General features: G+C 40.4%; 1 protein-coding gene across 1 annotated transcript; it reads left to right on the forward strand.

Annotated features, from left to right (window-relative positions):
• Positions 1-11,927: 11,927 nt before the first annotated feature.
• Positions 11,928-80,997, forward strand: LOC110537279 (ephrin-B1). The gene is made up of 5 exons (XM_021623204.2): positions 11,928-13,051; positions 41,444-41,721; positions 63,581-63,673; positions 68,373-68,504; positions 76,579-80,997. The coding sequence occupies exons 1-5, from the start codon at positions 12,933-12,935 to the stop codon at positions 76,968-76,970; spliced, it is 1,014 nt and encodes a 337-aa protein (XP_021478879.1). The 5' UTR covers positions 11,928-12,932; the 3' UTR covers positions 76,971-80,997.
• Positions 80,998-144,179: the final 63,182 nt, after the last annotated feature.

Raw genomic sequence — 144,179 nt, forward strand, 5'->3', positions numbered from 1 at the left:
ACCATGGCCTTTTTTTTGCCTTTACCTCCCTTCTCACCTCATTTGCTCACATCGTATATAGACTTGTTTCTACTGTATTACTGACTGTATGTTTATTTTACTCCATGTGTAACTCTGTGTTGTTGTATGTGTCGAACTGCTTTGCTTTATCTTGGCCAGGTCGCAATTGTAAGTGAGAACTTGTTCTCGACTTGCCTACCTGCTTAAATAAAGGTTAAATATATATTTATTTTTTAAATTAAAAATCTGCATATCTATCACTCCAGTATTAATGCTAAATTGTAATGATTTTGCCTCTATGGCTTATTTATTGCCTTACCTCCCTACTCTTCTACATTTGCACACACTGTACATACATTTTTCTGTTGTGTTATTGACTGTATGTTTGTTTATGTGTAACTCTCTGTTTTTTTGTCACACTGCTTTGCTTTATCTTGGCCAGGTCGCAGTTGTAATTTAGAACTTGTTCTCAACTGGCCTACCTGGTTAAATAAAGGTTAAATAAAATAAATACAAATAAATAAACATGGGGCAAATAGGCAATTGCTTCTAGTGGGAATCAAACTTGAAAAGTACACATAGTCACCTCTTCGATCAAATAAAAATATGCTGTAGTTCATTGCTAACAGTAACTAATTGCAGTAATAATAACCCAGTGAGAACCCAGAAAAAATAAACTTTCAATATTGCTATATCCCCTGTCAGCTTGTTTAGCATTCTCAGTGTTTGACCCTGTATTCATCACATTGTATGTTTTTGTTTTCATTCAAAATATCTATCAGCTGCTTCCAACAAATCTTTCTTGACGAATGTTCCTGAACTATGCTTATCCAACTCCATCAACTCACGCTCATGGTTACAAAATGAGGCCAGAGTTCAATGATTGTGCATAAACATTTCTACAATGCAATTTCTCTCAGATTTGTTCATGCTATATTGGAGGTGTTGACTGCCAACGTTAAATCAATATAGAGGTTGGTAACTTTTTGTGCACAGTGAATTGCTAAGAGCAATGAATACATGCTGGCCTAAGAGCCTTGATTTCAATTCTCAGAGTGTAAATCGGCAGTCATTGAAAGCAGAGCAATAACAATTCTGTCAGGGGACTCCAATTTAGCGCAACATTTCACCTAATTAGTTGTTTGAACATCCGTATGTCAGTGCTAATGGACTTTTTAATCGTTAAATCAAATACTGTTTTGTTGAGGAAAGTTCTTTACACCAGTGTTCAGTGTCTAGTCCCTTTTCACTTCATGCTGTATTGTAGAGCTAATACATAACTATGATGACTTGACAGTGAAACCTCATCTATCAACATAAGGGCTGGAAACTGTACTGGACCCCCATCGTCCCACATCACCATCAGCCACCGCTTGGGCTGACAACAAAGATCCTAATTCTCTCCCGAGTCCCCATTTCACAGTGAAAAAGAATGATTTGCTTGTGGCTGCGCTCCCGCTGCATGCCCAGGGGAAATGCATGCTCAACTTCAAAAAGGAGGCATGATCCCAGGACAAGATCTGAAATAAGTCAGGGAATATAACATCCAGAGCAACGTGGTAGAGGGTCCCCCTCTCTGCGTGAGCTGACATGACTGATGCTCCAGCTGAACTGATTCTGTACTTCGTGGAGTCGGGTCTGTATCGTCTTAGGTTGACGGAGATGCATCAGTCTATTAGGCCAGTGTTCCTAACTTCGGTCCTCAAGTACCCCCAACGGTACACATTTCCATTGTAGCCCTGGACAAACATGCTTCATTCAACTCATCAAGGGCTTGATGATTAGCTGAAAAGTGGAATCAGGTGTGCTTGTCTGGGGATACAATAAAAATGTGTACTGTTTGGGGTACTGAAGGAGTTGGGAACAGTGTAGTTAGGTGAAATAGTCACAGTTTACGTCATCCTTTTTTTATAGTACTTTTTGTATTTTATGTGTTTGTTCTATCAGTCCATCAACTATATGAGAAACGCATCTCAAACTCCCCAATAGCAGCAGCATCAGCTCACTTCTGTCTGTCTCCTGTCTTTCCAGTGAGAAGCAGTGGGACTGAAGTGACAAAGAGAGTGATAGAGAAAGAGGAAGAAAGAGTCCTTCATGTAGAGAGGGTGCTAAGGTGCTCAGCACTCCCTTCTGAATGATGTTTTTCAGGGCGTTCACTGCTGGGACTTTTGGGGACTCATATTCATGTTCTCAACAACAAAAAAATCTCAGAGGAAAGGGGTTAAACTCTAAATGGATCTTAGAGGTGGAGGTGTGAAATTTGTCCATTAACCAAGAATACCCCTGTGTCACCCTTCGTCCAAAAGCTGTCCTCCTCACAGTCCAGAGAGGTGTCCTGAGAAAGGTAGTGATTTCAATTTTTCGAAGTCTATTAATACTAGGTGACCTGTTCCCCATCATTAAACAAAGTCTGAAGTGCTGAGACGTACACCTTTCAGACACAAAGTTTTCACCAAAGACCGATTTTTAAAAATGTATTATCTGAGGACTCTTGTGTAAAGAAAATTAATTTCAATCAGGGAACACATACTTCTGATTGAATCGAATAAAACCAATAAACTAACACTAAACACAAAAGGCTCTCGCGCTCTGATGTTTTTCCACCCAAACTATGAATAAGTCATTCTTCATGGGATCCACTGCCTTGACAATGGCCTCAATGGACTGTACATTTCCAGGGATAATTACTGGGTAGCAGATTAAATAAACAACACATCACAGAGAATAAACATGTTAATTACACACAGTCTCTTACGACTCATGTCTTCTTGCTCAATGGTTTAGCCCTTTCCCAAAAGTTATCTCTTTAAATGTACAGTTGAAGTCGGAAGTTTACATACACCTTAGCCAAATTCATTTAAACTCAGTTTTCCACAAGTCCTGACATTTAATCAGAGTAAATATTCCCTGTCTTAGGTCAGTTAGGATCACCACTTTATTTTAAGAATGTGAAATGTCAGAATAATAGCAGAGAGAATAATTTATTTCAGCTTTTCTTTCTTTCATCACATTTTCAGTGGGCCAGAAGTTTACATACACTCAATTAGTATTTGGTAGCATTGCCTTTAAATTGTTTAACTTGGATCAAATGTTTCAGGTAGCCTTCCAGAAGTTGGGTGAATTTTGTCCATTCCTCCTGACAGAGCTGGTGTAACGGAGTCAGGTTTGTAGGCCTCCCTGCTCACACACACTTTTTCAGTTCTGCCCACAATTTTTTTATGAAATTGAGGTCAGGGCTTTGTGATGGCCAGTCGAAAACTTTGACTTTGTTGTCCTTAAGCCATTTCGCCACAACTTGGGAAGTATGCTTGGGATCATTGTCCATTTGGAAGACCCATTTGTGACAAAGCTTTAACTTGACTGATGTCTTGAGATGTTGCTTCAATATATCCATATAATTGTCCTACCTCATGAAGCCATCTATTTTGTGAACTGCACCAGTCCCTCCTGCGGTAAAGCACCTCCACAACATGATGCTGCCTCCCCCGTGCTTCACGTTGGGATGGTGTTCTTCGGCTTGCAAGCCTCCCCCTTTTTCCTCCAAACATAACAATGGTCATTATGGCCAAACAGTTCTATTTTTGTTTCATCAGACCAGAGGACATTGCCAAAAAGTGCAATTTTTGTCCCCATGTGCAGTTGCAAACCGTAGGCTGGCTTTTTATGTCGGTTTTGGAGCAGTGGCTTTTTCCTTGCTGAGCCGCCTTTCAGGTTATGTCGATATAGGACTTGTTTTACTGTGGAAATAGATACGTTTGTACCTGTTTCCTCCAGCATCTTCACAAGGTCCTTTGCTGTTGTTCTGGGATTGATTTGCACTTTTCTTAGCAAAATGCGTCTCCTTCCTGAGCGGTATGACGGCCGCATGGTCCTATGGTGTTTATACTTGCATACTCTTGTTTATACAGATGAACGTGGTATCTTCAGGCATTTGGAAATTGGTCGCAAGGATGAACCAGACTTGTGGAGGTCTACACATTGAACCAGACTTGTGGAGGTCTTGGCTGATTTCTTTTGATTTTCCCATGATGTCAAGAAAAGAGGCACTGAGTTTGAAGGTAGGCCTTGAAATACATCCACAGGTACACCTCCAATTGACTCAAATTATGTCAATTAGCCTATCAGAAGCTTCTAAAGCCATGACATCATTTCCTGGAATTTTCCAAGCTGTTTAAGTGCACAGTCAATTTAGTGTATGTAAACTTCTGACCCACTGGAATTGTGATACAGTGAATTTTAATTGAAATGATCTGTCTGTAAACAATTGTTGTAAATATTACTTGTGTCATGCACAAAGTAGATGTCCTAACCGACTTGCTAAAACTATAGTTTGTTAACAAGAAATTTGTGAAGTGGTTGAAAAATGAGTTTTAATGACTCCAACCTAAGTGGATGTAAACTTCTGACTTCAAATGTATTCCAAAATGTTCTATTTTACGTCTGAATTGTTGGATGGCTTTTGCCCATGTTGGACCATGCCCAACCTCAACACAAGCGGGGAAATGTCTAATCAGGGAGGAAACTTGAAAGCATTGTTACACACCGGCACACCAGCGCAGGGGTCGTGGGCTCACAATTACACATACGGAAGGCAAACTGATGTAAGGGCCTGCAAGGTGAAGATAAATGACAGAGAGCTTCCTCTTATTCTTTATTTTTAAACCCCCACCCAACAGCTTACACTGAATCACATGAGCCATGGTCTGAATGCCTGTTATGTTCTGCAAGTCTGTCAAAAGGTCTTGAAGACATGTGGTGCTTTAAGGATACACTGAACTCATTTGAGATACTGTACTCGTCTGAGAAAAGACACTACATCCATGTCAGATTTGAAATTGAAATAAACACAGAGATTGAAACTCAGACTGAGATATTCAACTGATAGAATGACTATACATCTGAGAGATATTCATGTCAGGGCAAGTCTGTTAATAAGGAGAGTGTTAATGTGATCAGAAAAAATAACTTGATGTACCTTGATTGTTTCTTAGCCCTTGGTCTCATAATAAATAGTGTTAGGTAAAGATTAAGCCATGTTGAGTGGATGATTCTCTAACTAGCTAATGTGCAATCTAATCCACTGCCGATTATAGTGCACATTCTGGGACATGAGGCTACGAAACCGCATTATGGGTTTGATACAAACATAAACTGATGTAACTTAGTCTGTATGATCAGTTTCTGTATGCATGACAGGTTTGAAGGCACCGATTAGTTTATTTTAAGTGTTAAACTTTTAAATCGACGTTGGTCTGCACTATGCTATACGTGGCATTGTTTGTGCTGCTTTTTTTGTGGTGGAGAAAAGTGCTGTCCATGCTCACATGGCCTTGTCTGACATTCCATCAGCTTTACCCCTTTCCCATAGAAATCATACTGTACTGTTGCCTATGTACTGCATATGAAATTCACGAGGGTCATGCGATCTACCAGCCTGGTCTCATAGACCAGACGTAACATAGTAAAGGTAAATACGGGACATTCAAATTAGTATGATATGTTGAGTTTGAGTTTGAGTTTATTTTTTATTTTTACAGGGACAGTGCACATTAATCAACGTTTCAGTAAAAGTGCCGGTTTTAGCCAGCCGGCTAATTTTCAACCGCAGTCCCTGGGCAGGTTATTAAAAACAATTACAATATAGACAATAGCAGCATAGAACAAGCAAGACATAGCAACATAGGACAAGCAAGACATAGCATACAGACAGAGCAACATAGGACAAGCAAGACGCAGCATACAGACAGAGCAACATAAAATAAAAAGCAGCAAGACAAAATTCATAAAAGCAACAAAGTGTTTCCACACCTCACAAGCTACAGACAACAGACAACATGGAAAGCGGCAACACACAGCTAGGGACTATGTTACGTTTGGTGTTGTTACTCAAGACAGATGGTTACTTAAGGCAAAAACTAAAGTGGGGTGGATGGGTGGGTAGGTGTATAACGCAAACATCTAGCAACCCAAAGGTTGCAAGTTTGAATCTAACCATGGCCAACTTTAGCATTTTAGCTAATTAGCAACTTTTCAACAACTTTTCAACTACTTTAGAGTGTGAAGGTGAACGGAAAGCCTCTAGAGCAACAAACCGCCCTCGCTGTCTCTGCCTGGCTGGTTCCCCTCTCTCCACTGGGATTATCTGCCTCTAAACCTATTACAGGGGCTGAGTCACTGGCTTACTGGTGCTCTTCCATGCCGTCCCTAGGAGCGGTGCATCACTTGAGTGGGTTGAGTCACTGACGTGATCTTCCTGTCTGGGTTGGCGCCCCCCCTTGGGTTGTGCCGTGGCGGATATCTTTGTGGGCTATACTCGGCCTTGTCTCAGGATGGTAAGTTGGTGGTTGAAGATATCCATCTAGTGGTGTGGGGGCTGTGCTTTGGCAAAGTGGGTGGGGTTATATCCTGCCTGTTTGGCCCTGTCCGGGGGTGTCATCGGATGGGGCCACAGTGTCTCCTGACCCTTCCTGTCTCAGCCTCCAGTATTTATGCTGCAGTAGTTTATGTGTCGGGGGGCTAGGATCAGTCTGTTATATCTATAGTACTTCTCCTGTCTTATCCGGTGTCCTGTGTGAATTTAAGTATGCTCTCTCTAATTCTCTCTTTCTTTCTTTATCTCTCTCGAATGACCTGAGCTCTAGAACCATGTCTCAGGACTACCTGGCATGATGACTCCTTGTTGTCCAGTCCACCTGACCGTGCAGCTACTCCAGTTTCAACTGTTCTGCCTGCGGCTATGGAACCCTGACCTGTTCACAGGACATGCTACCTGTCCCAGACCTGCTGTTTTTAACTCTCTAGAGACAGCAGGAGCGGTAGAGATACTCTCAATGATCGGCTATGAAAAGCCAACTGACATTTACTCCTGAGGTGCTGACTTGTTGCACCCTCGACAACTACTGTGATTATTATTATTTGACCATGCTGGTCATTTATGTACATTTGAACATCTTGGCCATGTTCTGTTATAATCTCCACCCGGCACAGCCAGAAGAGGACAGGCCACCCCTCATAGCCTGGTTCCTCTTTAAGTTTCTCCCTAGGTTTTGGTCTTTCTAGGGAGTTTTTCCTAGCCACTGTGCTTCTACACCTGCATTGCTTGCTGTTTGGGGTTTTAGGCTGGGTTTCTGTACAGCACTTTGAGATATCAGCTGATGTAAGAAGGGCTATATAAATACATTTGATTTGATTTAGTCACTTTGCAACTACTTAGCATGTTAGCTAACCGTTCCCAAAACCCTAACCTTAACACTTTTAGCTAACCCTTCCCCAACCCTAACCTTAACCCTTTAACCTAACTCCTAAATGTAACCCTAACCTTAACCCCTAACCATAATCACTAGCCTAGCTAATATTAGCCACCTGCAAATTTGTAACATATTGTGCGTTTGTCAAATTCATAACATATTGTACGTTTTGCCAATTCATAACATATAATACGAATTGTAATTCGTAAAATATCATATGAAATGGGTGATGGACATCCACAAATGAATACATACCATACCAAATGTTACATATCATACTAAATGTAGTGTCTTGTATTTACATACAGAATAATACGAAATGCTCCGAGACCAGGTTGCAGCAATCCACATGTCCACATGCCTCATGCAGCAGCTGCACCAGGAGCAGCTGCTTTTTATTGGAGGTTTTTACAAGCTTTCTGTATCCCCACAGAATGTGTCTGGCTTTTCATGAAATGATAAGTGTTAATCAGAGATCAGAGTCAGACCACGTCAAGGTAGCTGAACGCAATGACGGAGAATCTCAAAGAATCATCTAAATACATTCCTAGAAGTGTGTGACCTAGATATAATCATATTATCAACTCCTGCAACTTTATTTTAGTGGGAAAATCAAACCTCTGCTGATGCAAGTCAAAACTGCAAGAACATTGCTTTAAGGTTAGAGGAAACCTGCCCTTATGGACTAGAAAAACACAATATTTCTCATGGTGCAACAGCCTTAATTAAATTGACTTATTCTCTCCTGTGAGTCGATAGCCGTTTCCCCTGTCTCATCTAGCCATGGCTGATTTATGATATTTCAAGGCAGAGTAGTTTCTGGAGAGTAGTTTAAATGAAGCTTTCTTAAGTTATTATTGTTCCATTCTCACAGCCCTGAGAGCACTCAGGAGGGAGGGGGTCCTCTTGTTCTCTCTCCTATTGTGGGTTATGCATATTCAGCAATAAGCTCTCTCCTTGAGAGGAGTGCTCGCCTTTACTGTCATAGCAGATAAACACAAAAGCAACCATAATTGTGCCTCTAGTTCCATAAAAATCCCATTAAAACATTCTGTCATTGATTCTATAATGCCGATGTCGTGGTATTGTTCAATCTTCCTGAAAGCCAAGCATTAGTGGGACACAATGGCTCCATTTGAAGCAACATTTTAAATATTGGATGACAAGCAAATTGCTAATTCTTACAGTTTTATAAATAATTGATGACACATTTTAGACCCTATAATTACACAGGCCCTAAGCTGGAACGACACACTGCAGTAAGCCCTTTAGTTTTACTCACGTAAACTCCTATCCAAAACAACACCACTCTTTCCTTTGCTCAGACACACACCGAGTTATGTGCTCTTCTTGAGTAATGTGGTCTATGATTGCCCTTTGGAATATTATATTTTCCCAGATAGAACCCCTTATTAATTTGGATAGACACAAAACCACTCAATGAATTAAAACTAAATGAAAGCTGTAGACACAAATTATATCTCTGCATTCTCTTTCAGTTATCTAAGTTGTAGATTGTATCATAAATTATTCATCAGAGTTGACTGCACCAAAGGCTAATTTCCAGTAGGAGAGTTCTCTAATGACATCAGAGGCACATCCATGGCTTTCAGCGTCTCTAAAGAGCTACTAACATCAGGGCCATAAGTCACCTGTGTGATGTTGCTTTAGCTCTCTCTCTTCCTCTCTCCCTCTCTCTGAGTGTTTTGCAAATGCGGTCACTGCTTATATTTGGACAGGTTTGTGTTTTGACTAAACTCACTGGCTCACATTCTGAGGGAAAACAACAACTTCTGATATCTTTCCAGTAGACTCACCGCCACATTCTAAAACCAAGTGGGAGCCATTCAGTTTCATAACTGAGTTATGAGGCCAAACATATGCAATCATTTCATAATCAATGCTGATATGGTGAGAGGCTATATTTTTTTTATTCCTTCCCACAGCAACTTTAAATAGTTACTGAATTATAGATAAAGCTAATTCACACACTATCCTTTCTAACATCAACAACACTTTTTTGATAGTCTAAATCGGTACAGCGAGGCAGCTAGTAAGGGGCTTTTTAGGGGAATGTAAGAATGTGATGCCGATGTCATACAGTACCTTTACTGAAAGGGCACAGTATGACACCAGCAGGTACAGGATTGCCACACAAATGGTTAAAATGCTCAGAAACTATGTTTTCTATTAGACCATTTATTACAGTATTCATCTACCACCTCAGCCAGTTGTTGAGGTCATCTGGCTGTGCATCGATAACCAGCTAAAATGAAAGGGAAATCTACAGCCAAGAATAATCTAAATGAAAATATCTAGTCACAGTGGCTGCCTTTCATTGGATATGGATTTGGAACCGTCAGTCTAAACAGTCAGCTGTACGATAGGACTGTCTAAAAATGGCTTCTTAGTAAGTGAAAATAGTCCATCCTTTAGCAGCAAACAAATTTACGGACATTCCATTCCATGTTGCCAGTGCTGTCCTCTGTATCAGTCTACCTCTTACTGGATGGCAAAAATGCCTTGAACTGATGAGCATACAAACAATAATTTACAATATGTGTCTGGTTATGTGATGGCAATTGCAATCTGAGAGTAACTCCACATTTTCCACTTGACATAGAATTATACAGCTGATTATATTCAGTGAAGCCGTGCCTTTCTCAAGGGCAAAACAGCAGTGTCTACACCTGGGAATTAAACCTGCACACCCTCTGGCCACATGCCCATCCTCCATTGCTACTCCATTTTACCACTGGATCCCCTGAGCATTTCACTATATGCCTGAAAGGTATTTTCAATGAGTGTCATATTCAAATTAAGACCTTTTTGTATTTTCCTCCCTTATTACAAATGTTGACATACATGCTTTGTTAAGGAGGTTAGAGAATATTCTACATAGTCTACTGTCACATTATGATATCAGGTTAGATCAAATAAGCAAACTGCAATGTAAAGTTGCTATTATGTGTCTATCCTAAGTAGGTCACAAATAAATCAAACATCTAGTTTAGAGCGAGGAGCTATTTTTAGAGACCTTCCTTGGATGAAGCCACAGCAATATGAAAAGGTCACATATTCCTGACTTTGCAGAGATGCATTGAACGCCAACCATGGTATGAAACACAACTATGAAAACAGCTGTGCTTTTACTCACAATGATTTGTATTAGTTAGTTTTTTTGGTGTATAAGCACAATCTTACTAGGTAGCTTTGGTTAAGAGGCAAAGGGAAATGGAGATACATTTATTTATTTTTCTATATTACTTTTGGCTATATCCAGAAATATTTCAGCACTTTTCTGCCATTCAAGCAGGAGTGGATTGGCCATCTGGCATTTCGGCTGGTACATTTTTAGTCCAGTGGGCCTGTCTAACTTGGGTTTTTAGCACAAAATTATAATTGTCTGCCTAATAATGGGGGCCTTAAGGAAAAAAATGGGCTGGTATGGGGGCCTCAAGGAAAGAAATGGGTAGGTGTAGGGGCCTCAAGGGGAAAAAACGGGCCAGTGTGTTAGAAATGCCAGGGACATTTTAGGTCCCAGTCCACCCCTACATTGGCATGTTCATAAAGAGATCCCAAGGGACCAAAGAAGGCCAAAGGAAGATAGTTTTACCTGTGATTTGATTTAAAGCAGGAAATGATCAGTATATTTCTATTCATGTTTATTTCCATAATAGCCTACATTTAATGCTTCTTTTTTTTACTATCTCCATCAGTGTGTTTAGCCTTGTGTTGGAATTAGATATAAGAATAAATAATTTACATTTGAACAATATCGAGATGTTAATCAATAACGAGTTCCTAAAAGGCAACAAACTTGGAAACATCTGTTTTGCTCTTTAATTACGTGTTACTTTTATTCCTTATTCTTATACTTATTTTATTTATTTATTTTAAACTGCATTGTTGGTTAGGGGCTTGTAAGTAAGCATTTCACTGTAAGGTCTAAACCTGTTGTATTCGGCGCTTGTGACTAATAACATTTGATTTTTGATTTGTAAGAGCAAGTCTGACCAATAATGGCTTTGCAACGGGCTGCCATAACTTTGATAATATACATCATTTGAATTCAAATGCATCACATATATTACTGTCAGAGAAACGTTTTAGGATAGAAGATAATAGCCTAGAATAGAAAATAATAAAATAAGAATAGATGCAGCAAGATCCACTCGTGATAATGCTTTCTGTTTTCCCACAACGTTTCCACCCTTTCCGATAGAGGGCAACATTGTCAATAGTAATATGAGCCATATTAGACCTACAAGAGTCACAGACTACCATCTTTAATTAATGAGAGACTCATCAAAAATATATGTTTTTGACTATATCAAACACCTTATAAGTAGTCCATGTAGTGAGCAACATCCTGTAATAAATGTATCATGCGCTGCAATATTAAACCTTATAAAGGCAAAATGTATTACCTGTGTTGATTGTGGAGACATTCCCGGTGCAGGCCAACATATTCACCATGTCTAATCAACGCATATTTATACAAAATAGTCCGCACATATGTTGAAAATGATAAGTATCTCTTAATTGCCATGTATTCACTGTAAAGGGCCCAGACTGTACTATGCCGAGTCCCTTCGGTCAAGGGAATGATGAACAACTGAATAATGAGAGGACTCCGCCAAACTGCCTTGATTGGTTGGGAGGTCAGGGCTATCCAAGCGTTGCATTACGTACGCAGCAGTGTGTGCGAAGGAGTATTGTATGCCAGTTTGGAGTGTGCACTGTACGCTGGAACTATCACTGGAAAAACTCATTGCGAGTTCAAGTTAAATAGGCACAATATTTCACTTTATTTCCCAGCTGTTTTCTTTTTTTTATAGATTCTAAACTGGATTATTCACCCGTAGCCTATCAATGTCGTGATTCATGCACTTTGGATGAAGCAGTTCAGAACGGACTTCGAACATGAGTTGGTGTCTCCAATATACAGGCACACTGTAACATCTCAAGTGGATTGGAATTTCAATGCACGGGAGAGTAATTTCCACCTGAAATAAGGATTTTGCGCATTTTATCGCGAGTGTTTTGGAGTCTGCTACTACACATATGGAGTAGGCTATTTTGGAGATACGCAAAATGTTTTCTGTTAGAGCGTTATTATAGACGATACAATGAAATTGACTTATCTATAGACAACGGGTTCACCATACAAAGAAGAGTATAAGAAAACAGACGTGCCAGAGATCTTTCCTGAAGCAAGGACAAAGGGGTCACATTTACAGTATCGGATTGTTAAATGTGCATCAGCAACTGTAAAACACACTTCAGCGCACGGGTTCGCGGGCGAAGACTCCACTTGTTAACCGACTCAACATTATTTTCTGACCAGTGACATTTTGAAACTTGTTATACCAAGGAGTTAAACGTACGCATACCTTACAAATCTATTCGACACTGGAAGGTGATGAGATAAAGAATCCAGAACATTGTTTTACCTGCAATATACTCTTCTGCTTGCATAGCCTGCACGGAACAGAGGAAACAGGATTTCACGATATCTATTCAGTGATGGTTATCATTTGTCATTTTAAACGTGATTTTACGCATGATCTACATGCGACACTAGCGAATGGGATCTAGAATTGTACATTTACACTGTATCCATTTTTGTTTTATGATTTCATCGTGCCGTTGATTCATTTGCATCACTGAATAAGCGTGGAAATGGCAGGCTCCTGTTCCAATTGGAAGTACTACCTTTGGTTTTTGACAGTCTTGTGCAGGTCGCTGTTGCCCGTGGCCAAAACGTTGGAATCGGTGGTTTGGAACTCACAAAACCCAAAGTAAGTGTTAAATGTGCTAATCTAGGATATATTAGACATATATCTGTATTAGCCTATATCTGTATTATCATGCATTAAATACAACATAACGCTCATGCTATTCTATTAGCATGCGTAAAGATGCTAATGGTCAATACATATGAATAGGCGCCTGGACATGTTTCCAACTACTATTTGCGCTGAATGACATTCAGGGCTCTGTAAGGTGCTGGCTCTGATGCCTCACACAGTGTTGAATGGAAAAGCATAGGTCTACTGTAAAACAATATGAAGTGGAGTCATGGGGAAAGCCAGACATGGTTTGATATCCTATACATCATAAAGGCCATATTTTAAACCATCAATAATAAGCATAGTTCAGTTCTGCCTAGTGAGTCATTCATGGATTTCTAGATGTTATGGTAAATGTATTTCATTCAAGCTATGTTCGTTATTTAGATAGGATTCATTAACTCGTGTTTGTCATTATTCAACTTCCAACCAACATTTATGAGATGCCCAAATTCACCTAGAATCACCCAGGCCCCATCATTTACTGTTAGGGAAGCCTACATCTACTGCAGCAGATTGGTCTCTATAATCAAGTGAGAGGCAGCAACTGCTCCTGGTGTGTGTGTGTGTGTGTGTGTGTGTGTGTGTGTGTGTGTTTGTGTGTAAGTGTGTGTGCTTGTGCGTGTGTGTGTGTGTGGGGGTTTTCAGGTGCTCTCCTCTGGATGGATTGACACATTTATAAATGTGTTTTCCAAGTTTAACCCTTATCTTTCTGGCTTTGAGGATAGATACATTGCCTAATATAACATCCCCACTCAACATACTTCAGTCCTCAGAGCGTAACAGGGATTTTTTGAATATATAGGCCTTTAGTGGTATTTTGTTATTTGATCTAGATGAAGACATATCAAACATCTATATGTTTCATATGCATGTCAATCCAAGTTATTCCTGGAATCATTTCTGATCCTGCAATACCGAGTCTCCAATAGATTCCATGGGTAGTTTCTGGCTGTTGAGGCCTGTCTGTCTTTAATAATGCTATAGTGTATAAAATAACAATAACAGTATATGTGTGTGTGTATATATAACCCTTGGGCAAAATCTTTTCAATCAGTAAAGATTAAAGTAATATAAGGGAACAAATGTAAGTGTTACCACAAGGTAGCAGTGAGTGATGTCTCTTGCATATATTTTTTATAAAATATATTCATTATATTATCCAAGCATTCAATTAAGCTGATAAGGTGAATCACACCTTTTTATAATTAACTTAAAAATCGGAAATATTGAGAACACATCTCTATTATTCTTGAAAGCAATAACCGAGGGCCTCGGTATTCAGGATTTAAACACCAGCCGTGGATGGAGTCAAGTGAAGTGGCCTAGTCCTGAGCTTGTTCACTCAACAGTACACATTTTAAAATAAGTCACGACACGGAACAACGTAAAAGTGCTGACAGAGACAAGTCTTTAATTGCCGTTGAGCAGTTGTTAAAAAAGGGCTGTTTTGTTTTACAACAGTTGGTGGCTGTTTTCTCAAGTAAGTTAATGTTTGTTTACTTATCCACCGAGTGGTATTGCTTTGCTTTGCTTTGCCTACAATGCTGGTAGCTAGGTCGTCCAGAGTGCAGCCAGCCACTTAAAAGCTGATTACAGATCTATTGGGCCATGAGGACATGAAGACTTGATGATGTTCATACAGGCATCAAAATAAGTTAATTGATATGTAATAAATTGAATTCACACAAAAAATATTGATGATTGCACCTCCAGAGAAGCTAACTTCAAAGCATAATAGATATATTTTCTTTCCAATGTTTAAACTAAACCTTTTCATTTTATTCAGAGCTGAGGCACGTTTATTTGGTTTATTTTGCTGAATTGGTTCAGACTAAGTTTGCTCCAACTGCACCTGTGGTTTTTGAATTGGAATGTAGCAGCCATTTTGTATCAAGACATTGTATGTCAAACAAATTTGTCAGTAGTTCGGATGAGTTTCATTGTGTGTTCAGTGTGGATGTAAACTCAAACTTCAGTTCTCAAATGATCAGAGACCACACAAAATCTCAACATAAGTAATGTATTTCGAAGAAGACATTGTCTCAAGTGTTTAATATTGCCTTATAACAAAACAGGCCAAAGCAAGTCTTTTCAGGGACGCTAAAATAAACATTGTTTGAGTTCTTGTTGACTGTAATGATTTTATGACTCGAGGTGATGGCCCAGAAATAGGCTTAATAGATGTCTAACTCGGACATATGGAATAACACTACCCCCATGCAAGCGCAGGCAAATCACTCTGTAAAGCAGCTTACAGGGCTTTCCACAGTAATTCCAGGCAGATCGACTCACAATTTTTTTTAAGACACATTTACGCAAAGGCCCCTGGTATATACTTTTTTGTCTGTTAGTTGTGCATGTTCGACACCACTTCTTATTACATGTTAAATATAATTTACGATTCTGTGATTTCCAATTTTGTCTCAATACGATACTTGACGTCTCTGTCAATGTTGACTCAAATTGTCTGCATACAGTTTCAAATAGGACATATAGCCAATATTGATGGATCAACACTGAACTTAGCTAAGACGTACTGTATGTTGGGACTTTTATTTTGACACTCAGTATTTCTGTTACTTGTTCAGAGTAACAGACTCTACGAGTGAGGAAGGCTTTAGGGTTGCTACTATTCCCTTCTCCACTCTTTATTATTTTCCCTTATTAAAATTATGTAGCCGGTCCACCACATTGAGTCATACGCACTTCAGACACACTGTCTGCTGATTCCTCCCCAGTACCAGAACACTGGCGTGAATAGCCCACACTAATTTGACAGCTATACACTTAAGAAAAGTACTCCATTCATGTAATCACATGAAGTCACACTCTAACACGTAGATAGGCCTACTGTGATACAGAGATCAAACTCGTACAGCATTGAAAAGCAGATCTAGTGATTGGGTACATGAGGAACAGCTTGTGGTAGACCAGGGAACTTCACAGAATGTGTAAGAGTGTAAACAATAGACACAATACAAAGATTATTGCATATAAATGCAGTTGTTCTTTGATCACAAGTCAACATTTTAAGATATTGTTAACATTTTGGAAAAGTTGTTTCTTGCAGACTTCTAATTTATATGTTCAAATGCACAATAGATAAAGCTATTCCAAATTCTATTTCAGGCAAATATTTACAAATATTTACTTTTACAACCAGTAGATTTGTATTTTTTTCTGTGATATTACTGTAGGAGTATTGTTGTTGTTGTTTTTTTTACAAGAGGGATGGATAAGCATAGATGATATTTTCCAATACATTTTTTCTACCTAAGAGAAAGAAGGGGATATAGTTGGTAATTGGATTTATTGATATTGAACAAACTTGTTCCTTTCTAATTTCTCAGGAGGGAATAAAATTAGTAGGTAATTGAAAATCTGTCTTTCATTAACAAAGGAGATTTCTCTAAGTTCCTCTGAGAAGTGAGCTCACTGGCAACTTAAGATAGGTTTACCTGCATTTACTATATTGTAGATCTACCATGAAAAAAATAGAGAATATTTTGTTCAAAGTATAAGCAAATATATTATGACAAACCTTTCTTTATTTTGTTATATGAGCATCTTGTTCTAAGCCGTAGAAAAAATACTTCATATCATATTTGTCATCTTAAAATGTAGTTTGTTGTAGCAATTTCCATGTTGGGCTCACTGATATCCCACACAAACATTGAGAAAGAATATAGTAGTTTGTCACCTAGATTGACAGTGGTTATCATACATGTTTTTCACATTTTGTTGCATTACAAAGTGAGATTGAAATAGATTTAATTGTGCTTTTTTGTCATTGATCTACACAACATGCTCCATAATGTCAAAGTGAAAAAAACTCTACGCATTTTTACAAATGAATGCAAATTCAATAACTTAAATGCAGTCATTGCACAAGTATTTACCCCCTTTGTTTAGGCAAGCCTAAATTAATTCAGGAGTAACAAATCACATAATAAGTTATTTGGACTCACTCTGTGTGGTTGACATTATTTTTTTAATGACTACCCCTTATTCTCTCCCCCAAACATACAGCATCTGTAATATCCCTCAGTCGAGTATTGAATTTCAAGCACAGATTCAACTACAAAGACCAAACTTTCTGAAAGCCTCATAAAGAAGGGCAGTGATTAGTAGATGGGTAACAATAACAAATCAGACATTGAGTATCTCTTTAAGCATGGTCAAGTTAATAATTAGGCTGTGGATTATGTATTAAACCAACCAGACACATCAAAGATATAGTCATCCTTCTGAACTGAGCTGCAGGACAGGTAGGAAACTGCTCAGGGATGTCACCACAAGGCTATTATTTTAGAAATGAGATCAATGGCTGTGATGGGAGAAAACTGAGGATGGACCAACAACATTGTAGTGACTCCACAATAATGACCTAAATGACAGAGTAAAAAGAAGAATAAAAACAAACAGAATCCAAAACATGCACATGTATGCAACAAGGCTTAGTGCAATACTGCAAAAAACACTGCAAAGGAATACACTTTTTGACCTAAATGCAAAGCCTTATGTTTGGGGCGAATCCAAAACCTCACGTCACTGAGTAACTGCCTCCTACTTTTCAAGCATGGTGGTGGCTGCATCATGGCATGGGTATGCTTGACACCGGCAATGACTGGGGAGGTTTTCAGGACAAAAAGAAACGGGATGGAGCTAAGCACAGACAAAATCCTAGAGGAAAACCTGCTTAATTCTGCTTTATAGCAGACACTGGGAGAGGAGTTCACTTTTCAGCAGGACAATAATCTACAACAGAAGGTCAAATCTACACTGGAGTTGTTTACCTGGAAGACAGTGAATGTTCCTGAGTGTCCAAGTTGCAGTTTTGACTTAATCTGCTTGAAAATCTATGGCAAGACTTGAAAATGGCTGTCTAGCCATGATCCCTAACACCTTGACCGAACTTGAAGAATTTTGAAAACAATTATGGGCAAATATTTTTAATAGACTTATCTAATAAGACTCACAGGGGTGAATACTTATCTAATCAAGATATATTAGTGTTTTATTTGACATTAATCTTAATCTTCCACTGACATTACATAGTGTTGTGTGTAGATCTTTTTGTTATTGTTGATTGAGTGATTGATATGATTTATTTAAGTGTCATACACCTACTGGTGCCCAGCCCACATGGGCTTACAAGACACTACTAAACACACTATCATTTTTCTTGTACTCAAAACAAAATACATTTAACAAATTATATGCGTATAATAATCATGGCCAGAACAGCTACCATCTAGCCACACTACACAAACAGTACATTTCTCCTTCTCCTCCAGGCACTGTGAACAATCGGAGCAATCTCAAACACGCCCTGTCTGAAACAAAATTCAAGCCTCTGCTCGCCCTGTAAGCAGAATACTTCAGGGTTATTGCCACATTTTTTTTTTATATACAAAAAAGAACATGTCTCAGATCGTCATACAGAGGGGCTATAAAACACTAAATTGATTTCTTCAAGATCACACAGTAGGCATGTTCTAAAAATTATCTTCAGGCACTCTGTTAAATCTACACGTCTTTATAACCGGGGGGGGGGGGGGGGGGGGGGGGGGGGGGTCTGAGTTGTGCGCTAACTGACCTTCGGCTTTTTGTTAGGTTCAGGTGGACATATGGTTCAGTGATGTAGTTCTCTTTGATGAGAGTGTACATTCTAAGTTTAGGTTTAAACCAAATATCAGCTGCTCAATTTTCCTTTTGGATCAGAAAAGGCTTGTCCTTGATTTGGTTAACACCACATGGAAATTTGTTCCCGAAATTACCATATTTTTGGTGAAACTGTATTTCAGATAGACAAATAGATAATTCTCTAGCCCATGGATAGTTATGAGTAAGGTCCCAGTCCAATTTGTTTTTGTGTTTCTGTGTTCTGGCATATTTATTAGTCTATTCCATAGACGTACCATGTCAGTTTGTCTATATATTGTAGATGTATAGATGTGATCAGTGATTTTGTAACTTTGTAACACAATAAAATGTGAAGAAATCCAAGCGGGGTGAATACGTATGATAGGCACTGTACTACATGTAGGATGCTGTTGTGCTTTTGAGACCCATCACTGCTGGACCTCATAAATTCACCCTGTCATCTCTCTCCCTTGTGAGAACAATAGCAATGTAATCCTGTCCTGTATTTCCCAAGATTATGGGTTATGTGTCAGATAGAGCCAAGCAGGTGGTGGCCAGTTAGTCCTACTGTATGTCTTCAAGAGACTAGATGTGCTGTTTTTAACCATTGGTGCATGTGAAATACAGGCAAAGGCAAGCTTTTAGACAACTTGCATTTACACACTAACAATACTAGTTTCATAATGTTGTTAAGGTCTCCTCGCGGAGGTTATGATAGGATAACAGGACAACAGGCTGTTAATTAAGAAGAAAAAACATTTGAATGCAGTATCATTCCATTTGATGGTGCACTTCATGCCATAATTACACTGTAGTCAATGATTCAGAAATGATCTTTGCCTTTTAAAGCCAGGGAGTATTATTTTTGTCTGTGCTCAGTGCGCTATCTTGAAATCAGACCCTCTAACTAGGTAATTTAACTAATCCCATATTAAATCCTGAGTCAAAAATGAGAAAGGAGACACCAAAGGTTAATGTTTTAACTATCCAGTTAATGTATTATTAAAGTTATCAATTAGGGAGTGAAACCTCTGAAATCTCACACGGTGAAGACCAATACGAGAGACTATCTGTCTTCAGTGACTGGTTTATGGTTATGTCAACAGTTCGACATGATGTTGTAAAACGTGAGAAAACATTGCATTTGATTTGTGTTTTAATTATTTTCACAAAGTCACATATAGACATTTACGGATATAGTTTGGTCCGGAGATTCAGCAGCGTATAATAAATGGAGAAGATATCGAGTGTCCTGTGTGTTTAATACATTAGAGCCAAGTGGAGTAGCTCAAGCTTTGCTTGACTGTGCCATCATGATCAATGCGCCTGTGATTAAAACTGACAGTCTAGAGATTAACTCTGTCACTGTTTAAATAGGCTGTGCCAACCCTCCAGCCTTTAATAAACCCACCCATGCCCCTGCTCCCTAGGTTTCAGCCGTAGTTTACACAAGAAAGAGATTCCTTTGAGAAGTGTCACAGGAGTGGTTTTGTTCTCTTCCTGCCCTCATCCCTTCATGCTGGTTCTGATAACGTTTCACAGAAACCCAGACCCCATCACAAAGAGGAGAGACTTAGAGCCACCTCAGGACGGCTTAACACAAAAATGAAAGGAAAGTAAAAGCAGTCATTGTGTCATTAGGCACTCTAATATTCCACTTTTAGAAAGTAGTGGAGCTACTATTCCAGACAGTTGTCTGAGTCTACCTTTTTCAGCCATTAATGGCTTGATTCTGATCAACTGAGCACCTGAGGAAGGTCATTGTACGTACATACCATTGTGAGATATACAAGGCATGGTTTTAGACATTGTATTATCTTGGTTAACCCAGAACTAAAGTATTGCGTAATTGGTTAGATTCTCAATTAAGTTCTGGGTACATACATTTGAAGTTGGAAATTTACATACACCTTAGCCAAATACATTTAAATTATTTTTTTTCACAATTCCTGACATTTAATCCAAGTACAAATTCCCTGTCTTAGGTCAGTTAGGATAACCACTTTATTTTAAGAATGTGAAATGTCAGAATAATTGTACAGAGAATGATTTATTTCAGCTTTTATTTAATTCATCACATTCCCAGTGGGTCAGAAGTTTACATACACTCAATTAGTATTTGGTAGCATTACCTTTAAATTGTTTAACTTGGATCGAATGTTTCGGGTAGCCTTCCACAAGCTTCCCACAATATGTTAGGTGAATTTAGGCCCATTCCTCCTGACAGAGCTGGTGTAACTGAGTCAGGTTTGTAGGCCTCCTTGCTGGCACACACTTTTTCAGTTCTGTCCAGAAATTCTCTATACGATTGAGGTCAGGGCTTTGTAATGGCCACTCCAATACCTTGATTTTGTTGTCCTTAAGCCATTTTACCACAACTTTGGAAGTATGCTTGGGGTCATTGTCCATTTGGAAGACCCATTTGCGACCAAGTTTTAACTTCCTGACTGATGTTTTGAGGTGTTGCTTCAATATATCCATATAATTGTCCTACCACATGATGCCATCTATTTTGTGAAGTGCACCAGTCCCTCCTGCAGCAAAGCACCCCCACAACATGATGCTGCCACCCCCGTGCTTCACGTTGGGATGGTGCTCTTCGGCTTGCAAGCCTCCCCCTTTTTCCTCCAAGCATAACGATGGTCATTATGGCCAAAAAGTTATGTTTTGTTCCATCAGACCAAAGGACATTTCTTCAAAAAGTACGATCTTTGTTCCCATGTGTAGTTACAAACCGTAGGCTGGCTTTTTTTATGGTGGTTTTGGAGTAGTGGCTTCTTCCTTGCTGAGTGGCCTTTCAGGTTATGTCGATATAGGACTCATTTTACTGTGGATATAGATACTTTTGTACCTGTTTCCTCCAGCATCTTCACAAGGTCCTTTGATGTTGTTCTGGGATTGATTTGCACTTTTCGCACCAAAGTACGTTCATCTCCAGGAAACAGAGTGCGTCTCTTTCCTGAGCGGTATGACGCCTGCGTGGTCCCATGGTGTTTATACTTGCATACTATTGTTTGTACAGATGAACGTGGTACCTTCAGGTGTTTGTAAATTGCTCCTAAGGAAGAACCAGACTTGTGTAGGTCTATAATTTTTTGGCTGATTTCTTTTGATTTTTCCATGATGTCAAGCAAATGTAACCGATGTGAAATGGCTAGCTAGTTCGCGGGCTGCACGCTAATAGCGTTTCAATCGGAGTCACTCGCTCTGAGAACTTGAAGTAGTTGTTCCCCTTGCTCTGCAAGGGCCGTGGCTTTTATGGAGCGATGGGTAACGATGCTGAGGGTAGCTGTTGTCTATGTGTACAGAAGAGGGTCCCTGGTTCGAGCCCAGGTAGGGGCGAGGAGAGGGACAGAAGCTATACTGTTACACAAAGAGTTACTGAGTTTGAAGGTAGGCCTTGAAATACCTCCAGAGGTGCACCTCTAATTGACTCAAATGGTGTCAATTAGCCTATCAGAAGCTTCTAAAGCCATGACATAATTTTCTGGAATTTTCCAAGCTGTTTAAAGGCACAGTCAATTTAGTGTATGTAAACTTCTGACCCACTAGAATTATGATACAGGGATTTATAATGGAAATAATCTGTATGTAAACAATTGTTGGAAAACTTACTTGTGTCATGCACAAAGTAGATATCCTTGTCCTAACCGACTTGCCAAAATTATAGTTTGTTAACAAGAAATTTGTGGAGTGGTTGAAAAATGAGTTTTAATGACTCCAACCTAAGTGTATGTAAACTTCCGACTTCAACTGTACGTGTTAAGAGAAGATAGAACAAAGAACGAAACTGGAACAAATAGCTCCACTATCTCTCTCTTTGCAAGTTTCAGGCAAGTCTATGGGCCAAATGTCCCATCCAGAAGCTAACACCTGCAAAATTGTGATTTGTCCGAATAACCAGTGAAGAAAAACCCAACCTGGGACTAATGCTGCTCATCTCACGCATCCCGTTGTATCATGACAGATCTACGGTAAAAGAGATTCTATGAAATTACTAGAGGGGCTATGTCATAAACCCTCAAAGTTCCAGAATAAGGTGAAAATGACAACCATTAAACGCAGAGTCAATATTCACGACATGAATTGCCCTCGACCACGCCCACAAATTTGGGAAAACAACATTCCTTCCCATTCACCCCCATTGTAAAAGAGACAACTTCTTTGTTGGTTTTTAGTTATACAGAAATAACAAAACATGCCGAAATGTTGATGTGTTGTTCAATGTACATGTAACCAAGTCAAAAATCCCGACCTATGGATCGCAATGCTCCTATGTAGGAAAAAATAGAGCATGCGAGAAGAGCCCTGTGACTTCACGCTATTCGCCTTTGTAGAGTGGGAAATGTGCGGACTCTGTGTCCAATTAGGCTACACGTTACTATGTGTGTGGAAAACATTTAATCACAGGTAAGGCATATATCTTGTTTAGTATAGTTCATTTATAACGCCACTCACTATTTCTAGCTGTATAGTCAATTTGTTTGTGTTCTAGGGCTTGGCTAGCTTAATGTTCCGGTCCGTAGCTAGCTAACTCACTCGGCTCCTAGCACCGTCATGAATAGGGGCATGAGGGAAGCCCTGCAATATTATGTTTTTCTAAGTAGTGAGAACAGGCAATGTTGAAAGGTAATCTTTAGACGTGTTGTACTTTTGTAATTGACTAAAACAAGAAGACAACAAGAAAATTGTGTTTGAAAAGGGTCATGTTTTTGCTGTGAGTTAATGGGGTAACCTAGGTAACCACAGGTTGTTTTCCCAACAGGCGGGCATTCTATTTAATACCGATCGGGACTATTGTTTGAATGTAATGTTGGCATATTGGCAGTTTAAAGGTGCACTATGCAGAAATCGCTCGGCCATTTCCTGGTTGCAAAAATTCTAATAGTTACCTAATTTCAGTTTATGTGACAAAACAAGCAAGTATAGTGTTTAGAATTATTGTACCATCTAAACCGATGTGAAATATATTTTCCATAACCCAAAATATTGTATTTTCAGCTGGTGTACAAAACCGAAAGTAAAAGACGCAAAAACGAAACCTAAAGCATCAATATGTAAATTTAGAAATGTGACGTATTTTATATATGTAAGTCTCATTGAAAGCAAGTCTACAAATGTTAGATCAGTTCTATATGTGCTATTTTTATGCTTCCTGTTTTCAAGTTTTGGCATCTTTAGCTTTCGGGTTTTGTACACCAGCTTCAAACAGCTGAAAATACAATAATTTGGGTTATGGAAAATATATTTTACAGCGGTTTAGATGATACAATGATTCTCCACACTATATTTGCTTGTTTAGGTCACATAAAGTGACATTTGATGAACTATAAGAATTTTAGCAACCAGGAGATGGATGAGCTAATTCTACATAGTGCATCTTTAAGAACAGGAAGCATAGAAATAGCGCACATAGGACAGATCCACCGCTTCTTAGACTTTCTTTCAATGAGAATGACAGATCTATAACTCACATTTCTATATGACTTTAGTCAGATTGCCCAAAAAGTTGCATATTGGAACTTTAATAATAAAAAAATTAAAAAATGGAACCATTCCTCTGTCTGGCTAACAAACATACAGTGCAGATAAATTATTACAATTAATTATTTTACATAATATCTTATCACATAACTGGAAAACCATGATTGACCAAAGTGTCTGACCTTTATCCCATCATAAGAAGGTTCATGTCCATTTGTGTGTATGTTTTCTGCCCACGAGAGATTAGACATTTTGAGATGAAGACTTGAGAACTGTTACCTCATCTTATGTCTATGAAAAGATCGATGTATCACCATTCTCATGTGGGCCACATTCTCCTCTCTGAGTGCTCTGTAACTGACTGATAAGGTCACTTTAAGTGGCCTTTCCCTTTTAGTTACTTATTTAAATCAATACATGAAAAGGGAATATTCAGGGGAATGTTTTACAGCATGTTTTCTCAAGGCTACTCTGGGGAGTGAGCTTTCCACCCAAATGCACTGTTAATGGACGACCCAAATCTCTTGCACTAACATATGTATTTTCTAGCTGTTACAATTACATTTTTTTTTCATGTGACGACTAGTATGTGCTGGACCTTTTATGAATCTGTTGACAGTCTGGATGTAAAGTTCCTTAGCACTGACTCATGCATTCACAGCCCTTTTAAATGAAATACTGTGCTCTCTAATGCAATGAAAGATACCCAAATGCTTAAGGGGCAACTAATAATTCATGTTGTCTGTTAATGTCTGATTGTTGAACATGTGTCATTAGATTGGACCCCAAAGCAGTTACCGTTACAAAGGGGCTCACATGTAGACAAAGGAAGCTGAGAAGTAGAAATCAGTTATTTCAAGTTTCTGGATATATTTGAAAGGCACATTCAGAAGCGTAGTACATTAGTGGTAGTCCTATAGAAAATTATATAAAATAGCCAGTGATGTGTGGTTCGGAAAGGTTATATTTTCATTACCGACATTTTGTATAAAGTTGCATGAGAAAATGGATGCATGCGTTTTTCCATCTCTCGTCACAGCCGTTACATGCAGTTGACTGAAAACCATTGAGTTCATATTTATTGGCAGAGTAGGCTGAGTCATTGTTGAGCGCCACAAGAACGGCATTGTTTGGCACCCTCGATCCATGACCATTCCTAAGTTAACTACAACATTCATTTAACTCTACTAAACAATCAAGGGCTTGGGATAATGCGGTTGGGGGTTGTCAGTTCTACATGCCTAGCTCATGCTTGCACAAAAATGGCAAAGAGGTTACTGTACAGAATGGGGATTGTGTAGCACAAGGGGAGAAGAACAGATGTTAGATATCAGAGGCACAGATCACACAAAGGGTATTCCACCGAACACTCTCACCTTGGAACTCAGCATACACATCGCCCCAACCAACTGTGAGATTTGGATACAGATATTGCTTTCCACAAATGCATATGGTTCCCCTAACATAGTGCTCTTTGTTGTTGAGGGCTTCAACAATATAATAGTTTTTGCATTCACAGTTTGTAGCAGAACTTATTTAACTTATGGTGGTCTGTGTTAATAGTATGCACAGGTTTTCTTAAAAGTTGTTTTAAATCGTTTTGTTTTAATGGTAAGGACGGCTAAAGGTGCGGTCATGTATAGACATGCTATGTCTCTTCTTGTATTATCTTGTATCTTAAAATCAATGTTATACACGCACACACACACACACACACACACACACACACACACACACACACACACACACACACACACACACACACACACACACACACACACACACACACACAGAGACTCTGATCGGATCTGACTCCATTAGTTACACTTATGTATTGAGCAGGATCCCAAACAGGGAAGCAAGTGGTTTGATCTTCTTCATGGAGAGGACAGCAGTAGGGAAACCCTTGTGTCTCTCTGCATTCCAAATCTAGTTCCTGGCTCTGGAACGGATGGATGTGACAGCCATTCCAAAGCCCATTAGAACTGGCGTTTCAGAATAGATTTAACTAAATGGCTGATGCCGTGAGCCTGATAGGCCGAGTCTTCCGTAAGTGTGTCACTGCGCCAGATGGACTCTTTGCTAGAATACATTTTATTATTAATTATGAAACAGACCCTTTAATTTGTACCGTGCATCATGAAAGAAATCACACAGCAGAAATGGCATAACACAGACAGAGTGATTATAACTATATAGACCCTGACTGTGACAAATAGATAACAGCCACCTTTCAAATTTCATGAACATGATTTTTCTCCCTCTCTGAGGGTGCACGTCAGATGAGAGCCGCCTTGAGGTTTGCTGAGGTTTTCCTCTCTCCTTTGTCTGGCCGTCCAGCTCTATGAAGGCTAGTGATCCAATGTGTCTGTAAACCAGGGCTTTCTCCATGCCACCTTTAACCCATTCTACTGGGGCTCCTTGAAGGCCCTCTCAAGGCGTTGCTATGTGAATGACCAGCATGAAAGGATTCCCTAGTCCACTGCACAGAGTTTGGGGGGAGGAGGGGGGTGGATTAAAAGTCACGCTGTTAACGGTACAGCTCCCAAGGATTGGCGGACCCTCAAACCGCCGAGTGCCCTGGCAGCTGGAGAGGCCAGCTCAAAAGCCCCACGCCGGGAAGCATTCTCTCCCGCTCTTTACAGGAGGCTGCTAAGGAATCTGCACATACACAGAGGGGAAAAAACAACCCCCTTTTCTCACATTTCTGACAGAGTTTAGGCAAACTATAGACAGCCCATAGTAGATCATTCTCCACATTCATCTTCTGCCGATCTACCATTCCAGTGTTTAATTGCTATATTGTAATTACTTCGTCACCATGGCCTATTTATTTCCTTAACTTACCTCATTTGCACTCACTGTATATATACTTTTTGTTTTCTTTTGTTCTACTGTATTATTGACTGTATGTTTTGTTTATTCCATGTGTAACTCTGTGTTGTTGAATGTGTCGAATTAATACGCTTTATCTTGGCCAGGTCACAGTTGCAAATGAGAACTTGTTCTCAACTAGCCTACCTGGTTAAATAAAGGTGAAATATATATATATATTTTTAAATCATTTGTTTTGCATATAACTTTTTACCATGTGGATTTATTTGTAAATATAAAAGTACATAGTTCTTCTTTTTAGAGATTCTGAGAATAGTGGTTTTGATCTTTATAAACCTTCTGTTAGGCTGCAGTTAAATCCACAGCGGCTTAAAGCAAGTGGGATTTCAGGTCTATTAATGAATTGTTTTCATTGCAGGTTTGAATGATTAAGTCAGATAGTCACAGATTTCGTGCACATTTTCTCTTTTTATGACCCTGATGTAATTATTTTACCTGACAGTCAGGGATATGGAGAATATTGAAGACAATGCAGGCATAGCAATAGAGGATTAATCCTACAGACAAAAGCATTTGTTTTGAAAAGAGGCGGTGAGCTGTCAGGTTAAAGTTTCAGAGAGAAAAGAGGACAATGAAGTCCAAATTGAAATTCCTCCCAGTGTGGCCTTTCACATTAAAAATGACATTGTTTGGAGACCAGGTACTCCTCCGGGGGACTGGGCCATTGTCTGCCTGCAGTGAGGTTACAGTGTGGCCGCAGGTCACCCCGCTGAGGCTCTGACTGATGATAAGGCTGTGACATAAGCCACCGCTTCTTCCCACCGGAATGGCCTTTATGGATCTGGCAGCTTAAAAAGTTTAAAGGCACTCTGAAGTAAAATGGGACTGAGAAACCTCAGGCTATGCATCTCTGAAGCTTGTTTATCATAATAGCATCAAAATATATGCACCTTTTATCATCTTGCCTCAGTAATGCCTCTTACTAAAACAGTAATAAGAGACAAATGTTTTGATTCAGATTTTTCAAGCAATTTTTTCAATTGGGTGGTCATTGTTATCATGTGACTGTATTGGCTGGAACTTGATCGCTTGACAGCCACTGTTATAGGAATAGTGGGACACTGATTTACTGAGTTTAGATTATGTGTAATGAAATGTATACTCCAGTGACTGATTTAACCTAATATTTGAGTTTGAATTTTCTCCACACTAAAACTGTCTTAAAGCAATTAGTCTTGGAGCATTTGTCATGAGTGCTGGCTGGTGCCCATACGTAGCTGTAGGGGAAATTAAACGTGATTATGTAAACTAACAGATGTATTGTAAATCTAAGGCAAAGGCAAGGAGCTCGATGGGAGGGGGGAGTTGGAGCACTTGACACTTCAAACAGCTCCTTCAGCTCAACATCTGCCATACTAAAGCATCCAACATGCAATACCCAAGTCCTAATGGTTATTTAATACAGGCAACAATATCCAAGCATTAGACTTCTCTCTGACATATCAGGGGAGCTGCTGTGCTCGATTCCGATGATTCCAGTGTTCCCAAATTTAGTCGGTCTGAATAATCTGCTGAAAGAAGAGGTAGGAGGAAGCTCTGAAAACAGCAGTCCTCTGGTGCATTGTGTTGGCATTAAGGTTGCCAGCTGCGTGACAAGTGTTATTATAGTGTGTCAGCATTTATCCCCTCAGAGTGAGGTTTGAAAAATAGCCTGGCTTAGCACCCAGAAAGTCTATTCAGGATTTTTAATGTATTTCTTATTCTCTTTTGGAAGGAAACAGAACCAGGGAAGAATTAAATCATCAAGAATCAAATGTAGAAAATATCACATGGTTAGAATAGTTTAATTTCTAAATCCCAATAAAGATAATGAACTAGTCTTATGCAATATTCCATTAAGACTTTTTTTCCTGGGAAGAAAAAGTTGCCAAAGAGGAAACTTGCTGTGATTGGACAATATGGCTGTGGTGGTCTTCTCCATTTAGCATTGTGTCTGCTCAAGCACATCAACCACTTTCTATCTGTGTTCTGGTCAAGTGCTAGATGAACAGTGCGTGTCCACAGTCACATTGCAAGGCAAGGTTGCAGCTGTCTCCACAAAAGGGAAGACTTGTTGGGTAGAGGGAGTCTCCGGTGTCAGTGTGGCCAAACTCAGTGAGATTAAGGCACAGTATCTGTTGCAGATGGTAGTAATATAGCTTGGTGATAATATAGCTTCCCTAATAGCGTGTCTTTCCCCCTGCTGTCTTAAGCTATTAGCCAGCTGTTCCTCAAAAGCAAAACCAAATGGTGTCTTGAGAAGACTATAATTAAAAAGGAAATAACCCTACTGCATCAAAAACGGAATAACTGGACTGTCATCTTTCTGTCTGTCAGACCAGAGCTGTAATACACGCCCCAGGCACTAAAACAGACCTGTTCCAACCTTATCACAACAGCTTTGTTTGGATTTCTCCTTTTTCTTGTTGCTCCTGACAACTGTTGTTGAAACTTTGGTTTCACAAGAGAGAGATTTGCCTTTTTGCAATTAGCTATTTAAATGAAATGATGCAGCAGCAAGTTTAGTATGTTCCATACAAATAGTCTGTATGTCTAGTTTTAACCTACACTGAGTGTACAAAACATTAGGAACACCTTCCTAATGTTGAGTGGCAACCCCCCTTTTCCTTCAGACGAGCCTCAATTCGTCGGGGCATGGACTCTACAAGGTGTCAAGGGCATTCCACAGGGATGCTGGCCCATGTTGACTCTAATTCTTCCCACAGTTGTGTCAAGCTGTCTGGATGTCCTTTGGGTGGTGGACCATTCTTGGTACACACAGGAAACTGTTGAGTATGTAAAACCCAGCAGCGTTGGAGTTCTTGACACAAACCGGTACACCTTAACTATTTTGTCTTGTCCATTCATCCTCGGAATGACACACATACACAACCCATGTTTCAATTCAATTTCTCAAGGCTTAAAAATCATTATTTAACCTGTCTCCTCCCCTTCATCTACACGGATTGTGCGGAGTTAACAAGTGACACCAATAAGGAATCATAGCTTTCACCTGGATCCACCTGGTCAGTCTATGTCATGGAAAGAACATGTTCTTAATGTTTTGTACACTCAGTGTATATTTTAGTTTACTGGTTGACCTTTCATCTGAGTGAGTTGTTAATATTGAGATTATTCACCCTTATTTAGCATTGTTCTGTGGTCGGCCTAACTTGTTTCCAACCAGCATGTCAAGGAATCACACAAAGTGTTGAAAAGGTCAAACTTCAATAAGTTGTTTTATCCTTGCTTCCTCTTGACAGTAAACAGAAGGTTCCCATCATGTTGGGGCGGCAGGTAGCCTAGTGGTTAGAGTGTTAGACTAGTAACCAAAAGGTTGCAAGATCAAATCCCTGAACTGACAAGGTAAAAATCTGTCATTCTGCCCCTGAACAAGGCAGTTAACCCACTGTTCCTAGGCCGTCATTGAAAATAAGAATTTCTTCTTAACTGACTTGCCTAGTTAAATAAAGGTAAAACCCCCAAGAAATGTGTTGGGTGGAGATTCTATTTGCATTTATATAGATGTGGCTGGCTCTATCTCTCTTGTTAACTGACATTGTTGCGGTCAACAGGTTTTTCAAGACAGACCTGTGGTGTGATATGTTGATATAATACATCACAGACTATGCCCTCTAATCAGAAATACTGTGATCACCAGCAGTGGAATTGTTACATTGTGCTACTCTCAATTAAACAATATGAGATTGAGTTGTCTTTCCCAATGACAGGCTGTCATTCGATCCTTTTTGGTTCCCCTCGCCTACTATTACCCTGTGTTTTTTTCTCATCCCGACGTGACTCTGAAAGGAGTCTCTTTGGTGTGGTAGTTAATAAAAGGGAGTAGGGGCAGTCAGATGCAAATCTGGTCAGGCCAAGACATGCACTTATTTTGATTTATGTGTGCGTTTAGTGGGTTTTGGTTAAACCCATTAGAAATGACTTCTCGGTTGTGCAGGGCTCAACGTGTGAAGTGGTGTAATACTTCTCTAGAAAATGATCTGTTTTTGATTAATGCAGTCTTACTATGCACCTGGGACAAGTCTTGACAATGAAATGGTTGTTGTCATAGATGTTTGAACTTGCTCTGAGCCAGGTATTTTGTGAGCATACAAGGCTTTTTCCTTGGAGAGGTGTTAGCTAGACAGACTAGTTACATTCTTACTTGTCTACATAGGGTTAGCATGGAGACGGCAGCTTCGATATCAGCTCTTACTGCCAAATTAATTAGTTCTGTCTACTGTAATGGTGAATTAGTGCTACTGATTCCTCTTGTAGGATAGAAGACACTATTCATGCCAATGCAGCCCACTGAGCGAATCAACTAATCACATTTTCCGTCTGTTTTAAATCCAAGGCAAGGGACTTTTTTTGGCCAGTTCTTTTTATTCACGTTAATGGAAGTTATATTACAATTATTGACATGGGTCTCTCAGGCTACTCAGGTTATGCGTTCTTCCAGTCTGCTGAGTAAAACCTGTTTATTTGCTGGTTGTTTGGGCAGAGGGTAATCAGTTCTCAGTGTGTAACCTGATCAGCAACACCATTGCGGTGCCAGATCCTCATTAAGTCCTTCCTGTAACAGTAAGTCTATGGAAATTCCCGCTGAATTCAGATCACCCTCAATCACATCAAATTCTGCATGAGAATGTCAGTGAACAATATTTTGCATTAACTGCAAGGTTTGTTTTCCCCTCGAGCGAGACTGCAGTCTCTCTGATAGGAAATATAGAGTATAGCATTGAGAAATACCATGAATAATATTATTTGTTGACAAATGCAGCTTAAAGGAGTATGTACATTGCTAATGTATTAGCTCAAAATCATTTGGAAAATGTTCTTATGAGTCTCAAGGTTATAGGAGTTTATAGGAGTAAGTAACCTGTTGCCAGTGGGCCGGTTAGAGATTGTATTATTGAGAGACTTTCCCCCCAGTCAGAAACATAAAGAGAGCTGCCAATCACGCATTCCATGTCAACGCTAAAGGGGGATGGAAGGAGCCAGCCTCATCGTCTCATTCCTCTGACCTGTGGCATTCTTTCCTCCTAACCAAAGCGATGGGAATGTGGGCAGAAGTCATGGACGTATCTGGGGAACCTGCCCCAGGAATGCTCCGCTTGTCCAATTGAGTCTTGGACAATGGTTGTGATGGTTCATTTCCTAACAAAGAACGATAAATATTGAACACTGTTACAAGGGGGTAGAGAATAAATAAAAACCATTATACCTCCCATAGTTTGTTCAGTTGGATCAGAAATCTTGTCTCCCTGTCAGGTTTTGTCCTGAACTACTGTTGCCATGCTTTTGCATATGGGAACTGTCCTAAGGTCATATGTGTTCTTTAGACTTATTACCGGCAAGGACTTGCTTCTGTGCTGCCGGGCATGAGCAAGACAAATTATGCTGCCTTGCTGGAGTCGAAGTAGCTAATTATCTTCCCCAAACCAAGGCAAAACTGGGAAAGAAGCAGAGAACACATGACTTGAAAGCAGTATTGAGGAGGCGACTTTTAAAAATAAGTTTAGTAAAAGAAAAACACAAGTTTTGTCTCTTATATGCAGTGGTGTAAAGTACTTAAGTAAAAATACTTGAAAGTACTACTTAAGTAAATTTTTTTGGGGTAACTGTACTTTTACTTTTACTTCACTACATTCCTAAAGAAAATAATGTACTTTTTGCTCCATACATTTTCCCTGACATCCAAAAGTTCTCGTTACATTTTGAATGCTTAGCAGGAAAGGAAAATGGTCCAATGCGTGCACATATCAAGAGAACAAACCTGGTCATCCCTACTGTCTCTGATCTGGCGAACTCACAGAACACATGCTTTCTTTGTAAATGATGTCTGAGTGTTGGAGTGTGGTCCTGGCTATCAGTGAAAAACAAGAAAATATAGCCGTCTGGTTTGGTTAATATAAGCGATTTGAAATTATTTTATTGTATTTTTGATACTTATTTTTAATACTTTTTGATACTTTTAATTTTTGATACTTAAGTATATTTTAGCAATTACATTTACTTTTGATACTTACGTATATTTAAAACCAAATACGTTTAGACTTTTACTCAAGTAGTATTTTACTGGGTGACTTTCACTTTTACTTGAGTAATTTTCTATTAAGGTGTCTTTACTTTTACTCAAGTATGATATTTGGGTACTTTTTCCAACACTGCTTATGTGTACCATTGGTTTGTATTGTTTTATTTTTCAATTAGCTTTTTCCTAGTGGCCTTGAAGGGATAAAACAGCAGAAGAGACACAATCAGAACATCTTTATGGCGGTTTTAGTTGAGCATTTCTGATGAATGGCAGCCACTGTGTAGGAGTATATTGAAAACATTTGGTTGCTTTAGTTTTGCCCTCTTTGATATCACAGATAAGCCCAAACAATGAACACTGAGTGGTTGAACATTTATTATATGCCCCTGATTCAAATGTCTGTCCATAACTAGTGCTAGCTAGTATTTCCTCTTGTAAATTTGTGATACATTTATGTCCATGTGCCATGCAGCCAAATATATATGTGGTATGTTCTTCAGGGCACCTGCCTCAGAAACACATTACAGAGAAATTTTGTTAAAGCCCTTATCGAGTAGCAGGGGATGTCAGATAAATGTAGCACTAGTCTTAATTTACACCCTCCATCCACACCTTTATCTCCAATCGCCTGCCTTCCTCTGAACCTTATATCACAGAATGTCTCATCATGTCATCCCCATCTCCATGAGGCCACACTGATATATCCTCATTAGAAGCACATACAGTATTACAGTCAGAGGCAGACGCCCAAATTAAACCCATTTAAGGAGCATCCTTCCCTGAGGACCTGTGTTTTGGCCACCGTTCAGATCAGGGCTGGGTTGGCTGGGCTGCCACTAGCCCCCTGGGTCTGTAGTGGGTTTCCTCAGCTGATCAGGGTCCATCTGGGGTTGGGCTTCATCCAGGACTGGAAACATGTCTCTCAGAACCACAGTGACCCTGGTATGTCTCTGTCTCCAGACAACTTAGAATGGACCTAGATTTGATTGATTTATGGTACAAATTTGTACATCTAAATTGAGGAGTGTAGGTAACGATCAGTATTTTCACATCTCAGCAAAAAATATTAAAGCAAAATGTTCAGTATGAGGTCTTTGTGGTCAAAGTTGCATAGTTAAGAGTTGCCAACACTCAGATGTAGGCCCTAACAGTCCATTGATGCTCATGCTGGCTTCGCTTGCCAAATGGCATTTTTACGGTGGTACATTTTTTTGTGATGAATCCCACCCTCATTCCTAGGCGGAATTCATAATTTAGCAATCTTGTTGGTATTCTACAGCGTAGGCTGAGACATATTTAGTCATACAGGCAGCAGGAAGGATGTGTGGAAAATCTTCAGTGGAAAAGGGAGTGTCTAAATTAGTCATGCTGCAGATACAGTACTTTACTGCTTCTGTGGCTGATTCCCTATAGTTAGTGTTTTCTGCAAGTTTATTAGTGTGTAAGCACTGTGTAGGAGACTCTGATATGATTTCTTCGTATTCAACTACAGTCTGCAGTGCACTTCTATGATGTGACTGATAATTATCCAGTGAATTATTAAGTTAAGCCATTGGTTACTTTCCGATATGTAGTAAAATGCTACTACAGTGAACCAAACCCCAGTCACAGTGACACAACTCTTCATACTGCCACAGAATCCTCAGCCTGTTTGAAGGTAATTGGGATAATGAGATCATTCACACAGCCAGCCCTGGGCTGCAGTCTCCAGCCCACGAGAACTGAGAACTGATATACTCCAAACTGGGCTCTTGATCTGGAGGAGTCACAGCCATGTTGCCAATTACTGTATCCCTGGTAATCTCAGGCAGCTCCATGCACTACAGACCAAAATAGACGTCAAAGCAAAGCAGATGTAATGGAGATAGTAAGGAGGGTGATTATTTCTCTCTACCTGTAGGGGGCATCTGTCGCTGTTGCCCCTGGGCTCACAGAGTCGCCGTGTCCCCTTCGATATGTAATTGAACATTTCTGTGAGGGTATTGCAACTTTAAGAAAACACATTAACACCCTTCTAACTGTTTATGTGTGCCTGATCCTCTGTCTACGTACTAACTGCCCATTTGCTTTTCAAAGCCGGGTTGAAGGTAAAATGTATTGAAATTGCTATGATACTTACAGCAGAGCACTGTGATGCACGTGCCTTGAGCGCCTCTGTAAATCAGACTGTAGCTCATTGACACAAATGCCATTATTCCACACTGAACTCACTAAACAATGAACAGTCTGTATTTGAGCAACATTAACCAAGGAATTGGTTTGGTGTGAATGCTATCACAGGTCTTTTTTATACTGTACCCCATTAATGGACGTAAATATACCCGTGTTAATGTGTATTTGCTGTTAAAGATACAAAAAAGTTATGTTATTTTTGGCAATTATATGAAGTTAAAACACAATCAACCTGATTTGAATAAATAAAAATGTGTACAATATGGCAATGGTTTAATAATGCTACACTAATAATTTATTGACCAGTACCAACAGTTTCAGCTGCAGTTGTCTATCTTTTGGACAGGGTTGCAACATCCATATCATGTTGTAAAATATTGTATTTTAACACAATCACAGACTTGTAGGAAGAGTTTTAAAGATTGGATGCAATGTTTAGAGCGTGTTGATTTGCTTTTTTGAGGCATTTATTTTTCTTCTCTCACTGCATAACAGCTTGTTTGGGTTGCGGTTACCTTACCCTCAAATTACTGTCAGAGCAAGAAAATGTTTTTCTGTTAGTTAATGATTTGCAGGCTTGAAGGAAAATAATACCTGCCAATCTCCATTTTTATCCAACCTTAAAAACTAGGACCACAGGAAAACTACTTCTGGTGAAATAAACAACAGATATTATTCAAAGAGCCCAAATCCTTCAACTGCAACACAATTATGAGCAAGTTTGCATTTGTCAATTTTGTCTTCAACTGGAATTGACTGATAATTGTAATTGTTAAATAACTAAGTATTCAACGTGCACGTTTGAATGTTTAGAGTGTATCCTGCCCTCTAGCTAGCCTGAGGCCTATTGATGGAGTTGTATGAATGGTGACGGCTTTAGAGTCCCAGACTAGTTGCACCCCTCTCTAATATTCCATTGGATAGCCTAAATCCTCCAGCAACGGGGCATTGTGGGATGGAAGGGTCTGCCAAGTCATGTGCTTGAATTCCCCCTTGGAATGTGTGAAGGGGAGGTGGGGTGGGGAGAGTGTGGCCATGCCACTCATGAGAGATCTTTCCCCCGTTGGCTGTGTGAAGATCTCAGTAGCATTGTGAGAGCATGTGAATGAATAACCTTCATTTGCATGGACTACGTATAGCAGCTCTTTAATTGGTTGCATTCAAGCCAGTCTTAAGTCTGTGTTCAGTTGTTTAAAAGTGTGTGTGTGTTTGTGTGTGTGTGTGTGTGTGTGTGTGTGTGTGTGTGTGTGTGTGTGTGTGTGTGTGTGTGTGTGTGTGTGTGTGTGTGTGATAGAGAGAGGCAGGGAGAGAGTTTAAGTCATGTGCGTAATGTTAAAATAGGAAAGCAGACCGCTGTGATAATGATGCACTGTGAAGTTTATCGTTCGTCTGAGCACGCCTTGGGGAGGGGCGATTCTGAGCTCACTCTATAAGTGGGGATGGGGGGGTGTTCCATTCAATCACATGAATTACAGTGCTGTTGATTAATAAATATAATCAGTAACAAATGCAACTGAAAATAATTGTGTGTGACTACAATGCAAATTAAAACTTACACTTTATATTATAAATAAATTGACTTTAGTTTTATTCACAGAAAAAAAGTATTTACCTTCATTTTGAATAAGATTAGAAAATATTTGCTCTCCTCTCCCTGTAGACTATGTAATCATTTTTAATCAGAGATGATGGTTGGAGCGAGAGAATGTGGGAAAGGGAGAGAGGAAGCGGGAAAAATTGCACAGAAATCATAACGTTTCTATGGAAACTTGTTTATGCCCGACTGGTGCATCTTGTAAATCCGATTGGCGAGAGAATGAGGCCTTGTCTCCTCCAAAGCCTGAAAGGAACTGCCCAGGCTCTAAGTGTGTAGGAGGCCCAAATGAGTGAAGAACAAAGGAGGGCTATTTTTTCAGTCTTTCACAGTTGATAATGAGCAGCGCAGACAATGGAGATGAGTTTGCTTCTTCAAGTTTCCCATATTGCTTGAGCTTGTCCCCTTGCACCTGGTATATTTGACACATATTTGATTGTCGTTTTCCTAGCAGTGGGAAAGATACTGGGACATTTGCATTTTATTACATTTTTATGCCTACTTGGTTTGTTCAAGCAAAAACGTGCATCAGTGACAGTTCACAGAAGTTGATGTCTTCATTGACAGGCTGAATGAATGTCTCTGATTCAGTGTTTGACCACGTTAGTTTCCTGGTATAATGGAGCCAAATGTCTGCCAGAGGTTGTAACCTTAGGAAGCTGATTTTAATGCAAATATGTTGACTCCTAAACCATCCAATTTAAGATTTGAATAAAATATTGTCTTCACTTGTTTTTCTTGCAAAATAAGGCCTTAAAGGTTGGTTAATTTGGTTTATTACTCACTCAATGTTTTTATAATGATGAAACTAAGATAACAATGTTGTAAAACGATAACAGAAGCTGGATTAATCCGGCGGCCCCTTATCTATAAGTAATCATTCCCCACGGCTTAAAAGGGTGTTTTTCTAATGATTACTAGATTATAGACTTTGAGGGGCTGTGTCTTGAGATTGAGAGCAGCAGTCACAATATGTATTTGGGACTGTGTCTCTGTGGGACCCCAGTGATTTTTATTTAGCATGTGAGGCTGAGATAAGGTACCTAATTATGTTAAACAGTATCCCAGGGGCCTTGGAGTGGAGGCAGCATCAGGCCTGTCAGGTCCAGGGTGGCAACTTATGGCAGGAGATGAGGCAACATGGCTATGGAGGATTAGCTCAATATTGAAACCAAATCCACTGTTATTTTTTAAAATCTGTTTTCACAAATGTGCTCAGTGCAATATTGCTATTTGTCCCTGCCCTGGAAGACCCTAAAAATGTAATTGCAGATAGTTGCAGATGTTATACTTGCTAGTTATTGTGCTCGCCATCATTGTATCATTATCCAGTAAAAGGACTGACCACTCACTGTTTTCCCCCAGTATTGTCTGTGATAGTTTATTATGTAAATGCAGGTTACTTGTTATAACAATGAGTTATGGTGATTCGGACATGCTTGTAACCATATGATATATAATGCATTTTATTTGAGGATCACCATGCATCCTAAACTGAATGTTTATGTATTACAAAAAGATCCTGGTGTGCTAGCTGCATGTAACATCACTTTAAAACCTTACTGACAGTGGAGAAAGCAGTAATAACACCATTCTTTCTCTGATGAAAAATGACCATTGAAAGGATTTGTAAGATGGCAAACTGAATGAAATGGCAATCATTTAGCACCCCTGATGAATATGCTAATCAATCTCATTAATATTCATTACGCTTTAAAACTCACATAATACCCCACTGTGTCTGCTGATTTCTGTCCCTGAAAATAATAGTGATGAAAATGAAAAAACTCTTGCCTTCCATGTCAAATTGTCACTCTTTAAACCGCATTTCCTGTGGAAAGTGGTGGGAGGATATTCAGAGCTCAAAGCCCTAATCGTGAAGATGACCTGTAATTTCCAGTGTTCCGTCTGGAATTTGAACACTGTCTTTGCTTCTTAGCTCAACAGAGCAGCAGTCCTGTTTGATCAGCACAAAGGGAATGGAGGATCTGTTTGGGCATCCCTTTGGTAGATGGAGTAGTAATTGGTAGATGGAGTAGTAATTGGTAGATGGAGTAGTAATAGGCAGTCAAAGCTTTACAAAACCTGAGACATCCTAATCGGCACAGAGGAGCAGCAGACAGGGTATTGTGTTGTTTTCAAGGTATCCTTGTCTTATATCCTTCTCTGACATGTATAGCTACTCGATCATTGTTGTTGTGCATTTAGTCAGGGTTGTGTTTTTGTAGGTGTATCATTCTCTATTTTTGTTGGACCACACAGGGTACTGCAGGCAACCATCAACACAAGTTGCTCTGACACAGTTTATAGAGAAATACCTAACATGGCTTTTGTCATATTGTTCTATTGATGTACTCTATTTTGAGGTGCTTGTGTCAGACCATAACTGTGAACTGAAGAGGGGGCTACTGAGAGACAACAGAATGAGGCAGTCAGGGTCGGTGTTGCAGACAGCCATGAGTTATGTGTTGCTCACTTTAGTAAAATACAGTTGGTTTTTATTTCTTTTTTATATACTGCTAGTCGGCAGCTACCTCAAATGCAGTGAATGCTTTGTTAGCTGCATGACTTTATGCTGGCCCCTGGCCGTTTACCTTATCCTCTGAGGATCCCATGACCGTAAATACAGAGGATTATAACAGAGAGAGCATTGCTGCTTTGTGGAGGATTGAGTGTTAGTTTGAGAAAGTTTGCTAACAGAGCTACATTATATACACACTTTGAAGAAGGCATTTCCATTGGCTCAGAAACACTTTGGAGACAATACGGAAACTAAAGCCAGACACCTGATCAGTCTCTGAAGAAGCCTGAGGATAAGGGCAAATCAAACAGGTTTGGGAAGCCAAACAGAGGACCCAGTGTCTGAGAGACAAAGACAACACCAATCTAACCGCAGGGCCAGGCAAGCTGTGCTCACTCCAGGCTGTGCACTCTGCTTCGTCTTTATGTACAGTAATAGAATGCTGTCATACAGTTCCGCTTCAGTATATAGTGAATAATAATGCATCATCACATCTCCTAAGCTGTTAGCGAACGCAAGGGACCCTTTTTTATGTTACAAATCATGAGTCCCATCATGCAGGGCAAAGATCTGTAAATCCACATAGAACATCATGACGAAGGGACGAGAGAAGGAGAGACTAATTACTAGTGAGTGAATACAGCAAGTAGAGAGACCGGGTTGTTGCAGACTGGATACTAAACGAGCCATGACGGTTTGACATAGTGGAACCAGGGCACATACTTTTGTCTAAGATATCATACTAGCATACCTTAGTTACTAAGGTTTCCCACAGACAGGCAGACTGACTGACATACAGACAGACATAGCTTACTGTTGATTCATTTTAGTGTCGGGAGAATTAGTCGGCCTCCTTCTATCCACCAGGGCCTTAAGATGAATGAGTCATGAAAGCTGTTTTCTTGTCTATTAAACCATGTTGAAAGTGGTTGGGAACAGTGTGTATGCAAATGAAATGTAAATAAGGATCAAGTTGTACATTTCCGTCTCCATCGCAACCAAACACATCATCATCATCAAACTGAGCAGCATCTCTCTGGTAACTAGGACAAGGTTGTTTGGACTTTAAGCTGAACAAAAACACATTCATCACAATACCGATTTGTTTGACTTCTACAGGACCAGATCAAAAACAGACAACATCAGCTCTTCTCTCATTTTGGATTAAGCACGTCAGCAGACCGAAGGGTTCTTATCAAAAAAAGAAAAAGAAACCACTTGAGAAGTATGATGCATCAAAGGCAATCAGCAGGTCTAAATCCTCAAATAGAATTCAGCAGGGCCTGTTGCTTTGAGTTAGAGAGAGAAGATATCAAAATGAATTTGTGAAAGATAAGGCATGGAGCATCTAGATAAGGCATGCATGCCATCTGTCCATCAGCGCTTTGTGTTTATCTGTACTCTCTCCTCACTTGCCGCAGATTAAGCTCAATCAGGGCCCGGGCAGCCCTCTGTCATACTGATTTCCTATTGACATCTGCCCTGGTATTGTGCTGTATGTTTGCTGAGGTAAAGATATGAGATGTCTGCTTTGTTTACAGTGTTTTAAATCAATGGGCATTCATGTAAATGAATGCAAGTGTTTACATTATAACAGCTTGGGCTCTTGGTTGTTATCTGTGTGTTTGATGTTATCAACCCCAGATGTAAAAGCATGTCCCAAAGCTGTCCTCGACTGTCGGCCATGTTTATGTGGCGTTGTAATCACCCGCCCCCGCTTCCCTTAACCTGTTCCTTACAATTCATTCACCCATGATTTGTTTTGCACCGGCTTTAAGTGAAGTGAAATAACAAACAATTTACTTTAAATTAGTCACTGTTGCTCAAGCAACTGCCAGACAGACACGGACAATACTAGTGTATTGGGTAGAGAAGAATCACATTTTATAGAGAGTTATAACACACTGTTATGCAGTGCATGTGATGTATGTCCAGACCTTATATGTATTGCTGTTATTAGAGTATTTGATATTCTTAACTTTCTCTGTCATATTTTGTCTGTTTCAGATTTCAGTATGGGAAGGGCTTGGTGATGTATCCCGAGATAGGAGACAAGCTGGACATTATCTGCCCAAAGGCAGACATGGGGCGGCCGTATGAGTTTTACAAACTATACCTGGTGAAGAAGGAGCAGGCAGACCAATGCAGCACAGTCATGGACCCCAATGTGTTGGTGAACTGCAACAAGCCTGAGAAGGACATCAAATTCACCATCAAGTTTCAGGAGTTCAGTCCAAACTACATGGGCCTGGAGTTCAAAAAGAACGTCAATTACTACATCACATGTGAGTATGTGGTATTTAACCACACCGATGCATCTTATTTTATACCATCTATAAACTTTGTATTGATGCTTAGAAATTACAACACGATTGTTCCTAGATTATTCATAGTTTAATACAGCCCCGACATGGAATAGAATTGCGAACAATTCACAAGGCTTTTCCTTAATCTGTCATTTAGAAATGGGTATTGTAGTGCTGCGATAAGATCAAACAGTTGTATTTTCCATGAGCTTAAAGGGATACTTCATGATTTTGGCAATGAAGCCCTTTATCTACTTCCCCAGAGTAAGATGAACTCGTGAGTCTTGGGATACCATTTGTATGTCTCTGCGTGCAGTTTGAAGGAATTGCTAACTAGTGTGCTAACTAGTGTTAGCGCAATGACTGGAAGTCTATGGTAACTGCTAACAGGGTAGTAGATGCCATAGACTTCCAGCTATTACGTTAACACTAGTTAGCATTGGCTTGCGAAACTACCTCTAACTTCCTTCATACTGGATGCAGAGACATAAAAATGGTATCCGTGAATTCATCTGACTCTGGAGAAGTAGATAAAGGGCTTCATTGCCAAAATCCTGAAGTATCCCTTTAACGTTCCTTAGTATGCCATATATAGATACTGGCTCTTTTTCTTGGAATACAAGGCTTCTGAAATATTTGCTGTGATCTGAAAGAGACCTGTCTAGTACAACTGAATTGATTATCCTTCTGCTGAGCCTGAAATCGTTACAGCTCACATTAAACTCCCTCAGCACAACATGAACATTTTCTTAAGGTCATCTGACTATAATGTATGTTGAATGAAAATCTTATCAGGTAGTCCTTGGTCGGGAATGCCTGAGCGTCCTTGAGTATCTTTTGACCCGTTGTTTTTAAGTGCAGCCACTACTAGCCTAGTTCTCCCTGCTCAGCACGACTCTAAGCGCAGAGGGGTCTCTGAATTTTCTGAGGCGAAATCGTTTCTGTCAGATCCGGTCAGTTGCAATAACACTTAAACTCTGGCAGAGGGGTCAGCTCCAGTCAAGCAGGCCTGATTTGTTCTGTTACACATCGCTGAGCCGAGCCCATTGGCTCTGACACCCTAACACCAGCACATAATCGACTTCACCCGACTCCACAGGTCCACAGGCCCAAGGCTTCTTTTCTTTAACCCTTTGATCCACATGGTATGTCTTTAGATCATCACCGGTGGCTGGCTGGGGAAGGAGCTCTGCTATTGTCCTGTCCTCTCACAGATCTATCAGAACATCAATGACACCATAATGTCCAGTCTCAATGATAACTGGTCTTCAACCCAACGTGGATGGTCCATAAAAACACACTGAATGACTGGTGAAGCATGAAAAAGTGCTTCCAGCTTTGACACTTCTCTAATAGGAAAGCAAACATATTGTGTCTTTGCCACAAACTGATTACATTTCTGATTATCCTTGAAAGTAGTCTGTATATTTTCCTCATGTTCTTTAGTCCTGTTCCAAAAAGAACAATTTATGATGTGGTTGCAAGAGTAAATGGGCCACATTTATCAAAACATGTGTGCAGACTGAATGTGTAAGAGCAGTCCCAGCCACACACGTACAGAACGTTGGATAAGGTATCCGGTATTCTTGTGACAGTGACTCTTTTTAAAGGGGAAATGAGCTCAAGCGCTTGTTTAATTAGTGAACTCTGCAGCTCTCTGAGTATTGGTGGATTAGTGATGAAGATGAGAGGCAAGGCACAGTGCACTCTACACTGCTGATTCACTTGTTTCTTCATAAATCAAAGAGAGGTTTGATAAAAACGCACAACTTCCATTGCCAAGAGTGCTGCTGTCTGTGAGAATATCTCTCTGAGATCTGACTGACTTTGTCTTTGATCTAATCCAGGGTCTCCAAAACTCGGTCCTTACTTTACCCTCTGTAACAGTCTTTCCATGTTTGGTTTGTTACATTTGAAACGCAAAGGTGCGTGTAATGTCCGCTTTTATATTTTACTACGTTTTCTACTTGAATCATCTTTCTCTCTATCCTGGTGCATGCTACTTCCCACACAAAGCCCTGCTCCCTGTCACTCAAGTTGCTCGACCACAGAATCACAACCACTTTCTTGCTGTTCATTCTGCAGCCTGCATGGTCAGATAGATGCAACAAGATGTTGGTGACACGCTGCTTTCCACTATTACACTATTAGTTAGTGTATCTTACTGTCTGCAAACTACTGTCTGCTAGTTTGTCTTTTCATAGCAAGTTGTGGCTCAAATAAATCTTGTTAACCGCTAGTAAGCTGGCTAGCTAGCTTGCTAAATGTAGTAAGAGTCAGAGCAAACATAGCTATCGAATACAGCATGGTACCAGTAATGGTGTATGCATACTATAGATAAGTATGTTATTTGTGCAACGATATCAAAGAAATTAATCATAGTGGGCAGAACAAGCAAGGAGGTGGGCAGAGCCAAGCATGAGCTAGTGAGATCCTATTGGCGTGTTCTAGAATTTATTTGCACATTTCCAAATTACTTTTGTAATGTATATAAACAAAGTGCATATAAATGTAACAATTCAAAACGAATCTGAACAACACAATAATAGAATATTTCACCATATCAAAGAAAAATAAATAACAATGTGTAAAACTGCAGCATCCGACTTAAAACATTAAACTGGTCCATCTTTTCCCGCTCTTATTATTTATGTTATAACCAGCAGCACACAGCAATGCTGACCATATTTAGCTTTTATGAGAAATTTGTATTCAGAAATGCAAGCTACCTCACTTTCGAGGGGCGTTCGCGGTTTCTTCACTCAGTAATTATTTGTCCCGTTTTTAAGAAGACCCTCTCAGAGGGAACAGATGTGGCCACTATGCAGAGTCTCCCTGTCATGACTTTAGTAAGCCATGGCTAGACAGAGGCCTTGTTCTTCCACCAGCGCAGAGGATCTGCAGACCTTTGGAGGGGCTCCTCCAAATAGGGACGGACCTCCTTTATGGCATCTGCTGAGGGATTCCTTCGTGCTGCATCCCCAGTTGCTCTCTCGTCAAACAGCATCCAAACAGCAGACGTTTGTGGCACTACTGCTGGTGCTTCTGCTCCATCTGATCCCTCTTCTTCCTGCTGCCCTGGTGCCTGAGCCAACTGACTGCTGGGGCTGTCCCTCCCTGCTGCTGAGGTTATTCTTTGAAGAGCCTCATCAATCGCTCTGGCATCACTGAAGGCTAACTTCTTAAACCTGGGGTCAAGTGCAGCGGTTTCTTATAGCACGTGATTATATTCCATTCTGTGGATCTTTCTGTCCATTGATGAACATAGTGTGTCCATCAACTCTGTCACATGTCCTGTGGTTACATTTGCTTCTCTCTGGCGACTGGCTGTGATTCGCTGCAGACCCTTACACAGGAGTATCATTTCTGAAGCTGTCGCATAGCTGAAAAGAGAGATCAGTAACTTATTAGTTCAGGTTCATGTTTTGTCGACTGATACTACATTCTCATCTACCGGTCATATACATATATAATACTGGATTGATGTAGTAATGATGTAGTAATAACTGCTTACTGTACCTCTCTCCACTGATCTCCATAGTGACCTGCTCAAAGGGTTCCAGGACTCTGCACACCTCCTCCACCACCTCCCATTCCTCTTGGGTCAGAGCATCAACAGGTGGATTGACAATGTCCAGGGTAGAGATGATGGCATTCTTTGACTCAAGAAACTGCTTCAACATATAAAATGCTGAATTCCACCATTGTCCATTGTTTAGGCCCCAGCTCAGGCATCCCCATCTGGCGTTGTGTAGACTTTTTAGTTTTTCAGCACCTACTGTGCCCCTGTGGAAGTATTCTACAGCTGCTTTCACTTTGTCCACAGTGGGCTTCATCACCTTCAGAGCATCTCTTACAATCAGGTTGATTGTGTGGGCAAGACATGGATGATGGGTCCATTTTAAAATGTTCATGGCTTTGGTCATGTTAGCGGCATTGTTAGCGGCATTTCCATCTACTTGCCACTCTCAACAGTTCCTCTCCCAAGTTCTCTGAGGTGTGTCTATCGCTGAACTCAAAGCAGTCCAGAAGACAGCTAGACATCGAAAAATCTTCAATGAAGTGACATGTAACCAACATGTAAGACGTGGTTACCCTTGATATCCAGCAGTCAGTGGTAAGGAAAACTGCAACTTTTTGGACTCTTTCCCGTACTGAAACCTGTGTGCTCTCGTACAGTTGTGGAATAAGTGATTTTGAAAGGGTTTTCCTGCTTGGAATTATGTACATTGGATTTAGACTATTGCTATAAATTCTAAAACCTCTGTCTTCCACGATCGAAAATGGCTGGAAATCGGTGGCAATCATTTTAGCCAATGCAATATCAATTTGGCCTTGTTTTGCTACAGACATAGACCTTGGCATAAACTGGTCCATAGAAGACTGCGTTGCTGTGGGTCGCGGAATAGGCCTACTTGACTGAGTGGATACATCTCCACGTGTGGAGGTGCTGGCTCCAGCACTATCACTAGCAGGCCCGTTAGTTTCTCGAAGCTCCGCTACAGCTAGCTTCACAGTTGGGTGCACAGTTCACATATCCTGGTGTAGGTTGTGCGTAGAACCGGCTTTATATGAGATTTTGTTTTGGCAAATTCTACACTGTGCTCTAACATTGTGTACATTATTAAAATGCATCCAAATGCTACTGTGCTTCCGACTCATTTTCCAGCTGTTGTTTTCACAGCTGTCCTTCATCTCTCTCCTCGGCTGCTAAGTGTGTGACTGTGAGTGAGTTGGCTCGGCCCTCCCTCACGCATCTTTGGTTCATTGGTTGACAATGCGTGTCTGATTGACAGGAACAACAGGTGAGGCTGTTAGTCTGAGCAGACAGTCAGAATGAATGTGTGTGCGCTTGAGCATTTAGGCCTATATTATTTTATTTCTTTTTTTGTTCTTTGAATTAGTTAATTCTATTCATTTAAATCTTTTGATTATTCAGATCTTAATTTTTAAAATATTTTTATAAATATATTTGACTCTTTTGATATGCGAGTCGGCTCCCAACGTTCACCTACAAGTGCTGGCTCTTAGAGCCGACTCGTTTGTGAACGACCCATCACTACTCTGTGAAGTACGCGTGTGCAATAACTGAATTTGCCTTTGCACTCCTTCTAAACAACACCGCTTTTGTAAACTTTGGCAAAGGGTAAAGTCTACAAAAACGCAGTCCACTCTGTTTGTTACAGATTATAATTTTGGAAACAGAAAACTGTATGGAAATCAAATGTTTCATCGATGAGAAAATTAGAAGAATGTCGGCCAAAATCCATCTCACTCCATCTTCTCCCACTAAGGGCCACTGGGCATCCTCTCATCACCTAGTTTGGTAGTGAGTGGAAACGCCAACCAGATGCTTCACATTTATACACGAGACAGAACATGCTGTCTCGTTGTTCTATCTGTGGCAGTGTCTTCTAAATCAGAGAGGAATAGGCGAAGCATGTATATGTTAGCTAGCTACATGAGGTAAGAAAACGTCTAATGTAACATCTAATTAGTGTCACCTGGAAACACTGGCCAACAATTTTGGTTGTTATGTTGTTACGTCGAACAACAATGAGCCCGGTTACATGTACACAATAATATGATTATTGTGGATAATCAGATTAATATAATGTTTAGATTAAAATGTTTGCATGCTTTGCGAGAATAACTATTTTCCTAATAATCCTGTTTACATGGACATATCTGAAATCAGGCTACCTGATGGGACTTAAATAAATGCAGAAAATCAGCAATCAAAAGAAACTTTCTACCACAGTGACCATGTTATTTTTGCAAAGCCTATTTGTTTTTGTGTTTGGACAACTATTTCTAAAATGTTCACTTTCAGTTTATCCGAACCCACTTCACTTGCGCATGAGAGAGAGTTTTGCGCTACCTGTGTTTGCACATGCGCAGATAAAATACACCACTGGAACGCCGATTAAGCTATTTGCATGTCCTAATAATTTGAAAGATTGCTCAGAAAACCAAGTGTTTTAATTGGCAAGTGCTTACTTTGATTTTCACCTTACACCGATTAAGATAAGGTCATTGTATTACAGAAAAACTTTATTGACCTGAAATTAGTACTGAATGCAGGTAAACCTAAGTATATGTAAAAAGCCGGTCTCAGGGATAGAAAAAGGAAATTCCTTTGGTCTCTACTGAGTTAGGTAAATCAGCGTTTAGTTTTCTTGCACCTTATTTGTGGAACTATCTTCAAAATGTTCTTAAATTTCATGCTCTGGTGCCTCTAGGGCAATTCAGAAAGTTGATTGAGGACCTTATTACTGAAGAATGTGTTTGTTTTTATGACCATGTTTTTCTTCCTGCTTGCATTTTGTATTTATATTCTGATGTGTGTATCTTCTGTAGTTTATGTAATTCAGGGCTCATATGTAAAATTAACCTTGGTCTCAGTATGACTCTCTGATAAAATGGAATGAAGGTTAAATCAATTAGCAGAGTAAGGTGTTTACATTACTATTATGATACTTTGCCTACTGGTATAATCAGTTTAATATCGAATTATTAGTGTGCATGTAAACATACTCAGTGTATTCAAGGTGCGGCCCACTACAGTCCAACTAGGGTTACAAAGGGAGGATATATTACTGGAAACTTTCGAAGTTATCAGTACACTACCAGAATTTTGCTACTTTTAAGGATTTTATGTAATCTATAACAAGACATCTAGTGGCCTTTTGGGTGCTTCAGATGAGCACAGTTGTCTAATTATCTCAGGTCCTCTGTGTGGCCTTATCACATGTAAAATATATAAAAGAATTAAGTAAGATGATAAAAAACATGTTTGGGGAATGACAAAATATTTAATGACAAAGCTGTAAAACATTATCCTAAATATAAACCATCTATTTAGTGAATACAATTAGTGTTTATTATGAGGGTTTCAGCATTCCTTTTGTTGACGCACATTTATTTTACTATGTCAATATGTATTTTTTGTCAATGTTTTGGCGTCAAACTGGTGGCAGTTGTGAAGAAAAGTCAATATTTGGAAGAGTTAATAGAAAATAATCCTGTTGTTGATTAGATGCTTGTTTGCATTAATTAGGCTATTTTCTCTTTAACCAAAGGTTCTTTCTACTACAAACTCACGGACAATATGGACACATATATAACCAATAAAAGTAGATATGAATACATTTTTTAAAAGTTATTCAAGTATAAATGACCAAAGTTACGATAGTTTGCCATAGATTGTCTGTTAATTACTGAAGATTCTGGTAACTTTGGTAAATACTGGTGGCTTTGCAACCCTAATTCCAACTAAAGAATTTGAATAATAATTGTATTTCCATGATTCCAGCAGTTCACCAGTTAACTATGCCAAGATTTGTTTTCCCATATCATGCAGCCCTGCGTGGCACCGTTTGGAAATGATAACAAAAGTGCAGGAAATGCTGACATTTATGAAAATGCTGAAAATTAAGTTGGATTGAACAGTATAGAACAGTCAGAATAGAGAAAGCCCCATTGAAACCACTTATAATGTATTTGTTGCCAGCCTAGGGTAATTTACTAGTCATAATGCATATTGAAAACTTGTATTATTTAAAAACATAAAATACCGTCAAATACCATTGAATCAAAAATGTGAAAAATATCTGCATTTTCTTTCACCAGAAAATTGTGAGATATCATAGGGGTTACATTTAGACTGTATCAAGGACATATAAAGCTGTTTTATGGGCCCAAGTAGTTCTTATGACGTTAGGGAAAATAAAGTACCTTGAAGAGTTTCCCTATTGAGGTCAGATCTTTGTTTCCTTTGACTCAAAACAGCTGACCATGAAAACTCCTCAGACAGAACAGATTCATCATACACTATATTCAATTGGTATGCCAAAACGTCTCAATCTAACTCTGGGATAACGATTTTTCTATTAGGTATCACTCTGCTGATAAGATTAAACTTCCTTGGCACTTTTATATAAATGTCTCAAGGCAATGTGACCCAGCTGCTCCAGCTCTGTGTGCATTTTAACTCTGTCGCTCAGAATAACTGTTGCTCTATGACATACTTGTTATTACTCTGTGGCAGAGGAGCCATAGTGCTTCATCACATTTTTTTATACTCCTCTGTAAACATCATTAGACCAGAGATAATGCCTCTAATTTGCTCCAGTGATGGGTGGGAATGCAACACACGGAGGAGGCTAAGCATAAACTTTTTATCTCACTCTCACCTCAGAATCAAAAGATATGCTCTTTGGTATAGTTCCCTCACACTGTGTTCACGGACATGGAGAGGATTATCTTTGTTGACTGTATGCACACTGGTATAGCTTTCTCATATGCCGTGCGTTGGGAGTCAGTTCTTGCACTGGCTGCACCACATAGTTCATCCCCACAGTAAACATACGACATGATCCGTATGGGCCTGTGGTGGCCACCTACCCCCCTCCCTGTGGTGGTGGGTCTTTCCCTGTGTGCCCCTGTGCAGAGGGTCAGCGAGTCTCAGCAGGAGGGGTGTCAGTGATAACCCACTGATGTCAACTCCAGCCTGACCACCATTTGGCAGCAGGGCCAGTCGGCCAGACCACAGGGCTGCAGTAGAAAGAAACAGACATACTGAAGTGATTATACTCCCAGATAGAAAAAAAACAATCCCCCAAACAAAAATCCATTTTAGCATGGAGTTCTTCCATGCTAATCATCTCATGCTCTTTTCAAAAGACAACACATCCCCCTACTTTGAACAATGTGTATGTCTATGGAGGTTTTTTGTTGGGAGAACCTATTTTCTAATCTGCACACTGATTGATTCCCTGTTACCTGCCACGGCTGATGGTGACACATTGTGACAGCTGCCACTCCAGTTTCGGTGGGGGATTGGAGGCCCATGAGTGGGTTTGAGAAAGAGAGACCGAGATGTGCGTGGTGTTGTTTGTGTGAGTGTGTGTGGGGGTGTGCACATATAGTACGTGAGTCTGCATGCGTACGTGTGTGCATATGTAATTGTGTGTGTAAGTGGGAGAGTGTGTGTGTGTACTGGGTGGGATGGTGGGCTGTTGGCAGGACATGGCCATAATCTACTAAATGTCTCTGGAAACTGAGCTGATTGGCACCACAGCCTGAATTTCCATCCAGTGCATTGTAGGGGCAGAAGAGGACATGTGTGCAAGAAAAGCTGAGTATGGAGATGTTACAAGATAATAAAAACAAGACCTTATGCACTATAGTACACTTACAAGCGAGGTATTGTGAAAGAAATGCTTGAAGCTCCTCAGAAAACCACAGATTTGAACAATTACATAAATATAATGAGTACAATTTCAAGCAAACAAACCATTTGAATGATTTTCAACATTAAAATGTGACTAGTTATCCACATTATGTCTCCCGAGTCATTTGATATGGCCCCTGCTGTTCCAGAAAAACACAACAAAGCCTTCCGAAGCAGCGTCTTCCTGGATCTGTTACTTCCATGGCTCTCACACCATGTGTAGTGCATTTGCTTCTCCCATAATCTGCCTCTTCTCGATTCAGTTCATAAAGCTCTGTGTCTGTAGAATTCACAGTAGCTTTGAAGATCTTCAATCCTGGGCCCGATTACAATTAAACTCTTTCATCATGTTCCGCTAGCATCCTCTCTCGCTGCCATAACTTCTCTAAAATGTTACACCCACTGGGAACCTTGATTATAGTACTCGCAACATTAGAATACGTTACACACAAAAAATCTGTCTATCAAGAAAAAGATGACAGAAATGAGCTATTCAAGCAGAACATCACTGATGCTTAGTCATTGGTTCAACAGGCTGACTAGTCTCTTGTTAATTTTGACTCCGTGGCTTGCTGCTTGGTGAACTGGTTTCTATCACAAGGCCATGTTACTTGTGTATCCAGTTAACTGGTCTCTGTTACTGGTCCAGCTCGCTAACTGAGCTTGACTCAAAAGCCTTCCTCTAGGAATTTAAATCAATGTGAAACACAAACACAGCAAAACAGCTGCTTAGGCATTACTCCATTTTTATGACAGACTGCACCGATCATATATTCCCCATGTTGCCTCGTATCTATTGTCCTGATTCCTCTTGGTCTTCCATTCCCGGCGTAAACCCTCTCTCGAGGTGTCCTTCATAGCAGTTTAGTCAGGAAGCAGCCAGAGAGCTGCATGAGCCTTGTCACTGAGGTAGAGGGAATCACAGTGTAATTGGGCCAGATATAGCACCATTTCCCCCCTGAGCACTGTGGATGCAGGAGGGGAAGGGGGAGATTTGTCATGGAGGCTCCCTCCGACAGCTGACTCTAATCTTCAGCCCAGCCCCAGGAATGATGTCATCTGCTGCGCTCCATCTTACCTCTGACACACCATGACATCTCCACTGTCTACCAGTCTAAGACCTTAAAGTGACAGTCTCTCATCGCACACGGGCCAAGATGCAACGAGAGATACACAACTGGGCCAATATTCTTCATATGTATGCAGTGCGGGCTGTAGGCCATGGGAGAATATGCATGTCTCCTTGCGAAACTTGGGAGTTAATTGTCATGTCTTATACAGTGTAATTACTGTCATTTGGCATCAAATGAAATTGGCTTTCCCTTGACTTTTGAAAGGCGTAAATGTGAGAAAAAAGAAAAAAAAGGGTCTGGTATTGTCTAAGAGAGAAGATAATGTGAAAAGCATGATCCTGGAAACATTAATGTCATGCTCTCTAGAGAAGTATTAAAAAGCTGGAAAAGACTGAAAAATGAAGAACAGGAAATTTACATTTGAAAGGTTCTCTTTTTATCACTAGTTCAACTGGTCCCTGGATACTCCTAATGTTTTTAAAAAAATCAGGAATAGATCCAAATGTAGGCGTAATGAAAATTGTAATGCCTAAGTGTATTGTGTTGCACATGTCACAACAATGGTGCTGGAGTGTAGGACTTTTGCTCGGGGTTTAATTATCTAGGGCCTGGTTTATTCTAAAAGAGCCTCTGATTATTTATTGATAGTTATCGCAGGCCTAGACTGCACCTTGAGGGTGAGATCAGAGCCCTTCCGAAGCTGACTGGGATGCATAAGGAAGTTGAATAGCCGGTCACTTTGGAATAAAGAACAGATGATTCTGATTTTGAGGACATAACCCTGGCTTTGATGTACCGCTATGCAGCCACAGCTTTTGGAGCTGGCCCGAGCCAACATTTTTCATATGCCACAGATGAAGAATGAGAATTACCGGGTTCATTTTCTTTTACAGTGGCTGCCATGTGAGAGGGGTCAAGTTTCCCTGAGGTGGAACCAAGGGGCTTTCCATAGTGGTCGCTGTTATAGTGTTGAGAACATCCTATTCAGATGTTTATTCAAATGATGTGAGGTGGTAACTAAACTCCTAAATCTCTGTGTGACCCACAGTGTCAACAGCTTGAGTTATATCAGACAGAATCAGTGTGCAGTGAATAACCTTTTTTTAAACTGAAAATAGAAATCAGTCATAGAGTTGTCAGTCATATGAAATGTAAAGGAGTCAGTTGTCCCATAAAATAGTGTGATCCTGTGTGTTAAATAGCAACGTATATCTACCAGATCTGCATTTTTTGGTTTATCCACTTCCCTGTTCTTGACTTGTTTACTCTCTTGATGTGAATGTAATGGGCGTTTTGGTTAGAAGACGCATATTTATCGTTCGCTCTCCAGACAACACATTTGATCGCAGGCTTTGGAGTTCCAACAAAGCATGTGCTTTTGATTTTTTTATCTAATTGCAAACATAGGCGCTGTCTAGATCATAAGCCAAGCTTTCCTTTTGTTTCCAGAAGCCTCTGCTTTCGTGGTATACATCCAATCTTAGATCATTTTAAAAAAAATAAAAAATTATGAACTGACCTCATTGAAAGCTTGAATTTCTTAAAAGGGGCCCAATCAGCAAACTACTTTCGACATTACTAGTCTTTAGAGCAGTTCTGTTTTACTTTTACCCTCTTCTCTCCTTTCACTTGTGTAGGGGTGAAGATGAGAATGAACTAGCGTTGTTTAGCTTTTTATGAGATTCCTGTGTGGAGCTGTGGAGATTATTAAAGTTGACCTTTGCTTCTTCAGAGAGTAGCTGTTTTTTCAGTTATTGGTCAGTCTCTGCTTCTTCAAAACACTGAACCATCTGCGCCTCCACATGGATCAGATCCTCTACCTGTTGCCATAGCGATGTCCCTAAGGTCACCTTGGCCTTTGGGGGCCATAGAGTGAGGCATGATGGGACGTAGTGATGATGCGTGTTATGTAGGGTAATGAGTGCGCCCCCTGCTCCCTGTGCATACACAGCTGAAACTAAGGCTAATTTAACACCAATTCCTGCTTTTAGGGAGCTGAGGAGAGAGGGTATTAAGTCAATGTTCTTTCAGAAAGCTCACCATGTAAGATCAAGCTTGCAGTGTTCCAACAAACTGGCCAAAAATCCTAGATATATTTTTTAAAACATTTAAATAAAATTGCTAGGAGAAGCCTTAGAACACGCACCGCGATTATAAATGGTAGGCTACAGTTCACTATTTTGGAACAATGTAATTTTGAATAATAGTCCATTAAGATCTGAAATTTGAAAATGACTGCAGTAGTTGTGTTCACTTATATATCATTAAGATAAATGAGAGCAATCATAATCAGAGAAAAGTGTTGCTGCTAATGGGATTTCTAGCTGGATGCGAAATTCCTCTTTTTAAACCATCCATCTCAGTCCTGGGTAAAGGATCGGTTGTTGTGGAAAGTATTTCATGTGTTAGGGTTTCACAAGTCACTGTTGACTTTAACCATCAATCGATGAAATCAGAAGGGCACTATGAAAAGGTCAGTGCTGGTGCTGTCAGATCCATCATAGACAGGGCTGCACATTGGGGCGTGCCTAGTTTTCTTCAATCTACTGTCATTTGTCTTTGGTTATGAGCAACAATAGAGTGTGGAAGCAAAACATCCTCCTAACTAGCCTTTCTCCCAGTCTTTGATGTCTCAGCAAACTCTCTATTGATGCTCTAAAACAAATAGATGCGCTAACATGGATATTGCTAGTCGCTCTCAATTTGAAAATGTCTAACACCTCTCCACAGGTCCTTACAAATATTAATGTTGTCTTCCTTTCTCATTACATCTGAGATAAAACTATAAGCAAACACTCAGTGGGCATTCCACCTTTCATTCTATGAATCTACTTCTCAAAGTTGTTTAGAAAATAGTAGAAATATTTAGAAATATTTTTTTAAAAACGACATGGTGCTAAGAGCCATGATTTGTTTTGTATATCATTGATATGAGTAAAATGTCTTAAGTTGAAGTTTCTGTTGACGTTATCATAATATACTGGAGTTCGTCTTGGAACAGTAATTCAAAGTGTTAGATATCCCTGTAGAGTAGATGATAGCGTGTCCTTGGAGAAGATATTTGAGATATGTTTACTCAGACCTCAGAGTCACTCAGACAAGAATAACTATGAGATAATTGTGAAAATATGCTTCATCATGAATTTCCTTGTGTGTTCTGTGTGCTGGAAAACCAGCCATGTCAGGTTTCCTGGCTTCTCAGGCTGTATGATAGGGAGTGGCTTGTATACCACCCACACAGTTAGACAATCAATATTAAGTGGTACTTCTGTGTCCAGAGACCTGGTACAGGCTGCTGTGGGAATACACGTTGAGCTGCTTTTACAGTGTCTCTTGTGTGGTAAGTACTTTGTCCTTCAAAAGACCATTTGTTTTATTAGAAATAGAAAACATCAAGAAAAGTAGAGAAGCCCAGTGAGAGAAACAAAACATATCTATCACGCCCACCCAACAAGCACAACCAAGTACATACACACACCACCAAACTATGTAATATGTCCTAAGTTCTACCCCATGTATTCCTTATACCAGTTTGGGAGCAGCTCCATCTTGTCCAGTGTATAAGGGTCTGATAAGGTTTGTCCCACTGCTATCTCATTGCACCATTTGCACTGATCCATAAATGCTCCTGACATCTATTGGATTGTAAGGGGGCTGTTTAGTCCCAGGGCTGTCAATCCTGTACAGAATGGATGGTGTGACTTTACAGGGAGCAAGTTAAGATGCCATTTTTCTCATTTAAACATTCATCACTTTAACATAAATAAAAGATAAGGATATAGTCCGGACCACAGTCCTGGGAGGCTGTGATTTGTCTATGGAAATTAGTGGAGTCTATTGGTTCGATGAACCTCCTGCCGGGTGGGGGACTGCATGACACTTTTATGTGTTTCCTATCATAGACGATGCTTGAGTTCAAATATCAAATGACAAACACTCTGCAGCACAGTAGTTGAGGAGGAGTGAGGACACAAATGTTTGAAGAACCCATATATCGGTGGATAGCAGTGTGTTTTTGGGGGGTTTTACTACACTTGTGGCGACCAGAATTGTTTTATTTATTTAACCTTTATTTAACTCACACGGATATCCCTGAAATCCTCACAAGGATAGTAAAACAAGGAAAGTTTGGACAAGTGGGGACATTTTGCAAGTCCCCACAAGGAAAAAGGCTATTTTAGGCTTAGGGGTTAGGTTTAGGGCTGGGGTTAGACTTAGGGTTAGGTTTGGGGCTAGGGTTTAGGTTAGGGTTAGGGGTTATGGAAAATAGGATTTTGAATGCGAATCAATCGTTTGGTCTCCATAAGGATAGTAATACAAATGTGTTTGTGAGTGTGTGTGTGATGAAATATTGTAGGTGTTCTAGCCTGTGGTAGTACCAAGTTATATACGTGTACCATAAAGCTATACATCTGAAGGCTTTTTTTAACGTTTGTCTCACCTGTTATACTGAAGATGAACTGCAGTATGTTCACAGGATGTGATGTGGTGAGGCATGGCGCTACAATTATGCTGTATATACAGTAGGATGGGGGTTGTCCCCATATTTGAGTTGTCCCATGGAAAAAGAGTTTGGAGAGTGTAAAGTCCATCTGACGGTATAATATATGGCATTTAGCAGATGCTTTTATCCAAATCTACTTACAGTTATGCAAGCATACATTTTATTTAAGGGTTGTCCCGGGAATCAAACTCACAACCCTGGCGTTACAAGCGCAGTGCTCTAGCAATGCTCTACCAAATTAGCTACAAAGTCCCACAGTACACTAAATATCACATCTGCGCATTGGAGAGGGAGTGAATAGACGCTAAAGCACTTCAGTTCCAGTGTTAGAATGCTGGCAGGCTTCTCTCCACTGGAGGAAAAGCGATATGTGAGGCTACACCATTCAAGTAATATGCCATTTCCATCCCTACATTGCGCCAAGATTTCTGTAGGAAAAGAAAAGAAAGAAAGATCTAACTTTGTCCCTAGAGAACACAACCTAAGTCAAAGGTTCTTGTGTACACCTAAATTCTGCCTACTTAAAGAAAATCTTTTGTTTCATTTTTCATTTGAGGGATTTCATCTTGTTTGGAAGTATGCAGCACGGAGATAAATATGTGCACAGAAAATAATAGGTTAAATAAACATGTTGCCATTACGTTCTACTTTTCACGTCACGATTTCTGTTTTAATTACATCTGAAACTGTTTTGATCCCATTCTATTTGATCCCACTCGACGTGAATCAGTTTGGACAAGAATTAAAAATGACATCCCCTCTCAACCATTGTAAACCTTGTAAAATCCCTATTTTAGTATGACCTTGAGAATAAAGGATCTTTGAAAGCTGTATTCAGCAGTATCAAATGTTAGTTTTCAGTAGTTTTCAAATGAATCCCTTCTGGTGTCTCTTGAAGGCTTGTATATTATCTCTGTAGTTTCCTTTGAGCGAAATCAAATAATCACAGCTTGCAGGATGAGCCTTCGAGGCATCGTCTCCTCTGTCACTCTGCAGCACCCGAGTTTGGGTTTCAGTGAACAGTGGTAGAGAGTTACCCAGAACAAGTCTTTTGGGGTCTCTCCAACTCACTATTTCTGTGAAAAAACGCTGCCTCACCAACGGTAAACAATTACAGTGCCTGTGCATCATCTTTAAACATGGGTTACAGCTTTGATCTGTGCTCTGTGTGTAATTACAGCTATGCCCGTTAAACTGGGGATTTGGGCAAAACTAGTCATTCCCTGGTCCCTGTCAAGCTCAGACAACCAACCCAATACATAAATGAAGTCACATGGAACCGAAGTAAATGTTGACTTTTCAATTTACACTTGACTGCTGTCAAAATGAAAAAAAGACACATCTGAGGGCTTTTCATTATTGCTACCTTGCTGGAGTGTTTATAGTCATACAGAACCTTGTTGTGGAAATATTGAGCACATGTCTCTCCCGGATGTGCTTGAAAGACAACACTCATAACCCACAATTAAATGTCTGTTCAAACACTGGCACCCTCTCAGGCGCCCTCTATACACCTACAGCCATCTTAGCAGCCATGGGGACCCTCACAGATCCTGCTGACAGGTTCAGCGGGAGAAATAAAAAATGTCTCTCCCTTAATTTCTTTCAAAGCCCTGCTTTGGTTCTGATGTCTAGTAGTGAGCCTGCGGTCGCATTCTGATGTGAGGCAGGGAGACGGTGGCAGCGGCGCAGCTGATCTCCCCCTCCCCCTTCCTGGTCTGGGACTCCCAGCTCCCATGGTGCAGCTGGCACCCGGGATTTAAAGGTCGTCCTTAATATCATTGGCGGAGCTGAGTGTGCTGTAATCTCACAACAGCGCTGAAATCTCCCCTCCAGACCCTCAGCTTAATTTGGCAGCAGGCTGGTCAACTGTGCCTGATCTGATGGGACAGCCTTAGGCCTTAGCCACTCTCCATTGAAGCCCTAAAATAACTGCTTCCAGTCCTAACCCAAATCTTTAGCATCTTAATATCTTACTGACCGTAAACACGGCCAAAACCAAGCTTCTCCCTAAAGATAGAGTGAGTCCAAAATGTTCTCAACATTTCACAAGCATATAATTATAATTATAATCTGCATAACATACCAGTTTCTTACTTTTCCAGATTTTCATATGTTTTTCTATATGGACAGAGTAGCTAGCTGCCAATGTTTCCAGTGTCCCCTGTGTGTCTGTATGATGTGGGTCAGAGTAGCCGTGTCCTTGTCTCAGAATGCTGAATCCCACTCCAGTTTCTGTCAGGGTGGCTGCCTGGCGTAGTCCTTGGAACACAGTTGTCAGTGCTCATCTGGGAGTTGAGTTTACAACGACCCATTCTATCCCCTAAGCCTATCACCTATCTGCTTGCTTTGTTTTCTCTGTGCCTTTCCTGGCCGTTTGTCCCAAGGTTTTAAAGCGATGGGTCAGTGAAGGTCCTGTCACCACTGGAACAGATTAACTGTGTTTCTGTCAGATGGGGCAGAACTCAAACATCTCAGATGGTGTTTGGGGCAAAGATGCCACTAGTAGTTACAGTAAGTTACAGGAAATAATACAGAAGCTGTGGCCTAAACATTATTGGCATGTGGTCCTGTATATAGGAGAGTTCTGTAATACCCCTAAATTAATATGTAATAAAACATTGTTTATTGAGACATTTTTGACATTTTTGCAAATGTTTAATAATTACAGTACATATGGACCTTGTATGCCACATGCTGATTCATGCATGCATGAGTACATGTTCTTGCTCAGTGAACACTTGTACAGGACCTTGTACATGTGCCTGTCTACGCATTTTTAGAAGCATGCTACAGAGCACATTGAGAATTCAAAATGGATTGCATGATTTTTTGTTTTTGGACGGTGTCTTTGTTATTTGATCTATGTACACACAGAAGATCCATTTTTGGATGCATCGTGTTTGCTTCTAAATATTACGTGCATTGGTGTATATGTGGTGATGTGGTATTGGCTGCACTCAGAGGAACATCCATACAAACTGAAATGACAGTTAAGCTTGGAGATATCTCCGTATGTTGTTTGTTGGCTAAATGAGGATAAACCACAGAGAATGTCAACCCTATAACAAACTGTCTTGCTTCATAACCTCACCCACAGTCTTACAATGAGTAAACAAGTCTCCCTTCAGATTGGCTTACGTTTAAACAAGCAGCACAGTATCCGTGCTGTTGCAGTTGCATACAAGTACTGTATGATAGCCTGCTAGATGATGCATGCTTGTCTGGGACTTTTTGTCCTCGGAGTGAAGACAGAAACCATAATTCAAGAGGAAACATGTTGGAGTTAATTAGAGGTGCTAAAGGAAAAAACCTAGAACGGCACACCATTTATTTTACAGTCATGACAGAAGCCTACCTCAGAGCAACACACTAAAGCATATAGCGCATATTCTTGGCAAATTAATTATGTGCTAATGCCAGTTGCTTTCCTCCCCCAGTGGTAAGGAGCCAAACAACCATGCTATGATTCAAACGGAAGGGTATTTTTTATCATTTGTGTCCTTATCTTGTGGTAGCTATACAGTAGGGAGAGTGGGGAAGAGGTCATCATTTCATTGAGTCTGTGAAGGAAGATGGGTCCAAAACAATGATTTCACCAAGTTGTTGGGGTAGAGGTTTCATGATGCTTCTATCTAAACCGAAGTAGATCATTTTTAGATTGTGTTATACATTAGTTGGGGTCTCACACAATGGAATTGAAAAAGCTATAATAGTAGAATTAAAATAATTCTCAGATCTGGACTATGCACTATTTGATCCACATTCTGTACATATAAATAAACATTTGTCCTGATAATTTGAGGTAGTAAAATACCAGTAGTTTAGTAATGTTACAGATAACGGAAAAGAGGTGTTTTAATAAACTTAAATCATCGATCTATTGGATAAGAAGGGATCTTTTTGTCTACAGGCTGTCAGGCAAGACGTGTCCCCAGTCCCTAAACTGATCTGTTCATCTCAAGATATCCTCAATATGTTTTTGGTACACTACAATACAGTTAGGGACAAACGACTACATTTTCCTAGTACCCCCAAAACGGACGAGTTTGAGTATTGTCCTTATTACTATTTTTCCAGACTGTTTCGTTGCACGAGAGCAGTAGCTTTGCTGAAGGTGAATCATAGAGAACGGTGTTGTTGCAAGACAGAGATATCTTTCCAACATCTCAGAGCCCCATAAGTTGTGAAACATGACCCCATAGTTCACTTGAAAACAGAAGTCAGTATCAGCAGCTGTGGAAGAGATGGGACTGCTGATGACCACACCCTGCTTCATATCCTGTGTTAAATTATGTTTTCTCAGTTCAAAGGTTGTCCTTGAACCAACTAATTGTTTCCTCATTGCAATGGTGAACAACAGTATACAGTGTTTGCAACAATAGCAGACAACTGCAATGCATGTTATATAATTCCCTTATCCTTCCTCAGTGATGCTGTGATTTCCTTTCCTAGAATCTAACAAAGTGTTCCTCTGATGGGCAGCAGAGTGGGCCATATTTGGAGGCCTTGTTGGATAGAGTTGTCTTGTCTGTCTCTCTGCCCTGCTTCTCGCGGGCACGGTGGCATGCTCACACTGTGCATGATGACTCGGTCGGAGCCTGGCACCTCTCCCAGGCCTATGCATCTTAATAGTTGTGACATCATTCAAGGCAGCAGAGCTCTCTTCCACTCACCGCCTCAACCTTCCACTAACAGAGTGTTAAGGATCCATTCTGTAAACTAAAACACAATTTGTTCTTCGGGTTAAGTGCTGTAAGCTATTGATTGCTCCTGTTTCTAACGCATCCGTTCTCACTTCATGAGTGCTCTTAACCTAATAAGACAATTCCACATGTTCGATGACAGAATTCCCATTGAACCTTATTTAAAAGTTGACCTATCAAGTGAAGGGTTCTATTTGTGGAATACAGGACAACTATAGGATGTCTGAAACAGTTGGTTTCTGAGAAACATGCTGAGTCTATTTCGTGGTCAATGCAATCAGAAAAGACTAATGAATTGTCTAGGGTTTTTCTTCCCTTGCTCCATCAAACCATTCAAGGTTAGCTTGTCACTTTTATTTAAAGCCGACATTAGTTTGCTGGGGCCTCTCTCGGCTGATGGAGAGGTCTCAATTGGTAGTAGTAGTGAGAGAGAGTAACAGAAATTACCCTGCATGATAGAGCATGAAATGTGAAGGAGACAGGCAGGTAATGTAATCAGCTAAGGTCAAGGCTTGTAGATTGATAAGGCTAGGTTCCACGTTTAATCCCTGCATGGGCCAATAGTCAATGAGATTGTCTTCTCACTATACCTCTCAAGCTCCATACCTTAATGAATCAGTTTTCATTATAATGTTTCTGCCAATATATGCAGGGTCTCATTAGTACATTGGCGTCAATGTAAGCTCCTTTTAAGCTTTGCCTGTAAAACAAAATAACTCATTCTCCGTTTGTTCTATCTGGCTACGCCATAAGAATGATTTGCTAATCCAAAATGTTTGTAATGAACCCAGTTTGGTTTGTCCTCTGTCTTCTAATTGCATCCTTGAAGAATGAAAAACTAAATGTGGGAAAGAAAGAGAGAAATCAGGTTCACAGGCCTCCCATTCTGTGTTGTTGAGCAGTTGGTGATTTGAGCCAGTGGTGTGGTGGGATACCTCTGCTGGAGCAGCGCCACATGCCCCATTCTCACCGGCCCACCGCCATTGTGACTGGGCTCCACTGAGAGGGGCTTTGATTCTCCTGGAGAGGGACCTTATTAGTCAAACACTCTCCTACATGGCAACTCATTCATGACTCTTAATGAGGGGGGAATCTGGACCAGCTAATAAGGTGGCCGTTCCTTTAGTGCCTTGTGAGGAGGAGAATGGAGCAGATGGAGAAAAAAGCGGAGGTTTCTGAAGGTGAAAATACCCACGGAGCAGGTCTGAAAAGAATCAAACGGGGCAGGGCGGGGCACCGGCTTTCACTGGCATGGAAACCGCCCCCTTGTATCTATGGGCTGAGAGAATTATCCAGAACCCGATCCATATTCACACTCCTTGGTCTTTTCTGTCCCAACTTAGACTAGAGAGTTCCAATTGCGCCCCGTTTCTGTGACTTAAGTCCTTGGGAAGCAGAGCTGACAGGAGCAACACAGGGAGACAGAGACCCTATTGGCTTCCCCTTTCCCCTGGCCTCCTCAGCTCCCCTCAGTGGGTATTGATTTGAAGGAAAGCCCCTCCGAGATAAGGGCTGCAGGCCACTGTGCCACCCAGTCTCTAATTACAGGGCATGCCGAAAGAGAAAGCTAAGCCCCTGGCATTTGCAGCTCGCCATAATTGCTTCTGGCATAACTTGCCTTGCCAAATGTTTGGTACATTTCTTCAGCAAAAAGGAAAGAACAAAAACCTCTTTAAGCTTTGGAGAGGAGGGGTAGAGAGTCAGGGGGGGAAGGTGGGTAAAAATGTGATTACCACACGTAAAAATGTTGAACTGTGCAGTGTGTACACCTTCCTCTCTCCACATGTATGATTTCAGCAGTGTTTTGAAAGCACCACATTCCCCTGGGATCAGATTACTATCACAGCCATGTCTTAGTAAGATGAGAGCCCACTCAAGGGCTTTTCATCATCCATTTTCATCATCCATTTCCTTCCTCGTGTACAGATATACGCAGCGCACACAAGAAGAATGTATAAAGAGCCTTGTATTTATGTGGTGCTCAAACTACAACCCAAGCGGACATTGCCAGTGTGCAGTTAAAATATGAAAACCTGTTGTAAGCATCAACAGGTTTATACCTGTATCTATATTATGGGGTTAGAAAAGTGTTTTCTCAGCACAAGTGGTTAGATGATATCTTATGAGGCATGGACAGCAACCATTGTCTAGTTTTTAGAATTATCTATTAAATAATTGCATCCATCAGTGTGCGGTGATATAGCCATATATATAGATTTATAGAGATCTCTTCATGAATGAACAATCAAGCTGTACATTAATTCTGAGTGTCTGTAATTATTATTTATGTTCCAATGCTGTTTCCTGTCTCTCATCACAGCCACTTCCAATGGGACCCTGGAGGGCCTGGAGAACAGGGAAGGAGGGGTCTGCAACACCCTCTCCATGAAGATCGTCATGAAAGTGGGCCAGGGTAAGTAAGCGTCTCTGTGGACTGGCTGGAACACCAGAAAAAGAGTAAAAGGTAGTCACAATAGAGCCAGGCAGGATATAACTATGGATGAGTGATAATGAAAGCTTTGTACGGGGAATGTCATTACGAGGAGCATTTCATTAACTATTGTTTATCTAGCCAGACAACCAGACATTGTTTTTTACAGTGGGCTACTCCGCTCTGCTACTCACAGTGTGTGGAGAGTCGTCTAGTGACTTCATCGCTCATAAAATAAGGGCCTCAGACATCACATTTCACTCCATTCTTTACTTTTCTTTTTTTGAGAAGGGAAAGATGAAAATAAAGAAAAGCTCTTGTGCAAATACAGACAGAGACACACTGAAGACTTTCTCACACATATCAAAAGAACTCGCTCACACAATGAGAAAATGAAAGCTGTGGAAAATATTCAGGACATTCTCGGAGAGCATGTTACAGGCTACCTGTTGTCCTATTACTTAGACAGCCTGTCGGTCTAACATGAATGAGATTGCTTTGCCTGAAGAGTCCAGGTTTCTCACACACTGTCACTCTCTTTAACATATTTAAACCTCGTCTCTCACACAGTGTCACAAACTCAAATAAGTGTTGACATTGTTATCCAAATGAGGCAGCAACCTCCGAGTGCTCCTTAACAGAATGTCAATGCATTGAGATAAGTGGGGCAAGAGTTCCCAGGCAGTCTACATTGATGTGATGTGGGCTGTCTAATCTGCCATGGCATGCCCCCACTAGCTTTTATAAATAACACTGTGCAACATGTATACGCATTTGTCTCAATACATTACCACACTGACAGTGTATTACGAGGCCAACACAAACCATTTCAGCAGAAATCAATGTGATGAAGGAATAAAGACATATACCGAATGCACTATCAGCCGTGTAAAACAGATGAGACCATTGGAGAAAAAAACGGGGGTCCCCATATAGATACCATCAATCATCACGTGCACTCTCCCTCTCCTTAACCCCTCACTGGTATATTGGCCCACTCATCTGGGTCTGGCGTCAGGCTAGGAGTGTCAAGGTCGGTCTAAAACCCTGCCCTAGTCCCCGTCACATCCAAAACAAACAAACCACAAAGAGAGGGTCCGCCGATAAGACTCTGATTCTACACATATGGGCTGTTAAGGCATAGGCTGGGGATTATTTTTATAGCTGACTTGAGATAATAATTATCATCATTGGTTTGACATTCCTTTTGTCTTTCTCAAGACTTGTTTGCGTAAAGCTGTGTTTAATACACGGTAACCACTATGATAGGAGCTAGGAAACAGTTAAAAGATTAAATAGGCTATGTCATTAACATTGCTGTCTTGTGCAGGCTGTTACGGTTGGAATGCAACGGTTTATTTCTTTATGATTTGGAGCAATGACGTTACTGACGCTAGGTCATAGTACATTCAGCTGTGTGTTTGCTGAAGGATTGTGTCTTATTTTCAACCAGTGAGTCATAGAAACTCTATTGCCACAAATAATGTGGACACAGAGAAACAAATCACATACAATGAAGTAATGAGGAAATAGTATCGCCCCTTTGTTTTTATTACACTGACTCATCCAGGACAACTGTCACTAAAGTATGATTGTAAACAACACACAAAACAATGAACAAAACAACATATTATAAGAAGATGATATACAGCACAGTACTAATCCCTTGGTAAAAATAAAGAATAATGGTATGCATATCTTTTTCATGGAGAGAACTTTGTCTCTAACAAAATGCATTTGTTAACCAAAATGTCAATGATTGGAGAAGATTATGACTAATATCTGAATATGTAACGACAGTTAGTGCTATCCGGAATCCTTGAGACGTCCCTACCCTAAACCATAAACCTAACCTTAACCCTAACCATATATCTTACCTAACCCTTTGTAATGTCAACTTCAATGGGATGACTTCAGAGTTGGGATGTCCCAAGGACCCCGTTTAGACTTTTCCATGTAACAACAGACTGTGTCAGAGTCAGCTGATGCACTTCCTCATACTGAGTCACTCTTGTATTACTGCACACTGAGATTTAATTTATTGATTTGTGTGTGAACATTGAATTTTATGTAATTATCAGATGTCAATTAACCCATGAAATTAGATGGTGTGGCACCGAATGCTGGTTAGTTTAAATGGAGGCTGATGGCTTTGATGGCCTCTCTCTCATCTCTAACCAAAGCTTTTACAATGTTAGTATAATGAGCTAGAGCAAGGCCTGTCGATGTTTGAAACTGCTGAATTGACCACTTTGATATTTATAGCTATGGATGTGACATTTAGTTTTTAAACAGGCTGTCATTTTAAGATGTGTGATATTGTTTTGGGGGTGGAGATACTTCAGTTGTTGTTGACAGCCCCATATGTTGTGCTGCACATTAGGAACCAGCAGTCAGCAGTAGCAGACGTCACACCACCAATGCTTCTGGCACAATAGTTATTTTAACTGTAATCAAACTGAGAAAACTGAGGGTGCCATTTCGATCAGTGATTCTCAAATGGTGGGTATCGACCCAAATTAGGTTTTGAATGGGTAGCGACTAAAACCAGGTAGAAAGTGTGTAGAAATTATAATGAACCTATATTTGTTTATAATTTAACCTCTAAACAAATTTTTTTTCAATCACAGTATTTTCAAGATAGTTATTATTAGCAGTGCTATTTCACAGATTTGGTTGATTTTTGTGGTCTCAAGCCAGAGAGCTTAACATTCTTTATCAAGAATATGGGCAAAATGGAATTATTGACAATGAAAAAGTTGGGACTGTTGTTCCCTTGTCATATAATTGGTACATTTACTATCAATCTAGTATAAAAAATAGTTTTCCAGATTACATTTTAAAGTCTGATTGTAAAGACTAGAATGGAATAAATGGAACGGTATCAAACACATCAAGCATATAGAAACTCTGTTCTATATATTGTATTGACTCTGTTCCATGTACTCCATTCCAGCCATTACAATGAGCCTGTCCTCCTTTAACTCCTACCAACAGCCTCCCATGTACACTTCAATGATTTTCCAGTCGATGAAATCTCCCTTAATGCCAGTGTATTCAGACTACTCCCCTTATGCTTCTACATTGATGGCACTCAGGGGAACAATGCAAAAAGGGTAACACTTTACTTGACACCACTCATAACCATGTCATAATATGTCACAACAGCTGACATAACATGTCAGCTGTCATGACCCATATTTACACGTGTGGTGACATACAGTATATTACATTATTTTATGGCTGGTTATGAGACCTACATTTATTCAAATTATTTATTCAGATAATTGTTTTCCCTGCTAAGAAGTTTCCTTTTGTTCAAAAGTTTGTTTAGAAAATCCTTTGTTTGTAATGAATTCTTTACAGTCATGTTTTTTTCCCATCATATTTTAAATAACTTGTAGAAAATATGACACTGTCAAAAATCATTATGACCATCCTTTGTCACTTTACTTGGACTAAGAAAATACACTTTATGACACTGTCATGAAGCATTATGACCATCCTGTGTCACTTTACTTGGACTAAGAAAATACACTTTATGACACTGTCAAGAAGCATTATGGCCATCCTGTATCACTTTACTTGGATTAAGAAAAAACACTTTATGACACTTTCAAGAAGCATTATGACCATCCTGTGTCACTTTACTTGGACTAAGAAAATACACTTTATGACACTTTCAAGAAGCATTATGACCATCCTGTGTCACTTTACTTGGACTAAGAAAAAACACTTTATGACACTGTCAAGAAGCATTATGACCATCCTGTGTCACTTTACTTGGACTAAGAAAATACACTTTATGACACTGTCAAGAAGCATTATGACCATCCTGTGTCACTTTACTTGGACTAAGAAAATACACTTTATGACACTGTCAAGAAGCATTATGACCACCCTGTGTCACTTTACTTGGACTAAGAAAATTCACTTTGTGACAGTTTCAAGAAGCATTATGGCCAATATAATCATATAAGCCAGATAGGCCTATCACCTGCATGCCGTTATATCAGTCAAAAAGAGGGTGTCTTGTCCTGCTCCTGAAATCTGCTCCTGCATTCATCCCAGTCATCAGCAACAGAGCATTGGGGTAGGTGCGTGTCTGACATCAATCTGTGTGCAATTAATATAATTGAATATGGTCAATAAAAAACAAACATAAATATACAGTTGACACGTAGGCTATGGTGTAATGGAATATTTTGCCTTGTGTGGTAGTTTTTTTTGGTTTTGACACTCTTATGTAGGTGTCATAACCAGCCATAAAATAACACAATATACTGTGTGTCACAATAGGTCTAAATATGTGTCGTGACATTGTTATGACCACATTATAACAGGTTGTCAGCTGTTATGACATATTATGACATGGTTATGATCGTGTCATAACGTGTTATGAAGCTATGTGTCAATTAAAGTGTTACCGCAAAAAACGACTAATGTCATTTTATAGCTTCATTTGTCAGGTTATAGCAGACACTGTCATGCATGCCTCAGACTTTATATTCATTGGCTTTAATTAGGACATAAAATTGGGGTCAAAGGAACTGATTACTATGGCTCCCATTCCACGCCCCATTTCAAATCTTTATTGGAAAATGATACTAAAAGGACCAACAGCATTTACAATATTCACATTGGAATCTAACTTTGTTAACGTTCTTCGTCCAAATTGCAGACCCGAACACAGTTGTACCAGACCCAGTGATAACAGAGAAGCCCAGCCAAGAGGAAAACGTTGTGAAGGAGACTACCACAAAACCAAATAAGAAGGGGGGCAGTGGTGGGGCCGTGGAGCCAGGCAACAAAGGTGAGGATGCTCAGACTTGTGGGAAAAGGAGTATTTGCCACAGTATGACCCCTGTTTCCTGGTTTTGTGCTCTAGTCTTTATTATCAGTGTTCAAGATTTGACTGTAACCTTCAATGCCAAAAGGTCATCGTTTTGCTTCCAATACTGTATCCTACTCTGTGAAACCATTGTTCTCTGTACAATGCTCCACCACACACACACACGCACGCACGCACGCACACACACACACACACACACACACACACACACACACACACAGTATTGTATTACTAAACTTGTGGGGAAACCCAATTCAGTCCCATTCAAAATCCTATTTTCCCTAACCCCCAAACCTAACCTCAACCTTAACCCTAACCTTTAACCTAACCCTAGCACCTAACCCTAATTCTAAGCTTAACACTAATTCTAACCTTAACCCTAAACCCACTAGAAATAGCATTTGACCTTGTGGGGACTAACACAATGTTAGTGCCTTTACAATTTTTGTGGACACACACACACACACACACATACATAAACACACACACATATAAACACACACACATAAACACACACACACACACACACACACTCATGCATACACAGACACAGACACACACACAGACACACACACACACACACACTCATGCACACACACACACACACACACACACACACACACACACACACACACACACACACACACACACACACACACACACACACACACACACACACACACACATTCTGTTTTTCCCTTTTGGTTTGAGAAAGTTACACTGAGCCACTTTTTTAATTATGCTGAGTAGTAATGTGGATAGACACGGTGCTCAAGTGTGGCAATGAAAAATTAAAATCCTAGCTGTTAGGCTGAGATCAAGCCGCAGATAAAGAGCAGGATTTCTGCATATTGGATAGATCCATTTGTATTTATTTTGCTAGGGTTTCAGTCACCAGAATGGTATTTTTTTACGGGGAAGCAGAAAATGCTGAAGTTTATATAGGTTTAGAAAGTCATTTGGGCCCAAGGGTTCTGGCTCTGCTGCAGGACAAAATAAAATCAGATGTTCTGGAAAAAGTGGCCTTCCCTCACATCATGGACAGCTGCCAAGTCTCCCACAGTGCGGTTTTCTTTCAATATGAAGGTTTGGCAGACATTTTTCTTGATGTGTGTTTCTTTGAACTTTTGTTTCTGTCCTATTCCTTTAACTGCATAGAAGGAAGAAGAGCGCCGCCATAACAACCTGTTGAGTCAGACTTACCCGAGAGCTCTCATACCTCGGGTGAAAAGGAATGTAATAAAGGTCGATGGTTTATCATGCCTGTCTGCACAGCTCCACAGCTGAACGCGGCCAAACGTACACAACTGATCCAAAGCCAATCAGGACAGCAGACAAAATATGCATGGGTTTATTGTCAGAGCTGCCAGCAGGACCAAAATGATACGTTTCAACTTACAAATGCTTCATCATTTAAACATTTAGGGATACTTTTGGGAGATTTATCCCTCTGCTATAAAGTTAAAAGAAACTGTGAGATATTTGTTACAATGCTTTGCCTTTGTTGTGTTGAAGCATCGCGCTGCTTTGACAGAGGAGCACAGATATCATAGGTAAATCCAATCAAATTTTATTTGTCACATGCACCAAATACAACAGGTGTAGACTTTACCATGAAATGCTTACTTACAAGTCCTTTCCCAACATTGCACAGTTAAAAAGTAAGAAATAGTAACGTAATAAATAATGAGGCTTTATAGAAGGAGTACCTGTACCAAGTCAATGTGCAGGGGTACGAAGTAGTTGAGGTAATATGTACATGTAGGTAGGGGTAAAAGTGACTAGGCAGTCAGGATAGATAATAATCAGAGTAGCAGCAGTGTATGTGAAGCATGTGAAAGTGTGTGTGAGTGTGTGTGGCATCAATGTGCATGTGTGTGTGTGTGGGTGTGAGCATATGTAGTGTGTGTTGGAGTGTCAGTGTAATAATGTCTGAGTGTGTGAGTGCAGTGATTGTGCATAGATTCAGTGTAAGAGATTCAGTGCAAAAAAGGGTCAATGTAATAGTCCGGTGGCCATTTGATTAAATGTTCAGTTGTCTTATGGTTTGGGGGTAGAAGCTGTTCAGGAGCCTTTTGGTTCCAGACTTGGCGCTCCGGTACCGCTTGCCATGCTGTAGCAGAGTGAACAGTCTATGGCTTGGGTGGCTGGGGTCTTTGACAATTTTCCGGCCTTCCTCTGACACCGCCTGGTATAGAGGTCCTGGATTGCAGGGAGCTCGGCCCTAGTGATGTACTGGGCTGTCTACACCACCCTCTTTAGCGCCTTGTGGTCAGATGCCAAACAGTTAGTTGCCATACCAAGCGGTGATGCAGCCAATCAAGATGCTCTCAATGGTGTAGCTGTACACCTTTTTGAGGATCTGAGGGCCCATGCCAAATCTTTTCAGCCTCTTGAGGGGTTAGAGGCGTTGTCATGCCTTCTTCACGACTGTGTTGGTGATTGTGGACCATGTTCATTTCTTAATTATGTGGACACTGAGGAACTTGAAGCTTTCGACCCGCTCCACTACAGCCCCGTTGATGTGAATGGGGGCGTGCTCTGATCTCCGTTTCCTGTAGTCCACGATCAGCTCCTTTGCCCTGATAACGTTGAGGGAGAGGTTGTTGTCCTGGCACCACACTACCAGGTAACTGACTTCCTCCCTATATGCTGTCTCATCGTCGTTGGTGATCAGGCCTACCAAATCAAATCAAATCAAATGTATTTGTCACATACACATGGTTAGCAGATGTTAATGCGAGTGTAGCGAAATGCTTGTGCTTCTAGTTCCGACAATACAGTAATAACCAACGAGTAATCTAACCTAACAATTCCAAAACTACTACCTTATATACACATGTGTAAAGGGATAAAGAATATGTACATAAAGATATATGAATGAGTGATGGTACAGAATGGCATAGGCAAGATGCAGTAGATGGTATCGAGTACAGTATATACATGAGATGAGTAATGTAGGGTATGTAAACAAAGTGGCATAGTTTAAAGTGGCTAGTGATACATGTATTACGTAAAGATGCAGTAGATGATAGAGTACAGTATATACATATTCATATGAGATGAATAACGTAGGGTATGTAAACATTATATTAAGTAGCATTGTTTAAAGTGGCTAGTGATATATTTTACATCAATTTCCATCAATTCCCATTATTAAAGTGGCTGGAGTTGAGTCAGTGTGTTGGCAGCAGCCACTCAATGTTAGTGGTGGCTGTTTAACAGTCTGATGGCCTTGAGATAGAAGCTGTTTTTCAGTCTCTTGGTCCCAGCTTTGATGCACCTGTACTGACCTCGCCTTCTGGATTATAGCGGGGTGAACAGGCAGTGGCTCGGGTGGTTGTTGTCCTTGATGATCTTTATGGCCTTCCTGTGACATCGGGTGGTGTAGGTGTCCTGGAGGGCAGGTAGTTTGCCCCCGGTGATGCATTGTGCAGACCTCACTACCCTCTGGAGAGCCTTACGGTTGTGGGCGGAGCAGTTGCCGTACCAGGCGGTGATACAGCCCGACAGGATGCTCTCGATTGTGCATCTGTAGAAGTTTGTGAGTGTTTTTGGTGACAAGCCGAATTTCTTCAGCCTCCTGAGGTTGAAGAGGCGCTGCTGCGCCTTCTTCACGATGCTGTCTGTGTGGGTGGACCAATTCAGTTTGTATGTGATGTGTATGCCGTGGAACTTAAAACTTACTACCCTCTCCACTACTGTCCCATCGATGTGGATAGGGGGGTGCTCCCTCTGCTGTTTCCTGAAGTCCACAATCATCTCCTTAGTTTTGTTGACGTTGAGTGTGAGGTTATTTTCCTGACACCACACTCCGAGGGCCCTCACCTCCTCCCTGAAGGCCGTCTCGTCGTTGTTGGTAATCAAGCCTACCACTGTAGTGTCACCGCAAACTTGATGATTGAGTTGGAGACGTGCTTGGCCACGCAGTCGTGGGTGAACAGGGAGTACAGGAGAGGGCTCAGAACGCACCCTTGTGGGGCCCCAGTGTTGAGGATCAGCGGGGTGGAGATGTTGTTACCTACCCTCACCACCTGGGGGCGGCCCGTCAGGAAGTCCAGTACCCAGTTTCACAGGGCGGGGTCGAAACCCAGGGTCTCGAACTTGATGACGAGTTTGGAGGGTACTATGGTGTTAAATGCTGAGCTGTAGTCGATGAACAGCATTCTCACATAGGTATTCCTCTTGTCCAGATGGATTAGGGCAGTGTGCAGTGTGGTTGAGATTGCATCGTCTGTGGACCTATTTGGGCGGTAAGCAAATTGGAGTGGGTCTAGAGTGTCAGGTAGGGTGGAGGTGATATGGTCCTTGACTAGTCTCTCAAAGCACTTCATGATGACGGAAGTGAGTGCTACGGGGCGGTAGTCGTTTAGCTCAGTTACCTTAGCTTTCTTGGGAACAGGTACAATGGTGGCCCTCTTGAAGCATGTGGGAACAGCAGACTGGTATAGGGATTGATTGAATATGTCCGTAAACACACCGGCCAGCTGGTCTGCGCATGCTCTGAGGGTGCGGCTGGGGATGCCGTCTGGGCCTGCAGCCTTGCGAGGGTTAACACGTTTAAATGTTTTACTCACGTCGGCTGCAGTAAAGGAGAGTCCGCATGTTTTGGTAGCAGGCCGTGTCAGTGGCACTGTATTGTCTTCAAAGTGGGCAAAAAAGTTAACTTGCCTGGGAGCAAGACATCCTGGTCTGTGACGGGGCTGGTTTTCTTTTTGTAATCTGTGATTGACTGTAGACCCTGCCACCATCTGGTCATCAGCAAACTTATGGATGGTGTTGGAGTCGTGTGCGGCCACACAGTTGTGGGTGAACAGGGAGTACAAGAGGGGACTAAGCATTCAGAAAAATGCTTTTAACAAGGGAAACTGCTTCCTTCTGCCAATCATTCAATCGATTTAAATGTAAAATGTTGTTTTCTCTGTAATACAAAGAGGTTAAACCTCTTTAATTTGTATGCACATTTTTCCTGAGCAATTAAGTTCTTTGGAAGCAGAAGCGGTCTCCGTAGAATGTGAGGAAAACACATGATAAATAACACGTTCTGTACAGTCATTCATGCTCAACATCTAAATTAAACTGGGTAGAGAGATAGCCAGAATAGATTTCTATAAATTATTCAGAACATTCTGAAGTGTTGGCATGGGCCTACAGTTAGGTGCAAATGTGAAAATTTGTTCACCCAGAAGTAATTTGAATAATTCTAGTGTTTCATAATCATTCAGACGATCTTGAGGAAAGCCAATGTTCCGTGTCACGATAACGTCCTCTTATTAACTGGCAGGTGGTCTTCATTAATGTGAGTGAGAACAAACTAGTCTTTTGTTCACTCAACATATTTTTGACAAGCAGGAAAATAAAAGCAGTGGGGACCGACAGACTTCCATTGCCTTCAACACACACATTGGGCTCTATGGTCTCATGTACGATCAATAGTCTGTTGTTTTCCATCTGCCAACTTTGAAATGGGATTTCCTTCCGCTTTCATCAAGGTCATCTTACCCTGCCAAATAAATGAACAAATAATAAGAGCTGAGATTTGGTTCACTGTGGAATCCATCCCTCCATCCCCAGTGTAAACATACAGTGGCTTACGGAAGTATTCACCCCCTTGGCATTTTTTCCTATTTTGTTGCCTTACAACCTGGAATTAAAATTGATTTTTAGGGGGGGGGGGGGGGGGGGGGGTTGTATCATTCACTTTACACAACATGCCTACCACTTTGAAGATGCAAAGAAACAAACAAGAAATAAAACAAAAAGTCTGAACTTTGTAGAGCCACCTTTTGCAGCAATTACAGCTGCAAGTCTCTTGGGGTATGCCTCTAAGCTTGGCAAATCTAGCCACTGGGATTTTTGCCCATTCTTCAAGGCAAAACTGCTCCAGCTCCTTCATTGGATGGGTTCCTCTGGTGTACAGCAATCTTTAAGTCATACCACAGATTCTCAATTGGATTGGGGTCTAGGCTTTGACTAGGCCATTCCAAGACATTTAAATGTTTCCCCTTAAACCACTCAAGTGTTGCTTTATCAGTATGCTTAGGGTCATTGTCCTGCTGGAAGGTGAACCACCAGCAAATCTCTGGAAGACTGAAACAGGTTTCCTTCAAGAATTTACCTGTATTTAGCACCATCCATTGTTCCTTCATTTCTGACCAGTTTCCCAGTCCCTGCCGATAAAAAACCCATCCCCACAGCATGATGCTGCCACCACCATGCTTAATTGTGGGGATGGTGTTCTCGGGGTGCTGAGAGGTGTTGGGTTTGCGCCAGACATAGCGTTTTCCTTGATGGCCAAAAAGCAAAATTTTTGTCTCATCTGACCAGAGTACCTTCTTCCACATGTTTGTGGAGTCTCCCACATGCCTTTTGGCGAACACCAAATGTGTTTGATTATTTTTTTCTTTAAGCAATGGCTTTTTTTCTGGTCACTCTTCTGTAAAGCCCAGCTCTGTGGAGTGTACGGCTTAAAGTGGTCCTATGGACAGATACTCCAATCTCCGCTGTGGAGCTTTGCAGTTCCTTCAGGGTTATCTTTGGTCTCTTTGTTGCCTTTCTGATTAATGCCCTCCTTGCCTGGTCCATGAGTTTTGGTGGGCAACCCTCTCTTTGCAGGTTTGTTGTGGTGCCATACTCTTTCCATTTTTTAATAATGGATTTAATGGTGCTCCGTGGGATGTTCAAAGCTTCAGATATTTTTTTATAACCTAACCCTGATCTGTACTTCTCCACAACTTTGCCCCTGACCTGTTTGGAGAGCTCCTTGGTCTTCATGGTTCCGCTTGCTTGGTGGTGCCCCTTGCTTAGTGGTGTTGCAGACTCTGGGGCCTTTCGGAACAGGTTTGTATATATACTGAGATCATGTGACACTTAGATTGCACACAGGTGGAATTTATTTAACTAATTATGTGACTTCTGAAGGTAATTTGTTGCACCAGATCTTATTTAGGGGCTTCATATCAAAGGGAGTGAATACATATGCACGCACCACCTTTTCATTTTTTGAATTTTTTTAAAGAAGTAATTTTTTTCATTTCACTTCACCAATTTGGACTATTTTGTGTAAGTCCATTACATGAAATCCAAATAAAATCCATTTAAATTACAGGTTGTAAGGCAACAAAATAGGAAAAACGGCAAGGGGGATGAATACTTTTGCAAGGCACTGTAGCTAGCAGCCTCCGGTTTGACAGTGCGGCAGCAGCATTGGGCAGGCAGTCAGCAGTGGAAGCCATGCTCCCAGGCAGGCAGCCCTCAAAGCTGTGCTCCCAGGCAGGCAGGCAGCAGTGGAAGCTATGCTCCCAGGCAGACAGGCAGCAGTGGAAGCTATGCTCCCAGGCAGACAGGCAGCAGTGGAAGCTATGCTCCCAGGCAGACAGGCAGCAGCGGAAGCTATGCTCCCAGGCAGACAGGCAGCAGCGGAAGCTATGCTCCCAGGCAGACAGGCAGCAATGGACACTATGCTCCCAGGCAGCAGTGGAAACTGTGCTTCCAGGCAGGCAGAGCTGGGATGCAGTGGAGTATAAATAGTGAAGAAAGGGAGGGAGGGTTAGGGAGGGAGGCTTCAGGACCACACAGGAAATAGGCATGCCACTCTAATTGGACTCAGTCCTCATCCTCTGTGTCTAATGAGAGACTGGTGTTTTCTTTTCCCTCAAGCCGGTAATATACATTTAAACAGTTTCTCTTCCTTTACCCCCTCATGTGGAGTTATAACATATGGCTAAACATACACAGTTTAATCCTCCCCTCGCTCTCAAGATGCATGCCAAGAAGAAATGAGCTATCATCTGTCTAAAACTGACACCCCCACATGCTCACAAAGGCCACACAGTCAGGAAGCCCCTAGTTACTCACTCAATTCAGAGAAATAATGGAAGAAGCCTTTTTTCTCTTTGAGAACCCATTTGCACACTCGCAGGGTTCCACCTCTATCATGATCAGCAACAGTACAGCTTTGTCTGACAGTCTGCCAAGCAGACCACCGCTCGTTCTTTCCCTGCTGCTAACTGATTCCTTTTTTTTCCATCAACAGACACCATGAACCAGGACAACAAGTCAGACTCGTCCGACTCAGCGGAGGGTTTCTTTGCCTCCAAGCCAGCGCTGTTTGCAGTCATCGGGGCGGGATGCGTCATCTTCCTCCTGATCATCATCATCCTCATCGTCCTGCTGATCAAGCTGAAGAAGAGGAACCGTAAGCACACCCAGCAGCGGACCACCGCTCTGTCACTCAGCACGCTGGCCAGCCCCAAGTGCTCTGGGAACGCCGGCTCCGAACCCAGTGACATCATCATCCCGCTACGGACTACAGAAAACAACTACTGTCCCCATTACGAGAAGGTGAGCGGGGAATATGGCCATCCGGTTTATATAGTCCAAGAGATGCCAGCGCAAAGCCCAGCCAACATCTACTACAAGGTCTGAGGCAACGACTATGTCTAGGATGCTTGCTGTAGGGGAGAATTCTGGCCTACCTTTTACTACCTTGTCCGTCTGATGTTGAAAGACACTTTTGATGTTCAAAATAGTGACACAAGAACAGAAATGAAAGAAGGTTGTCCTGGATACAGTAGTTGAAACATAAAACATGAAACATGTTTCCGGATAGGCCAAAGGCAGGTTTTGGAGAGATTGTGTCGTCTTCTCTTCCTGCTTCAAGCTAGAAATTTTAATTCACCCAAGTTTTGCTATACTGTGTGTCTGAGAAGACTGTAAGACGGTAAAGCCTATGGCGTAGAGATGCCTTCACTCTGACAATGGAGACAAGTTGCAAACAGGGTATACTACACAAACAAAGGACCCTGCAATAGGGCTGTCACTCATGGGCTCCATTCCTGTAATGAAGCCTCCATTGTTTGCTCAGAGACAGAAAAAGGCACAGTGTGATGACAGCAAAATACACTTCCCTTTCACAACAAATGTGTTTTACCTGCGCTATTGTTTTTTATCAGTCACCTACAGTAGCTTCCTTTTCACCAGTGTCTGCTCCTTCAACATTGTGTTTCTTTTCTACTGAATATCTAGTTAATACATTCTATATTATGGTAAATATTAATATTTCTACTGAATATCTAGTTAAAACATACTATATTATGGTAAATATTAATATTTTTCATGTATCCTTTACTGATACTTTGTCACATGTAGGAGGATCTGTGTCATTAATGGCTATTTTGAGGTTGTCCACTTTCTGTTTATAAAAGAAACCAACACTTACATATGTAGGTCTCATAATTGTGTTCAGTATGTGTCTCCTGTTATACTTCTTTAAGCGTGTCCAAACAGGCAAAGTCAGGTATGCAACTGTGGTGGGAAAAAACTAGCAATGAACATGTCTCACCCTGGATGTGAATTAATGAAAGACAAATAGCTCATACTCAATTGCGGTGAGAGGTCATCATGACTGAAATAAATTTAAAGAAAACTAAAAGGTTATGTTTCAAAATGACAGGTCACTTCTGTGTCTGAGCGGCCTCGAGGGTTTTCACTCCGAGTTTTCCCCTTTGTGAAAAAGAATAACAAGATCAAATTTGTTTGAGTAGAAAAAAGTGTGGAAGCAATTAAGATGTTATCAAAGGAGCAGAGCCTTTTGCTCCCACCTAAAGGCCGTGTTCTCAGAAGAATTGGATGACTTCGGAGGGAATGATTTGCGTTCACCTAACGGTATGACATTTGTAGTGATAGTTCTGCTCCTGGAGACAGTGGAATACTAGGGATGGTTTTATTGTTTGCCACATTCATGTTTGAGTCTGAATTCATTCATAGCCACTTAGGCATGGAGCCTGGATCAGTCGTGTGCTCAGAATGAGAAGGAATGCAGGTAATGTCCAACGTGCTGTGCATCTCCATAAAAGCTTGTTTGAGGACAATGGAAAGAGTTTGGCAACCAGCTCCAATCCCTATTCTCCTCAGCTGTGCGATGATGGGAAAACCAAACCTTTAAAATAAATGTAAATACAGCGCAGACAAGAGAGGTACAGAGTGGACACTTAAAGTAAGTCATGATTCTGCTCCATTATAAATTGTTGTACAAACATAATTGCAGTACAGTACATATTTATCTTAAACTGTTCCTACTCACAAAAAGGCTTTTTTAATTCCTAAAGAGTTTTACCCTTGTTACAACCGCAACGGGATGGCGCTAAAACATCTCTGGTGTCTTCAGGAGGAGGACTAATGATTTACCATTCCTATCACCTGGCATCCTCAAAGACCAGGCAAGATTACACTGGTACCAAATCAATTTTCAATATGAATCATCACACATGTTTTCTGTTTCAATATCTTATCTCCATGTACTTAAGTGGGTCCCATAGTCTAGTCCTGTGTGTTTATTTTGAAACAAGATAGATACTGTCATGTATTTACAGTAGAATTACTCTGGCATACTTTTCATGTTGATAACATTGAGATTATTTTAAGTTATTAAGAAGTTTATCAGCGAGAGCAGGACACCAGTTTGTTGGCATTGTTTCAGATAAGAGAGCAGATTCACTGTTATTTAGATGGATGTGACTGTATACTGACATATTTCTCTGCTTTGAGGGTTAGAGCAGATTGACTCTTCTTTTGAAACATTATATAAATATTTTTTTCAGTCTGGATTTATTTGGATAAATTAACATTGTTTCGCTGAAAAATAGCCTCAAAGTTGACTTTTGCCTTCCCGGTGTCTTGTACATTATCACTTACATTGCATAAATAAATTATGTCTACAACATATGCAAATATGACTCTAACCATGATTTGAAATTTTTTAAACATATTTTGTTTGTTTTGAACTGAATTATACTGTAACTAAGTTTTATAAAAAAACGTGTTAAGAATAAAGCTCAAATTAAGTCAATGACAAACTGGTGACAAACAGAATCCTAATTCTTTAGCTATTGAACAAGCATTGTTTTATTGTTGTGTGTTGTTTGTCATTGGGTAAAGGTATAGTTTATTACACAATGATCATCTTCACAATGTTTAAGGATAATGTGTACACCACTGTGTGATCTTCAATTATTTACAGTAACACAATACCCTGTAGTCCTAGAAGTAACATGTGATGTCCCTTTACTGCTTGTTTATTGTTTGTTTTTATTTTTGGTAATACAGTGGCCTAAAATAATGTAAATATGTGAAAAAGTACCATTTTAAAGTTACATTTAATAGAGACCCATTTATGAGCATAATGTGTTTTTTTTTTATGCAGAATTTTGTAAATAGGTGTGTTTCTGGAAAGACATTTTGTATAAATCTTGATTTTTTTATAGACACAAATCTCTTAGAGCAGGTGTTTTAAGTGCCAGGCCTTGCAAGGAAAGAAGACAATTGTATCATTGTTCACCACATACATACAACATGAGAAACATTATTTCTCCTCAGTTTCATTCTTGCTGTCACAGACTGTTTGTGGGTGGGTGGGGGACTGGATTGGGAGAAGGGCCAGATACTCTCCTATACATTTTATAGATGTTCTCTGTGACACAGTCACCTCTTAAAATCGATGGATATGTTAGTGATCTTAAAAACAGGGTATGGTGAGCAACCAACTAAATACTTGATGCCTTGATGTTTTGATCAAGATGAGTCTGAGTATAATACGATGCTACAAAGGTAAAAAAAAAAATGTTTTACCCATGCTGATTAGAAATAGTCAGATGAGCAATACATTATTCCGGGCATCTTTCCATGCAAGTTTCCCTGAACTCTGTATGGTCTCACTGACTAAGGATACAGTAATTCCATCTCTAGTCGTGAGAATCCAAGGTGAATAAGAAGCATCGTGCTTGGAGGAGGTCTGCTGAGCTTGCGACTTTGGGAAATAAATAAGGCCAACATACATGGCTCTATCTCAGTCCTTCGACACCCCTCAAGGTGAAATGGACACGCTCTCTTGACCTCCACAGATTATCACGATATTATCTCTGGCTCGCTGTAATGAGAAAGCAGCTCAAGCCCCAGACATTTCCTCAGCCATCAGCCACACAGCCAAATTCAGCCCACCTCTGCTGTGCTGTGTATGGAGGCCAGGCCACTCGCATAGTTGAAAAATATTACAGCAGTGCTTAGCAACCTGAAAGCTGAAGTGTGTGAACATCTCCATGCTATTGGAGTAAGAAGGAAAATATCTACATTATTTGGTTTGGTTTTCCTGCTCAATACAGTTTAAACACTAATGACTTGTTCAGTGTGGCTGGTTGCTCACTTTCCCTGCCCTCAGTAAGTCATTATTGTCATTGTTTTATTTCTGTTCATGATTCAGTATTATTTTCAATGTACATGTATGCAATCCCAGTGAATTATTATTTTTTGCGTCTGCTCCATGTTCATATATTTCGCCTTTCATTCACACACAGCTTCAACCCACGTTCAACATAACCAGTTACTATGGAATGGAAATTCCATGAGCCAAGTTTGAAATCCTGATATTGCATATTGATAAATAAATTTTTCCTATGGATTTATCTGGTGTCGTCTTTTATTAGAAAAATCGATAGCATATGGTGCATTGACCCTGCACAGTAGAATGTGTGTCTTATGCAAGGCACCACTGTGTGTACAAAACATTAGGAGCACCTGACAGACTGACGAGGTGAGAGCTATGATCCCTTATTGATGTCACCTGTTAAATACACTTCAATCAGCGTAGATGAAGAGGAGGAGATATGTTAAAGAATGATTTTTTAAAGCCTTGAGACAATTGAGACATGGATTGTGTATGTGTGCCATTCAGAGGGTGAGTAGGAAAGACAAAAGATTTAAGTGCTTTTGAACGAGGTATGGTAGTAGGTGCCAGGTGCACTGGTTTGAATGTGTCAAGAACTGCAATGCTACTGAGTGTTTCACGCTCAACAGTTTCCTGTGTGTATCAAGAATGGTCCATCTCCCACCGGACATCCAACCAACTTGACACAACTGTGGGAAGCATTGGAGTCAACATGGGCCAGCATCCCTGTGGAACGCTTTCGACACTTTGTAGTCCATGCCCTGATGAATTGAGGCTGTTCTGAGGGAAAAAGGGGGTGCAACTCAATATTAGGAAGGTGTTCCTAATATTTTGTACATACAGTGTATATTTCAACAGCCACATTTCTTAGCTGAACAAAATAAATGTTGGTTATCATTATTTTACATCCAAAACTTTGATCTGTCTCTGTAAGACAGGCATTCCATCTGAAGCCTATGTTTTAAATCGATGGCTTAGAGAGTGCTGCTGGATTCACAGATCCTCTGTTTCTCTCCTCTTTAACATGCAAAACATTTAGTAAATACTTGACTGGGTCCAATATGAAGCACATATGGCATGTCATTTGCCCTGTGCCAGGGATTCAATAACTCAGGATGTTCTCTGAGAGATACTCCAGACATCTTGCAACCATGGAGTGGCACTTGGACGACATGCATGGAATGAGATTCCCAACCTCTATCTGAGAGCAATGCAATATAGGCAACAGCCTGGGGGAAGATATGCTCATCTGCCACTAAGTCCAGAGAGAGTTTGTTTGTTTATTTGGATTCCCATTAGCTTTTGTAGAGGCCGCATCTATTCTTCCTGTGGTCCACAAAAAAACACAAAACATGACAAGTAACAAAACACTGATACACTTTTAGACAAGGGCAGTAACACAAACTTTAAATACCGTGATATACAAACAATATGAAAATAAATAAATTATTATTTACAAATAATAAAAATGTTAAAAAAATTGTGTGTTTGTCGCCTCACAGTCCCGCTGTTCCATGAGATGTTGTTGGATTTTGTTTTTAAGGTAATCTTGCTGTTTGCGTGAGTAATTGGAGGTGAAAGGGAGTTCAGTGCGATTGTGGCTCTGTATAATACTGTGCATTGCCATGAATTCGTTTTAGACTTGGGGACTGTGAAGAGACCCCTGGTGGCATGTCTTGTGGGATATGAATTGCAGACAATCTGGAATTTTCATTACAGTAATACTAATCATAAAAAGTAGATCAGAAGCAATTAATCTCTCTTCAACCCTCAACCAGGAAAGACTGGCATGCATGTTGTTTATGTTAGCTCTGTATGTGCAGTTAAGGGCAAGGCGTGCTGCTCTGTTTTGAGCCAGCTGTATCTTTGCTAGGTCTTTCTTTGCTACACCATATTACAGGACAGTAATCAAGATCAGAGCCTGAACAACTAGTACAGATGATTTTTGTGTAAAACTCAGAACATCTTTTAATAACAGACATACAGTTGAAGTCGGAAGTTTACATACACTTAGGTTGGAGTCATTAAAACACATTTTTCAACCACTCCACAAATTTCTTGTTAATAACAAACTGTAGTTTTGGCCAGTCGGTTAGGACATCTACTTTGTGCATGACACAAGTCATTTTTCCAGCAATTGTAGACAGACAGATTATTTTACTTATAATTCACTGTATTACAATTCCAGTGGGTCAGAAGTTTACATACACTAAGTTGACTGTGCCTTTAAGCAGCTTGGGAAATTCCAGAAAATAATGTAATGGCTTTAGAAGCTTCTGATAGGCAATTTGACATAATTTGAGTCAATTGGAGGTGTACCTGTGGATGTATTTCAAGGCCTACCTTCAAACTCGGTGCCTCTTTTCTTGACATCATGGGAAAATCAAAAGAAATCAGCCAAGACCTCCGAAGAAAAATGGTGGACCTCCACAAGTCTGGTTCATTCAATCCCAGAACAACAGCAACCTTGTGAAGATGCTGGAGGAAACAGGTACAAAAGTATCTATATCCACAGTAAAATGAAATTATACATCATTTTGAAGCTAGGTAGTCATGAAAAAATTATGTTGAACACTTATTACACACAGAGTGAGTCCATGCAACATATTGTGTGACTTTAATTGTTTTGAATTGTTTTATTTCTAAACTTATTTAGGCTTGAAGACATTTCATTTTTTCTGTTATGTCAATAAAGAAAATAAAAAAACACAATTCCACTTTGACATTATGGGGTATTGTTTGTAGCTCAGTGACACACAATTTATATTTAATCAATTTTAAATTCAGGCTGTAACACAAAATGTAAAAAAAGTCAAGGGGTGCGAATACTTTTTAAGGCGCTGTTTGCTGCAACACCTACCCATAGGCATTCCTGTCTTTTCTGTAGATGTTATATCCTTGCATTGCTACTGCTGTATTATCAAAAGGAATTATCTAAATGAGTTTCGAAATGGCCAGTATATGAATCTTATCCGATGTTAGCAAGTTATTGATTTCATGAAGCATATTTATAAGGCTAGATATATTAATATGGGTTATTCTTAGCCCTTTCCTGGGTAACTTATCTGAGATAGACATAATATAAAATGAATAAATAAAAACATTGTTTAGCTACAGTAATAGAGTCAGTCAATCAGGTGTTTGTGAGTGTCAGTTGGTGTATTTTTGTGTGTATATGTGATGTTGGGCTGAAGCTACTGACCCGGAAGCTTGGCTCTCTCAGTCCTCTCTGGCTTTTGGGAGGGAGGGAGGACAATGAACATGCAATTAGGGACAGGCAATACAAAGCCAGCCCGATTCCAGCATACCCGGAAGCTACAGAGCCGGAGAGAGGGGAACAGAAACAAACAGAGTGCTCATCCAAAAGTACAATAAACATCCTTAAATGAAACATCAAAGCTTGTATGCGTATTCTTTATACCAGGTATTCCCCAACTGGGGTACAAGCAATGTCTTCAGGGTACACCAGATAAAAATGTGATTCACATTTAAAAAATTGATAAAATAGTCCATTTATATTTTCCAACGGGGCTATACATTTGGGTGAGGTTTCTTTCTCGCCTGAGTAGCCTCGTTTCACTGCCAAAAATACAATTAAACCATCTAGTGTTCAGTGAAATAACAACACAATGTCCAATACAGGTAGCCTAGTCAAATAATTAACATCCAATCACATTAACCATTACTCTCTCATGGGAATTCCACTAACGGTCCGTATGTAGCCAAATGTAACTGCTGCTCATGTTGGTACCTGTACTGATGGCGCAAAAGCCATGACAGGGAGACATAGTGGAGTGGTAACGTGCGTGCAAGCAGTTGCTCCCGACGCTACTTGCGTACATTGCAGCATCCACAAAGAGGCTCTTGCTGCCAAGGGAATGCCTGACAGCTTGAAAGATGTTTTGGACACTACAGTGAAAATGGTTAACTTTGTTAAAGCAAGGCCCCTGAACTCCCGTGTATTTTCTGCATTGATATGGGCAGAGACCATGTAACGCTTTTATAACATACAGAAGTACGCTGGTTTTCAAGGGGCAAAGTATTGACACGTTTTTTTTAATTGAGAGACGAGCTTAAAGTTTTCTTTACTGACCACAATTTTCACTTGTCTGACAGCTTGCATGATGATGTGTTTCTCACACGACTGGCCTATTTTTCTCGCCTGAATGACACAAACAACTGGATTCGTTATCCCTTTCATGCCCTGCCTCCAGTCCACTTACCGATATCTGAACAAGAGAGCCTCATCGAAATTGCAACAAGCGGTTCTGTGAAAATTGAATTTAATCAGAAGCCACTGCCAGATTTCTGGATTGAGAGTATCAGAGTATCCTGCCTTGGCAAATCACGCTGTTAAGACCCTGTTAAGACCCTGATGCCCTTTGCATCCACATACCTACAGTATGTGAGAGTGGATTCTCGGCCCTCACTGGCATGAAAACTAAATACATGCACAGACTGTGTGGAAAATTATTTAACTTGGAACTACCCATCCCGGATCTGGGAGAATTGTCATCAACTACACTAATTAGCATAGCGCAACGGTCAAAAGATATTGCTAGAAAATATTCATATTCATGAAATCACAAGTAAAATATAGTGAAACACAGCTTAGCCATTTGTTACTCACCCTGTCATCTCAGATTTTGAAATTATGCTTTACAGCCAAAGCAAGACAAGCGTTTGTGTAAGTTTATCGATAGCCTAGCATAGCATTATGTCCAGCTAGCAGCAGGAAGCTTGGTCGCGAAAATCAGAAAAGCAATCAAATTAACCGTTTATCTTCGGATGTTTTCACTGACGAGACTCCCAGTTAGACAGCAAATGTTCCTTTTGTTCCATAAAGATTATTTTTATACCCAAAATTCCTCTGTTAGTTTGTCACGTTATGTTCAGAAATCCACCGGAAATAGCGGTCACGACAACGGCGGAAAACAAATCTAATTATATCCAATATTGACAGAAGCATGGCAAACTTTTTTATAATCAATCCTCAAGGTGTTTTTCAAATATCTATTTGATAATATATCAACTGGGAAAATTGGCTTTTCAGTAGGAGTGAAAGGAAAAATGACTACCTATGACTGTCTTTTACGCAAGAATCACTCTGAGAGCCCTCAGCTGGCCACTTACGCAATGTAGTCGTTTACGCTCATTCTTCAACATCAAGGCGTGAAACTATGTCACAGTGCTGTAGACACCTTAGGGAATACGTAGAAAAAGGAATCTGGTTGATATCCCTTTCAGTGGCCAATAGGGGTGCATAGGAACACAACGGTTTCAAAACATGAGTCACTTCCTGATTGGATTTTTCTTAGGCTTTCGCCTGCAATATCAGTTCTGTTATTCTCACAGACAATATTTTGACCGTTTTGGAAACTTTAGAGTGTTTTCTATCCTAAGCTGTCAATTATATGCATATTCTAGCATCTGGTCCTGAGAAATAGGCGGTTTCCTTTGGGAATGTTATTTTTCCAAAAATAAAAATAGTGCCCCCTAGTTTCAAGAGGTTTTAAGACTGAGACTCTCTCCAATACAACCCAACATTGCAGAGTTATGTGCATCCTTTCAAGCACACCCTTCTCATTAAACCTGTGGTGAGTTATTCACAATTGACGATGAACAAATAAGGTTTTATATGTAAGATGGTTAAAGAAAGAGCAAAATGATTGATTATTATTATATTATTATTTGTGCCCTGGTCCTATAAGAGCTCTTTGTCACTTCCGACGAGCCGGGTTGTGACGACAACTCACACTCATTCTTATGTTTAATAAATGTATTGTATAGTGTGTGTGTGCCAGGCTTACAATGATGGTAAAAAACAACATTTGAGACTGCTCTGACCCTGGTGCTAGAGAGGGGTACACAGCTTGAGGTTGAATTTTTGACCGAGTATGGGACTAAAAAAGTTTGGGAACCACTGGTTTAAACCATACCCAACGGTTACTGAAGAGAGGTAAGAATAATGTGCACAATGTATGAACTGAGATCGCTAGGTGAACTTGAACGGAGCAGGGAGGGGTGATGAGCATGTGTGTGCGGGTGTGTTATCATACCAAATGCTACCTGCGGCCAATGAAGGACTTCTCCGTCATAAGGTCTCATTTGGAGGCTGGTATGCCATCCATAATTATGTTATTCCTGCTGGATTGTCCCTCTAGATCAGGGATATTCAACTCTTACCCTACGGGGTCCAGAGCCTGCTGGTGTTGCATTCTACCTGATAATTAATTGCACCCACCTGGTGTTCCAGGCCTAAATCAGTCCCTGATTAAGGCGTCCGCATGCATCCCAGCTGAAAGAGTTCGGAAGAGTTTATGCATATATTATGACAACATTTTGTTAGTTTTTGTTAGTTTTTTTTGACTTTGGTAAGAGTTTTTTTCGGTTGTTCGGGCACAGATTTTTACTCTAGGCCAGCCAAAGTTTGGGAGCCGACGTCGACGCTCCTTCGCCTGTGATTGTTCAACTGTAGGGATTCTTCAATAAAGCCTTTGTTGCCAGTGAGAGACTGATTTTCGTGCAATTTGTTATTGTTATTGAGAAATACTCCATTCAAAAATCTTAGTTAGATGTAAAATTGAGCGACTAAGATCTCCTCAGCAGAAATGTCACAATTAATGTTAGATTTCTTGAGTTATCTTAGATTCATTCTGACTATGCTACGGAATCTCAGTACTACTAGACAAACAGTACTATTGCTGCTTTTTTTCTTCTTTCAAGTGAAGATCTTTAAAGGGAGTATTTGAGAACACTCATTATGTTCGCCTAGCCGACCTCGGCCAGCCGTAAGCCGAACTGAAGCATGCTGATGCTTTTAGAAGGGAACAATGAAAAAATGCATTGGAACTGGCTTCAAGGTCCAGAGTTGAGTTTGAGGGCTCTAGTCTATTTTACGTCATCTCTAATAATGATTCACAGACAGTGCTATTGTCATCTCATGTAGACTTACAGTTTGTTGCCATCTTGCTGCTAGTCTCTTTCATGACATCCACCTTCCCCTTGGAGAACTGCAAACTGTTACAAAGGTCTTGGCCTTCTCTGTTCAGATCCATTATTTTGTTAGTTAAGTCCACCAGTATTTGGACAAAGCTTTTGAAGCTATTTTCCTGTTGCAGTTACAATTGCTTGTAGACATCATGTTGGTGATTTAAAAGATCACGCACCTGTGATAGTGAAACACTGTCCTCTCCATTACTCCAAACTTTTTGAACTTTGGCCGGCATACGTAGGCTAACGCTGGTATTCCACACAATTCCAGCCAGCACAGATCGCAGGGCCGATGAGAGAGAGACAGAAAGTGAAAGAGAGAGTTTTATTGTACATTTCCTCTCCACTGACTGCTTCTTTGATGCTATCCATTTGTTCTGAGCTTCAGCGCATAGCACACATGTAATGAGCAAATGTTGTACTCGTGGCTGGAACTAGTACAGGAGGTCATGTAATGAATGTGTATTTGCATGTTGGTCGCTAACTACTGTATGTATAGCAATGCTGTTGAGAAATCCTGTCATTTGAAATCCTGGCTTTTTGTCAACCTAACTGCAGATTGATCCAAATGAACAAATCATGTGTTGTTGTGGTGATCCTTATTAGCTCCCTGAAGTCCTCAGTTTCCACAACAATTATTTCTACTGTATACGGTAGCATTTTAAAAAATTCTCCAAGGTGATCATTTATTTAGATATTGCTGATTATTTTAATCTAAAACACAATCACTTCAAATCGAAATCCAATCAAACACAAGTTTTGGATGGTATTAATTGGAATGAAAAATATAAAACAATGTTTCTCCTCCCTTTTCACAATATGACCTGAATTGTATAGTATCCTGCCTCTCATATGGTTTGCTAGATGTTTGTACGAAGCATTGAATTGCCTCTTAAACAGTACCAGGGGTACTGGTTGTCAGCAAAGGCACCCCACAAAACATATTTCATCCTCAACTCTTTCTAACACTCAGTTTGTGAAAATTCAGCACATATTTCTTTGGCGTCTCAAAAGTTTCATAAAAGCCACTGTCAGCGAATATCTTGTCATGAATATTAAAAAAAAATATTTTTAGTGCTTTAAGGAGTGAAAAAAACTGGAGGGACAAATCGTTTCATGCAACCCCTTCAAGTGAAAAGTAAATGCTAACGCTGATAACTTGGAAACTTTCCGCTCTTTCCTGCCACTTTAATTTGTTTATCTAGGAACAGAACAGCAGAGCTAGAGAGTGGTGCTGGGCCATGTGATCTGGAAAGGCAGCCGACTTCCCATTAGAGAAAGGGTTGCACCTCTCATGACCCCTCACTTCAATATGAGAACTAGAATAAAGAGATCTATGCTGTTATAAAACTAATCCAGGAGGGCCACATCTCAGGAGGGACATGTATTATCTAGTGTTTGAGAGAATCTGGTCTGCTTTTACTTACACTAGGCGGCAGGAAGCGTAGTGGTTAGAGTGTTGGACTTGTAACCGAAAAGTTGCAAGATCGAATCCCCAAGCTTACAAGGTAAAAATCTGTCGTTCTGCCCCTGAACAAGGCAGTTAACCCACTGTTACTAGGCCTTTGTTGACACTAGAAATGTGTTCTTAACTGACTTGCCTAGTTAAATAAAGGTCAAATGTATATATATTCTTAAATACTGTGAAAGACTCAATAAGACAACAACCAATGGATTCACAGGAAGACCAATAATGTGATACAAACATTTATTTATATATATTTGGAAACTGGGTGGTTTAAGCCCTGAATGCTGATTGGCTGACAGCTGTGGTATATCAAATCAAATCAAATTTTATTTGTCACATACACATGGTTAGCAGATGTTAGTGCGAGTGTAGCGAAATGCTTGTGCTCCTAGTTCCGACAATGCAGTAATAACAAGTAATCTAACTAACAATTCCAAAACTACTGTCTTGTACACAGTGTAAGGGGATAAAGAATATGTACATAAGGATATATGAATGAGTGATGGTACAGAGCAGCATAGGCAAGATACAGTAGATGGTATCGAGTACAGTATGTACAAATGAGATGAGTATGTAAACAAAGTGGCATAGTATAGTATAAAGTGGCTAGTGATACATGTATTACATAAGGATACCGTCGATGATATAGAGTACAGTATATACGTATGCATATGAGATGAATAATGTAGGGTAAGTAACATTTATATAAGGTAGCATTGTTTAAAGTGGCTAGTGATATATTTACGTCATTTCCCATTAATTCCCATTATTAAAGTGGCTGGAGTTGAGTCAGTGTCAGTGTTAGTGGTGGCTGTTTAACAGTCTGATGGCCTTGAGATAGAAGCTGTTTTTCAGTCTCTCGGTCCCAGCTTTGATGCACCTGTACTGACCTCGCCTTCTGGATGATAGCGGGGTGAACAGGCAGTGGCTCGGGTGGTTGATGTCCTTGATGATCTTTATGGCCTTCCTGTGACATCGGGTGGTGTAGGTGTCCTGGAGGGCAGGTAGTTTGCCCCCGATGATGCGTTGTGCAGACCTCACTACCCTCTGGAGAGCCTTACGGTTGAGGGCAGTGCAGTTGCCATACCAGGCGGTGATACAGCCCGCCAGGATGCTCTCGATTGAGCATCTGTAGAAGTTTGTGAGTGCTTTTGGTGACAAGCCGAATTTCTTCAGCCTCCTGAGGTTGAAGAGGCGCTGCTGCGCCTTCTTCACGATGCTGTCTGTGTGAGTGGACCAATTCAGTTTGTCTGTGATGTGTATGCCGAGGAACTTAAAACTTGCTACCCTCTCCACTACTGTTGGAGATCAAACAGTATACCAAACAGTATACCACAAATATGACTAAACATGTATTTGTACTGCTCTAATTACGTTGGTAACCAGTTTATAATAGCAATAAGACACCTCAGGGGTTTGTGGTATATGGCCAATATACCACGGCTAAGGGCTGTGCCGCGATGCGTTGTGCCTAAGCACAGCCCTTAGCCGTGGTATATTGGCCATATAACAATTGTTGGAAAAATGACTTGTGTCATGCACAAAGTAGATGTCCTAACCGACTTGCCAAAACTATAATTTGTTAACAAGAAATTTGTAGAGTGGTTGAAAAACGAGTGGTATATTGGCCATATACCACACCCCCTCATGCCATTTTGCTTAAATATATACAGTTGTATTCGAAAGTTTACATACACTTAGGTTGGAGTCATTAAAACTTGTTTTTCAACCACTCCACAAATGTTTTGTTAAGTCGGTTAAGACATCTACTTTGTGCATGACACAAGTCATTTTTCCAACAATTGTTGACAGACAGATTATTTAACTTATTTTTATTTCATTATTTCATAATTCACTGTATCACAATTCCAGTGGGTCAGAAGTTTACATACACTAAGTTGACTGTGCCTTTAAACAGCTTGGGAAATTCCTGAAAATGATGTCATGGCTTTAGAAGCTTCTGATAGGCTAATTGACATAATTTGAGTCAATTGGAGGTGTACATGTGGATGTATTTCAAGGCCTACCTTCAAACTCGGTGCCTCTTTGCTTGACGTCATAGGAAAATCAAAAGAAATCAGCCAAGACCTCTGAAAAAGATTTGTAGACCTCCACAAGTCTGGTTCATCCTTGGGAGCAATTTCCAAATGCCTGAAGGTACCACGTTCATCTGTACAAACAATAGTACGCAAGTAGAAACACCATGGGACCACACAGCCTACATACCGCTCAGGAAGGAGATACGTTCTCTCTCCTACAGATGAACATACTTTGGTGCGAAAAGTGCAAATCAATCCCAGAACAACAGCAAAGGACCTTGTGAAGATGCTGGAGGAAACAGGTACAAAAGTATCTATATCCACAGTAAAACGAGTCCTATATCGACATAACCTGAAAGGCCACTCAGCAAGGAAGAAGCCATTGCTCCAAAACAGCCATACAAAAGCCAGACTACGGTTTGCAACTGCACAAGGGGACAAAGATTGTACTTTTTGGAGAAATGTTCTCTGGTCTGATGAAACAAAAAGAGAACTGTCATTATGTTTTGGAGGAAAAATGGGGAGGCTTGCAAGCCAAAGAACACCATCCCAACCATGAAGCACGGGGGTGGCAGCATCATGTTGTGGGGAGCTTTGCTGCAGGAGGGACTGGTGCACTTCACAAAATAGATGGCATCATGAGGGGTGAAAATTATGTGGATATATTCAAGCAACATCTCAAGACATCAGTCTGGAAGTTAAAGCTTGGTCGCAAATGGGTCTTCCAAATGGACAATGACCGCAAGGTTCTGGCAAAATGGCTTAAGGTCAACAAAGTCTCGGTATTGGAGTGGCCATCACAAAGCCCTGACCTCGATCCTATAGAAAATTTGTGGGCAGAACTGAGAAAGCGTGTGCGAGCAAGGAGGCCAACAAACCTGACTCAGTTACACCAGCTTTGTCAGGAGGAACGGGACAAAATTCACCCAACTTATTGTGGGAAGCTTGTGGAAGGCTACCCAAAACATTTGACCCAAGTTAAAGAATTTAAAGGCAATGCTACCAAATACTAATTGACTGTATGTAAACTTCTGACCCACTGGGAATGTGATGAAATAAACAAAAGCTGAAATAAATAATTCTCTCTACTACTATTCTGACATTTCACATTCTTAAAATAAAGTGGTGATCCTAACTGACCTAAGACAGGGAATTTGTACTCAGATTAAATGTCAGGAATTGTGAAAAACTGAGATTAAATGTATTTGGCTAAGGTGTATGTAAACTTCCGTTAAAAAGTTTGGGGTCACTTAGAAATGTCAGTGTTTTCCATGAAAATATACATGAAATGAGTTGCAAAATGATTTGGAAATATAGTCAAGACGTTGACAAGGTTATAAATAATGTTTTTTAATTGAAATAATAATTGTGTCCTTCAAACTTTGCTTTCGTCAAAGAATCCTCCATTTGCTGCAATTTCGGCCTTGCAGACCTTTGGCACTCTAGTTGTCAATTTGTTTAGGTAATCTGAAGAGATTTCACCCCATGCTTCCTGAAGCACCTCCCACAAGTTGGATTTGCTTGATGGGCACTTCTTACATACCATACGGTCAAGCTGGCCACTCCATTATAGACAAAATACCAGCTGACTGCTTCTTCCCTAAATAATTCTTGCATAGTTTGGAACAGTGCTTTGGGTCATTGTCCTGTTGTAGGAGGAAATTGGCTCCAATTAAGCGCCGTCCACATGGTATGGCGTTGCAAAATGGAGTGATAGCCTTCCTTCTTCAAGCTCCCTTGAAATCCCTGTACAAATCTCCCACTTTACTACCACCAAAGCACCCCAGACCATCACATTGCCTCCACCATGCTTGAAAGATGGCGTCAAGCACTCCTCCAGCATCTTTCAATTTTTTATGCATCTCACGGATGTTCTTCTTTGTGATCTGAACACCTCAAACTTGATTTGTCTGGCCATAACACTTTTTTCCAATCTTCCTCTGTCCAGTTGCTATGTTATTTTGCCCATCTTAATCTTTTCTTTTTATTGGCCAGTCTAAGATATGGCTTTTTCTTTGCAACTCTGCCTAGGCCAGCATCCCGGAGTCGCCTCTTCACTATTGATGTTGAGACTGGTGTTCACGGGTACTATTTAATGAAGCTGCCAGTTGAGGACTTGTGAGGCGTCTCTTTCTCAAACTAGACATTCTAATGTACTTGTGCTCTTGCCCAGTTGTGCACCGGGGTCTCCCACTCTTCTTTCTATTCTGGTTAGAGACAGTTTGCTCTCTTCCATGAAGGGAGTAGTACACAACTTTGTACGAGATCTTCAGTTTCTTGGAAATTTCTCGTGTGGCATAGCCTTCATTTCTCAGAACAAGAATAGTTATAGTAAAACTGACGAGTTTTAGAAGAAAGCTCTTTGTTTCTTGCCATTTTGAGCCTGTAATCGAACCCACAAGCATCTGCTGATGCTCCAGATACTCAACTAGTCTAAAGAATGCCAGTTTTATTGCAACTTTAATCAGAACAACATTTTTCAGCTGTGCTAATGTAATTGCAAAATGGTTTTCTAATGATCAATTAACCTTTTAAAATGATACACTTGGATTAACTAACACAACATGCCATTGGAACACAGGAGTGATGGTTGCTGATAATGGGCCTCTGTATGCATATGTAGATATTCCATAAAAAATCAGCTGTTTCCAGCTACAATAGTCATTTACAACATTAACAATGTCTACAAAGGTGGTTTTGATCAATTTGATGTTATTTTAATGGACAAAAAAATCAGCTTTTCTTTAAAAAACCAGGACATTTCTAAGTGACCCCAAACTTTTGAACAGTAGTGTACTAACATCATGGAGGAGACGGTAGAAGTCATTAATTATTTTAACATCATAAGAGCTTTAATGATACTCATGATACTTTCTAGATGATACTCATCTAGACAGTATTACTTTCATATACAGTTCTCCTTCAACTTTTCACATTGCAAGCCACGCATTCATGATTGTATATCATCATGTCTGTAATATAGAGTGTGGAGGACATTTCTCTCTTTGGCTTGATTTTCTCATCAAAGATGAAAGTGGAGAGACAGAGATCTGGTCAGTGAGGAGGAAGAAACACTCTTTTAGGAATGACCATAAGCAACAAATGTATTACCACTGAATGTTTTCAGCAGTAAATTTCCTGACACTGCCTGCAGAGATAACACTCTGCCCACAAATTCTGATTATCTGGCTTGTGCTGTCATACTGGTGCTCAAATTCACAGTGAAATTACTTTTCTGTGGAAAGTTTGTTGCAGACACTCTGAAGTGCATTTTAATGTCATGAGGAAAAGTAGTCCCCCCCCCCCCCCCCCCTCTCCTGTATGACGGAGTGTTTGATCTCCCCATCACTGTGAATTCTCATACATATCATGAATGTTTGTGCTGCGACTGGAACAAAAAATAACCACTTCCTGTGACATGAAAAGGGCTGACTCTCGACCTTTACCCCCTCATGACATCACTCAGCGAGCTGCATGTTACACTCTTAGAGAAAAAGGTGATATCTAGAACCTAAATGGTTCTTCGGCTGTCCCCATAGGAGAACTCTTTGAAGATCCATCTTTGGTTCCGGGTGGAACCCTTTTGGTTCCAAGTAGAACCATTTTGGTTACCAGGTAGAACCCTTTCCACAGAGGGTTGTACATGGAACCCAAAAGAGTTTTACCTGAAACCAAAAAGGGTTATCCTATAGGGACACCCGAATGAATAACCCTTTTTTAAAGACTGTAGGGGTGGTCTTAACGCACACTCCTACACAATTAGAAATGCCAGACGGCCTCTCTTGATCACTCTTAATCAAAATAATTAGAGAGTGCTCTTTTCGACCATTGATGGCCTGATAAATCCTACCCCAGCAAACCTATGTGAACTTTCCTCCACCTCTAAATATGATGAGTTTGAGGAATATTTCAGAGATAAGATAACCAACATTAGGCTGGGTGTCAGTCAAGTAAGACCTCATGAGAAGTTTCATGATATGCGCCCTAGCTACCATGCAAAGGCATGATGGATTTATTTCCCCTGGTTGACACAGACATGCTCCGGAAAGTGACATCACAATTTAAGCCTTCTACCTGCCTTCTCAATCCTGTCCCCATCACCTTCCTCAAAACAATATTTAATTGTGTATCTGAAGAAGTTCAAGCTATAATCACTACCTGTTCACAGGCACTTTCCCTACTACACTAAAAACTGCTTTGGTGAAACCCCTTCTGAAGAAAAGTCATTTGGATTCTTAAGCTTTTAGCAATTTTCAGCCATTCTCCAACCTTCCATTCTCCAGCAAAATTCTGGAGAAATTGGTGTTCAAACTGCTAAATTATTTTGCAAACTGTATTTTAGAAAAATTCCAATCTGGTTTTTGTGAGACAGCCTTAGTTAAAGTGATAAATTATCTTAGAGCCAACACAGATGCCAAACTGCTCTCTGATTTAAGTGCTGCATTCAACACTGTTGACCATGATGTCCTTCTGGGCAGACTGGAGAGGTGGGTTGGCCTCTCCGGTCCAGTTCTATAATGGTTTAGGACTTTGTCACCTTTGGTGAACATAACCCAGAGAAAATACATATCATATGTTCGACAAGGTTGGATTTTGAGTCTGTTACTGTTGAGTTCATATATGTTACCCCTTGGAAGCGTAATCAGAAAGCACAACATTGATTTTCACTGCTACGCAGACGATACACACCTTTGCATTTCTGTGTCACCAGATGATTTTTCCTCCACGGATAAATTATTAGACTGAATTAGTGATTTAAATACTTGGATGGCTCACAACTTCCTCCAGCTAAATCAAGACAAGACTTATTGTTGGAGCCAAAGCACAGAGAGAGAATCTAGCCACACATTTGAATTAATGGACAAAACACCAGGTAGAAAACTAAATTTCGAATCACGCTTTAGGATATGAACAAAATAGAATGTTTTGCTTTAGAATGTGAACAAAATAGTTTTTTTTACCACCTGAGGAACATTGCCAAGGTGCGGCCATTTCTCTTTCAGGCTGATACAGAGAGATTCATCCATGCTTTTATTACAAGCAGGCTTGACTACTGTAATGCTCTCCTGTCTGGTCTACCCAAGAAACCATTGGTCAACTGCAAAACATACAGAATGTTGCAGCACGGGTACTGACCAAGACCATACGGAGAGCACACATTACACCGGTGTGTAAGGTCTCTGCACTGGATACCTGTGAGTTTTTGAATCAATTCACGATTGTGCAACACAATAAATGTCAGACATGCTTTTAAGTTATGCACCCAGTAGGTCCCTCAGATCCTCTGGCACTGGCCTTTTAACTATCCCAAAGCCTAGGACCAAGAGGCATGGAGAGGCAGGCTTTAATTATTATACCCCAAGCCTCTGGAGTAGCCTGCCAGAAAACCTGAGAGGGGCTAAAACTGTGGACACATTTAAAAGAACTTTTAAAACACATTTTTAGCTTTGTTTTTCCTTATGGTGCTTTTTAGTTGCTTAGTTTCTGTCATTCTTTTGTTTTCAATCTTATGTTTGTTATGTAGTTAATATTTCAGCTTTTATTTTAATCATTTTTTCAATATTTTTTCCTGTAAAGCATATTGCATTCCATGTCTGAAATGTGTTGTATAAACCACACTTGATTTGATTTTTTAAATTGATTTCACCTTTATTTAACCAGTTAGGCAAGTTGAGAACAAGTTCTCATTTACAATTGCGACCTGGCCAAGATAAAGCAAAGCAGTTCGACACATACAACGACACAGAGTTACACATGGAGTAAAACAAACATACAGTCAATAATACAGTAGAAACAAGTCTATATACGATGTGAGCAAATGAGGTGAGATAAGGGAGGTAAAGGCAAAAAAAAGGCCATGGTGGCAAAGTAAATACAATATAGCAATTAAAACACTGGAATGGTAGATTTGCAGTGGAAGAATGTGCAAAGTAGAAATAAAAATAATGGGGTGCAAAGGAGCAAAATAAATAAATAAAATAAATAAATACAGTAGGGAAAGAGGTAGTTGTTTGGGCTAAATTATGGGTGGGCTACGTACAGGTGCAGTAATCTGTGAGCTGCTCTGACAGCTGGTGCTTAAAGCTAGTGAGGGAGATAAGTGTTTCCAGTTTCAGAGATTTTTGTAGTTCGTTCCAGTCATTGGCAGCAGAGAACTGGAAGAAGAGGCAGCCAAAGAAAGAATTGGTTTTGGGGGTGACCAGAGAGATATACCTGCTGGAGCACGTGCTACAGGTGGGTGGTGACCAGCGAGCTGAGATAAGGGGGGACTTTACCTAACAGGGTCTTGTAGATGACATGGAGCCAGTGGGTTTGGCGACGAGTATGAAGCGAGGGCCAGCCAACGAGAGTGTACAGGTCGCAATGGTGGGTAGTATGTGGGGCTTTGGTGACAAAACTGATGGCACTGTGATAGACTGCATCCAATTTGTTGAGTAGGGTATTGGAGGCTATTTTGTAAATGACATCGCCGAAGTCGAGGATTGGTAGGATGGTCAGTTTTGCAAGGGTATGTTTGGCAGCATGAGTGAAGGATGCTTTGTTAAGAAATTGGAAGCCAATTCTAGATTTAACTTTGGATTGGAGATGCTTGATGTGGGTCTGGAAGGAGAGTTTACAGTCTAACCAGACACCTAGGTATTTGTAGTTGTCCACGTATTCTAAGTCAGAGCCGTCCAGGGTAGTGATGTTGGACAGGCGGGCAGGTGCAGGCAGCGATCGGTTGAAGAGCATGCATTTAGTTTTACTTGTATTTAAGAGCAATTGGAGGCCACGGAAGGAGAGTTGTATGGCATTGAAGCTTGCCTGGAGGGTTGTTAACACAGTGTCCAAAGAATGGCCAGAAGTATACAGAATGGTGTCATCTGCGTAGAGGTGGATCAGAGACTCACCAGCAGCAAGAGCGACATCATTGATGTATACAGAGAAGAGAGTCCGTCCAAGATTTGAACCCTGTGGTACCCCCATAGAGACTGCCAGAAGTCCGGACAGCAGACCCTCCAATTTGACACATTGAACTCTATCAGAGAAGTAGTTGGTGAGGAAATCATTTGAGAAACCAAGGCTGTCGAGTCTGCCGATGAGGATGTGGTGATTGACAGAGTCAAAAGCCTTGGCCAGATCAATGAATACGGCTCCTCAGTAATGTTTCTTATCGAAGGCAGTTAAGATATCGTTTAGGACCTTGAGCGTGGCTAAGGTGCACCCATGACCAGCTCTGAAACCAGATTGCATAGCAGAGAGGGTATGGTGAGATTCGAAATGGTCGGTAATCTGTTTGTTGACTTGGCTTTCGAAGACCTTAGAATGGCAGGGTAGGATAGATATAGGTCTGTAGCAGTTTGGGTCAAGAGTGTCCCCCCCTTTGAAGAGGGGGATGACCGCAGCTGCTTTCCAATCTTTGGGAATCTCAGACGACACGAAAGAGAGGTTGAACAGGCTAGTAATAGGGGTGGCAACAATTTTGGCAGATAATTTTAGAAAGGGTCCAGATTGTCTAGCCCGGCTGATTTGTAAGGGTCCAGATTTTGCAGCTCTTTCAGAAGATCAGCTGGGAGGAGAAATGCAGTGCTGTTGACCGGGGTAGGGGTAGCCAGGTGGAAAGCATGGCAAGCTGTAGAAAAATGCTTATTGAAATTCTCAATTATAGTGGATTTATCAGTGGTGACCGTGTTTCCTATCTTCAGTGCAGTGGGAAGCTGGGAGGAGGTGTTCTTATTCGCCATGGACTTTACAGTGTCCCAGAACTTTTTTGAGTTAGTGTTGCAGGAAGCAAATTTCTGATGGAAAAAGCTGGCCTTGGCTTTTCTAACTGCCTGTTTATAATGGTTTCTAGCTTCCCTGAAAAGCTGCATATCACGGGGGCTGTTCGATGCTAATGCAGAACGCCATAGGATGTTTTTGTGTTGGTTAAGGGCAGTCAGGTCTGGGGAGAACCAAGGGCTATATCTGTTCCTGGTTCTAAATTTATTGAATGGGGCATGCTTATGGTTAGGAAGGCATTTAAAAAAAAACAGGCATCCTCTACTGACGTGATGAGATCAATATCCTTCCAGGATACCCCGGCCAGGTCGATTAGAAAGGCCTGCTCGCTGAAGTGTTTCAGGGAGCGTTTGACAGTGATGAGTGGAGGTCGTTTGACCGCTGACCCATTACGGATGCAGGCAATGAGGCAGTGATCGCTGAGATCTTGGTTCAAGACAGCAGAGGTGTATTTAGAGGGCAAGTTGGTTAGGATGATATCTATGAGGGTGCCCGTGTTTACGACTTTGGGGAGGTACCTGGTAGGTTCATTGATAATTTGTTTGAGATTGAGGGCATCAAGCTTAGATTGTAGGATGGCTGGGGTGTTAAGCATGTTCCAGTTTAGGTCGCCTAGCAGCACGAGCGCTGAAGATAGATGGGGGGCAATCAGTTCACATATGGTGTCCAGAGCACAGCTGGGAGCAGAGGGTGGTCTATAGCAGGTGGCAACGGTGAGAGACTTGTTTTTAGATAGGTGGATTTTTAAAAGAAGAAGTTCAAATTGTTTGGGTACAGACCTGGATAGTAGGACAGAACTCTGCAGGCTATCTTTGCAGTAGATTACAACACCGCCTCCTTTGGCAGTTCTGTCTTGTCTGAAAATGTTGTAGTTAGAGATGAAAATTTCAGAATTTTTGCTGGTCTTCCTAAGCCAGGATTCAGACACAGCTAGAACATCCGGGTTGGCAGAGTGTGCTAAAGCAGTGAATAAAACAAACTTAGGGAGGAGGCTTCTAATGTTAACATGCATGAAACCAAGGCTATTACGGTTACAGAAGTCATCAAAAGAGAGCGCCTGGGGAATAGGAGTGGAGCTAGGCACTGCAGGACCTGGATTCACCTCTACATCACCAGAGGAAAATAGGAGGAGTAGGATAAGGGAGTAAAAGGAGGTGGTGATAAAATAGCTTCAAGGCATAATGTACAGACAAAGGTATGGTAGGATGTGAATACAGTGGAGGTAAACCTAGGTATTGAGTGATGATGAGAGAGATATTGTCTCTAGAAACATTGAAACCAGGAGATGTCATCGCATGTGTGGGTGGTGGAACTAATAGGTTGGATAACGTATAGTGAGCAGGACTAGAGGATCTACAGTGAAATAAGCCAATAAACACTAACCAGAACAGCAATGGACAGCTAACCGGGCCATCGGTAGCAAGCTAGCATAGGATGGAGGTCTGTTTTTAGCCACCTCGTGCGTTTCCGTCGGTAGGATTAGTGGGGTTCCGTGTGGTAGAGGGGATCAATCCAATTCGCAAAAAACAAAAAATAAATAGATCAAGTTAAAGAGGCCCAAGAAAAAAGAAAAATAAATTGTCCGATAGGTCTATTCAGATAGCAGCCGATAAGACAGCTAACGATTAGCGTACCGCAGATGGGCGTTCAGGTAACGTCGCGACGGAGGAGCCAGCTGGATAACTCCCTCAGGCAGATAACATCGGTAGTCCAGTTGTGAAGGCCCGGTGGGGCTCCGCGTTGGCAGTAAAACGGGCCCGGATAGGTGATTATAGCCCAGGAGTGACTGATGGAACCCTTCAGCTGGCTAGCTCCGGAAAAATTGATGTTTGCTCCGGAATCGACGTAAACCGATAATCACACGGATAGCAGCTGCGAGATCCTGGTATAAATGTCCAGCGCTTGCGGTTGAAATCCGGGGACATGGAGAGAAAAATAGATCCGGTATGTTCCGGTACGAGCCTCGCCTAACAAAACTGGCGATAGATTTTCGAGCTAAAGGATAGCTGATGACCACAAACCGTGGTTAGCTGAATACTGACGATTAGCCAGTAAAGAAGCTAACTAGCTTCTGGCTAGCTTCTGGTTAGCTTCTGGCTAGCTTCTGGTTAGTTTCTATGGAGGATTACAGAAATGAGGTAAATAATACTTTCTTTTTTAAAATAAAATATAAATTGGTGAGACGGGTTGCAGGAGAGTGTTTTGAAGATGAGTTTATGGAAAATAAAAAAATATATATAAATGGTATGCTAAGAAAGTTGTAAATATATATATATATATACGGGACACGACATGACAGGACAAAAGACGTCTGACTGCTATGCCATCTTGGTGATGCAGTAATGATTCATAATTTCTGGATTAATAAAATAATTAATTTCTGGATTAATAAAATAATTATTATTCTTAGTTATCACTAAGAAATGTGTCTAATTTACCCCCATAATATCATACTTTGAGATTTATAAACCATTTAATCATTACTGCCCTTTAATTTCTGTTAAACCAACATTTAAATGATTGAATACATCAATAAATTGCAGGTGTTGATACTTGTGTTGATACTTGTGATATACATATATTCAAGATACACAGGACAGGATGCCATAATGAGTGTAGTTACTGTAATTTACTGACAAATAATGTGAATCCTTTCACATTACAGGTGAGATAAACAATTGCAGACAAATCTGAGTTTCCACTGCTTCCCCTGGAAGCCTCAACAGACCAATCCACAGTCTAGGTAATGCACTGGACCGGATCCTAACACACACTCTGTCACTGCATGGGGTGAATACTAACCAACACAGGAGATGCTCATGTTAAAGATTCATATGGTGTTCCAGATTAAACTGCTAATTATATTAAGGTGAGTCAGCTCATTTTCCTATAACCTTGAAAATGATAAGGCATGTACATCATGGCTGAGAGCACTACATTTTTCTGCCAGTTTCAAACCTTTACTGGCTACACATATCTCTTCCGGCCATCTGATAGCTGGGTACAGTACATGACAGGCTGGCTGATACATGTCTTTGGAAAAGCCACCGGATTGTTTTATAAGTGTGGAGATGAAGACAGGTTGTGGTTTGTTTTACACTATTACCTTGTTGGTGGACATGGGAACCCTGAAATTCCAACAGCATAAAAAAAAAAATCAAACCCTGGCGTTATTTCTGAAGACTAAATTCAGTGAATATGTCCAGGAAATGGGCTTATGTCATGAAATGGAAAAATAAGATAGAATTTTTGTAAATTTGGGTTTATGGGCCAAAACACAGCCGATACTGAATACTCAAAGGAAATAAAACATTCTGATGGTTTAATAGTTTTGTCTATTAGATTACTTTACATCATGACGGGAAATTCTAAAAAAACATATTAAATGTTTTTGAGGACAACATATGAGGACAAACATGTGCTCTAATCCCTGTCCCATCATCTCAAATTGCACATGATAAATGATACAAAGTGCTAGTCTCATGATTCTCCATGTTTCACTGTTGGCCTACTTATTGAATTATTTTTGTTACTGTGAATCAAATCATATGGTAACACCGATATAAAATATGCCCATATTTTTTGGGGGTGGGGGCTAAATGTGTTTACAGTGCCTTCAGAAAGTATTCACACCCCTTAAATTATTCCACTTTTTGTTGTGTTACAGCCTGAATTCAAGATGGCTTAAATCTATGTTTTTCTCACCAATCTACACACAATACCACATAACGAGAAAGGGAAAACATGTATTTATTGAAAATTAAATACAGAAATACAGCAACACCTGAGTCACTACATGTTAGAATCACCTTTGGAAGTTGTCAGTCTTTCTGAGTAAGTATCTAAGGAATTTGCACACCTGGAATTTTCAGTATTTCCACATTAATCTTTTAAAAATGATTCAAGCTCTGTCAAGTTAAATCAAAATCAAATCAAATGTATTTATATAGCCCTTCGTACATCAGCTGATATCTCAAAGTGCTGTACAGAAACCTAGCCTAAAACCCCAAACAGCAAGCAATGCAGGTGTAGAAGCACGGTGGCTAGGAAAAACTCCCTAGAAAGGCCAAAACCTAGGAAGAAACCTAGAGAGGAACCAGGCTATGTGGGGTGGCCAGTCCTCTTCTGGCTGTGCCGGGTGGAGATTATAACAGAACATGGCCAAGATGTTCAAATGTTCATAAATGACCAGCATGGTCCAATAATAATAAGGCAGAACAGTTGAAACTGGAGCAGCAGCACGGCCAGGTGGACTGGGGACAGCAAGGAGTCATCATGTCAGGTAGTCCTGAGGCATGGTCCTAGGGCTCAGGTCCTCCGAGAGAGAAAGAAAGAGAGAATTAGAGAGAGCACACTTAAATTCACACAGGACACCGAATAGGACAGGAGAAGTACTCCAGATATAACAAACTGACCCTAGCCCCCGACACATAAACTACTGCAGCATAAATACTGGAGGCTGAGACAGGAGGGGTCAGGAGACACTGTGGCCCCATCCGAGGACACCCCCGGACAGGGCCAAACAGGAAGGATATAACCCCACCCACTTTGCCAAAGCACAGCCCCCACACCACTAGAGGGATATCTTCAACCACCAACTTACCATCCTGAGACAAGGCTGAGTATAGCCCACAAAGATCTCCGTTGGTTGTTAATGTCACGCTCTGACCTTAGTTCCTTTGTTTTGTCTTTTGTTTTAGTATGGTCAGGGCGTGAGTTGGGTGGGTTGTCTATGTTAGTTTGTCTATGATTTTCTATTTCTGTGTTTGGCCTGGTATGGTTCTCAATTAGAGGCAGCTGTCAATCGTTGTCCCTGATTGAGAACCATATTTTGGTAGCCTGTTTTCCATTGTGTTTTGTGGGTGGTTATTTTCTGTTTAGTGTTGTGGTGCACCTTACAGGACTGTTCGTTGGTTGTTTATTGTTTTTGTTTTTGTTTTCAGTGTTCATTAAAATATTTAAAATATGAACACTTACCACGCTGCACCTTGGTCCTCCTCTCCTTCCCCAGACGACAAGCGTTACCGTTAATCATTACTAGACAGCCATTTTCAAGTCTTGCCATAGATTTTCAAGCCGATTTAAGTCAAAACCGTAACTAGGCCACTCAAAGTAATCTTGGTAAGCAACTCCAGTGTATATTTGGCCTTGTGTTTCAGGTTATTGTCCTGCTGAAAGGTGAATTTGTCTAACAGTCTGTTGGAAAGGAGACTGAACCAGGTTTTCCTCTAGGATTTTGCCTGTGCTTAGCTTTTTCTGTTGTTTTTATCCAAGAAAACTCCCCAGTCCTTGTCAATGACAAATACTCCCATGACATTTTAGTCATTTAGCAGACACTTTTATCCAGAGCAACTTACAGTAGTGGGTGCCTACATTGTTATACACTGGTTCCCCATGGGAATTGAACCCACAATCCTGGCATTGCAAGCACTATGCTCTACCAACTAAGCCCATTATGCTCTACCAACTAAGCCCAACTCAGTGCTGAGTTGTGTTGGATTTGTCTCAAACATAACACTTTCTATTTCAAGGCATAAAGTTAATTTCTTTGTCACATTTATTGCAGTTTTACTTTAGAGCCTTATTGCAAACAGGTTGCATGTTCTGGTAGTATTTGTATTCTGTACAGGCTTCCTTCTTTTCACTCTGTCATTTAGGTTAGTATTGTGGAGTAACTACAATGTTGTTCCACATCCTCAGTTTTCTCCCATCACAACCATTCAAATCTGTAACTGTTTTAAATTCACCATTGGCCTCATGGTGAAATCCCTGAGCGGTTTCCTTCCTCCCCGGCAATTGAGTTACAAAGGACGCTTGTATCTTTGTATTGACTGGGTGTATTGACACACCATCAACGTGTAATTAATAACTTCACCATGCTCATGGATATTCAATATCAATATTTTTATAATGTGTACCCATCTACCAATAGGTGCCCTTCTTTGCAAGGCATTGGAAAACCTCCCTGGTGTTTGTGGTTGAATCTGTGTTTGAAATTCATTGCTCAACTGAGGAACCTTAAAGATAATTGTATGTGTGGGGTACAGGTACAGAGATGAGGTAGTCATTAAAAAATCATGTTAAAAACTATTATTGCAAACAGAGTGAGTCCGTGCGATTTGATATGTGACTTGTTAAGCACATTTCTACTCCTATTTAGGCTTGCCATAACAAAGGGGTCGAATACTTATTGACTCAAGACTTTAAGCTTTTAGTATTGTATTAATTTGTAAACATTTCTGAAAAACATAATTCCACTTTGACAATATGGGGTATTGTGTGTAGGCCAGTGACACAAAATCTCAAGTTAATAAATTTTAAATTCAGGCTTAAACACAACAAAATGTGTAAAAAGTCAAGGGGTGTGAATACTCTCTGAATGCAAAATGTGAACTACTATTTTTTAGCTGTAAAGTAAACATCATCAAACAGCCATTGAAGGGGTTGTCTAACGCTTCATAGACTGAGCATTGCATAACTGCTACCGAAATCCCCTCACCCTCGTACATAATGTACAGTGCAGTTCTATCACTGTCAATTGTGTCATGTGAAAAGTGCGAAGCGGCAGCCCCGATATCTGAGCCATGACCTAAGTCTAGGAGCCATGTGCAGATGGTGGCAGAGTAGGGGCAGAGGTAGGGCGGAGGAGACTGTAATACCATCTAAACACATCACCAACCTACAGCACTCCCACTCACTGTCACAAAGGCGACATCCCCCATATCTCATTCAGGTTGAGGCAGAACTTAGCGATTTTCGCTAGAAGAGCCAGATGCATCGTAAAAACGTATTAAAACAAAAACGTGCTTTTAAGTCTTATTTTAAGGTTAAGGATAGGCATTAGGGTTAGCAGTGTGGTTAAGGTTAGGGTTAGGTTTAAAATCAGATTTTATGACTTTGTGGCTGTTCCAGCTAGTGACCACTCTGCAGAGCGGCCTCCAGTACATGAGTCATCTCAATAAATGCCAATCTTCATATCTGATGGCCATCACTCAATTCTAGATGGAAAAGGTACAGTATTTAATCTATTGTGACACCTTCCTTTGTATTTAGAAATATGTAGTGAAGAGGAAACACATTTGCAGCTCTTTCTTGGTTTCTATAGAAGATGGGCACAGTATGTTGGACAATGAGTGGAAACATGTCCATCCTACTTCAGATGTTTATTTTCGTGTGGTTTGAATCATTGCTTCTGATTCGAGTGTCTCTGTGCAGAAAGATAAATCATCCGTTCTCTGGCTTTAATATGTTATTATCTATATTTGGGATCTACTTTTGGGATGCTAACTACAGTAGAACTGGAATCATTTAGTCTGCGATTTTGTACATGTTCTTTTTTGTGAAGGGAGGCGGGTTGATTTGGTTAAGGCTAAGCAATGTTATCCTACAATCTTAAGAGAGAGCAGAGGGAAATGGTAATTTGAATATCATGCACAGTCATGGCTTTAGGACCTGGACCACTGCCCATTCAATGGTGCCTCTACCCCAGGGCCAGAGCAAGGGGCCTCCACGGCTCTTAATACAGCTAGCTAAAGCTACAGCTAAAATGGTGCGATCTGATCAAAGACCACAGCAATGTGAAAAGCATACAGTATATGTTTGTGACCTGCAGTAACATTTCAACTAACTATCTACTAACCCTAACCCTAACCTTAACCCTAAACTTAACCCTTACCCCAAGCCTAGGCTTAACCCTTGCCCTAACCTTTATTCTAAACCAAACCGTAATCCTAGCAAGCAGTTGCTTATCAACAGATGGTCATATTATCAACAAGCTATCTGTAGAACATCTACAGATGGACTATCCGGACTATCTGAATGAAGTGTGACCCAGTGTATACTGGTATACAGTATATGTTTGTTAAAAAAGGTATACAGGAGATTCATATATTTTTTTCACGTGTCTTTTCACTTCATATACAGTGAAACCATTTGTTTTCTATCAAGCAACAGTAGCCATACGCAACCCTCCACTCCGCCTGAAAATGAAGATAAAGTAAATATTCATGTTGGAAAAAGAAAGCAAGTCTGTCCCACACCCCATTCGTCTCAGCTCAGAGTAATCTCCATGTACTGTATTCATAACTTAAATACTAGCGTTAAAGCTATTGCAGATGGGAGGTCCTTTACAGATGACAGTGGAATGACAATGTTAATGGTTCATTATAAATCCCATGACAATAAAGTACACGCCCTGAGAAATCAAAATCAACGCTGCCAAGAGGGCTGACTGTCATGTTATTCAGAATATTTAAACAAAATGGCAATTTACTCCTAACAGTATGCTTCCTCTGTGAGTCAACCAGACATTGAGAAATAAGACAGTCGTGGTTTACTCAAGCCTTTAGCTAATGTGTGAGACAGTCCTCCAGTTATGTGTGTGTGTGTGTGTGTGTGTGTGTGTGTGTGTGTGTGTTTGAGAAGATAATACACCTTGAATGACCCTAAATAAACCACAAATGTTTCCCTCTAGGATTCTCATAAACAACTAACTAACTCTCTGATAGAGAACCTGCAGCGTTAGATTATTTAAATGCAACTAAAAACCAAGGGCATTCAGTTGGTTTTAGCTTATGAACCCTGCATCATGACTACATCTGCAGACAATTAGACTTAACCTCTGACATTCCCAGGCCCCTTAGCCAAGCCGCTCAATAAGCCTCACCATTTCAATCAATTCATCTCTGCACACTAACATTTGGTATCAATTAAAATATTTCTCATTGGTTTGGGAGGAATTATGTACAGTAGCTAAATATCCCACACTTACTTCTTGCAGAAAAAACAAACCTCGAAAAGCTTATTCATGGGAGTTTTCCCCACAGAAACACTAACACTAAGGTGCCTGAGGCTCTTGGAAACCTGTTACGATTAGCAAGCTTTGACACATTTACTGAACACATACACACATCGTTAAAAGTCCCAGTGTGTGAAAAATGTCCCATTTGTTGTCTTAGTATTTACATTTAAGTCATTTAGCAGACACTCTTATCTAGAGCGACTTACAGGACAAATTAGTGCCTTACTCAAGGGCACATCGACAGATTTTTCACGTAGTCGGCTCAGGGATTCAAACCAACAACCTATTGTTTACTGACCCAACACTACCTGCCGCCCAAACAGCCTGCTGCTTAACAGCCATTGTATTATGAGGTTTGTAGGTTGTCACTTTCTTTTTATCTCTCCCTCTGTCACGCGCACGGACACACACACACACACACACACACACACACACACACACACACTCATGCATACACAGACACAGACACACACACACACACACACACACACACACACACACACACTCATGCACACACACACACACACACACACACACTCATGCATACACACACACACACACACACACACACACACACACACACACACACACACACACACACACACACACACACACACACACACACATACTCATGCATACACACACACACCCCCCCATACACACACACACACACACACACACACACACATACTCATGCATACACACACACACACACACACACTCATGCATACACACACACACACACACACACACACACTCATGCATACACACACACACACACACACACACACACACACACACACACACACACACACACACACACACACACACTCATGCATACACACACACTCATGCATACACACACACTCATGCACACACACACACACACACACACACACACTCATGCATACACACACACTCATGCATACACACACACTCATGCATACACACACACTCATGCATACACACACTCACACACACACACACACACACACACACACACACACACTCATGCATACACACACACTCATGCACACACACACACACACTCATGCATACACACACACTCATGCATACACACACACACACTCATGCATACACACACACTCATGCATACACACACACACACACACACACACTCATGCATACACACACACACACACACACACACACACTCATGCATACACACACACACACACACACACGCACAAAGCGATGAGGGAGGATGTTTGGGAATGTCAGGTTTAATATTGCCTTCCTACTCTCGACCGGAGCAAAATAGCCTTGGCTTAAGACAAATAACCAGAACGTCTGTCAGGGAGCTTTGCAGACATTATATACGGGGGAGAAAGAACGAAAAAATGACCAAGAAAAAAAAACGTTTTTACAGCTCCAATTGCAGGGCAGGAAAAGTTGCTTTCTTGTGAATTAAGTGTGTTTATGTGTGTGTGTGTGTGTGTGTGTGTGTGATCATAAGTGTGAGATTCTTTCCGTTTTTCACAGCCTTCTTTCTTACAGTATATTTTATTCAACTGTAGTACATCATTTCACAATGCATATCACATTGAATAGGATCCATTAACACTTTCTCGTCTAGAACCTTGTGCCTTGATGGCTTGAACAAAAATCAGAAGCTTATCTGGGACATTCACATCATGTGTGGAATACTGTGACACAGCCCACAAATTGCTGCACCGTATTGTTCATCACACGATAATTTCCGGAGGTCTCTGCCTGTATATATGATAATGTGCTTTCCACTTTCTCCTGGATATTGTGCAGCAGCAGACTGACTGATGATGCATTACAGACTCATCCACAACCACCACATGAATTAGCCAAATTGTTTCACTTTCCAATTTGTACGTAACTATACCTACAAATATAGACTTTGTTTCAGAGGTATTTCTAACATGTTTATTCTTTTATGTGCAGGTGATGGACAGTATGGTTGATGTTAGCTGAATGAGTATAGTGGTAGTGAACAACCAAAACACGCACTTGAAGATAATGTCCTTTGAGGCTTTAATTGTTGTGATGGGAGAGCTACATTGCATTCACCTCAACACGTCAATACAGAGAGGTAAACGGTTTTGTTGACATGCCAAAATAGGTTCAACACAGTTGAACGTGAACATGATCAGACTGACACTTAATTAAACTGTTCTCAGACGTGCTAGGACACCAGCATGAAGGACATGCCAGGTGTATGTGTCTCTCTCTTGCCCCCCCCCCCCCCTCTCTCAGTGCACGTGTGCATTATTGTGTCTGTGTGTTAGAGAGGAGCAGGGGTAATAATGTATGTCCTTCATGGTTTGTCAGAGTGCCTGCCATATGGGGCTTCAAAAAGTTTTGGGGTCCCCTGCTGCAACTGCATCTTTCATGATCTTTCAGAGGCAGAAGATGACATCTCAAGTCTATTGCACTGCAGAAAACCAAGGACATTGATTTTCTCCTTTTAATTACAGTACTTTGAGGATAATAGATTTTCACCTTTTGATTATTACAAGTTAATGGCACATGTAAAAAAACAAACATTTTAATGTTGTGTGATGATTGTACAGTAGTTTATGTAATTGAAGTTATGTGAATGTAGAAATGCATATGAATCTTATTATTAACAATACTATTCTTAATAATAATAATTCATATTATTATAAAGTAATAATAATAATACTTAATAATAATAATTGATAATAATGTATTACATTTGTAAAGCACTTTTCATTGTACAAAATAACATCAAAGTGCATAAAATTTCAATGCCGACTGCTCTAAAGTCCAGGAGGATCAGGAGACAGCATCAGCCACTACTCCAGGTCATTGGTGATCCTGAGTAGGGCTGTTTCAGTTTTGTGGGCCAGACGGAAACCTGACTTGATCTTCTCAAATAGGTTGTTCTGATTGAGATGGTCCTGGAGTTGTTCAGCATCTTATAACTTCAAGTAATTGGATAGGGCTATAGTGATTTTGTGTATTTTGTGTCTTCAGTAATTACAGGGAAGAGCAAAGTATTCCATGCCATGTTTCTGTCCTTGTTTCTAGGCTGAAAACAGTGGTAGTGTTTTTGTAAACAAAATCCCATAATGCAGAACATAATTCACACATCCTCCAAGATGGATGCTTTTGTGTAGGGTCTTTTACGATTGCTCCCCTTCTGTCACCATGTGTTCTAAATTAGCTATCTATATACAGCAGCCAGAAATAGCTTCCAGGTCTTTATACACCAGCATGGGAGACCAGAATATAGCATAGCCTTCCAAGAACACACACCAGATATTTATTTGACTTTGGAGAGATAGAATGGAGCACGAATATTACAGACTATTGGGGCTGATAGGCGTTAAACATGCTAAATATATTAACAATTTGGAAATGTTGATATAACATATCATAATCGAGAGGTAACAGATATAAATCTTCTCACAGATGGCATTGTATGTATGAAGTAGCCTTCAATATTTTTTATTTGTGTTTGTGACAATATGCTAATCATTTTGAAACTCCATCAGTTTGTAATTTCAAGTACATAGAGATGGTATAAAGTGACACTTTGGTTTTCAAGTTCACAGAGTTTTACATTGACACGAATTGACTCATCAAAGGAAACTAGTCCATTTACAAGTCATCTATGACCTTATTAGATTTTTTTCTAAATTGTGAAAAGCAAAATGCAACTTCAAGAAATAGATCCTGGTTAAACTCAAGCAGGTGTTTCTCTCCGCTGTGTCAAGCCCTGGTATGGTCCATGATCCGTTCCAGCAGGGTGCGCCATTTTTTTCCAAAGCTCTTTTTATATCTTCTGCTGCCCAGCAAAATCGAAATGGAATAGTTTGAATAGTTGGCCATGAGGTTATCAGGATGACTATGATTTTCTCTCAAGCATGCAATCCCCCTAAAATGTGGTATTTCCTTAGTCATTAGTCACCAGATAAACCCTGATAAATATTTTTTGGGACCATGTATAGTACAGTATTATCCTCTCAATAATGTTCTCTATGTACTGTAGATGGTAAATCCAACAACTTGTAATTGAAAATAAGACTTGAAGTGGAAATTACTGAACTTTTCACTTTTCCTCAGATCACTGCAGTTGGCAAATCTGAAGATATGACGTTTAATTTCAACTCCCAAACTCTGCTCATAATACTGTCTGTAAGATAAATGAATTACTGTAAGATAAATGAATTATTGTAAGATAAATGGATTACAGTATGTTACCAGAACGGCTGTGGCATAAGGAGCATTGCTCTCATATCCAACAGTGTAAGTTTTCATATCAGAGTTCTCTGGCACTCCCAGTACTCACACATCAACCCCAGAGCACTCAGGCCTGGGATGCAGAGTCGGTGGTGGAATTTAAAAAAACATGTGGATGAGATTAAGTGATATCATGTATCACACATGATGACTTTAGCAGCCCTCCCATTAGAAGGAGTGCAGAGTACAACCCAGGAGATAACATCTGAACTGGGGCAGAGCTCTGTTTTTCACCATTCAAAAAATAGGAAGCATTAACTCGTCTTAATATGAGTGAATATAAGTGAATGCAAGATAATATGAGTTCAGTATTTTCATGTGAACAAGCATGACGTGACTGAAAACATGAGCACCTCAAATCTGAATGAATGAATATGCAAGTCTTGTATCTGTTTGAGTTAATTCCTTGTACAGTACAGTGGGGTTTGACTAGGCATAAATGAAAGAGTGAGCTTTTCCTCATCTAAAATGGATGAATATGAAAGGATTTTATTCTCACCACTGGAAGGCATTTTAAGGCTGTCACCTTTGAAACAACAGAGTAGGCAGTTAATAAATGTGCGGATGAAAGGGCCAAGAACATTTATTATGAGTCTATCCACAAGCTTGTGGTACACACATTATGACCACAGACGTCATCCACATCAACAGTCATTATTTTAATTAGAATAATTTTTGTGGCAACACCAAAGGTTTGTGTGGACTTGTTTTCCACAATTACTTCAATGTGTTAATTGACGTGACCTCACCTTTGTGAGAATGAATAATTTGATTACACACAATCCTGCATCAGGTTGATATGCTGTGTTCATATTTGCTCATCAGTGCATACAATATGTAGCTATGATTTACAGTACACACATGCTGTGTACACAATTACACATGCGCAGACATGCTTGCAGTATAAATTGCATCAACTGTAGATATTTTAAACTCCCCATACGATTACATTTGTGTCATTTAGCCAACACTTTTATCAAGAGCAATTAGGGTTAAGTGTTTTGCTCAAGGACACATCGTCAAACTCTTCACCTAGTCAGCTCCGGGATTCAAACCAGCGACCTTTTCCAACCTTTCCCAATGCTCCTAACCACTAGGCTACCTGCCTCATGTTTTAACTTAAATGGTAAGAGTAGAGTAGACACACAAACTGGGGTAGCTAGGATATAGGATGACATAACACTCATACGTTAACAACATTTACTGTATAGAGTTACAGCCACATGAAATGGACATCTTCACACCAAACCCTCCAGTGGAGGAGAGGATAACGATCCATGTCTCTAGATCAAGATGTGGATCTAAAGTGAGCTATGGCCACATGGACAAGCGGAAAGATGGGGTGAATCAACCTTGGCCCGGAATTTTCCGGAATCCATAAGATGAAGTGCGCGTAGACACGGTCGGAGACAATGACTTAGAGACGGTGTGTCTCAGGAGGACAACACATGGAAGTCATCAGAGGCATGGAGAGAGATGTGACTGGTAGAGGAGCACGTATATTGAGGGAAGTGTGGGTTTTTATGGTGAGGAAGAGAAGGACCAGGACAGCGTGCGTTTAGCTGAAAGCTCTACCCACTCTCATGCATGGGACACAAATGACAAACCCATATGTAGGGATTTTATAGAACCTGCAGTGACTAAATTCTTTCCTAACAGCCTGCTAAGAGATATAACAGAGCATGTGCATTAAATAACAATTCCTGATGGAACGGGCCCAGAGGCAATTGTGTCGTCTTCCCCTCTCCGTGTTGGTAGGGAATAAGAGAGCATACAAAGCAAGTGATTCAACCTCATGCATTTACAACAGGGATAAAGCGGAGCAATCAAAACGCATCCATTCAGCCTTGTTGAAAAAAATTATCTGACCACGATAATACTAGAAAGGAACCTTGAGAGGCTCCATGTTCTCATGCATGCCCCCAGATCCCCCCAAATCATAATTCAAGGGTGAGGACCGGAGGAAACAATAAGCAGAGCCGGGGTTCTCTTGGCTCTTTGGGTGTCCACACTTAGGAGAATATGCAGTGTTGTCAGTGTCGCTCTGGCAAAACAATTATTTCATCAGGTTACTCCTGCAGGCACCTTTGACGAAAGGCTCTAGTATTTAATTGCACCCATTCCATACAACTGGATCATGATTGGTTACACTTGGGAGTCTCCAGTAACAGGTCTTGTATATTAATGAAGGATTTGAAACTGTATCACAGTCAAACACTTTTCTCTGTTGGGAAAATGGCCTCCCTAGAGCATGAACCGGAAAATAACTGTTTAAGGCAACCAAAGTCCTTATAAACATTTTTTTTTTTAAATTGATGCTGTTTTATTGAATTACATCAGTTGATTGATGCTCATAGCAATTCCGCCAAATGAAAGATACATTTCACTTCAGGCTGTACGCTATCTATCATCTCAACGTATTTCTCTTCGTGAGAAAGGCAAAGACATAATTTTTTTCCTAGTGCCTGGAGGCCTTATTTTAATCTCCACTTTAACAACACCACTTTGAATCAAAGATTATCTTGGTAAATTATATTTTGCATATAAACAACTAAATTATTCCCAAAGTGCAATGGTGTTTTAAATTACTGCCACTATTGTTGTTAATTTCAGGGCACAACATGCCAATTCCTTTTCTCTGATAAGGGCCTCCTCCTCTAATTGTGGGGTTAGTTTAGATCCAAGTTGTTTGGCACAGTTTATGTACTCTGTTACAGGGCATCTGTCGGCTTGACTAGTCCCAGCTTTTTTGGCACTCTGTTCGTTGTCTTTGAGAGAGAGAGAGAGAGAGAGAGAGAGAGAGAGAGAGAGAGAGATATATATATTTATGGAACGAGTCTTTTCCATTTAAATAACTGATGGCTTGGTGGCAGCTTTCCTAGACTGCGTTGGCGCACAAAACCGCATATATGCGTAGGTGGACTCAATCTAGCATACAGAGATTAAAGTGTTGGTTCAATTAAATTTTATGTGAACGCCTCAGCGTGCATGTGCAATACTGCATTTTATCATGTTTTATGTGGAAACAGGTACAATTTGCGATGATACAAGAATTGCCATTCAGGGAATGAGAGTGCGTATTATATTTGCCTCATTTCTTGATTATTTTCTGGATGTCCAAACTGAAATACAGCAGAGAAAACAATGATGCATTGTTGAAATTGTATGCACAAGTAGAGAAGATATTGCAATATGCTCTTTGTATAAACAGCTAAATATTTCTCTGAGGGTTTAGTGAGACAATATTACAAAGCTTTCTACATCTCTGTGAGGACATTGTACCAGAACACCTGCATTTATGGGTGACATAATCTGTGGATATAGAAGATAAAATACCTTTTCTCAAAGAGGATATTATGGAATAGAATCTCATCAGAAGCACATTCCTTCATAATATCCTGTGCCTCCCTGGGGCATAAAGTAGCACAACAATACACAGTAAAGTGATGATCATAGGCTCATAAATAGTGATATATAGGTTTGCAAATGGCCAACATCGCCTATATGATCATTACAGCATTCACGGTTGATGTTCAAGAGACTGGAGGTTGAAGAAGCAGTTATGCAAGTCCTTGATATGCAAATTTGAAAGTACCATTAAGTACCAATTAGATTAGGTACAAAATGCTCAAAGAATGAGATATTACCTCACACACACAATGTGATTCTCTGGAAAATAAGTTAACTGCTCAGACTCCTGGCCTGATCATTGCCAGCCTGTTGTTTCAGGTGGTTTATGTTGATGCTACCCTGGCAGGAAAGATGCTGTATTGGATCTGAATAATACTGCGCAAAATATTCTACAGTATGGTTCTTAACCAGACTTAAAAGTGAAGTTTAATTGATATTTTATCATACTCCGCTCATATGATGTTACATTAAAGGCATTCATTATTCAGTTAATTTCTAATAAACTAAGGGCAATGTTTAGATGTCCATTGTCTTTCTTTCAAATCTAATGGGTTTTACAATGCAAATGCCTCACTGGGAGTACCCTCGAATCACTCAAACTCATTAAAGTAAAAGAAAATATGGTCTTCTCAGTACAAAAATTCTCTATTTGCTGATCAATTCTACAAAAACAAGTCTCCTCTCATAAAATGGTCATTGTCATCTGAAATATATTGTATGTTGCTAATCTCTTTTTATGTCAGAGAATGAGGAGATGAGTAGAAAGCTGTCACTGCTCAGCGTGACTCATTGCGTTTTACTTCAGAGATGACAGCACCCTGCTATACCTGGCCATTTGGGGAAGATTTACTAGCCCAGTTCACAGAGAGGACCAACAAAACATGATTTGTATTCAATGCCTTTACCATTAAAGTCATCCAATATGCTATAAGAAAGACAACAAACAAAGTCCTGTTTTCTCATTCAACTTCTCAATCTGGGCATGATTCATTCATTTCTGTTTGAAAGTGGGATAGACCACTGTATTCACAGACTTGGGCATAATAATATAATATATGCCATTTAGCAGACTTTTTTTAATCCAAAGCGACTTCCAGTCATGCATGCATACATTTTACGAATGGGTAGTCCCGGGCATTGGACACTTCCAGTTTTTGTCTGGTCGGAACATACTGTATGTGGCCAAAAGCATTGCTAATGTGTTTGCTTTGACACAGAGACATACTGTACGCCATCCAAGCAGTGACCTATTCACATCTGTTCTGCTTTATGGAGATGAGAAAGGTTATTTTTACGGTGTAATGGGGAAAAAAATCCTCAAACACACATCAGTCTCACTCTTGGGTTTGCCAGTCTGCACACATCATTTCATTTTATTTACATGCTAATATGCTGAGAAAGTCAAGGGGAGGTTTGAAAATGCTTGAAGTTCTACTAGACTAAAGCAGAGACATATCACTGACAGAGATCAAGAGTTTAGATCCATAAAAGCACAAGATCAAAATGAATGAACCTCCAGATCTGTGGTGAGGCTTTGCATACACACTATCCTTTTTATGTGCCTTCCCCCTAAACCAAGTGCAATGAAATGTACAATTAAATTGACTCAAGCATTTATGAGACTAAAAATAACGAGAGCTGCAGGGGTTGCATGCCCATACGTTGCCCTGGGTCTGCCCTATGTATCTGTGACTTTGTGAAAGAATATAGGTGGCCCAAGTGATGTTTATTACAGCATCTGTTCTGCATGGAGAAAAAGGCACAGGGAAACTGAGCGATTGCTTCCCCAGCTGTGAGGCAAAAACACCATGGAGAATACTCTGACTGGATATCACACTTGATTGCAGTTACACCACTAATCCAAGGTGAAAGCTGTCAACTTTTGACTCCAGCCATGATGCTGGTCTCACAAATTTGAATTACGGTAAATGTATAGTAACATGGTGTTAGATACTTTCACGTTATGGTCAGACATTGCCGGGGTCAAATGTTCACCTCTAAAACTTTAACATTGCAGTTATAATTTTTTGCAATAGTTAAGTGATTCATATTTAGAGACCTACAGTATATAATGCATAACAAAACACTTTGGGTAGAATCCAATGTGAAAGGTGCTGTACAAACTGCCAAGTCATCCATTATAATGTACGTTTTCACTGCATCTCCAGCAGTTGTGCACACGATATGAAAATACATGGGGAGCTTTGAATTAGTGGGAGGACCATCCTACTCAATGAATTTCAGAAAAAAATATATAGTGAAACATTAAAAAAGTTATAATTTCTAGATAAAACTACACTAAATATATTCACGTCGACAAATAATTGTTTTTCAATGAAGGTCTACAGTAACCTCAGCAACACTCTGTAGGGTAGCACCATGGTGTAGCCGGAGGACAGCTAACTTCTGTCCTCCTCTGGGTACATTGACTTCAATACAAACCTAGGATGCTCATGGTTCTCACCCCCTTTCATAGACTTACACAGTAATTATGACAACTTCTGGAAGACGTCCTCCAACCTATCAGAGCTCTCACAGTATGAACCGACATGTTGTCCACCCAATCAAAGGATCAGAGAATGAATCTAGTACTGAAAGCATAAGCTACAGCTAGCTAGCACTGCATAAAATGTGGTGAGTAGTTGACTCAAAGAGAGAGAAAGACAATAGTTAAACATTTTTTAACAAATTAAAGTCTTCCAAAATGAAGGAGAAGCAAGAGGGAGAGAGAGAGAGAGAGTCAGAGCTAGCTATAGTTCATAGTATATATATTTTTCACTTACTTAGCTTGTATCGAATGCAGCTAGCTAGTTTAGCCTACCCAAACACCCAGTTCAAACAGAGAGGAAGGGGAAGGGGAGGTAGCTGACTATGGCTACCCAACAGTGGAACTCCAGGTCAAGAAAAACTTTTGGTTTTATTTATTGCCACCGGGGGCCCACCGGTGTAACTTCTAAACTGCTTGCTGCTGACTGTACACTGTACAGCATGATTGTAGAGGGTTTACTAATGTGTTATTTCCATTGGTGGTTGGTTTAAGATGAGGGAGGATGATTATGTAGATAACGATGTAGGCTATGTGTAGCGATTAGCGGTCATGAGCCTGGTCACAGACAGCTGATGTGTCGTGCACTGAAGTCCCCAAGCAAAAGGAAAAAGTGATAGGAAGAGTGCGCATAGATAGATGCAAAAGGGAATTACAACAAGCTGTTTGTATGTGGCTGCTATTATAGTGAACTGTGTTTGAGCATGATCTGGGGTGTATTTGTTGCGCCGATTCTGTTGAAAAACATTTCTTAAACTGAATTTGTTCAACAGAAACTCTCGTTTGCTAATGATTACACCCTAGATCAGCCAGATGCACCCTAGATCAGCCAGATGCACCCTAGATCAGCCAGATGCAGGCAAGAGTGTGCAACACAGTATTGAATGTGTCACTGTCTGTCACCTTGATTACTCAAAATTCTCTCGACCTATGTTGTAAACTTTCATCGATAGGCTAGGTTGTAACAACCTCATGATGGGTACAGGGAAAATTCGTAGGCTAAATCTATCAATGTTACACTGAGCCGGGTGAATGGAATATGAATGACAGTCATTCAATATGATGTAATAGAAGACTATGTTCATATAACAAATGATCATCCTCCCCCATCTTAAACAGCACTGACCGTCACTGCTTTGAATAGAATAAGACAAATGTATATAAGCTGTCTTTTCCTCTTTAATACACAAATAAATATCTACACAAGCCCTAGCATCTTAATTTCCTTAAAATGCTTTTTTCGCTTGAGGATAATAGTAAGCAGGTGTTTTTCTGAATTCAGGGAGATATTCTTATAAATTCATATGATGGCTGCAGAATGCACAACTGTGGCAGCATATTTATCTTATTCCCAACTTATTTTTACCATCACATGCTATACAGTAATAGAAGCCCAGGGCATATGTAAGTATTTTAGAGCTGGCATGGCGCTTCAAAAGACCAGTCGACTGTTGATTGCCAGCTTCCAGATTCAGTGTCACTGCTCCAAATAAAGGGACAGAAATTTTTCATTAAATGCACTGGCAAACAGCTGGACTCCCCCTTCATAATTGGAGCCATAGGCACATATGAAAAGTGGTATCCATCAAGTGAACAGAAATGTCATTACCCTGCTGAAGATAAGGCAGGAGGAATAGAGTGATCATTAGCAGGCTGATGTCCTACTTTTGTCTTTTCAAAGGGAAGACTGGTTTTCAATAAGCTTTGAAGTTTGGGGACGGCCCCCTGCAAATCTTTTAAGTGGATGACAGGTATGATTGAGTGATGCTTATCAATGAGGTTCCTCTGTTTCAGTGAAGAAAAGAAAAACACTCTTGCTGTTCTCCTCAGTGTGTCCTTCATCATAGCTGCATTGTTGTGTGGGAAAGAGGCAGAGACAGGGAAGACTGATCATGTGCACTTTTTCACCAAAGTGTTCGGGGCTCTTCTCAGACAGAGATATTATAAAGATTAGGAGTAGCTTTGACAGTAATGTCAAATGTGTGTCTTCATTTTACTGATCTTTATCTGTAATCTTACTGTCATTCTTCACACACACACACACACACACACACACACACACACACACACACACACACACACACACACACACACACACACACACACACACACACACACACACACACACACACACACAAACACACACACACACACACACACACACACACACACACACACACACACCGATCCCTCTTCACCCTGCCCACCCCATGCAGAGTTGAAAACTTTTGAGAGGTTACAAACACCCCTGTCTCCGCGCCTGCGGAGGAGTTCACAGGGATCTGGGGATAAGCGTTTGATGTGTGTTGTGGGTGCTTTGACATGCCTAATATAAGTTCATAAATCAAAAAGCCGAAGACATGTCAGAGTTTGTTAGGCTGTGGAGGTGAGAGGACCTCCTCAGAAACAGCAGGCCAGTGACAGTTTAGCCCAGTTGGTAGAGGAGTGCAGCCAAGCTGAGACGGCATTCTTCTTCCCCCAGAGCTAATCCCAATGTGACCTGGCTTTTAACGCTTTCGAGATAATGTTATGAAAGAACGTTTACGGAAGTCATATGAAGCAGTAATCGAGACAATCAAAGAATATCACAATACATTTCCTGTATGGTATCATCAAATTGACATCCATGTGCAATTTAAGTATTGCATATAAGGTAATGTAAAAGGACTCATGGGCAGCAACATGTGAAGTTCCGTAACCAATATGTGAAATTCCGTTACCAAACACCCACATATCCAGAATATATTTTCACATTTCTCGCCCTTGTGAGGAGGGAGGATAATGAAAGTTCACTAAAGTAAGAGGTATAGGTACACCTATCAATTAGTTACGTACAGTACCAGTCAAACGTTTGGTAATGCCTACTCATTCCAGAGCTTTTCTTTATTTGTACTATTTTCTACATTGCAGAATAATAGTGAAGACATCAAAACTATGAAATAACACATACGGAATCATGTAGTAACCAAAAAAGTGTGAAACAAATCAAAAATATGTTATATTTGAGATTATTCAAAGTAGCCATCTTTTGCCTTGATGACAGCTTTGCACACTCTTGACAATCTCTCAACCAGCTTCATGAGGTAGTCAACTGGAATGCATTTCAAATACCAAGTCCATGGCAAGAACAGCTCAAATAAGAAAAGAGAAACAACAGTCCATCATTACTTTAAGACTATAAGTTCAGTCAATGTCAAAGTCAAAGTTTCTTCAAGTGCTGTCGCAAAAACCTTCAAGTGCTATGATGAAACTGGCTCTCATGAGGACCGCCCCAAGAAAGGAAGACCCGCCCCAAGAAAGGAGTTAACTCTGCTGCAAAGGATAAATTCATTAGAGCCTTTGAATTTGTAGCCCAAATAGATGCTTCACAAAGTTCAAGTAACAGACACATCTCAACATCAACTGTCCAGAGGAGACTGTGTGAATCAGGCCTTCATGGTTGAATTGCTGAAAAGAAAACACTACTAAATGACACCAGTAAGAAGAAGAGACTTGCTTGGGCCAAGAAACACAAACAATGGACATTAAAGTGGTGGAAATGTCCTTTGGTCTGATGAGTCCAAATTAGAGATTTTTTGTTACAACTGCCGTGTCTTTGTGAGACGCAGAGTAGGTGAACGGGTGGTTCCCACCATGAAGCATGGATGAGGAGGTGTGATGGTGTGGGGGTGCTTTGCTGGTGACAATGTCAGGGATTTATTTAGAATTCAAGGCAAACTTAACCAGCATGGTTACCACATCATTCTGCAGCAATCCCATCTGGTTGCGCTTAGTGGGACTATCATTTGTTTTTAAACAGGACAATGACACAACACACCTCCAGGCTGTGTAAGGGCTATTTGACCAAGAGGGAGAGTGATGACCTGGCCTCAGATGACCTGGCCTCAACAATCACCCCACCTCAAACAAATTGAGATGATTTGGGATGAGTTGGACATCAGAGTAAAGGAAAAGCAGCAAACAAGTGCTCAGCATATGTGGGAACTCCTTCAAGACTGTTGGAAAAACATTCCAGGTGAATCTGGTTGAGAGAATGCCAAGATTGTGAAAAGCTGTCAACAAGGCAAAGGGTGGCTACTTTGAAGAATCTAAAATCTAAAATATATTTCAATTAATTTAACTTTTTAAGGCTAGGGGGCACTATTCGGAAGTTTGGATGACTGAGGTGCCCAAAGTAAACTGCCTTCTACTCAGGCCCAGAAGCTAGGATATGCATATGCATGGTAGTATTGGATAGGAAACACTCTAACATTTCTAAAACTGTTAAAATAATGTCTGTGAGTATAACAGAACTGATTTGGCAGTCGAAACCCCGAGGACAATCCATCAAGGATTGTTTTTTAGGTAATTGGACATTTCAATGCTTTTCTATAGGAAAATCTAATAATTAGGACCCAGATTGCAGTGCCTATGGCTTCCACTAGATGTCAACAGTCTTTAGAAATTGTTTCATGCTGTTTTTTTTTTTAAATGAAGAAGTATTCGTATTGTTTCAAAGTATCCCTCAGAAGGACTCTAGTCTTTTGGTGCGTGAATGAGTGCGCGCTCATCATTCTTTTTCTCTGGTATTGAACAGTTTATTCCGTCTGAAATTTTATCGATTATTTACATATTAGGGTACCTGAGGTTGGATTAGAAATGTTGTTTGAATTGTTTGGACGAAATTTACAGGTAACCTTTTAGATTCCTTTGAAGGCATGTTGGGTGAGTTGGAACAGGTTTATTTCTGAATCAAACGTGCCAAATAAACTGCCATTTTTGGGAAATAAAGAAGGACTTTATCGAACAAAATGGGACCTTTTGGATTGCAAAAAGATGAAGATCTTCAGAGGTAAGTGTTTTATTTTATCGCTATTTTTGAGTTTTGTGACACCTGTGCAGGTTATGAATTCATGTTAATGCAGGAAGTGGGTGAGGTGCTGTCCTCAGATGATCAAGAAGCAGTGGCTTCTTCCTTGCTGAGAGGCCTTTTAAGTTATGTCGATAGAAGACTCGTTTCACTGTGGATATAGATACTTTTGTACCTGTTTCCTCCAGCATCTTCACAAGGTCCTTTGCTGTTGTTCTGGGATTGATTTGCACATTTCACACCAAAGTACGTTCATCTCTAGGAGACAGAACGCGTTGTGACGGCTGCGTGGTCCCATGGTGTTTATACTTGCATTCTATTGTTTGTACAGATGAACGTGGTACCTTCAGTTGTTTGGAAATTGCCCCCAGGGATGAACCAGATTTGTGGAGGTCTACAATTGCTTTTCTGAGGTCTTGGCTGATTTCTTTTGATTTTCCCATTATGTCACGCAAAGAGGCACTGAGTTTGAAGGTAGGCCTTGAAATACATCCATAGGTACACTTCCAATTGACTCAAATGATGTCAATTAGCCTATCAGAAGCTTCTATAGCCATGACATCATTTTCTGGAGTCATTTCCAAGCTGTTTAAGTGCACAGTTAACTTAGTGTATGTAAACTTCTGACCCACTAGAATTGTGATACAGTGATAAGTGAAATAATCTGTCTGTAAACAATTGTAAAAATGACTTGTGTCATGCAGAAAGTCTGTCCTAACAGACTTGCCAAAACCATAGCTTGTTAACAAGAAATTTGTGGAGTGGTTGAAAAATGAGTTTGACTCCAACCTTAGTATATGTAAACATCCGACTTCAACTGTATATGACGGGGTTCCCACCTGTACTCCCTGTTCTTCCACGGCTGTGTGGCTACGCACGACTCCAACACCATCATCAAGTTTGCTGACAACATGACGGTGGTAGTCCTGATCACCGGCGACAATGAGTTAGTCTACAGGGACAACAATCTCTCCCTCAACGTCAGTAAGACCAAGGAGCTGATCGTGGACTACAGGAAACGGGGGCAGAGGGGGGGGGGGGGGGGGGGGGGGGGGGCGAGCACTCCAACATCCACATCCACATCACATCGAGAGCTTCAAGTTCTGGGTGTCCAACTCACTAAGAAGTTAAAATTGTCCATTCACATGCACATAGTCGTGAAGAAGGCTCAACAGTGCATCAGGAGGTTGAAAAGGTTTGTCATGGGCCCTCAAATCCTCAAAAAGGTATATATCTGCACCATTGAAAGCATGTTGAGCATCTTGGCATGGCACTGCAGAGGGTGGTGCAGACAGCCCAGTACACCACTGGCATCGAGCTCCCTTCCATCCAGGACCCCTATATCAGGCGGTGTTGAAGGAAGGCCCTGAAAATCATTAGACTCCAGCCACCTAAGCCATAGCCTGTTCTCTCTGCTTCCGCACGTCAAGCGGTACCGGTACATTAAGTGTGACACAAACAGGCTCCTGAACAGCTTCTATCCACAAGCCATAGGACGTATTAATAGAAAAGAGAATGGCTACACAGAGTATCTGAGTTGACCTTTGTATTTTATTATTATATTTGCACACACACAGGAATCTCTTTGCACACACACAAGAATCTAAACACGCACACTGACACTACAACACACACACATAACATGCACACAGATTTATACTGACTCTACACAAACGCACACTCGCGTACAATCATAATTTACGCTGCTGCTACTCTGTTTATCATATATACATTATTTGCCTAGTGACCTTACCCATATACTGTACATATTTACCTCTATCACTCCAGTATCCCTGCACATTGTAAATATGGTATTGCAACTGACTCTGTATATAGCTTTTTTATTTTCTTGTGTTCTTCTTATTTTTATTTCTCATGTGTTTTTGTTGTACCTTATGTTAGTTTTAGTGCTACATTGATATTGATAACTGCAGAGTTGGGTTTGGAGCTTGTGTATGTGACATAACAACTTGAAACTTGTCAGTGGTGTATTTGTATATGTGTTAACTTATATGCCTTACGTGACAAACACAATTGAATACATGATTGTGGTGATTCTCCTACGTAGAAACGGTTGACATATATGAGACACAGTATATTAATTGTATGAGTCATCTATAAGTATTATAATAAAAGTGGGTAACACTTTACTTGACGCCCAGTGTCATAGCATGTTATGACATGCTCATAACCATGTCATAATATGTCATAACAGCTGACAATCTGTCATGACCAATATATTTACACCTTTTGAGACATATTGCGTTATTTTACGGCTGGTTCTGACAGCTACACTTATTCAAATTATGTTTTTCCCTGCCAAGAAGTGTCCTTTCGTTTGTTTGTTTCTTAAATCCTTTGTTGTTGTTGTAATGAATTCTTTACAGTCATGTTTTTATCATCATATTTTAAATCACTTGGAGAAAACATAATTTATGACTTTGTCATGAAGCATTATGACCATCCTGTGTCACTTTACTTGGACTAAGAAAATACACTTTATTATACACTATCAAGAAGCATTCTGACCATCATAATCATATAAGCCAGATAGGCCTATCACGTAGATGCCCTTATATTAGTTATCAGTCAAAAAGAGGGTCTCTTGTTCTGTTCCTGAAATCTGCTCCTGCATTCATCCCAGTCATCAGCAACAGAGCATTGGGGTAGCTGCATCAATGTGTGCGCAATTACAATGATAACGTAATATGGTCAATTAAATATTATATATATATATATATATATATATATATATATATATATAACATACTGTTGAACATTTGAGCTTGTGGTTGTTTGTGGGGGAGGAGTGTGGAGTGTGTTTGTGTGTGTGTTTGTGTGTGTGTGCGTGTGTGTGTGCGTGTGTGTATCCCACTGTTGCTATGGATAAATTATGTTAGGCACAATACAGGATGAATCACAATAATTGCTTGCCAAAAATGTAATTTTTGTAATGCCAATCCTGCTTATAGGTAACAATTATTTGTACTGTATGAACTGCTAACATTATTATGCATATTATTAATTAATTATGGAAATAAAAAATAAAAATGATATATTTTGATACTATAACAGTTAGGATCAACTTGATCTCCCCCTTTAAGTAAAGGATGCACCGTGGCTGCCTTACAAGCAATGGGAACCTCCCCAGAGAGGAGAGACAGGTTAAAAAGGTCAGAGATAGGCTTGGGGATGATAGGGGGTGTGCAACTTTAACGAAGAAGGATCTAAACCATCTGACCCTGATTTTTTGGGGGGTCAAGTTTAAGGAGCTCCTTTAGCACTTCAGACTCAGTAACCACCTGCAGGGAGAAACTTTGTAGCGGGCAGGGGAGAAATGGAGGAGCATTGGGGCTAGTTGCATTAGAAGTGCTGGGAGATGTTGAACGGGCAATGAGGCATGGCTGAATCAATTATAAATCCTGACTTAATAAATTGTGATTAAATCAAATCAAATCAAATTATATTGGTCACATACACATGATTAGCAGATGTTGTTGCGAGCGTAGCGAAATGCTTATGCTTCTAGATCCGACAGTGCAGCAGTATCTAACAGGTAATATCTAACAATTCCACAACAAAACCTAATATCTAACAAATTCCACAACAAAAGCTAATACACACAATATAGTAAGGGAATACCCCCCTGAAATGGACAAAAATGAATCAGAACTTATTGGCACCGTACGAAACATATACACGATGTACAATACCACTCAAATGAACGCCATTTCATTCTAAACTTATTGCAAATGTCATATGGCAAATGCCAAGTGTCACACAGCAATAATCCAATAGATGGCGAGCGCGCTCCAAATGCACAAATGCAAATGCACAAGAGTCAAATTTGGAAAATTCTTTCAAAAAAGTATCACCCCCTTAAAAAAGTGCTTTCTGGACCGTTCTTCAAAATTCTTTTGATTTTTTTTGTCAATTATACATGTATGAGAACTGTATGAACATAATGTTGTTATATTTTATTGTCATAATTTTTTTACTTGTCCATAAGGCATATGTTTTGTCCATTTGCAATATGATTTCATAGGAAGTCAAAAGTCGAAGTCAAAAGTCAGTGAACCATTGACAAATGCCATAAGAAATGTCCAAATACAATATGAAAGTATCAGGATGTTATGTCAATTTGCCATGTACGATCATAGGAAGTTGGTTTCCAAACCCAAAAGTCAGTAAACCATAGCATTTATACCTTCCAAATGATACATAGCACTTTTTTTTTGAATTTCTACCCCTTTTTCTCCCCAATTTCGTGGTATCCAATTGTTGTAGTAGCTACTATCTTGTCTCATCGCTACAACTCCCGTACGTGCTCAGGAGAGACGAAGGTTGAAAGTCATGCGTCCTCCGATACACAACCCAACCAGCCGCACTGCTTCTTAACACAACCAACCCAGAAGCCAGCCGCACTTGGCAACCTTGGTTAGCGCGCACTGCGCCCGGCCCGCCACAGGAGTCGCTGGTGCGCGATGAGACAAGGACATCCCTACCGACCAAGCCCTCCCTAACCCGGACGACGCTAGGCCAATTGTGCGTCGCCCCACGGACCTCCCGGTCGCGGCCGGTTACGACAACCTGGGCGCGAACCCAGGGACTCTGATGGCACAGCTGGCGCTGCAGTACAGCGCCCTTAACCATTGCGCCACCCGGGAGGCATATAGCACTATGTTAAGCCATGAATCAACCTAGATGGTCTATTTGTCATGTATGATGAGGGAGAAGTGGGACTCTGTTGTTTTTTTACCATTTTTTGAAAAACGTCCAAGATAACCAGGGGGCATGGGTGGGGGGTGCTCCCTGCCCAACCCTAGACCCCCTGCACCCCCCTAAAGGCATTAAAAAACATTTTAAAAATGTGCTCCTGGTAACACATCCAATCATCAGGCTGTCCATTTGCAATATGTTTCAATGGGCATTTACCATCACAAATTTGACATGCTCAAAATACTGCAGAAATGCTAAATTGACTGGCCCGATGAACTTGAGATGGCCGGGCAGTGATAGTGGTTCCTCTCCATCGCTCGATGGTGACATGAGAGAAGTGGGACTGTCGTTTTTTAATGATTTTTTGAAAAATGTCCAAAATGAGCAAGGGCACCCCCTATTGGATGGGCACGGGGGGGGGGGGGGGGGGTGCTCCCTGCCCAACTGTGGACCCCTTGCACCCCCCTAAAGGCATTAAAAAAACATTTAAAAAATGTGCTCCTGGTAACCCGTTCCAATCACCAGGCTGTCCATTTGCAATATGTTTCAATGGGCATTTACCATCAGGAGTTTGACATGCTCAAAAACACTGCAGGAATTCAAAATTGACTGGCCAGTTGAGCTCGGGATGGCCGGGCAGTGATTCTGGTTTCTCTCCATCGCTCGTTGGTGTTGATTTCAGAATGTCAATTTGGTGATGGTCTATCACTGTTTAAACATATTGCAAATGGACAAAAGTCAGCCAGCCAGTCACCATCCATCAGTCAATTAGATAACATTCTGACACCAAACTGATACAAACTGACACCACACCCACTTTTCCAACTCGTTTAGAAGCCAACTATCACATATTTCAGAGCAGGCCCAAAATTCACAGCGTCTTGCGACTCTGTGACTTTTCTAAATGTTGTAATTTTCGTGATGGTCAAAATGAATTGAAGTTATTGCAAATGTATGAGGCTGTTTCTCGGTCTGAGAACTTTCTAGAGCCACATAACTCACCGTGCACTATCGACTTGAGCTCTAGAACAGGTTTCCAAAGTTTCAGAGCTGTAGGTCTGACGGGTCTTTGATAGTTCGAACGAAGGTAACTATTGCAGGCGATGTGTGGCTGTAAGCCCAACACTATGTCACTCCATCCTTGCTGTGTGTGTGAGAGAGTTTTTCTTGGAAATCTGATGGGAGACATGACTGATTTACAGTTCATGAGGGTTGCCTAATCACACATAGGAAGTTTTGGAAAGATGTGAATTTTTTAACCCTTTGAAACAGCCCCTATGACCCCAATTTAAGGTTGGCACAGGAAGCTAAAAGTAAACACATATCCTCATTGGGGTAGGCTTTTACAGAATCCTGAGTTTAAAGTTTTTACGTTAATAATTGACTGATTTACACAGGGTTGAATGCGGTGATTTTCACAAACTGCAGGTTTGGTACATCAAAACACCATTAGGGTGATTTTAACCACTTCCGGTTTCTCCAGGAAGCTTAGAATAAACACAGGTAGACCTCATAGTGGCCTGATGAATTGTCATCAAAGACAGGTTCATAAGGCATTCATAACCCACATAGGCTTCAGGTTGAATTTAGGGGAGCAGGCCATGTATTCCTATGGGGAGAGAAGTCATTGCAAACTGTTTGATTTTCACTGTTAAGGGTTAATGCCCCAAGGTTAGGCTCATGCATCGATTACTTATCATGTCATGAAAAGCCCCTAGTGGGTTAGCCCGATATGATGGCTGGTTACACAAAGGAAGGGGGTTGGGTTTGAATGAAAGAGTGGGAAGACTGAGGGACAAAGTTATTGGGTCTCTATCGGACCTTGAGAAGTTATGCTACCGTAAATACAGAATCTTATGCATTCTAATAACCTCCCATGCGGAAAAGGAAAATGCAAGATATACATTGCTCAAAAAAATAAAGGGAACACTAAAATAACACATCCTAGATCTGAATGAATGAAATATTCTTATTAAATAATTTTATATGCTGACAACAAAATCACACAAAAATGATTAATGGAAATCAAATTTATCAACCCATGGAGGTCTGGATTTGGAGTCACACTCAAAATTAAAGTGGAAAACTACACTACAGGCTGATCCAACTTTGGTGTAATGTCCTTAAAACAAGTCCAAATGAGGCTCAGTATTGTGTGTGGCCTCCACGTGCCTGTATGACCTCACTACATTGCCTGGGCATGCTCCTGATGAGGTGGCGGATGGTCTCCTGAGGGATCTCCTCCCAGACCTGGACAAAAGCATCCGCCAACTCTTGAACAGTCTGTGGTGCAACGTGACGTTGGTGGATGGAGCGAGACATGATGTCCCAGATGTGCTCAATTGGATTCAGGTCTGGGGAACGGGCGGGCCAGTCATTTTGCAGGGCTCTGTCAGTGCTCCTCCTGCTCCTCCTTGCACAAAGGCGGAGGTAGCGGTCCTGCTGCTGGGTTGTTGCCCTCCTACGGCCTCCTCCACGTCTCCTGATGTACTGGCCTGTCTCCTGGTAGCGCCTCCATGCTCTGGACACTACGCTGACAGACACAGCAAACCTTCTTGCCACAGCTCGCATTGATGTGCCATCCTGGATGAGCTGCACTACCTGAGCCACTTGTGTGGGTTGTAGACTCCGTCTCATGCTACCACTAGAGTGAAAGCACCGCCAGCATTCAAAAGTGACCAAAACATCAGCCAGGAAGCATGGGAACTGAGAAGTGGTCTGTGGTCACCACCTGCAGAACCACTCCTTTATTGGGGGTGTCTTGCTAATTGCCTATAATTTCCACCTCTTGTCTATTCCATTTGCACAACAGCATGTGAAATTTATTGTCAATCAGTGTTGCTTCCTAAGTGGACAGTTTGATTTCACAGAAGTGTGATTGACCTGGAGTTACATTGTGTTTATTAAGTGTTCCCTTTATTTTTTTGAGCAGTGTATATTTACTGAACTGTGCTTCGATAGATGGGTCGAGGATGAAGACTGGTTTGCCCAGCAGAGATCGCCATTGTCAACAAACTGGATGCAGTCTATCACAGTGCCATCCGTTTTGTCACCAAAGCCCAATACACTACCCACCATTGCAAACCTGTATGCTCTTGTTGGTTGGCCCTCGCTTCATACTTGTCGCCAAACCCACTGGCTTCAGGTTATTTACAAGTCTCTGCTAGGTAAAGCCCCGCCTTATCTCAGCTCACTGGTCATCATAGCAGCACCCACTCGTAGCACGCGCTCCAGCAGGTATATTTCACTGGTCACCCCCAAAGCCAATTCCTCCTTTGGTTGTCTTTCCTTCCAGTTCTCTGCTGCCCATGACTGAAACGAATTGCAAAAATCTCTGAAGCTGGAGACTCACATCTCTCTCACCAGCTTTAAGCACCAGCTGTCAGAGCAGTTTACAGATCACTGCACCTGTACATAGCCTATCTGTTTAACAGCCCATCTATCTACCTACCTCATCCCCATACTGGTATTTATTTATTTATTTATTTTGCTCCTTTGCAACCCAGTATCTCTACCTGCACATTCATCTTCTGCCGATCTACCATTCCAGTGTTTAATTGCTATATTGTAATTACTTTGCCACCATGGCCTATTTATTTCCTTAACTTACCTCAGTTGCACTCACTGTATATAGACTTTTTGTTTTCTTTTGTTCTACTGTGTAACTCTGTGTTGTTCTATGTGTCGAATTGCTACGCTTTATCTTGGCCAGGTCGCAGCTGCAAATGAGAACTTGTTCTCAACAAGCCTACCTGGTTATAAAGGTGAAATAAATAAATAAAATAAATTGTCCTTTGAAGAATCTTTTTGGTCGTAGTGTTGTAGAGCGGATACGTTGAAATACCCTGTCATTCTTAGGGTATTGTCTGTCCTTTCCTAGACACGACATCTAGGATGTATCACTTAGTTCATATCAAGTTGCCATAATCAGCTCGCGCTGATTTAGAAGCTAAAATCACATTTTATCTTCAAACAAGTAGTTTCATATTTAAACATTTAAATTGCACAACAATTCCATGTGAATCTGATAACTAGAATGTGTAGACTTTTACATTTATTTTGCAACCGTTTTTGTCCTCAAATGAAACTGGTATATTTTTCTATTTATTCCAATTATTTTCAGCCAATTTGTATCTTTAATATATGGCAGACAAACAAGTTCCCTACCTTCTCCCTCTTCCAATTGCCTCCTCCTTTTGTGGTAATGCTTCAATCAGTTGGTTACAAGTTTGAATTGAGCAGACATTCCCATATATGTTTGATAGCTGCATGTGTGACATAACTCCACCATTTCTATTCATAATATAATTAATAAATATAATACCATTACATTTAAAAAAAAAAATATCAGTATATCTGAGTTTAACCATGATATTTTGGGGAAATATTTGTTCTATCTTTTATGGAGGATAAAACTGAAATTGCAACCAGTTTTGTTTAAGAAAAGGTAACACTTCAAACAAAATTTCATTTTCAAGTAGTTGAAATGAGAAGTTGTAATCTGTATGAACGCAAAAAGGCCATTTTTGAACAAAGAATGAGCCTTTCATAATAATCAGATTTTAGTGAGAGGTTTAACTTCTTGGCGCACCCATCCCGTTAGCGGAATCATTTTCGTCAACATCCGCTGAATTGCAGAGCGCCAAATTCAAATGAAATTACTAAAAATATTTAATTTTCATGAAATCACAAGTGCAATAGAGCAAAACACTCTCTCAGCAGACAAAACATTACAAATAGCTAGCAATAAAGTAGATTGGTCACGAAAGTCAGAAAAGCATGAATCGCTTACCTTTGATGAGCTTCGGATGTTTGCACTCACGAGACTCCCAGTTACACAATAAATGTTCCTTTTGTTCCATAAAGATTATTTTTATATCCAAAATAACTCCATTTGGTTGGCGCGTTATGTGTAGAAATCCACAGGCTCGAGCGGTCACGACGGGGCAGATGAAAATTCCAAATAGTATCCGTAAAGTTTATAGAAACATGTCAAACGTTTTTTTATAATCAATCCTCAGGTTGTTTTTACAATGTATAATCGATAATATTTCAACCGGACCGTAGCTTTTTCAATAGGAGTGAGGGAGAAAATGTCTGCTCTTAGCTGCTCGTGCATGCAAAATGCTGCTGGCACCCAGCCATCCACTGACGCGATGTGATCTTTCCCGCTCATTTTTCAGAATAAAAGCCTGAAACTATGTCTAAAGACTGTTCAGACCACGTGGAAGCCATAGGAAAAGGAACCTGGTTGATATCCCTTTAAATGGAGGGAAGGCATGCAATGGAACAGCGAGCTTTCAAAATAGAAGGCACTTCCTCTTTGGATTTTCCTCAGGCCTGCTACATAAATTCTGTTATACTCACAGACAATATTTTGACAGTTTTGGAAACTCTAGAGTGTTTTCAATCCTAATCTGACAATTATATGCATATTCTAGTTTCTGGGCCTGAGAAATAGGCAGTTTCATTTGGGTACGTTTTTCATCCAAACATCAAAATACTGCCCCCTACACTCAACAAGTTAAAGCTTAAATATTTAATACTTTTAGCCCCCCAAACGTCATTATATAAATAGACACGTTTAATTTTGTCTGGCTTAGCATTCCAAATAAAATGAAATATTTTTTGCTCATATGATTTAAAAAAGGAGTTATCTGGAGTAGGCAGCACCATTAGTAAGTAAGTAAACTGTGATAGGACAAAATAGTTAATCTATGTGATTTTTCCATAAATAGACAAGTATTTATCTCTCCATGGTTGCATAATCTTATCTATTTTTGCAAACTTTCTATTGAAATTGATTGTGGTAAGTTCATTTATATTTTTTGAGCTATGAATACCAAGTATGTCAAGATCCACCCTTTCGATTGGCAATCTACAAGGTATAAACACTGTGTTTTTAACGATTCAACACGTAATATGGTACACAATAAGATGCACAATTGAGAGCATCCTGATGGTCTGTATCACCGCCTGGTATGGCAACTGCACTGCCCACAACCGCAGGGCTCTCCAGAGGGTGGTGCGGTCTGCCAAACACATACCTACCTGCCTTCCAGGACAGCTACAAAAACCAATGTCACAGGAAGGCCAAAAAGATCATCAAGGACAACAACCACCTGAGCCACTGCCTGTTCACGACGCTACAGATGCATCAAAGCTAGGATAGAGAGACTGAAAAACAGCTTCTATCTCAAGGCCATCAGACTGTTAATTAGCCATCACTAGCACATTCGAGACTGCTGCCTATGTACATAGACTTGAAATCCCTGGCCACTTTAATAAATGGAACACTAGTCGCATTAATAATGTTTACATATTTTGCATTACTCATCTCATATGTATATACTGTATTCTATTACATTCTACTGTATCATAGTCTATACTGCTCTGACATTGCTCATCTATATATTTATATATTCTTAATTCCATTCCTTTACTTAGATTTGTGTGTATTGGGTGTATGTTGTGAAATTGTTAGATATTACTTGTTCGATATTACTGCACTGTCGGAGCTAGAAACACAAGCGTTTCGCTACACTTGCAATAACATCTGCTAAACACATGTATGTGACCAATAACATTTGATTTGATTTGTCACAATTAGGTTTTAGTCCAGGTCTAGAAAAGTGATCAAGATCTTCAATGAGACATTGCAGGGATCCAGATTGCGGACATAAGAAAAACTTGAGTCATCGGCATATATTTACACTTTTGTTTTTATCCCTTGGATTTCTAACTCCTTGATGTTCTTGTTGGATCTAATTTGAATAGCCAGCATTTCAATGGCCACAATAAATAGATATGGAGACAATGGAAAGACGGTTTTAACTCCTCTTTAAAGTTCAATACTTTCTTAGAAGAAACCAATTTACACCTGGGGTACAAAACTTTAACCCATTGAATAAGAATTTTTCCAAAATTAAAGGTATCAAGGCATTTAAATATAAATTCTAGTCGTACTTTATCAAACGCCCTTTCAAAATCTGCTATGAAGAACAGGTGTCATGTTCTGACCTTAGTTCCTTTGTTATGTCTTTGTTTTAGTATGGTCAGGGCGTGAGTTGGGCGGGTTGTCTATGTTCGTTTTTTCTATAATCTGGGATTTCTGTGTTCGGCCACGTATGGTTCTCAATCAGAGGCAGCTGTCAATCGTTGTCCCTGATTGAGAATCATACTTAGGTAGCCTGATTTCACTTTTGAGTTGTGGGTGTTTATTTTCCATGTCAGTGTTTGTGTCACATGGGACTGTTTCATTTGTGTCGTTTATTCACGTTTATTGTTTTGTTTTTCAGTGTTCATTGTGATTAAACATTATGGACACGTACCACGCTGCGCATTGGTCCTCCGATCCTTCTCGCTACTCCTCCTCAGAAGAGGAGGACGAGAACCCTTACAACAGGCCTGGTATCTTTGATGTTTTTATAATGTTAAATTGTTTCAAGTAGTTGTATATTATCTCCAATATATCGTCTGATCTAGATGAACAATATCTGGTAAGACCTTTTTTATTCTATGTGCTATGCATTTCGCCAGGATTTTTGCATCACACATTGAAGTGTAAGAGGCCTCCAGTTTTTTAAATGGACTGAATCTTTATACTTTCCACCTGGGTCCTGTTTAAGTAGCAATGAAATCAGACCTTCTTGTTGAGTCCATGAAAGTCTACCATTTTTATATGAGTAGATTAAATATGATTAAAACATGCCAATAATGGATCTTTGAGTACTTCAAAAAAGGTCTGATATCCCTCTACTGCTATACCATCAAGCCCTGGTGTTATTCCAAACTGAAAAGATTGAATTGCCTCAAAGTTCCGCCTCTGTAAGTTGGCCTTGACACAGGTCTTTCTGTATGTTAATAAAAGTTATATTCTTCTTCTTTATTTATTTATTATGGTACTGGGAGGCACAATTGGAAATCAGTCTGTGGGCGTGCAACGAAGAGGACGCGCACTTGCTAATTTTACTTTTCTATTGAACATACTTCTTTCTGTATGAAATATTCTAGTTTAATTACATTTTAGGGTAGTTTGACCTGTTTTAACAAAGTTTAGCAGTAGCTTTTTGGATTCCTTTGTCTGCATGTTGAACGAGTGGATTACTGAAATCGATGGTGCCAACTAAACAGACTTTTTGGGATATAAAGATGGATTTTATCTAACAAAATGACCATCCATGTTGTAGCTGGGACCCTTGGGATTGCAAACATAGGAAGATTTTCAAAAAGTAAGTTATTATTTAATCGCTATTTGTGATTTTATTAAGCCTGTGCTCTTCAGTCTAACCCTACTTTTTCGAACATTCTGTTAAAAATCGCGTAACATTTCAGCGTCCTGCTACTCATGCCAGGAATATAGTATATGCATATGATTAGTATGTGTGGATAGGAAACACTCTGAAGTTTCTAAAACTGGTTAAATAATGTATGTGACTATAACAGAACGTGAATAGCAAGCGAAATCCCAAGAAAAACCTGGTCACAAAAACCACAGAAAAGTATTAATCCGCCAGTCTCTGAATTGTTTATTGCAAGCAAAAATATATAGCCGGGAGCTTGCAGTTCCTACAACTTCCACACGATGTCATTTTGTCATTGACAAAAATCCTTTGTGTAATGACAAATAGATCCTTCATTTCGTCCAGCATACAGCAATCGATTTTGGAAGAGAGACAAAGGACATCGTTTTCTTGAGTAGCTGCTATTGAATACAGATCGCCCAGTGATCAATTTGATCGCTTATTAACGTTTACAAATACCTAAAGTTGGGTTACAAAAGTAGGTTGAAGTATTTTGTCAAAGAATATAGGCAACTTATATAATTTTTAAAAATGACGTTGCGTGTTGGAAGGGAGCTTTTTTCCTGAACCAGACAGGCTATACAAATTGATATTTTGGGCATACATGGACGGATTTAATCGGGAAAAAGACCCAATTGTGATGTTTATGGAACATATAGGAGTGCCAACAAAGAATATCATCAAAGGTAATGAATGTTTTATATTTTATTTCTGCGTTTTGTGTAGCGCCGGCTACGCTAATTCTTTTGTTTACGTCCCCTTCAGGTATATTGGGGTGTTGCATGCTATCAGATAATAGCTTCTCATGCTTTCGCCGAAAAGCATTTTAAAAATCTGACTTGTTGGCTAGATTCACAACGAGTGTAGCTTTAATTCAATACCCTGCATGTGTGTTTTAATGAACGTTTGAGTTTTAACGAGTACATTTAGCATTTAGCATTTAGCGTAGCGCATTTGCATTTCCAGGTGTCTAGATGAGACATCTGCGTCTCAGGTAGGAGCAAGAGGTTAAAAAATAAGTTAATGTGGGGCCGCGTCCACAAACAATCACATGGTATGCTTTCGCTGTAAAGCCTATTGTAAATCGGACAGCGGCGTTAGATTAACAAAAAATGACGCTTTTAACTGATATAAGATACTTGTACGTTCATAAATGTTTAATATTACGATTATTTATTTGAATTGCGTGCCATCCAATTTCACCGGATGTTGTCAACAGGTGTCCCGCTGACGGGATGCCTAGTCCTAATTAACTACATGAGGGTGATATGTTGTAGTGTGATTCCTTTATGATCCATTGAGGAACTTAAAACTGTATTATAATCTCCCACCATAACAATAGATTCATTCATTGCTTGTGAGCTCAATAGATTATTATATTTTCGAAGAAGTGTGGATCATCATTATTTGGCCCATATAGATCTGTTTTGGTCCAATAGCATATTTTAAATGATCCATCTTCTTTGAGAATCTGTTGCAATTTTCACAATCGGATCAAAATTGTTGTTTAATTAATAAAATCACCCGTTTTGAGTTACTTTGTCCATGACAGAAATACATTTTTCCATCCAACCTCATCTATATTTGTAGAGTGAGTTTCCTTCTCTTTTAGCCAGGTAAAACTGTATTTTATTTTTTATGATCTGCTAAACCATTACAATTGTAACTGGCAATACTTATTTTTCTACTTACCATAATGATACACACATTTCAATTATACTTACCACAACCAATGATTGTAAACGTACAATTAAAAAGCACCATGACGATTAAGTGTCCGTACTGTACCATAATATTTACACTGTCAAGCACACTGTAGTTGCAACTTCGCAAACCTCCAATTGTCCTAATATTCCACACACTAAAACCTCCTCCCATAACTAGGTCTGTTGTCACTAAGTCCATCAGACCATCTCCCTGTTTCATGACGCACCTTTGCGTCCTAAGGCAAATCCTCGGTCACCAATTTACGTAGGCCAGTTGGAAATATGGGGAGTCCCATAATAACATAATGCAATACTGCCACCCTTCACTCACACATTCAAAGCCCCATAGGTCTGTTGCATATCTATCAGGGTGCTTTTTAAGATAACTACTAAAATAACATGTGAAACAATAGATAATGTTGAAAAAAATAATAACAGCACAATTTTATAGACTCATACTCATATTTAGAAAGTCCTAGCAAAGGCTATAAGCATGTCAGCCCAGCCTGCTCAGTTCATTGGATCCAATTGTTTGAAAAAAATGGGTTTTCTTTTTGAAAAAACACCTATAAATATCGCAAGATCAGTTCTTTATGTTCATTACATGCAAGACATATCTCATGTATTCATTATATCATGTTTAATTCCGACAAAAATGACATGGACCTCGCATGGACCTCACTTTGTGCATGGGGGCATTGTCATGCTGAAACAGGAAAGGGCCTTCCCCAAACCCAGATTTGTCCGTCGGACTGCCAGATAGTGAAGCGTGATTCATCACTCCAGAAAACGCGCATCCACTGCTCCAGAGTCCAATGGCGGCGAGCTTTACACCACTCCAGCCAACTCTTGGCATTGCGCAAGGTGATCTTAGGCTCGTGTTTGGCTGCTCGGCCATGGAAACAAATTTCATGAAGCTCCCGACGAACAGTTCTTGTGCTGATGTTGTTTCCAGAGGAACTCAGTAGTGAGTGTTGTAGTGAGTGTTGCAACCGAGGACAGACGACAGACGATTTTACACGATACGGGCTTTAGCACTCGCCGGTACCTTTCTGTTAGCTTGTGTGGCCTAACACTTTGCGGCTGAACTGTTGTTGCTCCTAGACGTTTCTACTCCACAATAACAGCACTTGCAGTTGACCATGGCAGCTCTAGCAGGGCAGAAATTTGACGAACTGACTTGTTGGAAAGGTGGCATCCTATGAAAGTGCCACGTTGAAAGTCACTGAGCTCGTCTGTAAGGTCATTCTACTGCCAATGTTTGTCAATGGAGATTGCATGGCTGCGTGCTCGATTGTATACACCTGTCAGCAATGTGTGTGGCTGAAATAGCCGAATCCACTAATTTGAAGGGGTGTCCACATACTCTTGTAAATATAGTATATGTTAATTGAGTCGTCTGACTCTTCGCCAAGTTTGTTGGGTGGAACAGATGCCCTCTTGCTATACTTGGGAGCCTGGGGTTGGAAATCGTTATCACTGGCGAGTGATTTAATCCAGCTAGTAGTGTGGAATCGGTTGCCTGAAACAAATACAAGGTAGATGAAGACATTTGGAGGCGAAAGAAACGCATACCTGTTTAGGCGAGGTGCTGGCTAGTGGAGTAGAACACTTGAGAAAGAAAAGGAGAGCCACACACTCTAAGAGTGTGCGGCTCTCCTTTTGTTTTTCAAGAAGAAAACATTTACCAGAGTTAGGCACATTGGTTAGGCTTAAGCCTCTTTCCCTCTTTCCCAGTCTAAATTACATTTAGCCTGGCATAACTGTAGCGTGAAGGATGGACAAGAGTTACAAAAATGCCAATTAACTTTTTATGGCTGCAGGGGCAGTATTGAGTAGCTTGGGTGAAAGGTGCCCACATCAAACGGCCTGCTCCTGCTTCTAATATTTGCATATTATTATTAGTATTGGATAGAAAACACTCTGATGTTTCTAAAACTGTTTGAATGATGTCTGTGAATATAACAGAACTCATAATGGCAGGCAAAATCCTGAGTTGAAATCAAAACAGGAAGTCTGAAATCTGAGCTTGTATGTATTCACCAGAGTCCCCAATGAAATCTCCTTGAGATATGAATGATGTTGCACTGCCTAGCGGTTCCACTAGATTGTCAACTATCAATAGAAATTATAATGAGGCTTCTATGTTGTTGTGGGAGTGAATGAGAGCAGAATATATCAGATGTCCATCAAGCAGCCATTTTGTGATCACACTTTTTCCTCATGGTAGTCACTTGCGTTCCATTGCTCACGAAGACAAGAAGGAATACTCCGGTTGGAACTTTATTGAAGCTATATGTTACAAACATCCTAATGATTGATTCTGTACTTAGTTTGAAATGTTTCTTTGACCGGTAATATCACTTTTTAAAGTTTTTGTCCGATCTAACGCTGACCAGAATTAGCGTTTGGATATGTATACCAAACGCGCTAACAAAATAAGGTATTTGGACATAAATAACGGACATTTTCGAACAAAACAAACATTTATTGAGGACCTGGGATTCCTGGAGTGCTTTCTGATGTAGATCATCAAAGGTAAGGGAATATTTGTCATGTAATTTCTTGTTTATGTTGACGCCATCTTTGCGGCTGTGGTGTTTTTACTTTTGAGCGCCGTCTCAGATTATTGCATGCGTTTCTTTTTCCGTAAAGTTTTTTTAAAATCTGATACAGCGGTTGCATTAAGGAGAGGTATATCTATAATTCCATGTGTATAACTTGTATTATCATCTACATTTATGATGAGTATTTCTGTTGAATGATGTGGCCTTGCAAATTCACTTGATGTTTTTGGAACTAGTGAATCTAACGCGCCAATGTAAACTCAGATAAATATGAACTTTATCAAACAAAACATGCATGTATTGTGTAACATGAAGTCCTATGAGTGTCATCTGATGAAGATAATTCAAGGTTAGTGATTCATTTTATCTTTATTTCTACTTTTTGTGAATGCTATATTTCGCTGGAAAATGGCTGTGCTTATTGTGGTCTGGTGGAGACCTAACATAATCATTTGTAGTGCTTTCGCTGAAAAGCCTATTTGAAATCGGACACTTTGGTGGGATTAACAACGAGAATAGCTTTAAAATGATATTAGACACATGTATGTTTTAGTAATTGTAATTATGAGATTTCTGTGGTTTGAATTTGGCGCCCTCTATTTTCACTGGTAGTTGTCATATCGATCCCGGTATCGGGATTGCAGCCATAACAGGTTACTCCATCTACAGACCAACACCCATGCAATGGAACTCCTATTTTTGTGTCTGACCAAATAAAATGTGGGTATGGGCAGTCCACACTGCTATTACCTAATCTGTTGCCATTTGAATATTCTATCCTTGTTAAGTTGAAAAAGTTCAATCTTCCACTTGGCAACTTGCAGAGTGATCTCTTTTCTCCTGATGTTCCCTTGTGGACATTTTTCTCCTGTCTTCATCATAACTTTAGCCAACTGTGTTCTCATAAAAGCTACTATAGGCAAAGAGGGTGTACACAAAGCATTATGGCCTAACCAAAATGTCCCTGGGGTGCTGACATGAGGCCATTTTAAAATTTCCTCCATTAATGGTTAAAGCTACAATTTGGGGAGGGGAGGCAGATCCTAGATCAGCATCTAAGGCAGGGATGGGAAACTCCAGTCCTCGGGGGCCTGATTGGTGACACACATTTTCCCCAGCCCCTGCTAAGACACCTGACTCCCATAATCCACTTATCATGGTCTTCAGTTTAGTGTGCATTTAGTTTAATCATGTGTGTTAGCTCTGGGGCTTGGGGAGAATTGTGACCCCAATCAGGCCCCGGAGCACTGGAGTTGCCCATCCCTGGTTTAAGGGAAGCTCTACCATGGAAATGGGTGTCACTGACATAAAGACAGTGTCATACAGTATAACTTATAAAATGATGTGTCGAGCTTAAAAAAATAACAATGCGTATCTGAAGCAGAAGATTTCTACTTACTGCTGACAAAAATGACTGCCATTATAAAGCGGCCCTCCTCCTGGCGGCGGCTTCCTCTGCCTCCATTCAATTATGTTGGGATAATCAACCAGAGGATTCCCCTGGTCATCGAGTTTGCTGTCATTGTATCACCTTATAGCATCCGTCTTGACCTCGTTGTACCTCCCTTGATCCTCCCCCTAACTCCACCAGACAACAGTGAACTTTCGGTCCATGCTGAATGAGTGAAATATAGTTGTCATTAATTTTACATCTAGATTAGATTAGTATTTTTCACCTAGTTAGCTAGCTAACGTTAGTGCGCGCTACTTCTTAGAAAAATTATGCTGGCAAGCTAACGTTGAGAAGCTGACGTTAGCCTAGCACACACGTGCAACATTCCTGGATCAGTCTTCCTATCTTTCAATTTCATGTGAATTTCATGTGAAATCGTGGAAATAAATTGTTATTATTTAACCTATCTTTTTCGTCTCCTTGTATGTTCAGCTTCTAGTCATGGTGACTGGTTGACTGACTTTAGAAAAGAAATCTACCTCTCTAGCTACGTCTCTCTCATACTTTCCGCTTGTCATCGTTGTAACTCGACAACAGAATTTCACATTTTTCTAGCTACATCACTACATCATCACCCTTACGTTTCTACATAAAGGGACCCATGCAAAATATAGCCAAGAAAGACGATGCCAACTAACTGTCTAATGCCAATGGAGTGGATGTCGATTATAAATTAGACAAATTATTATGAAAATAAAATATTCCACTAACACAGAAGACCAACTTAGAGATGGAGTTCACAAAAATACTTGGATCAGATGGGAACTATGGTAAGTGTTAACATTTGCTAACAACCAACATGTTTAGCTCATGCAATGTTTCTACGGCGCCAATGCAAAAGTTCATATAGCTAGCTATTGTTGAGTTATATATTTTTTACAGTCTCTGAGTTATACATTACCTAGCTAGCTATCTTGTAATTTAGAGGCAACATTAGTTTAAGTCAAGTTCATTTGTTGGTGAGATGGCTTGAGGATTTATCCAGCTAGCTAGTAGTTAATCTTAGCTAGCTACTGTCACCCAGTCAGCCCAGAACAGATCGCAGATTGTGGCTTTCTCTAGGACGGACATGCTCACAATCCTAATCTGCCAAACATCTGATTTCCGTTGGAGAATTTCCAGAACCTTGACAGACCTCGGATGTAGTAAAGAAAGAAACACAGACCTCACTGTGCCACAAAATTTGAGCCCTCATCTTTTGATAGGACTTACATAGATAGTTGTTATAGTACTGGTCATAGTTGATATGATGTTCATGAAGATATTTTATTATGTATATTTTACACGTTGTCATTTACAGGACTTGCAAGAGACGCAACACAAATCAGAGGAGCAGAAACAAGTGGCTGAGGTGAGTGGTACCCATATATAGCTAGTTATGGATAATGTTCTGGATGCCCCAATCAAGTGATTGTGTTTTTAAGGTCTCTGATGTGGCCTCTTGGTAGATTGGCATTATGCATCATTGACTGATCAACTAGTATCTCTCTCTCTGTCTCTCTCCCCACCTCCCCCAGCCTCTCTTTCTACATCCCATCCCTCTCATTCATGTTGTTCACATCATGAGAGCACCTAACAGAGTAAAACGTCGATATGATAACATTATTGCCATGTTTTTTAATGAGTTGTTGATTTCTGTCTTACTAAGGATACTGATGAGATTGTTAGCGGTGCACAAATGCCAAATCAAATCGAGTATCAAATAGCAGAACCTTTCACATGGACCCAAGTGAGTGATTTAGATAAAGCTAATTAAATAATGTTGTATGACATTTACTAATCAAAGTTAACTTAAGACAAACAAAGTAATGACAAAATGCACATTACTGTAAACACACCTTTCCTCCTTTTCTCTGTCTGTTCTCATTTATATTTATGTTGTGGCTTTCCTTCTTTTTTTGTGCAAAGTACAGTGGAGCAAGGTTATAATTCAGTAATGGAAAATTCTAATAAAACTGAACCTACATAATTCAACTTTGAATATTGTTTCTTATTACTTTTATATTACAATGTCCCTCAAGAAACAGAGGATACCAGTGATGCCCACTGACATGGACTTACAGAAGACCAAAGTCACATCTCGATTCTCTCCTTTGCTTTGAGACACAACACTACTGGTGTGTTGGTGGAAGACCTGCTGACACTTCTGTGGTTACATTCTGCTGGGACCAGTGCAGTTCCAGCAAGCAAGTATTTTTTTTGAGAACCCACTAGCTGGTATTGTAGATCATCATGAATGTCATCATTACTGCAGAGTATTTACAAAATATCTTGGCAATTCACAAACTAAGAAACACTCAATGTGTATTGTTCCTCATCCGTAACAGTGAAAGATAGTTTAGAGGAAAGATATTTTTTTTTAACAACTGAAAGATCTTCTTGAGAATCAGGGTATCCATGATATATGTTATATACTACCCACCACTGCGACCTGTATGCTCTCGTTGGTTGGCCCTCGCTTCATATTCGTCGCCAAACACACTGGCTCCAGGTCATCCTATTTCGCAAACAAAGCATCCTTCACTCATGCTGCCAAACATAT

Source organism: Oncorhynchus mykiss, chromosome 12, assembly GCF_013265735.2.
Source record: "Oncorhynchus mykiss isolate Arlee chromosome 12, USDA_OmykA_1.1, whole genome shotgun sequence".
In the NCBI taxonomy this organism is placed as follows: Eukaryota; Metazoa; Chordata; class Actinopteri; order Salmoniformes; family Salmonidae; genus Oncorhynchus; species Oncorhynchus mykiss.

What these genes read in the sequence shown, in the direction of transcription:
- LOC110537279 (XM_021623204.2), top strand. Translation starts at nt 12,933, where the DNA reads ATGGCAGGCTCCTGTTCCAATTGGAAGTACTACCTTTGGTTTTTGACA. An exon ending in TGGAACTCACAAAACCCAAA is followed by an intron (nt 13,052 to 41,443) that starts GTAAGTGTTAAA and finishes TGTCTGTTTCAG; the next exon opens with ATTTCAGTATGGGAAGGGCT. An exon ending in CGTCAATTACTACATCACAT is followed by an intron (nt 41,722 to 63,580) that starts GTGAGTATGTGG and finishes CTCTCATCACAG; the next exon opens with CCACTTCCAATGGGACCCTG.